At 41.4% G+C, this 144,179-nt stretch overlaps 1 protein-coding gene across 1 annotated transcript; it reads left to right on the forward strand.

The window, feature by feature from the left end:
• Positions 1-21,258: 21,258 nt before the first annotated feature.
• LOC126481826 (WAS/WASL-interacting protein family member 3-like) lies at positions 21,259-77,476 on the forward strand. The gene is made up of 4 exons (XM_050105785.1): positions 21,259-21,440; positions 47,811-48,067; positions 58,582-59,090; positions 77,420-77,476. Exons 1-4 carry the CDS (start codon positions 21,259-21,261, stop codon positions 77,474-77,476), a joined length of 1,005 nt encoding a protein of 334 aa, XP_049961742.1.
• The last annotated feature ends 66,703 nt before the right edge of the window (positions 77,477-144,179 follow it).

Raw genomic sequence — 144,179 nt, forward strand, 5'->3', positions numbered from 1 at the left:
CATATTAAAATATCGGTCCGATTCATAGACGGCCTGTTCGAGAGATAATGTGTTAAATAACCAGACGAAACATGAATGCAAATCCGGTACTGGCACTGATTCAATGACACCTGTTTGTTTAATTTGCAGTAGTCCACTACTGGCTGGTGCGCAGCACTGAATTTAGGAACCAAAAACATAGGAGTCGCATTCGGGGATTTAGATGACTAGATTACAAACTAGTTTTAATCTTTTTCATGTGTTCCCTGAATTACTTCTTCCTTGGTGGTGACAATGTGTAGCGTGTTTTCTTGACCAGAACCTGATCCGTTCATTCTATCAGAAACTGTGGTAACCATCAATTCGTCTTTTAACACATCCAGAAATTCCGCAAACACAGCCTTGATCTTACCTTTCAGAAATTCATATCCATTTGTATATAAATTCTGTTAAAATTATATATCGCCACCATTGGCGTCTTGCTCCACGTAAAAATAGAGATTATCTGCTTGAATTGCTGTGATGATAGCTGAAGATCACAAGTTAATTTAAAATTTGAAGTCACAATCCGTCTATGATGAAAGAAAAACGTCCACTTGTTGGATTTGGATAGTAACCTTGATTGAATTTGGAATCAAAACTTTCTGCATGTTGGTCAGTATATTCCATTAATTGTCTTTTAACACGTTGGCCTATATCACCTAGTAGTTTTGCGTTTGTCTTATATTATAATGTTGAGATGTTTTATATCACAAAACCTTCTTTCCTTTTTCTTCTTTCTGTCAGGTTACTAATATTTTACGTGACCCTTTATCCAATTAATAGCCTTCCTTTTTGAATTTGGGTCGGATTTAGTGTCCAGAGCTGGCGTGATGGTTTTGGGCGTTGTTGTGTTTATTGCGGCTAATATTTTCCGGATGTTGTCCCATCTTCCTTTGACGAGATTGCAGACGAATCTCTGCGCCTTACTATTAGATCGAAGGTAATCCATTTCATATAGCTTTGAACTGGTTGAGATTTTTCTTCTAACAATTGGATACCACAAAATTCTGAACTGGGTTGGAAGCCCCAGTTAAGTATCTCCTCGCAAACTGATTGTCAAACACAATTCATATATTTCTGTGTGACAGTGTTTCCTCGATTCCCTTCCATTACCTGGCCATGAACGTCTCTCACCTTCAGTACGTCCTTTCTGGGATTGTAGTATGTATGTAAGTGTATATGATAAATAAACTGTTTGAGGTGCTTCCTTCCATTTGGGATGTAGTATACATTTATTAATAGTACAGGCATCTGGGAGGTATTTCTCTTACGAGATAGGCTGTGAGGCTGCTGGGATGTGGGTTCACATCTCACAGGCGGAGAGGTTCTGAAAATTAAAAATGTAGAGACTTTTCGTTATTTTATATGTTTCGCTCGACCAATGCGAGCACTTTCATAATTGTGGAAATACGGTGTGTTGCACCACTATACAAGAAGATAAATTCACAGATTCAACTTACAACATTATACGAGGGCAGTTCAATAAGTAATGCAACACATTTTTTTTCTCGGCCAATTTTGGTTGAAAAAACGGAAATTTCTTGTGGAATATTTTCAAACATTCCCGCTTCGTCTCGTATAGTTTAATTGACTTCCGACAGGTGGCAGCGCTGTACGGAGCTGTTAAAATGGCGTCGCCCGCATCTCGTGGTCGTGCGGTAGCGTTCTCGCTTCCCACGCCCGGGTTCCCGGGTTCGATTCCCGGCGGGGTCAGGGATTTTCTCTGCCTCGTGATGGCTGGGTGTTGTGTGCTGTCCTTAGGTTAGTTAGGTTTAAGTAGTTCTAAGTTCTAGGGGACTGATGACCATAGCTGTTAAGTCCCATAGTGCTCAGAGCCATTTAAAATGGCGTCTGTAACGGATGTGCGTTGCAAACAACGGGCAATGATCGAGTTTCTTTTGGCGGAAAACCAGGGCATCTCAGATATTCATAGGCGCTTGCAGAATGTCTACGGTGATCTGGCAGTGGACAAAAGCACGGTGAGTCGTTGGGCAAAGCGTGTGTCATCATCGCCGCAAGGTCAAGCAAGACTGTCTGATCTCCCGCGTGCGGGCCGGCCGTGCACAGCTGTGACTCCTGCAATGGCGGAGCGTGCGAACACACTCGTTCGAGATGATCGACGGATCACCATCAAACAACTCAGTGCTCAACTTGACATCTCTGTTGGTAGTGCTGTCACAATTGTTCACCAGTTGGGATATTCAAAGGTTTGTTCCCGCTGGGTCCTTCGTTGTCTAACCGAACACCATAAAGAGCAAAGGAGAACCATCTGTGCGGAATTTCTTGCTCGTCATGTGGCTGAGGGTGACAATTTCTTGTCAAAGATTGTTACAGGCGATGAAACATGGGTTCATCACTTCGAACCTGAAACAAAACGGCAATCAATGGAGTGGCGCCACACCCACTCCCCTACCAAGAAAAAGTTTAAAGCCATACCCTCAGCCGCTAAAGTCAGGGTTACAGTCTTCTGAGACGCTGAAGGGGTTATTCTGTTCGATGTCCTTCCCCATGGTCAAACGATCAACTCTGACGTGTATTGTGCTACTCTTCAGAAATTGAAGAAACGACTTCAGCGTGTTCGTAGGCACAAAAATCTGAACGAACTTCTCCTTCTTCATGACAACGCAAGACCTCACACAAGTCTTCGCACCCGAGAGGAGTTCACAAAACTTCAGTGGACTGTTCTTCCTCATGCACCCTACAGCCCCGATCTCGCACCGTCGGATTTCCATATGTTTGGCCCAATGAAGGACGCAATCCGTGGGAGGCACTACGCGGATAATGAAGAAGTTCTTGATGCAGTACGACGTTGGCTCCGACATCGACCAGTGGAATGGTACCGTGCAGGCATACAGACCCTCATTTCAAGGTGGCGTAAGGCCGTAGCATTGAATGGAGATTACGTTGAAAAATAGTGTTGTGTATCTAAAAGATTGGGGAATAACCTGGTGTATTTCAATGCTGAATAAAACAACCCCTGTTTCAGAAAAAAAATGTGTTGCATTACTTATTGAACTGCCCTCGTAACTTAGAATACATAGCGGAAGGCACACGTTACAAATATCGCCGTCATGTATAAAATCAATAATTTGGTTGCAGCTTTTCATTTATGAACGGGAATTTCCCGTGAGCTTGTGTTATGTTATGACCGTAAACAAAGCACATGGCCAGAAGCTGCGTATTGTGGGCTTTTTTGCACCGCTAGATGTACGTGGCTGTCTCTCACATTGGTAAAGCAGACAAAGTCTTCGTTTATGTCCTCTATCATACTACTTCAAACGTTGTATACAAAGAACCGTTAAAAGTCGAAAATAAATTCCATGTGTATAAAGTTTCGGGCACAGCTATAAATAAATGCTCGGACAATGATAGTAATAAATGTAACCTGATGCACACCTAAGCTTGTTGTTCTCACTCTGATGTCGTTATCTTTGTGTACAGTGGCCAAACTCAATTACCACTTATATTAAGAATTCTGAGCAAAGAAATAACTGCCCCGAAAATAAGTCCAGCAGTCCATACACCCCGCAATAAGTGCGGAAAAAAGCACGGCAAAGACAGGGATTGCCCTACTTATCCAATATTATTGAAATGACAAACTGACAGGACAAATTATGGATGAGCATAATAGCTCAGTACTTCAACCTAAGAATAAACTGGCACATAGTGAAAATGCTCCCCACAAACTTATAAGGCGTAAAACCTCTTCTAAGCGATTAAGAGATAAACTGCGTGCTGTGAAACTGAAATCGTCCGTGCCCTTGCTTAGCGAAAGACAGGTCTTCGATGTTGCCATTCAGACAGACAACTAGCCTGAAATATCGTCCTCTTTTGTCCACGGAAAGAAGTGTTAGATGCTAACACCCTAAGTGATAGCTGTGTTACACCCCATAAGCATAAAGTACCTGTAGACCCTCGACAGTTGTACGACATCCGTGAGACTATGCTCGGGCTGTCTACACCAGAGGAATTGTTTACTTTACATACAGCCTTGAGACAGATTGTGGTTGCAGGACATAGCACAGGAAATTTAATTACATTCCTTATTCGTAAATTAGTAATGATCATACTGAATTAATAAAAAAAGTATCCAAAAGAAGAAAAGAGGAATTTGATGTACAATACTTACACAAGCAATCCGCAATCAGACATGGACGAGTCGCCTTTGATCGCACAAAATCATGGCCACAGTGTTAGTTTCATATCCATCATCTGTCATTCATTCCTTACGAACAGCGCGGTTGGAATGTAGTGCGCAATGCAACAGTGCTACATGAATCACGGAACATGTCGGCAGATCAGAAATTCTTTGTGTGCAGGAAACACATTCAGTACAAGGAAGAATCCTTACAAGAGCCTACAAGCGCGAAAGTCATAACTGTAGGGAGATGCCAAAGGCCGGCGGTAATAGTAAGCAACAAGAGACTGGAAGACACGAAAATCGGTCAGATGTGTTACGGGCACGCCTTAGTCGTCGAAGTTATTACTGCAGATACGAGACGGTGTACTGTCAGTACATACTTTCAGTGCAACAAGTGACATTACGTTTGTCACACTCTTATGGTAAACTTGTTGTAGGCCGGTCGCAGTGGCCGAGCGGTTCTAGGCGCTTCAGTCCAGAACCGCGCGACTGCTACGGTCGCAGGTTCGAATCCTGCCTCGGGCATGGATGTGTGTGATGTCCTTAGGTTAGTTAGGTTTAAGTAGTTCTAAGTTCAAGGGGACTGATGACCTTAGATGTTAAGTCGCATCGTGCTCAGAGCCATTTGAGCCAAACTTGTTTTAATTAGAATCGACGTTAATGCTAAATCTGTCCTGTGACACAGTGAAATACCAGATGACTGAGATCGTGAAGTGGAAGAAGCGGCTCTGGAGCTGCAGTTGTGTATGTGTTGTCTTCCTGGTAACCTTCATATCTTCCAAAGCAGGGCGGGAACGAGCTCCTATATAAGCGTTGCACTTACAAGCGCGTCGTCCAAACTCAATTGGTCGATGCCCGGCCTGTAGTACTGGAAGAGGTGGCAAAGGTGTGTTCCAAATTACACGTCCTGCGTACCCCCGATTGCCTACAAATTTAACCATGTGATACACGTACAATAAGTAAAATATCATTATTTCTAATTATTCGCGGTTTATTGGTTAGTACTGCACGAGGTACAACTAGAGTACTCTGTGTCATGTAAATGACAGTAATTAGCTGAGTGTAGCTGTGAAAGTAGACGTTGACATGAAGCATGTACTGTAAGGAACAAACTACGGATCCCTCTGAGGCAACCTGTGCCTGCATGTCCGTGAATTGACATCTACTGTGTCGTCAGAAAATATTATTTAGAACCACCATTTTCTGTTGCACGGATTTCCAACTAAGTTGAGAATACTGCTGTAGCATTTGGATGGTGCAGCATTCAGACACTACCGTATTAATACATTTTAGTTAAAAATTGAGTAGACTGAGAAGTGCTGCAATGAGGAGTTTCTCTGCAGAATCGGCGAGGTGTGGAAAACACTGACAAGAGTAAGGGACAGGATAGATTGAGAATGACATACTGCATCCTAGATAACAGAACGCAGCATGTCATTCTCAATGGAGAGAAGTCTTCCGAAGTAAGAGTGATTTCGGGAGTGCCGCAGTGGAGTGTCGTAGGACCGTTGCTATTCACAATATACATAAATGACCTTGTGGATAACATCGGAAGTTCACTGTGGCTTTTTGCGGATGATTCTGTGGTATATCGAGAGGTTGTAACAATGGAAAATTGTACCGAAATGCAGGAGGATCTGCAACGAATTGACGCAGGGTGCAGGGAATGGCAATTGAATCTCAATGCAGACAAGTATAATGTGCTGCGAATACATAGAAAGAAAGATCCTTTATCATTTAGCTATAATATAGCAGGCCAACAACTGGAAGCAGTTAATTCCACAAATTATCTGGGAGTAGGCATTAGGAGTGATTTAAAATGGAATGATCATATAAAGTTGATCGTCGGTAAAGCAGATGCCAGACTGAGATTCATTGGAAGAATCCTAAGGAAATGCAATCCGAAAACAAAGGAAGTAGGTTACAGTACACTTGTTCGCCCACTGCTTGAATATTGCTCACCAGAGTGGGATCCGTGCAGATAGGGTTGATAGAAGAGACAGAGAAGATCCAATGGAGAGCAGCGCGCTTCGTTACAGGATCATTTAGTAATCGCGAAAGCGTTACGGAGATGATAGATTAACTCCAGTGGAAGACTCTGCAGGAGAGACGCTCAGTAGCTCGGTTCGGGCTTTTGTTGATGTTTCGAGAACATACCTTCACCGAGGAGTCAAGCAGTATATTGCTCCCTCCTACGTATATCTCGCGAAGAGACCATGAGGATAAAATCAGAGAGATTAGAGCCCACACAGAGGCATACCGGCAATCCTTCTTTCCACGAACAATACGAGACTGGAATAGAAGGGAGAACCGATAGAGGTACTCAAAGTACCCTCCGCCACACACCGTCTGGTGGCTTGCGGAGTATGAATGTAGATGATGATGTCGATAGTAGGACATCTGATAAGACACCATGGAATAACTTCCATGATACTAGAGGGAGTTCTAAAAAGTAAAAACTGTAGGGGAAGACAGGGATTGGAATACATGTAGCAAATACCGGGTGATCAAACAGTCAGTATAAATTTGAAAACTGAATAAATCACAGAATAATGTAGATAGAGAGGTACAAATTGACACATATGCTTGGAATGACATGGGGTTTTATTAGAACCAAAAAAATACAAACGTTAAAAAATGTCCGACAGATGGCGCTTCATCTGATCAGAATAGCAATAATTAGCATAACAAAGTAAGACAAAGCAAAGATGATGTTCTCTACAGGAAATGCTCAATATGTCCACCATCATTCCTCAACAATAGCTGTAGTCAAGGAATAATGTTGTGAACACCACCGTAAAGCATGTCCGGAGTTATGGTGAGGCATTGGCGTCGGATGTTGTCTTTCAGCATCCCGACAGATGTCGGTCGATCACGATACACTTGCGACTTCAGGTAACCCCAAAGCCAATAATCGCACGGACTGAGGTCTGGGGACTTGGGAGGCCATGCATGACGAAAGTGGCGTCTGAGCACACGATCATCACCAAACGACGCGCGCAAGAGATCTTTCACGCGTCTAGCAATAGTTTTTTTTTCGGTTCTAATAAAACCCCATGTCATTCCAAGCATGTGTGTCAATTTTTACCTCTCTATCTACATTATTCCTTGGTTTATTAAGTTTTCAAATTTATACTGACTTTTTGATCACCCGGTAGTTGAAAACGTAAGTTGCAAGTGCTGCTGTGCGATGAAGAGGTTGGCACAGAAGAGAAATTCGTGGCGAACTGTATAAAAACAGTCAGAAAAAAAGCAGCTCACTTGTGTCATTTCCGTCTTCGCGTATAAATTAAATCTGGACATTCAGGAGACAGTTTGGCAGTAGTAAGAGTAGAAGTCCGAGATCGTGGAAGGCGAGCAAGTATTCTCGATTTATATGCTCGGTACGCTCAGGTATTACGGGTTTCTCATTAGGCGAGCCGCTTCCTTCGATAGCAAAGCGTACACACGAGAGCCAGCAGTGATCGTTCGTTCTCACGGCCCCTGCGCCGGTTCCCGCGTAGCGAGAGAACGCTTTGTTCCCGCACTTCTCGAGCAATCTCGTTATTTTTCAAGCACGGGTAGCAAAGCGAAGAGGAGTAATGAGCGTAATTAACTCCCGCTGTCACCGGCAGAGCGGCCGAGACGCGCGCCCGGATCCGGAATTAGCGCGCGCGCTCTCGCCGGGCACCTGCATGGGCCGGATTAATGAAGACAGAGTCCAGTCCGCCGCGGCGCGCGTGACGTACGGCCTCGCGCCAGACAGATGAACGGCGCCGACCCGCCACCGCTCTGTCACCGCCGACGCCGCGCAACCCGCGCAGGCGCCGCGCCGAGCCGCGGTATATGCTGCGCTCTGATTTCCTCATTTATAATCGGCCCCACAAGAAAGTCACGGCACCACGGAGGACCCGTCAGGAAAAGACCGGCAATAATGATCATCATCAACTTCTCACGCTCTGAGTTAGCCTACCAGCATAATCCCGTTCCTAAAGTGACTCCAATCCTTGTGTTCCCTACTTACGCCTCTTTTCCTACTGCGTTGAGAGGTTATTTCCTTGCGTAGCCATCCACCTGAGTTCTTCGTACATGCTGTATGAGCTTCCTAACCTTTTTGTTATTTGTGGTTGATCAATAAAAGTCACCGACTGTTCAACCAGAACCAGTCTCATTTCCGTGGATCGTATCTGTAAACGACAATGGCCGTGTGCCTTAACAAAAGTTGGCACCGTTAGAGATCTTGTTTCAAAACGTATATTATAAACGAAAGAAAAGCATGAACGAAGCACGATTCTGTATAACTGAATTTCATTAAAATCTGAGATTATTCTGTGAATATTCAGTTATGCCTATCCCAAGACTCTCTCTCTCTCTCTCTCTCTCTCTCTCTCTCTGTCGCTCACACACACACACACACACACACACACACACACACACATATTCAGCTGCCCCTAACGGTTCCCTTTCGTCAACCCGCACTACGTCTGTATCGGGAACGTTAACAAGGCAGGCTACAGCCACTCAATCGACATACACTACTGGCCATTAAAATTGCTACACCAAGAAGAAATGGAGATGATGAACGGGTATTCATTGGACAAATAACGGGTGATCAAAAAGTCAGTATAAACTTAAAAACTTAATAAACCACGGAATAATATAGATAGAGAGGTAAAAATTGATACACATGCTCGGAATGACATGGGGTTTTATTAGAACCGAAAAAAAACAAAGTTCACAAAATGTCCGACAGATGCTCGTCGTTTGGGTGATGATCGTGTGCTCAGCCGCCACTTTCATCATGCTTGGCCTTCCAGGTCCGACCAACACCTCTAGGGATGCTGAAAGACAACATCCGACGCCAATGCCTCACCACAACTCCGGACATGCTTTACAATGGTGTTCACAACAATATTCCTCAACTACACCTATTGTTGAGGAATGATGGTGGACATATTGAGCATTTCCTGTAGAGAACATCATCTTTGCTTTGTCTTACTTTGTTATGCTAATTATTGCTATTCTGATCAGATGAAGCGCCATCTGTCGGACACTTTTTGAACTTTTGTATTTTTTTGGTTCCAATAAAACCCCATGTCCTTCCAAGCATGTGTGTCAATTTGTACCTCTCCATCTACATTATCCCGTGGTTTATTCAGTTTTCAAATTTATACTGACTTTTTGATCACCCTGGGCATTGAGTCAAACAGAGCTTGGATGGCGTTAGAGGTACAGCTGCCCATCCAGCTTCAACACGATACCACAGTTCATCAAGAGTAGTGACTGGCGTATTGTGACGAGCCAGTTACTCGGCCACCATTGACCAGACGTTTTCAGTTGGTATACTAGAACTGACGTGATTACATTTTCACGCAATTTGGGTGCATAGATCCCGAGAAATCAGTACGCAGAACAACCAGCTCTGGCCGTAATAACGGTCTTGATACGCCTGGGCATTGAGTCAAACAGAGCTTGGATGGCGTTACAGGTACAGCTGCCCATGCAGCTTCAACACGATACCACAGTTCATCAAGAGTAGTGACTGGCGTATTGTGACGAGCCAGTTACTCGGCCACCATCGACCAGACGCTTCCAGTTGGTGAGAGATCTGGATAATGTGCTGGCCAGGGCAGCAGTCGAACACATTGTGTATCCAGAAAGGCCCGTACAGGACCTGCAACGTGCTGTCGTGCGTTATCCTGCTGAAATGTAGGGTTTCGCAGGGATCGAATGAAGGGTAGAGCCACGGGTCGTAACACATCTGAAATGTAACGTCCATTGTTCATGGTGCCGTCAATAGGAACAAGAGGTGACCGAGACGAGTAACCAATGGCACCCCATACCATCACGCAGAGTGATACGCTAATATGGCGATGACGAATACACGCTTCCAATGTGCGTTCACCGCGATGTCGCCAAACACGGATGCGACCATCATGATGCTGTAAACAGGACCCGAATTCATCCGAAAAAATGACGTTTTGCCATTCGTGCACCCAGGTTCGTCGTTGAGTACACCATCGCAGACGCTCCTGTCTGTGATGCAGCGTCAAGGGTAACCGCAGCCATGGTCTCCGAGCTGATAGTCCATGCTGCTGCAAACGTCGTCGAACTGTTCGTGCAGATGGTTGTTGTCTTGCAAACGTCCTCATCTGTTGACTCAGTGATCGAGACGTGGCTGCACGATCCGTTACAGTCATGCATGTCATTTCGACTGCTAGTGATACGAGGACATTGGGATCCAGCAGAGCGTCCTTATTGCCCTCCTGAATCCACCGATTCCATATTCTTCTAACAGTCATTGAATCTCGACCAACGCGAGCAGCAATTTCGCGTTACGCTAAACCGCAATCGCGATAGGCTATAATCCGACCTATATCAAAGTCGGAAACGTGATGGTACGCATTTCTCTTCCTTACACGGGGCATCACAACAACATTTGAGCAAGCAACGCCAGTCAACTGCTGTTTGGGTATGAGAAATCGGTTGGAAACTTTCCTAATGTCAGCACGTTGTAGGTGTTGCCACCGGCGCCAAACTTGTGTGAATGCCCTGAAAAGCTAATCATTTGCATATCATAGCATCTTCTTCCTGCCGGATAAATTTCGCGTCTGTAGCACATCATCTTCGTGCTGTAGTAATTTGGCTTGCCAGTAGTGTACGTTACCCATTAGAAGTTTGGCGAGTGTTAGCAAACGGAATCATACTGTAGAAGGTGCAAGGATTGGGCTTGAGGCACGCAGAATTTTTGGACCAAGATATACCTTACTCCTGCCCTACTTACCCAGGAGTCTCCAGTTTCATTTTATGTAATTAGCGGTTTAGTCATACATGTTTTGGGTGTCGCATTTACAATACTTCATATTTCATTGATGGTTCAGAGTGTATATACCGGAAAATTGCTACTTCCACGTTTCCTATTTTGATATCTCCTGTTAATTTCATTGTTGCCGATGTTGAAACACACTTTAGAAGACAACGTTTCTGAATCATTTACGAAATATTAAGTACCATAACCGTCCGCTGTGGCCGAGTGCTTCTAGGGGCTTCAGTCCGGAACCGCAGGCCTGCTACGGCCGCAGGTTCGAATCCTGCGTCGGGCGTGGATGTGTGTGATGTCCATAGGTTAGTTAAGTTTAAGTCGTTCTAAGTCTTGGGGACTGTTGACCTCAGATGCTAAGTACCATAGTGCTTAGAGCTATTTAAACCATTTAAGTACCATAAATGGAATAAATTCACAGGGAAATCGAACTGGAGACATTTTTGTAACTGTTGCAGTAGTGTATCTTGGCCCAGAAATACCTTGTAACTCGTGACCAACCCTCACTTGTATTTTTTAAATTGTGATTCCGTTTGCTAACAGTCACTCAAAGCACTGAAAGGAAACCGATACTGATTACGTGGCGGACTTACATGATTTGCTTTATACAACCCACACTAAGTGTGTATCAGGAACAGCATACAGACAGGCATCAGCCACGTATCGATATAGGTTCCCTTTCCGAGCCTTAGGCGGTTATTGGCAAACGGAATCATACTTTAAGGAATACACGTGAGGACTGGTCATGAGTTAGAAGATACTTTTGGATTTAGGGCCAGGCTACACTATACTTCCACCACAGTTATCCAGACGTCTCCAATATCTCCATCAGTTGAGATATCAGATTAGTAGTACTCTCTAACTGAATTTAACGTGACTTTGGTTTCCAAATGTTATCAATCGTTAAACATTATGGTCAGTGTATTAAACACGTTAAAGAATCATTGAAACTCGAACTAGAGCTAATAATTTGCAACAGCTCAAATTTTTGCACACTTGAAGGCAGAAGTCATCGTGAGAGGTTCCGTGCCCTCTTTAGCATGCCACCTCTCATTTTCATCAATTTTATTAATGTTCTAGGTCATAGCACGGTGTTTAACAGACCGAATAAGGTTATTATGATGAGAGTATTTGTACTGAGAGCTCAAAATACTTTTCACTTGATTCCTATGCATGTTGGGTTACTTCCCTGGGTGGCCTGTGCGAGGCCAGCGTCGGAGGACGCTGCATACTGCGTTTCCGGTTGGGGGTTCAAAAATGGTTCAAATGGCTCTGAGCACTATGGGACTCAACTGCTGAGGTCATTAGTCCCCTAGAACTTAGAACTACTTAAACTTAACTAACCTAAGGACATCACACAGATCCATGCCCGAGGCAGGATTCGAACCTGCGACCGTAGCAGCCCCGCGGTTCTGGACTGCAGCGCCAGAACCGCGTGGCCACTTCGGCCGGCCCGGTTGGGGGCTTCACTTCCCCGAATTCTGAGTCGGTCGAGTTTCGCCTATTGCATGCAAGGCGAAACGACCTACGAGCCGTCTAAGTGTCACCGCAGTTAAAGTGTTTACCGTTCAGGCGCGTCCGGAATGAAGACTCCTGGCATCGACTGACTGCATTGTCCTCTTGATTCGGAGGCTACTTGAGGACAGTGCCCTGCTGAGTGCGACTGTCTGGCATCGGATAGCTTGTGGTCTAGGCATGTTGTTTCCGTAGCCAATCAAATGGTAAGTTCAGTGCTCTCAGCTGAATAGCAGAGGCATGATTGGTCAACTTAAACTGAGGCTAGTTGACGTCATATGGCCCTTCTCGAAATTGGAGGGAACGGTCGCTATTGGCGCGAATGATGTTCTGAGACAGTGTGGGGCAATTTTGGAATCAGCATTGAATGCTGATTCGCGGTTTTCGGGGAGAGTAGGGAGTTGAGCAATGTTGGCTTCACTCTTGCATTGCGTGGACGCGGGGATTCGGGATCTAATCTTCGTCGGAGTCGGACGGTCTTGCGACTTAGTCGCACCTTTTTTCGGCAGAACTTAGAATTCTCGAACAACCTTCGAGGCAAGGGGTTGAAACAGAGTTGCTGCACACCAGAAGTCGGCGCGTAATTCATCGGAAAGCTGTCTACCGACGACCTGCTACGATTTTCAGGATTGGTAAAGTATTTTGCGTCTGCGGCATTGTAGGACCTATCAGTTTTATACTGAAGTCCTCAGCAGCACGCGCGCTCTCCTTGCCACAAGTCCATCTTGCTTATTTCTCCATGCGATCCCATGTGAGCTCTGACTACTAATTTCAATACTGCAGTATAGTCGAGAGAGTAATATTTGATTGATTAGGACCTCCAGTCATTATCGTCAAGCTATTGCATCACAGAGAGTAGGAGCCCCTGTTCTCGAGTCAACTCTTAATCGCATAATAGTTCGGAATACCCTGTCCTTTAACCTACTGTTTGTGTCGATAATCACGTACCTTTATGTTCTGATGTATAATAAATCTCATTGTAATATTTAAGCCGCATATAATTTCGTAGATACATGCAGAATCCCATTTCCTGTTGTTTATTATGATGAAGTTCTTTTTTCCTTCTCTGAGTAGATTACGATGTTTATTAAATTATTGTGAGTGGGAACTCCTTATTTTGCCAACTAGCAGGGTGCACCATCATTTCCCTTCGTTAGCATTCTGTGCATAATTAATTAGGTGGTAGGTAAGGAGGGGGTCGAGTGCACGTCTCGTTCTCATGCAAAATTCGTCAGAATTAAAGAGGTACAAACTCTTCTCCACCCAGGCACCTCGCAATCGTAATACAAGCTTACACTTACATCAGTATGCCACAAGCCACTCGACGGTGTGTTGCGGGGGGTACAAAAAAAATGGTTCAAATGGCTCTGAGCACTATGGGACTTAACATCTCAAGTCATCAGTCCCCTAGAACTTAGAACTACTTAAACCTAACTAACATAAGGACATCACACACATCCATTCCCGAGGCAGGATTCGAACCTGCGACCGTAGCGGTCGCGCGGTTCAAGACTGAAGCGCCTAGAACCGCTCGGCCACCAGCGGCCGGCGCGGGGAGTACTTCTGGTACGACTATGTGATCCCTCCTTTGTTGTTCTATTCGTGAATAGCGAAGGTGAAGGACGACTGTGATCAGCCTTTGTATCAGCTCTAATTTCTCGAATTTTTTCGTGGTCATTTCGCGAAACGTATGTGGGAGGAAGTAATATTCCTTCCCAGAAATACTCAATTGAAATTTCAATAGTAAACGTCTCCTCGAGGCACAACACCTTTCTCCTAGAGTCTGCCATTGGAGTTTGCTGAGCACCTTTGTAACACTCTTTCACTGACTACACAGTGCCTTGACGGAACTCGCCTCTCTTCGTTGGATTCTCTCAGTCTCTTCTATCAGTCCTACTTGGTAAGTCTCCAAGACTGAAGAACAATTCAAATGAACCTGCTGAACATCCGAATTGTAAATCACTTCGTTGGTGACCGAATTACTTTTCGTTAAAGTTATTGCTATCAAACTGTCTGGCATCTGCTTTTTCGTCTTTTTGTGTGGTCGTTGCGTTTTACGGTATTTGCTGTTTGCAGCAATAGTGTACATTAAAGATTAAATCATGTGAGCTATTGATCTTCTCTCACACGTACCGACTGTAATCCATCTTCCCCAATGCAACTTCACACCTCGTACTTAAAATCCACATTGTCGTTTCGCGACGACTGGGCTATATGCAATAAACTCGCCCCCTCCTTGCGGCTTCTCGAAGAGTACTACCAACGGAAGAAAAAAATACACTACGAAGGTTACGTGTTACTGTACGCAACACGGTTACAGTAGGTTAATCATTGAGTTATGATTTAGGCTGCTATAAAAGAAACGAAGGGAAGATGGAAGATAAGAGTTGAACGTCTCGTCGACGACTTTTTATAATAGTTTATTACGTCACGATCGCTTAGATAGGAAAAAAATGTTCACATTACCCGTTTTGGCAAGTAGATGCCATCTTCTGATGTGCTTAAGCTACTAAAAGGCATCGTACAGATAGATAAACAAATGTGGTTAGGCACTTTGTACATCAAGAAGTAATTTAAGATTTCATTGAACGTACATCATACCGTTAGACAGTAAAAGACTGAAATTAGGATATCGTTCTGCGTTGTTATGTAGTGATACAGGAGAGAGTAGGAGGCAGGCAAGAGGGGAGGGGGAGAAACGTAGGCGCACCGGGAGGATTACAGCGTACTCTACAACTACTTATGTTTTCTGTGGCTAATCATGTAAAACTGGTAATTAAAAAAAATGCTAAGACCGCAAATTATTAATGTTACAAAACATTCAAACTTCATAAAAGATAATATTTTATAAAGTGAAATGAAGAATTAAATACTTATGCACACGTTACTGACTGTCAGGTCGTAAAATCATTCGCAGTGTATAGACTTTTTACGCCTAATCTAATATTTAAAGCAAATTTTCTAAAAATATATTGTACAAAAGCAAGTGCTCATATTAAACCATACTTTTTTGTGTCATCACTCTTCTGGTTTGATGTGACACAACATGTATTCTTCTCCTAAGTAACACTTGCACTTTTCGACTATATTCCAATCTCCTCTTCCTCTACAGTTTTTACCCTCTACAGCTCCCTCTGGGACCGTGGAAGGTATTCCATGATGTTTTAACACATGTCCTATCGTCGTGTCACTTCATCCTGTCAGCGTTTTCCATATGTTTGGTTTGTTGCCGATCCTGCAGAGAACCTCCTCATTCCGTACCTTACAATATTACATTAATTTCAACATTGAACAATTTTAATAAACATTTTTGGAACAGTGATAAAACTTTTAAATTTTTAAATTTTTTTCTTTTTAAAATTCAGTCTTGATCACACCACGTATGTCACAAGAACATAGGTGACCGGTTTCGGTCATATCACATGACCATCATCAGACCCGTAATTTAATTTAGAAAGTAATAGAAACCTTACTAGATTGACAATAAAATATGACAAAATGCTTATAAGGATAAAATACAATAAGACGTGTTATACCCATGGCATCCTTCGAAGATGGCAGGTGGAGTACTCTTTTTAGCTGCTGTGATGTCAAATGGTGGCAGCATTGTTCTGTAGCACCACACCTCAGATGTTTATCTTCTTTTCCGGTTTTTCTGTAGTCCGTTATTCACTATTATTCACTACCATACAATACTGTGCACCATACGTACATTATCAGAAATTTATTCCTCAAATTAAGGTCTGTGTTCGATGCTAGTAGACTTCGTTTGACCAAGAACGACCTCTTTGCCTGTGCTTTGTATGTCCTCTTTGCTTCGTACGTCATGGGTGATTTGGCTTCCAAAGCAGCAGGATTCCTTACTTCGTATACTTCACGCTCTTCAATTTTGATCCTAATTTTTTCCTTATTTTCATTACCTTTGTCTTTTTCCGGTTTACTCGCAATCCATATTCTGTAGTCATCGGACTGTTCATCCCAGTCAACAGATCCTGTAATGCTTTTTCACTTTCACGGACGATAGCAAGTCTTTAGCAGATTTTATCATTGATGTCCTGTAATCGTACTCTGGACTCTTTCTGCTGCTTTCATCATTGCTTCTTCGACGAATGCGATGAGCAGCTGGGACGAAAGACTGCACCTCTGTCTTATCCACTTTTCAGTCTGAGCACTTCGCCCGTGAGCTTCGAGCATTATTTTTCCCTCTTGGGTCTTGTGCATACTATATCTTCCTAGTCTTTCCCTATAGTTTACTGATATTTTTCTCAAAATTTTGAACATCTTACACCACTTTACTTCCTCGAACGCTTTTTGCACGTCGACAGGTCCTTTCAACGTGTCTCGATTTTTCTTCAGTCTTGCTTCTAGTATCAAGCACAACATCGGACTGCTTGCCTCGTGGCTTCATCTTTCCTAAAGCCAAACTAATCGTCATCTAACATTGCCACTCTTTTCTTTTCAATTCATTTACATATTCTTCTTGTCAGCAACCTGGGACTACATGGTATGGTTTTACATAATAACTACACAATCATAGTGTTAACATGAGGCAATTAGGAGAATGTATCACTTATAGTATTCATCCACTGCCTAAGTCTACAACAGCTGACCCCATTAGCAGAGAATCTTCAGACGCAGAACGTAAAGACATAACACACACATCTGTTGATACTCCTACGGGGCTGAACACGATTCAGGCTGAATTTTACTCTATAGAATAGGGTGACTAGACATTCCGTTTTTTCCTAACCAGCAGAGAGCTTACCTTTTATCTACATTTTGTGCTTTTATTTATTTTTACTGCCACTTTAGTGTCGTAGAAATAGTTTTTTAACATTTTCTTGAGTCTTGCTTTGCCTTGAACGCTGAGATGGAATAAAGAAGCATTATTTTGGTCACGGGATGAGGAGAGGTGTGAACAGGCGATTTTCCTTCATCATGCTCAGTGTCAGTGCCTTACGCGTGAGTTTCGCGATTCGTATCGATTATTTGCCACTGCAGAAATGGCGGATGGATGTAACAAGATTCGTAACAGGCCTATCAATGTTCTATTGTATTTGTAGTTACGAATTTGTTGTTCACAGTTTTAACACTGGGTTCGGCAAGCACTGTTTAGAGCGCTCCATTGTCTGTTGTTTGTTGTGTGTGTGAAACTAACTCGTCCCCGTTAGTATGGGGAAAAAAGTGTTCTTTCTCAAAAACCACGAATGAAGAGTTCCTTTTCTTGAAGGAAGCAACGAGCCCGAAGGTAGATTGTGCGTTGTGGCGTCCAGTTTTTTTTCAAATGAACATGGAGGACGTGCTGATATAAGGCAGCGCATATACAAATAGAGTTGGCAGTTTCTGCGAGAACTTCTAGCGGCATAACTTCCACTGTAAGCACGAATAAACTACAAAAATTGGAAGATACCGCAAAATACATTCATTCCATCCATTCAGTGGATTACACGGTTCTTCTCATCAGAGATTTATTTGAGAAGACATTCACGTGTTCTAGGGAAAAAGTGCTAGTCAGTTTTGTGAACGTTTTAGTGTCGTACACGATGCATAAAGTTCAGTCAGAACTTAAATATGCTAAGTATGTGTCTGTGATGGTTGGAGCATCAAATCACAAAAGCTTAAAGCTAGTGACGATTTCAGCTAGGTATCTCATTCTTACCAAAGCTGTTCAGTGCAAAGTAATGTCTTCAGAACAATGGTGGAGAAACGGCAGAACTATTAAGTATCCCAAAAAAGCGCAATATAGTTGACAACATTGTCACATTTTGTGCAAATAACTGTAATACTAACTTTGGTAGGGACAAGAGGGCAGGAACAAACAATATTTATTCCAAACTGAACCGTGTTCTCAAGAGGAACATTCAAGGCATCCGTTGTACAGCCCCCATTATACACAGTGAAGTTAAAACAAGAGCAGAATTCTCCCCATTGACATAGAAACAATAGGGAATAATGTTTTTAAATCTTTTCACATTCACTTAGAGGAACTAAAATCATTCCGTGATTTCACTGATTCTGAATACAAGCCAGGAATTACAAGAGTTGTTGATACGTATGAATCTTCGAAATATTATTTTCTGTCTACATTTCTGAAACAGTTTTCTGAGAACCCACAGTCACTTCTTCGGCTTCATTTCACACAAAGCCAGTTGTAAATGTTTTCAGATTCAATCCAGAAGTTGGAAAGAATCAAGATTTCGGCTACAGAATCAGCTGAGGAGTTAGAGCTGCTTAAAGAAAACATCTGAACAGGAAATTTAGTAAATTTCAAATTTCTTCAATTTTAAATAACTTGGGAAAGGAGCGTGGTTTCACTGAATCAAAATACAGGACGAGTACCAATTTATTTTATGGGAATTGTGTGACTCATTTAGAAAAGTGGACTTCTCCAGTTCAACCGATGAAATCATTTAGTTGCATAAAACAGAATTTTTTTTGTTGGCCTGGACTTTTAAATTGACTGGAAATTCTTAAGACAGTAAATTCAGGTACAACATTTCAGATAGATGGAGATGTATTGTTTGATGAGGTAGGATGCGTGAACAGCATTATCTCCCCGAAATTTGAGGAATTGGAAAAAGATAATAGATGATGTGCTGTATTCCACACAGTTAAAAGTACAGGTACTTCATGTAAAAATATAAGCAGACTTATGAGTGTTGCTCTTGCTGTACCAGGCACAAATGCTGTTGTGGAAAAGGTATTTTCAATCGTAAATTCCGTTTGGGCCGATGAGAAAAACTGTTTAACCACTGAAACTATTTAAGCAGGAGTGGTAGTCAAGTCTCCCTATCAAGATCTTATCTGCAAGGAGCTCTACAACCTGCAATTAAACAGTTCAAAGCTTTGAAAGATATTAGGTATTCTGATAAGTACGAAGTTAGTAGCAGTGTTCCTGATACAGCAGGTAAACAGTCTACGGATATTTTTATATCTGCACTAGTGTTCAGTTGTTAGAAATCATTCTATCAGTTTCTCAGTATTTTGAATTATAATCTGTTCTTGGAAAAACATTGAATTATCATATGATCCAGTTCCAATAGAAGCATATTTTGAAGTGTCTTATTAAAATATATGCCTTTTTATGCGTACAAACCTTAGGTTTTATTTATTTTAGAAAAGCGATGCAGTCATATAAGCAGGATATTTACTTTTTGTCGAGTGTCTCGTTTTGTTCCAATTTTTCATCCCAGTTTTACGCAAATGTCCTGTTTTTTCACGTGGAAAAACTAGTCACACTATTATAGAAGCCAAAATGTGAAAATATTGTAGAACAGACTGACTGAAAAAAATTTAGAACATATACACACTGAGGTGACAAAAGTCATGGGATAGAAATATGCACCTACACATATGGGGGTAGGTATAAAAGGGCAGTGCATTGGCATTTGTATTCAGGTAATTCGTGTGATTATGTCCGCGCGACGGGAATTAACAGACTTTGAACGCAGAATTGTAGTTTCAGCTAGACGTGTGGGACACTCCATTAAGGAAATCGTTAGGGATTTCAGTATTCCGAAATTCAAAATGGCAAAATGTCAAGAGTGTGCTGGGAATCGCAAATTTCAGGCCTTACCTCTAACCATGGAAAACGCAGTGCTCAACAGTTTTGACTTAACGATCTAGAGCAACGGCGTTTGCATGGAGTTGACAGTGCTAATACGAAAGCAACACTGCATGAAACAACCACAGAAATCAATGGGGGACTACGACTAACGTATGCAATGACAGTGCGGCGAAATTTGGCGTTAAAGGGGTATGGCAGCAGACGACCTGTGTGAGTGCACTCGCTAACAGAACATCACCTGCAGCGCCTCCCGTGGGCTGGTGACCATATCGGTTGGACCCAAAACGATTGTAAAACCGTAGCCAGGTCAGATGAGTCCTGATTTCAGTTGATAAGAGCTGAAGGTAAGGTACAAGTGTGGCGCAGACCCCACGAAACCATGGACCCAGGCCGTCCATAAGGAACTGTACAAGGTGGTGGTGGCTCCATAATGGTGTGGGCTATGTTTACGTGGAACGCAGTGGGTTCTTGGTTCAACTGAACTGATCACTAACTGGAACTATCTATGTTCGTCTACATGGAAGCATTTCATAGACTCTACGTTCCCAGTCAACCGTGGCCATGTGACTGGGCCCCAGCTGTTCAGGTTTTATTTAAAGAGCATTCTAGACAATTCGAGAGAACGATTTGGCCATATGAATGTCAACGAACATTAACGATAGATATTCGACAGGTCAGTCCGTGCATAAATCCTGCGTTAGTAACACTTTCGCAATTATGGACGGCTACTGGGCTAGCATGGCTCATTTTTTCTGATGGGAACTTCAAATGACTTTTTGCATCCATGCCACGTTGAGCTGCTAAAATGTTCCAGGCAAAAGGAGTTGCGGCACGATTTTAGGAAGTATCGCTTGACGTTTTCCACCTCAGTGTATATGTAAATAAGAAAATATTTCCTACAAAACTAATCTTATTTTCCCCCCACCCCATCTAACAATTTAGATGTTTTACAGCTCACTGGAGAGAGCTGAGGTGGTCCAAAAAAGAAACACAATAAAAATTAATTATTGCACAAATTATTGGTATTTATCAAGTGTCACAGTCTTCATCATCACCATTTCTGCTGCCTCAGCTGACTCTGCTCGGCCATGCTGAACAACAAGGTCCTTGTATCACACCTCTTGATTTGCTACTTAGATACACCACCATGCAGCACTTCTAATGCCCTAACACTGCCACGAGCACCCATGGGCATTGCAAGCTGGTGGATTAACCATGCCCAACCAGCCTGCCCAACAGCCCATTCCAACTCTGCCCTCCAGCCCACCAAACTGTTTGCCTGCCAGCCCACAGTGTGATGGGCACCATCCCCATATGCCACCAGCACCACCGTCACTGTTGCCTCTCCCACTGCTGACACATGAAGGCATCAAATCCAACAGAGGAGGAGATAACAAGTATTGCACCGCGAGGAGGAGCAGGAGTTAACACTTGCGCTGATTCTGTCCTCTGGCAGCAGTCAGCATCCAAACATGAAGAGTTAATAAAAAAACCTGCAGCCCCTGTATGTAAAAGAATATGGTTTTTGATTCATAAACAGAATCGTAATCTAAACAAGTTCCTTAGCTGCAGTGACTATGTATACAAAATATTTTTTCTAAGTTACGCACACTCCTGCTAACATTACATACTGTATATGTACTGCGGCTTATTATTCATTCATCCAATCATGTGAGAACTCTCGAAAGGTAGGCATACCGAAAGCTGTAGCAAGCCAGGCCACAGGTGAGAAGATGTCGGCCAATGTGAAATTAATGTTATTTCACGTGACCTACAGTCTTAACATCTGTGACAGCAAGTACATCACTTTGGGAATGACGAAACATTGTGACTTCTATTAAGTGATGGTTTTAGAAAATCCAGGATATACTTCCACCTTAGCCCAAGGATGTGCCAACTTTCCATCGCTGATACTGGGTGATAATGTGATTCCTGCAGGGGATTTTGCGCCAACAATTAAACTGCATAACGAGAGCGAGTACAACCACGTACATGAGGACGCCTTTAAAATTGTAAAGTGTAACAGTTGTAAGTAGGCTGTTTAGGTTTTTATGTTGGTAACGCCACGTAGCGCTCTGTATGAAAATCAGTGACTGTGCTGTGTGCAGTCTATGGCTGGTTCGCATTGTTGGAATATTTGGTATTGAAGTGTTGGGCAGTTGGATGTGAACAGGGTGCAGCGTTGTGCAGTTGGAGGTGACCCGCCAGCGGTGGTGGATGTGGGGTGAGAGATGGCAGAGTTTTGAGAGAGGACGATCTGGACGTGTGTCCGTCAGAAAAAGGAAATTTGTAACACTGGTAAATGAATTGTTTGTTCTCTACCAAAATCCTTCATTTGCTAACTGTGCCTATCAGTAGTTAGTGCCTTCAATAGTTAGAATCTTTTATTTAACTGGCAGTATTGGCGCTTGCTGTATTGCAGTAGTTTGAGTAACGAAGATTTTTGTGAGGTAAGTGATTATTGAAAGTCAGATTGCGTTGCACTAAAGATATTGTGTGTCAGTTTATTGTTGAACAAAATAAGTAAAGAGAGAAATGTCTGAGTACATTCAGTTTTGCTCAGCTGTTTAAAAATCAAATAGCGTAAGAGGTTTTCCAGCACAGTCATTTATAAATTTTCTAAGTGGACGTTACACAGTTACATGATCCAGCCAGCAGTAGAATGTCGACTAAACTGGCAACCGTGTGTCTATCGATTCTATGAGAGATTATGGAGCAATCTGTTAAAGTCAGCGCGTAAAACTCCCTGTCCACCAGAAGACATAATTCCTCAACTCCATGACTCATGTTGTGCTCCAGTACAAGTCAGTACAGATGAACGGACTGTGGAAGATATATGCACAGAACTACATTAATATTTAAGTATGTTCATTTTGTTTTGTTTTTTCTGTTATCAGTCTTCTGACTGGATTGACGCAGCTCACCAAGATTTCCTCTCCTGGTCTCACCTCTTCATCTCACAGTGGCACTTGCACCGTACGTCCTCAATTATTTGTTAGATGTATTCCAACTTCTGTCTTTCAGGACAAGTTTCTACCCTCTACACCTCCCTATACTGTCATGATGGTTTTTCTCTGATGTCTGAACATACGTCCCATCATCCAGACCTTTCTTCTTGTTATTGTTTTCCATGTCCCTTTTTCTGCCGATTCTGCAAAGAACTTCCTCATTCTCCCTAAGGCTTCTAACCCCTTCTTATTTGGTTTTCTCATTGTCTGTGATTGACAACCATACGACGCTGTGTTCCAAATGCACACTGTCAGAAATTTTTCCCTCTAATTAAAGTCTGTATTTCATACTAGTAGATTTTTTTTTTAGTAGAAACACCTTCTTCGTCTGTGCCAGCGTGCTTTTTATATCACCGTAGCTTCGTTCTTCACCGATTATTTTGCTTCCAAGCGAGGAATTTCGTAAAATTGTACTTTATGATCACCAATATTTATGATAAGCTTCTCACTACTTTCATTTCTGCTACTTCTCATTACCTGCGCCTCTTTCTGATTTACTCTCAATCCATTTTGTGTACCTATTAGACTGTCCATTCCATTCAACAAACCCTGTAATTGTTCTTTACTTTTACTGACGATAGCGATGTCATCGTCGAATCTAACCAGTGATATCGTTTTACCATGAGTTTTAAACCTAGTACTGACCCATTCTTTTATTTATGTCACTCCTCTTTTGGTGTATAGATTGAAGATTAGTGCTGCGTCCCCTAATATAATGTAATATTTATAATTAAAAAAAGTAAAAACAGTATAAAGCCCATGTGTGGTACCGTAAGCACGTACTCCTTACCATGACAGAGTGAAAGAAACACGCTCATGACAGGGCCCTCTAAGTGACTGACTGGTACTGGAATGATACTGAAACTCATAACAGGAAGAAGAATGGATCACTACTGCACAATAATATACATCCTTTAACTGTGACACAATCCGAGTGTGGGAAGCCAAATGTTGTCATCCGAATGTTAACACATCCTGAGGGGGTCTGCTTGGAACATGTTTGTATAATCTCAAAAACAAATATTTTCGTTTCAGCCACCATACAAATGTTGATGTCCTTTATTTAAGCCAGAAGTATTCCAGGATTACCACTTTCAAACAAGACAATCTGAATTTAAAACTTATTTACCAAGTACAGGTAGCAACTGACATGACATTCTATGAATTTTTTGCCAAAAGTGGGGTTTACTAGAATCATACACAGTATGCCTTTCTCGCCATGTACAAAACGTGAAAGTTGAATGAAGGGCGACACAGGCGAAACTTCCAGTAGATTCTCTCTAAGGGATATGGTTCTAACATATAACATTGTCAGATATTGCAGGCTATGGATAGTTCCTCATGAATGCAGTTGACTCCTTCTAAGTTGGTTGTTCATAGGCTAAACATTCGTTTATAAGTTGACAGATAACTGAAGCAATCAACATAAGGTTCACGGACTTGGATTACATTATCAAAGCAGCAGCCTTGAAAAACAAGACATACATGTACTGTATGAATCCAAGGTAGAACAGTTGAAGGACGCAATCCATTGATAGAGCCATATGTGGAATGGGAAACTGAAGCAGTCAACAGAAGTCTCACTGTGTGATGAACGGCACTGGCTGACTTTATCAAGACAACAGCTATGAAATACGAGTTGTACAAATCCCTGAGGGGTCACTCGAATGAACGAGTCCACTGACATGAAACTGAGAACAAGACATCACTACAGCTAGTCCCAGAGTTCATTGTGGCGGTACGCCACATAACGTTATAGAAATGATATTGAATAAATTCGCAAATACAACAAAACTGACGTCGCAACGAAACAAACATTGTTGTTGTTGTTGTGGTCTTCAGTCCTGAGACTGGTTTGATGCAGCTCTCCATGCTACTCTATCCTGTGCAAGCTTTTTCATCTCCCAGTACCTACTGCAACCTACATCCTTCTGAATCTGCTTAGTGTATTCATCTCTTGGTCTCCCTCTACGATTTTTACCCTCCACGCCGCCCTCCAATACTAAATTGGTGATCCCTTGATGCCTCAGAACATGTCCTACCAACCGATCCCTTCTTCTGGTCAAGTTGTGCCACAAACTTCTCTTCTCCCCAATCCTATTCAATACTTCCTCATTAGTTATATCTACCCATCTAATCTTCAGCATTCTTCTGTAGCACCACATTTCGAAAGCTTCTATTCTCTTCTTGTCCAAACTATTTATCGTCCATGTTTCACTTCCATACATGGCTACACTCTATACGAATACTTTCAGAAATGACTTCCTGACACTTAAATCAATACTGGACGTTAACAAATTTCTCTTCTTCAGAAACGCTTTCCTTGCCATTACCAGTCTACATTTTATATCCTCTCTACTTCGACCATCATCAGTTATTTTGCTCCCCAAATAGCAAAACTCCTTTACTACTTTAAGTGCCTCATTTCCTAATCTAAATCCCTCAGCATCACCCGACTTAATTAGACTACATTCCATTATCCTTGTTTTGCTTTTGTTGATGTTCATCTTATATCCTCCTTTCAAGACACTGTCCATTCCATTCAACTGCTCTTCCAAGTCCTTTGCTGTCTCTGACAGAATTACAATGTCATCGGCGAACCTCAAAGTTTTTATTTCTTCTCCATGAATTTTAATACCTACTCCGAATTTTTCTTTTGTTTCCTTTACTGCTTGCTCAATATACAGATTGAACAACATCGGGGAGAGGCTACAACCCTGTCTTACTCCCTTCCCAACCACTGCTTCCCTTTCATGTCCCTCGACTCTTATAACTGCCATCTGGTTTCTGTACAAATTGTAAATAGCCTTTCGCTCCCTGTATTTTACCCCTGCCACCTTTAGGATTTGAAAGAGAGTATTCCAGTCAACATTGTCAAAAGCTTTCTCTAAGTCTACAAATGCTAGAAACGTAGGTTTGCCTTTCCTTAATCTTTCTTCTAAGATAAGTCGTAAGGTCAGTATTGCCTCACGTGTTCCAGTGTTTCTACGGAATCCAAACTGATCTTCCCCGAGGTTGGCTTCTACTAGTTTGTCCATTCGTCTGTAAAGAATTCGTGTTAGTATTTTGGAGCTGTGACTTATTAAGCTGATAGTTCGGTAATTTTCACATCTGTCAACACCTGCTTTCTTTGGGATTGGAATTATTATATTCTTCTTGAAGTCTGAGGGTATTTCGCCTCTTTCATACATCTTGCTCACCAGATGGTAGAGTTTTGTCAGGACTGGCTCTCCCACGGCCGTCAGTAGTTCCAATGGAATATTGTCTACTCCGGGGGCCTTGTTTCGACTCAGGTCTTTCAGTGCTCTGTCAAACTCTTCACGCAGTATCGTATCTCCCATTTCATCTTCATCTACATCCTCTTCCATTTCCATAATATTGTCCTCAAGTACATCGCCCTTGTATAGACCCTCTATATACTCCTTCCACCTTTCTGCTTTCCCTTCTTTGCTTAGAACTGGGTTTCCATCTGAGCTCTTGATATTCATACAAGTCGTTCTCTTATCTCCAAAGGTCTCGTTAATTTTCCTGTAGGCGGTATCTATCTTACACCTAGTGAGACAGGCCTCTACATCCTTACATTTGTCCTCTAGCCATCCCTGCTTAGCCATTTTGCACTTCCTGTCGATCTCATTTTTGAGACGTTTGTATTCCTTTTTGCCTGTTTCACTTATTGCATTTTTATATTTTCTCCTTTCATCAATTAAATTCAATATTTCTTCTGTTACCCAAGGATTTCTACTAGCCCTCGTCTTTTTACCTACTTGATCCTCTGCTGCCTTCACTACTTCATCCCTCAAAGCTACCCATTCTTCTTCTACTGTATTTATTTCCCCTATTCCTGTCAATTGCTCCCTTATGCTCTCCCTGAATCTCTGTACAACCTCTGGTTCTTTTAGTTTATCCAGGTCCCATCTCCTTAAATTCCCACCTTTTTGCAGTTTCTTCAGTTTTAATCTACAGGTCATAACCAATAGATTGTGGTCAGAGTCCAGATCTGCCCCTGGAAATGTCTTACAACAAACATTATCGAAGAAAAATAAGCAATACTCTGTAATCAATTAATATAATCTACGAATGCAATTGCAGTCTCTATTTCTTTCGCGAAACGAGAAACTTCAATGAAGGGCGACACAGGTGAAACTCTCAGGTGATTCTCTTTACAAAATAGTGTTCCAACATACAACATTGTCAGTGTATGGGATCGCCCACTCTTCCATTTTGTTTCTTCGTAGTGTAAGAAGCCATTTTGTGACGAGGCACGAAAACGTGTAAGTTCCATGTAATATTTAGTCTAAATATAATCAAATATTACTTACAAGTGTTGTAAAGTTTTATATGTACCAACCCCTATACTCACGAAGTGGCAACATCAATGTTTATGTGCAACATTGGTGCACAGGTCAGCTCCATTGTTCTAAATGATAACGGCCCAGAGTCGTAATAAATATCTTAATGTTTGCTAATTTTGACAAATAAAGATAGATGTAAATGTAAGAGAATTCTCCTGATTAGCGGTTCTTCCTTTGCAACAGTAAAAATAATAAGTTTTTCCAATATTGAACCGCAAAATGGTTCAAATGGCTCTGAGCACTATGGGACTCAACATCTGAGGTCATCAGTCCCCTAGAACTTAGAACTACTTAAACCTAACTAACCTAAGGACATCACACACATACATGCCCGAGGCAGGATTCGAACCTGCGACCATAGCGGTCACGCGGTTCCAAACTGAAGCGCCTAGAACCGCACGGCCACACCGGCCGGCCATTGAACCACAATTTGATTAAAGTAACTTAAGTGAATTTTTTAATCTCCACTCAACAGAAATTTCGAGAATTCTCATAGCCTTGCGTTTTCACAAGAGTGAAATTAATTATCAAAATTCAGTCTCTATAAGAAAAAGTACAACCGTACATCTAGAATTTTGCATGTTGGTGGTATCTTTTAATATAAAAACATCGTGTCGTGCATAATAACTGCTAGAAGTACCACAACTGAGTCACTGACGTAAATTATTTTGCAGTTGTGAAGCAACCAGAATAACATTAACTCCAACTTTTCGTAACATATACATATAAATACCAATACATATAAGAACCATCACAGTATATCACACAATCTCCGAACTCGTTTACTATGCAGAATCATGTGACAAAATACAAAACCATAGAGGCACGGATGGTTATTTATCAGAAATTATGACTGATAAATTAAGTCACGGCTGCAAAAAACTAACACGAATTCTTTACAGACAAGTGGAATAACTGGTAGAAGCCATCCTCCGGGAAGATCAGTTTGGATTCCGTAGAAATGTTGGAACACTCACCCTGCGAATTATCTTAGAAGTAGATTAAGGAAAGGCAAATCCATGTTTCTAGAATTTGTAGACTTAGAGAAAGCTTTTGACATTGTTGAATGGAATACCCTCTCTTTCAAATTCTGAAGGTGGCAGGAGTAAAATACAGGGAGCAAAAGGCTATTTACAATAAGTACAGAAACCAGATGGCAGTTATAAGAGTCAAGGGGCATGAAAGGAAAGCAGTGGTTCGGAAGGGCGTGAGACAGGGTTGTAGCCTATCCCCGATGTTGTTCATCCTGTATATTGAGCAAGCTGTAAAGGCAACAATAGAAAAATTTGGAGTACGAATTAAAATCCATGTAGAAGAAATAAAAACCTTGAGGTTCGCCGATGACATTGCAATTCTGTCTGAGACGGCAAAGAACTTGGAAGAGCAGTTGAATGGAATGGGCAGTGTCTTTATAGGAGGGTATAAGATGGATATTAACAAAAGCAAAACATGGATAATGGAATGTAGTCGAATTAAATCGGGCGATGCTGAGGGAATTAGATTAGGAAATGAGACACTGAAAGTAGTAAATGAGTTTTGCCATTTGGCAAGAAAATAACTGATGATAGTCGAAGTAGAGTGGATATAAAATGTAGATTGGCAATGGAAAGGAAAGCATTTCTGAGGAAGAGAAATTTGTTAACATCGAGTATAGATTTAAGTATCAGGAAGACTTTTCTGACAGTATTTGTACGGAATGTAGCCATTTATGGAAGTGAAACATGGACGTTAAATCGTTTAGACAAGAAGAGAATAGAAGCTTTTCAAATGTTGTGCTATAGTAGAATGCTGAAGATTACGTGGGTAGATCACGTAAATAACGAAGAGGTACTGAACAGAATTGGGGAGAGGAGGAATTTGTGGTACAACTTGACTGAAAGACTGGATCTGTTGGTAGGACATGTTCTGAAGCATCAAGGGATCCCCAATTCAGTATCGGAGGGCAGCATGGAGGGTAAAAACCGCAGAGGGAGACCAAGAGATGAATACACTAAGCAGATTCAGAAGAATGTAGGTAGCAGTAGTTACTTGGAGATGAATCAGCTTGCACAGGATAGAATAGCATGGAGAGCTGCATCAAACCACTCTCTGAACTGAAGACCACAAAAACAACAACAACAACAACTAAATTAAGGCAACTGAAGCAACGTCATTCTCCCTCTGAAACGTTTAGAACTTGGAAGAGCAGTTGAATGGAATGGGCAGTGTCTTTATAGGAGGGTATAAGATGGATATTAACAAAAGCAAAACATGGATAATGGAATGTAGTCGAATTAAATCGGGCGATGCTGAGGGAATTAGATTAGGAAATGAGACACTCCTACAGGTTAGGTATGGAAGCAGAAGAGGAGGCGGATGAGTATCCGGAGGAGGAGGAAGAAAAGAAGAAGAAGAAGAACCAGAAGAAGAAGAAGGATATACTATTAGCTATTTAGTTAACCAGCATATTGCTCCTGAAATACTGTGTAGGTGCGATGTAAAGGATGATACAAGATCAACCACATATCCTTGTATCTGTCACGTAGAAGAAGGTGTAATTGGATGAATGACGAACACTAACTTCATTTAACGAAGGTTTATTCAGCACCTGCACATACAAGAACGCGGAGCGAACTGCCCCCGGCCAGAACACATACGGTATATATACAGTTACAGAACATTCCCATACAATGATTCTTGACATTCTAGAATGTACTCGAACCAAATATAGAAATTAAAATGTTTTAGGTCACGTGCGTTTTGATCTCACGACCTTACATGCAACAATGTAGCATCATAACCACTGCCCCACGGTGACTGTGCTACAGAGCTTTTTTTGCGACATTGCTCCCTCCTTAAGAGAACAGCGTCTCGGTGTTAAGTTCTTCTACCCGGGAACGAGTCATCGGTCCTGCATACTCCTACTCCCGATGACTGATGTTCGCCCTGGCGGTGATCTTCTTAGAACTTCCTTTGCCGCTACGCTCTTCGTCACCTTTCCGCTTGTTTCCTGTCGCTGGAGCTTCGAATTTACCCTGGGTTGCAGGATCCTTATAGGGCTTTATTCAAAGGACGTGGACTGTATCTTTGGTCTTTCCTCTTCTTGTGTTGGCGTCGAAATCCTCAACTTTTTAAGTAACATCAGACAACTGTATTATAACCTTATAAGGTCCAAAGAAGCGCTTGAGGAGCTTCTCAGACAGACCAACCTTCCGAACAGGAGTGAAGATCCAGAGGAGGTCTCCGGGTTGGTAGACAACAGGACGGTGGCTCGCGTCATGCCTTCGGCGATCGTTTTCTTGAGCCTGCAGCGTGCGGAGTCGAGCTAACTGCCGAGCTTCCTCAGCTCTGGTTAACACCTGGCCGATGTAGACGTCGTCCACGTCGTCAGTACGTAACGGAAACACAGTGTCCATCGTCGTAGTCGCCTCACGCTCATGCACCAGGAAACATGGCGTAAATCCTGTGGTGTCTTTTTTGGCGGTGTTGTAGGCAAACGTCACGAAAGGTAGCTCCTCATCCCAGTTGCTCTGCTCAACATTGACGAACATTGATAGCATGTCGGCCAAGGTCTCATTAAGGCGTTCAGTAAGCCCGTTAGTTTCCGGATGGTAGGCAGTCGTCATGTGATGAGTAATGTTGCACCGACGGTTCATCTCTCTCGCAAGATTCGACTGATAAACTTTCCCTCGATCCGTAATTAGCGACCTTGGGGCACCGTTTTCACGGCTTTTGTAATGGCATAGCGTGTCAGATAATCAGTGCAAACAATAATCCATCTACTGCCAGCGGCAGACGTTGGAAATCGTCCGAGGAGGTCAATCCCATCATGCTGGAAAAGGGGTTTCGGCTGCTGGAATTGGTATGAACTACCTTTCTCCTCTGGCACTCTCGACAATGCGACACGTAGTGACGGACACTCCTAAATAAACCTGGCCAGAGAAATCTCTTGCGGATACTATCGTATGTTTTAATAAATCCTTAATGTCCAGACTCAGGTGTGCCATGCAATTTCTGTAGAACATCTAAGCGCAAGTGGTTCGGAATCACTGGTAACCACCTCTTTCCAAAAGGACCAAAGTTTTTCTTGCAGACTAATCCATTAACTACCTTAAACTGTCATTTCAAATACTCTGACTGATTTAAGGCAAGCATAATTTGAGATATTTGGGCGTCTTTCTTCTGCTCAATAGAGACATCCTGGATTGCAGCGAGACAGTCTCTATCTTCATCAAAGTCTTGATGGTCTTGCACAGGGTTTCTTGAGAGACAGTCGGCATCTTGGTGTTTTCTTCCACTTTTGTACACTATGGTACTCTTGAAGACGTAGTGCCCACCTGGCGAGTCATCCTGTTGGATCATTAAGACCTGCCAAACAACAATGTGAATGAAAATTCTGGGAACAATGTGAATGATGGTCGGTAACAATTGTGAATGGCCTTCCATAGAGATACTGTCGAAATTTGCACATGGCCTAGATCACAGCTAGACATTCTCTTTCTGTAGTTGAGTAGCTTCTCTCGGCTTTTGTAAGTGTCCTAGAAGCACAGGCTATATCCTACTCTTTCCCATCTGAAATTTGCACCAGAACAGCACCCATCCCATACCCACTGGCATCTGTGTGTAGTTCTGTAGGTGCTCTCTCATCATACAGACCAAGTACAGGGTCAGTCGTCAGAGCTTTTCGCAGCACATCGAAAGAATCTTGTTGAGCACCACCCCAGATAAATTTATTATCGACTTTTAACAACTCTTGGTGTGGCCTGTCTTTGATACAGGAGTCTTTGATAAAACGACGGTAATAAGAACATAATTAGAGGAAGCTTCTCACATCTCTAATACTTTTAGGAATAGGAAATTCCATTTTAGACCTCACATTTTCTGGGTCTGGCCGCACACCTTCGCTTGACACAAGGTGCCCAAGTATTTTGATTTATTTTGCTCCAAAGAGACACTTTCTTGGATTAAGTTTCAGTCCACCTTGTTGGAGACACTTACGAACGGCCCTCAGTCTTTTTATGTGTTCATCAAATGTCACTGAGACCACTATAATGTCATCTAAATACCAAAGACGCATCGTCCACTTCAGGTGACTTCGAAGATTATCCATCATCCGTTCGAAAGTTGCCGGTGCATTACACAAACCAAACGGCGTTACCTTAAACTCATACAGGCCCTCAGAGTTGCTGAATGCAGTTTTCTCACGATCAGCCTCATGTACTTCGATTTGCCAGTATCCCGAGTACATGTCCATGGTTGAGAAAAACTTAGTCCCCTTCAGACACTCTGGTGCATCGTCAAATCGTGGAAGAAGGTAAACGAACTTTTTAGTTATCTTATTAAGTGACCTGTAACCAACACAAAAGCGCCAACTGTCACCCTTCTTACTGACGAGAATCACTGGTGACGATCATGGGCTCTGAATGATGTCATTCTTCATCATTTTCTCTACCTCGTCGCGAATTATTCGACGTTACGTTGCTGACACACGATATGCTCTCTGGCTTATTGGTTGATGGTCTCCAGTGCTAATCCCGTGCTTCACCGTCGATTTGTCTAATTTGCCGTTCAGCTGTGGATTGAAGCATTCAGAGAACTCTTGAACAATGGCAAGTAGCTTCTTCTGTTGTTCCTTATTGAGATCTGGTGATATTCGAGCTAGAAGATCTTGTCTCGTAGTGGTAGCGCTATTTTCGCTCACAGTCTCGACATGGGAGTTTTCTATGACCCTCAACTGTTCTTCAATTAACGGCTCAGAGTTTGATACGTACATGCGTCTTGGAAGGATCTGTGGTTCTCGGCGACAGTTAACTATCCACAATTCACTGAATCCGTTCTTAAAAGAGATGACCAAGTTATTCTTCAGTGGTATGCTTCTCGTACATTCCTCTACAAGATCCATGGGTTGATGCATGGCATGACACATGACAGTTACCTTTCTAGCGCTGACTACAGGAATGATCACTTCATCCAGCACACATAGTCTCCACACACTCGGATGCACATCTTCCTGTCCACAGTACCTCATCTCGTCTAGCATACTCTTCGAGCGACCGCAATCTATAATTGCCTGAGGAACATTCAAATAGTCCCATCCGAGAATGACGTCATGACTACACTCTTGTAACACGATAATTTCTAAGGGGTGTATACGGCCACTGATACCCAAACGAAAGACACATCTTCCTGTAGGTTTTACATATTTCCGATTAGCCACCTTCAGCAGAGATGTTTTGCTGTCGACAAATACGATTTTCTCCAACTGGCGACGGTACTTCCCCGAAATGACTGAATATGATGCTCCAGAGTCCACAAGAGCTTAGGCTAGTCGGTCATCCATGAGGATACCGACGTAGTTTCCTATCATTTTGTACTTATTGACGGCAGAGGATTTTTCATCTTCGGCGGCCTCATTTCTAAGGAAGGTCGCACGGTTTAATTTTCCAGGTTGTGGTAGCTAGGTGATCGGCTGGATCTTCTAAACGGCGATGGAGACCTTGAGCGGCGTGTTGGGGAGCGTCCTCTCCAGCGGTTAGCTTGCGGTGATGGTGACCTTCGTCATCCTGCACCCACATCTTCTTGTTCATCTTCGTCGTCCCGGAGTTGGCGTCGGCTAAGATCGGTCTGCTGTCATCTGGCGCGGGCGCCATAAAATGTCCGCCGCCTTTCTCGACCAATAGCGCACCACATGTCCCGATCGTCAGCAGTGGAAACATACTGGCTGGTTATCCTGGGTCCTCCAGACGTCAGTCTTCCTTGGTGCCTGAACGGGTTTCTCATGGGGCATTGTAGGAAACTAATTTCGCCTGGATCTCGACTTTTCACCGTTTTAAGGGGAAGTGAAGGACGAGAGACTGCGTTCAATGTCTGCTCCACTTCTACATCTACATCTACATCTATACTCCGCGAGCCACCTTACGGTGTGTGGCGGAGGGTACTTATTGTACCACTATCTGATCCCCCCTTCCCTGTTCCATTCACGAATTGTGCGTGGGAAGAACGACTGCTTGTAAGTCTCCGTATTTGCTCTAATTTCTCGGATCTTTTCGTTGTGATCATTACGCGAGATATATGTGGGCGGTAGTAATATGTTGCCCATCTCTTCCCGGAATGTGCTCTCTCGTAATTTCGATAATAAACCTCTCCGTATTGCGTAGCGCCTTTCTTGAAGTGTCCGCCACTGGAGCTTGTTCAGCATCTCCGTAACGCTCTCGCGCTGACTAAATGTCCCCATGACGAATCGCGCTGCTTTTCGCTGGATCATGTCTATCTCTTCTATTAATCCAACCTGGTAAGGGTCCCATACTGATGAGCAATACTCAAGAATCGGACGAACAAGCGTTTTGTAAGCTACTTCTTTCGTCGATGAGTCACATTTTCTTAGAATTCTTCCTATGAATCTCAACCTGGCGCCTGCTTTTCCCACTATTTGTTTTATGTGATCATTCCACTTCAGATCGCTCCGGATAGTAACTCCTAAGTATTTTACGGTCGTTACCGCTTCCAATGATTTACCACCTATGGCATAATCGTACTGGAATGGATTTCTGCCCCTATGTATGCGCATTATATTACATTTATGACCTATTTAAGCGTCCCGGTTGTTTGCTCGCCGTGCAATCCAAGTGCCTTCTGAACTTTCTCTCTCACCATCTGACGAAGAATACTTGTGAGATCAGTTTCTTCCTCCATCACAGACATCGATACGACGTTTGGAAGCCGTTCAAACTTCTTGCGCGTAATTCTTTTTTGATGCATTGTCTCGATATACTGACACCATTTTATGAAGTCGAAAATAAACGGCTCTGAGCACTATCGCACTTAGAACTACTTAAACCTAACTAACTTAAGAGCATCACACACATCCATGCCCGAGGCAGGATTGGAACCTGCGACCGTATCGGTCGCGCGGTTCCAGAATGAAGCGCCTAGAACCGCTCGGCCACAACGGCCAGCTTATGAAGTCGTCTGCTGTCGAAACCTCCTTCAGGAGTTGGGCTTGATACATGTCCTCAGCAACACTCTTCATGAGATGTGCAATCTTATCTTCCTCCTTCATTTTAACATCCACTATTTTACGCAGCTTCAAGACATCTTGAATGTAGGATGCTGTAGTTTCTCCTGGACGCTGTGCCCTGCATTTCAATTTATCTTCAGCTTTGCACTTCTTTCGCTGTGTGCCGCCGAAATACTTGCGCAGTAGCGCCTGGAATACTTCCCTGCTTGTGAACGTCTCTTCGTTGTTCTCATACCACTGCTTTGCAGTACCGTCCAGATATAAAAATACGTTAGCCAAACACACGGTGTCATCCCATTTATTAAATTTGGCTATACTCTCAGATATCTTCAGCCACTTGTTTGGATCTTGGACATCGTCACCAGAGAACCCGGAAGGATATCTCATGTGGTGGAACACAGCTGCTGTCATCGTAACGTCATCTTCTTCTTCTGTCTCTGATAGACTGCGATCTGTTGAATATGGCTCTAACTCTGGTTTCTCGCCACGTAAACGGCGGCTCTGTCGTGGCCTGATGGGAGCCACTGTGTTGTCGATAATGTGCGCTATCACAAGACCTAATACCCATCGTCTCCACTTGAATGATGGCCTGTAGAAGAAGGTGTAATTAGATGAATGACGAACACTAACTTCACTTAACGAAAGTTTATTCAGCACTTGCACATACAAGAGCGCGGAGCGAACTGCCTCCGGCCAGAGCACATCCGGTATATATGCAGTTACAGAACATTCCAGTACAATGATTCTTGACATTTGTGAATACTTCTAGAATGTACCGAATGTTTAACCAAGGACATAGTACATGTTGAGAATAAGGAATCTGAACAAACATCCGGTACAGTGGAGCTAACGTTCCTGAACTTCGAGTCCCGAGAAAGTATTTCCTAAAAAGGTACAAGGATATGACTAACGCTAACAGGTAAGAAAGCACCATAAATGGACGAATAAAAGGTACCCAACAGTAGGAAATACAGCAAAATTATTAGACCTGAGTTAGCTGGTCTGCAAGGCGCACGCGATGGAATTGACATTTGGCACAAGAGGCTGAACGTCGATCTTTGAAGTATATTTACTGTGATGACCCAACGAAATAACAGAACGGCTATGACTGCCTACAGCATCTGCTGCCACAGGAATCCAACTCACATGAATAAGCTAATATCAGTCATTTATGAGCTTCGAGGTAGACACAATACCGAGCAACAATTATGGGGACAGTGGTCTCAGAGCTCCAAATGCCAGCACACGAAACAATGTTGCGTAGAAGCCTCATAATATGAGAACTGAAAGATTTTTGACAGACAGATCTCATAGATATGAAACAATATTCACAGGTGAACGAAGGTATCAGATATATTTCAGTGGTTTAGATATGAATTCCAAATTCGCCTAGGAACTACCTATGAAAGCAAAGTGAATCATTGCGTAATCGACAGGTGGCGCCTTTGTGTCTAGCAAAGCTCATTTGCCTTAGGAGGGCGTGCCTCACAAGGAGATTGGAAGTGCGTGGGCGGGAAGGTGAAACAACTAGCTCGGAGTGAAGCGGCTGAGTTGGCGCCCTGTTGCGAAGCGAGTAGCGTGCTGGAAGCTGATGGCTAGTTCAACTTCGGCAGTTAACAGTCACCAACATTGAGGGTAGCGGTGCTACCGGGAAGAGACACTCAGGCGGGTTCCTGGACTGTGAACAATTATTTCCTCCTTTGCAGCAGGCTGCAAACTTTAGGACGTGTGGTTCGCGTACCTGGAGAAGGAACATGTTGTGTGGTTCAGCAACCGTCTGGACCTGTAGTCGGACGGCGGACCACCGGTGTGTTGAGGTCGTGTGTCAGCTCCACGCTGACCTTCCTGGAATGTTGCACAGTATGTCTGGTGAGCTTCCGCTTTGGGTTATCGGATGAGAGTGAGTCGAACATCGGCAGTAACCACAGCTATAAATGCCATTCCTGTACTCGTACTGTGGCTGTTTAGTTCGGTAGTTATCTGGTTGTTTGTTCGAGGTTCATTTCTGGTTCCATATCAGACTGCTGGTTATTGGTCCTGTTCCGTCTCTAGGTAGGAAAGTTGTGTGTGTCCTCCTACCTTAAACGCCAGCTTCACCCATTAAATTAGACACAATAAACCCAATTTTCTATTTATCATTCCAAGACTTAAGAAAAATGTTCTCAAAGTCTCTCCAAAATTCTTAGGTATGTACATTCTTACAAGAGACAAATCTTAAAAATTGTCTATGAGAAACATATGCAATTCCAAACGATTGTGCTACGCCATTAGATGTTACAGGACCATTACTGTTGCTAACATTCTACTCTACTCTGTTTAGTCTGCCATCATCATCACGGAGTTGTTCACCTACATATCTACTGAACCGAGCTAGGTTAGTTTCTAGGTTACAAAATTTTTGCAGTCACTTGCACACGGAAACTCTCATACACCTCATTTCCTTCTGTAAATTGAATTTCCAAAGTATTATGACTATCATCACATTGTTTTTCCACATCATTTACCTGTTCTTGTGCCATACTTAATTTTGCATTTAACTTTTCCTCTAATCGTTTGCAATTTGCTTAATCGGGTCAATTAATTCATTTTTTACTGTTGCAACAGCACTGTTATGTTCTTGTTTGACTTTACTGATTTCCTTTTTTAAACTGTCATTAAAAGAAGACACGTCGTTTTTCCACGAATCCCTTAATTTAAAAACTTTGTCATCCATTCTGGCCCTAGATTCTGTTGACATGATTCTAAACCATTGGTTAACTGCAGAAAGTAGCCCATCTTTTATCAGTACTCATTTCATGTCAGAGCTTACTGTTACGCATTTTTTTAATTTTCTTTCAAATGCAATAATTCCTGTAAATTTTCGTCTCTCCTCTTTCTGACTTTTTTACCTCAGAAGGATCTAATTCCCCCCTTTCTCCTTATTCATTATAACCCAATATCTCCTTATTATTTCGACAGTTTAGGTATTTTGTACTACTTGTCTTATTCATATTGCTTCCTACAAACAAAATGAATTGCTACTGCTTTTCCTTTACCACAATGACCTCCTCACTTAGTCCAAAATCCATTTTTCCCTTGTACTTTTGTAATAAATCTGCTCCCACTAATGTTTTCACGCTTACGCCATTTATCATAAGAAAATTTTAGTACTGTTGTACATCACAAATCCTAACAGGCGACATAACACTGCTTCACAGTGCACATCTATAGTAATAACCTGTTCTGAAACACTATTATCTGACTGCTGTTCCTCGTCATCATGGCTCCTAGAATCACTGAGCTTCCAATAGCTTCCAATGACTGATTAGAATCCATTTCATTCATTTTGGTACTAATCTCTGAATCATTTCCCCAATTTGTTCCATCATACTAGCCAACACTGCTTCAAAATTCCCTTTCCGTTAAGAAGTCCCTGATACTGGCACCCTTTTCGTTACTGTGGTAGCAACATGTGTAATTTTAACATCAACCTCAGATTCTGATTTCCTTTTTACCTCACGAACAGGAGTGGGTGTTGAATTTTCAGCCACGTCAAATGGTTCTCCCTTTTTATCCTCTGAACACGAAATGGTGTAAATTTGACATCAGTTTCCACCAGATCGTGTTTATTATCTCACCCACGATTGGAAATTATAGAATCTGGTAAGCCACTGTCATTTGCTTGTGAAATATCAAAATTTAATTTACCTGCCCTTTACATCATTGCAGGTCTTAACTCATTCAAAGCATCCTCCACCTCTTCGTCATTCATCCCTGGAGTATTACTTTCTGTCACATGCACAAGTATCCTTACACACGTACACTAAACGAAATGAAACAGTACTTAGCTTTTCACTTTCACCGTGTGCACGGCAAAGTGTTACTGTAGATTCGTTCCCCAGGCTCAACGTCCACCAGTTAGGATTATGGGTCCCCATTACGTACGCTGCTGCCAGCCAGTCTGCTTCCCGGTTTCAGCAGCTTTTGATCGCGCGATGATCGGCAGCTGCCGACGCCGTTAGCTGCCATCTTCTCGAATTAATTATGACTGCTAAATCTTGATATATCAGTCAGCTCCCAGAACTACACTCCCGGCCATTAAAATTGCTACACCACGAAGATGACGTGCTACAAACACGAAATTTAACCGACAGGAAGGAGACGCTGAGATATGCAAATGATTAGCTTTTCAGAATATTCACACAAGGTTGGCACCGGTGGCGACACCTAAAACGTGCTGACATGAGGAAAGTTTCCAACCGATTTCTCATACACAAACAGCACTTGACCGGCGTTGCCTGGTGAAACGTTGTTGTGATGCCTCGTGTAAAAAGGTCGGATTGTACCCTATCACGATTGCGGTTTAACGTTGGTCGAGATCCAATGACTGTTAGCAGAATTTGGAATCGGTGGGTTCAGGAGGGTAATACAGAACGCCGTGCTGGATCCCAACGGCGTCGTATCACTAGCAGTCGAGATGACAGGCATCTTATCCGCATGGCTGTAACGCATCGTGTAGCCACGTCTCGATCTCTGAGTCAACAGATGGGGACGTTTGAAAGACAACAACCATCTGCAGGAACAGTTCGACGACGTTTGCTGCAACATGGACGATCAGCTCGGAGACCATGGCTGCGGTTACCCTTGACGCTGCATCAAAGACAGGGGCGCCTGCAATGGTGTACTCAACGACGAACCTGCGTGCACGAACGACAAAACGTCATTTTTTCGGATGAATCCAGGTTCTGCTTACAGTATCATGATGGTCGCATCCGTGTTTGGCGACATCGCAGTGAGTGCACATAGGAAGCATGTATTCGTCATTGCCATACTGGCGTATCACCCGGCGCGATGGCAAGGGGTGCCATTGGTTACACGTCTCGGTCACATCTTGTTAGCATTGACGGCACTTTGAATAGTGGACATTATATTTCAGATGTGTTACGACCCGTGGCTGTACCCTTCATTCGATCCCTGCGAAACCCTACATTTCAGTAGGATAATGCACGACCGCATGTTGCAGGTCCTGTACAGGCCTTTCTGGATACAGAAAATGTTCGACTGCTGCCCTGTCCAGCACATTCTCCAGATCTCTCACCAATTGAAAACGTCTGGTCAATGGGGGCCGAGGAACTGGCTCGTGACAATACGCCAGTCACTACTCTTGATGAACTGTGGTATCGTGTTGAAGCTGCATGGGATATTTGTACCTGTACACGCCATCCAAGCTCTGTTTGACTCAATTCCCAGGCGTATCAAAGCCGTTACTACGGCCAGAGGTGGTTGTTATGGGTACTGATTTCTCAGGATCTATGCACCCAACTTCCCCCCATGAACCATGGACCTTGCCGTTGGTGGGGAGGCTTGCGTGCCTCAGCGATAGAGATGGCCGTACCGTAGGTGCAACCACAACGGAGGGGTATCTGTTGAGAGGCCAGACAAACGTGTGGTTCCCGAAGAGAGGCAGCAGCCTTTTCAGTAGTTGCAGGGGCAACAGTCTGGATAATTGACTGATCGGGCCTTGTAACACTAACCTAAACGGCCTTGCTGTGCTGGTACTGCGAACGGCTGAAAGCAAGGGAAACTACAGCCGTAATTTTTCCCGAGGACATGCAGCTTTACTGTATGGTTAAATGATGATGGCGTCCTCTTGGGTAAAATATTCCGGAGGTAAAATAGTCCCCCATTCGGATCTCCGGGCGGAGACTACTCAAGAGGAGAAAGAAAACTGGCATTCTGCGGATCGGAGCGTCCAATGTCAGATCCCTTAATCGGGCAGGTAGGTTAGAAAATTTAAAAAGGGAAATGGATAGGTTAAAGTTAGATATAGTGGGAATTAGTGAAGTTCAGTGGCAGGAGGAACAAGACTTCTGGTCAGGTGACTACAGGGTTATAAACACAAAATAATGAATAGGAAAATAGGAATGCGGGTAAGCTACTACAAACAGCATAGTGAACGCATTATTGTGGCCAAAATAGATACGAAGCCCACGCCTACCACGGTTGTACAAATTTATATGCCAACTAGCTCTGCAGATGACGAAGAAATTGAAGAAATATATGATGAAATAAAAGAAATTATTCAGATAGTTAAGGGAGACGAAAATTTAATAGTCATGGGTGACTGGAATTCGAGAGTAGGAAAAGGGAGAGAAGGAAACATAGTAGATGAAAATGGATTGGGGGAAAGAAATGAAAGAGGAAGCCTTCTGGTAGAATTTTGCACAGAGCGTAACTTAATCATAGCTAACACTTGGTTCAAGAATCATAAAAGACGGTTGAACACATGGAAGAATCCTGGAAATACTAGAAAGTATCAGATAGATTATATAATGGTAAGACAGAGATTTAGGGACCAGGTATTTAATTGTAAGAAATTTCTAGGGGCAGATGTGGACTCTGACCACAATCTGTTTGTTATGAACTGTAGATTAAAACGGAATAAACTGCAAAAAGGTGGCAATTTAAGGAGATGGGACCTGGATAAACTGAAAGAACCAGGGGTTGTACAGAGTTTCAGGGAGAGCATAAGGGAACAATTGTCACAAATGGGGGAAAGAAGTACAGTAGAAGAAGAATGGGTAGCTCGGAGGGATGAAGTGGTGAGGGCAGCATGTAACGCCGGAAATGCATAACCTCCTATTTCCATCTATTATACTATAAATTTTTTCCTTGTTTTGATACCTCAAGATATGACATTTCTGTGTCTTTATATATAGTAATTGTTTTACTATATATATATATATATATATATATATATATATATATATGCATTTATGTCGATGTATAATTGGTTGTTTTGTAAATATTATTTGTATTTTTACGCTGGGTCTTGCCTAGGGAAAACTATGCTATCGAACGAATACATCGATAGGTCGTGTGGAGAACCAAAGTGTTTAGGATCTTTGGTAGTGTTAACTCTGGAGCGTGGAGCGCGGGCAGAGAGACAGAGTCTGGCTGGAGTAGTGCAGTGGAGCAGGTGTGTTGTGTGACGCTCCCGCGAGTTGCCGCGCTTTCGGGGTTTGGCAGCATGTAATTGCGCCCGACTTGCTATGATAGTTTCTGACACGGTGTCGCGGACGGGAAGCATTAGCTGGCCCGTTTCGTCTGGTGACCGTGTCGAGAAGAAGGCGCGCCAACATCCAGCTTCTGCAACAGCGACGGCGGACAATGAGTGACTGTCGCCACCTCCTCGATCGACGGCTTCAAACCTTCAATCAACCAACGAGGAAGACTGGAAGCACGTAAAGTTTTAGAACTGCATGGCAGACCTCAGCTTTTCAAACTGTTCCATTTTCGTAACTATAATTACAGCAACTTAGCATGAACATTTGTTGCTCATTGTCCCAATTGCATTACCAAGCAGGGTCCCTTCCTTTTCCGGAATGAGCCCGAGTGTCGTTGAAATTCAAACGCCAGCATTAAAGTAATATTGTTCCTTTTCACTGCTTTAATTTCAAAGTTAGGCTAAAGTATTCATAGCTGGCTACAATATTTAGATTACACAAGCACAAATTATGAGTGCGAGTTATGTTGCCATATTTTAGCTTATCTGTGACTACAGCTCAGCTTGGTACGTACTAAATTTTACTATTGTTAATTGTTCAGAATCATTAAATTCAAGTTCAAAGTTAAATCTCTTATTTATAAATTGCGTAGATTCAAGTAGCTTTTGAATTTCGTAGTGCTTCAGAAACAAACCTGACTATTAGTTTCAGTCATTAAATTAACTTTCATTTTTCCGGTTTTATTAATTCTTTTGCTAAATTAAGTCAGAGTGTAGCGAAATTTATTACTTACACGTGTCAAACTTCAGTTGCCACGCTTCTAGTGCTAATTATATGTGCAATAACCTTTCTTTTTCAGTTACTATAGTAATTGTCCATAGGACTCGCGACCGTAATTTTCCCCAAATCTCAAATATCTAATTACCGCTAGTTAATTGTTAACGTAACGGCCGCACATTTACTTTCTTTATTAACTTTACCCCTATTCAAAATTAATTTCCACCAGTTTCATTTGCATTTTTCCTTTCATTTAGATGTAACCCTTTCCTCCCTCTTTCCCGACACTTCGGTGACGATTGCTTTTCCCAAATTTCCATTAGGTACACGCGGTTTAAGTTTTCACTGCCATTAAGGTCGGTAAGTGAGGGGAAGGTTACAAGCAGAGGATCAAGTAGGTAAAAAGGCGAGGGCTAGTAGAAATCCTTGGATAACAGAAGAAATATTGAATTTAATTGATGAAAGGAGAAAATACAAAAATGCAGTAAATGAAGCAGCCAAAAAGGAATACAAACGTCTGAAAAATACGATCAACAGGAAGTGCAAAATGGCTAAGCAGGGATGGCTAGAGGACGAATGTAAGGATGTAGAGGCATACCTCACTAGGGGTAAGATAGATACTGACTACAGGAAAATTAAAGAGACTTTTGGAGAAAAGAGAACCACTTGTATGAATATCAATAGCTCAGATGGAAACCCAGAGGGTCTATACAAGGGCGACGTACTTGAAGACAATATTCTGGAAATGGAAGAGAATGTAGATGAAGACGAAATGTGAGATACAATACTGCGTGAAGAGTTTGAGAGAGTACTGAAAGACCTGAGTCGAAACAAGGCCCTGGGAGAGACAACATTCCATTAGAACTACTGACGGCCTTGGGAGAGCCAGTCTTGACAAAACTCTACCATCTGGTGAGCAAGATGTATGAGACAGACGAAATACCCTCAGACTTCAAGAAGAATATAATAATTCCAATCCCAAAGAAAGCAGGTGTTGACAGATGTGAAAATTACCGAACAATCAGTTTAATAAGCCACAGCTGCAAAATACTAACGCGAATTCTTTACAGACGAATGGAAAAACTAGTAGAAGCCGACCTTGGGGAAGATCAGTTTGGATTCCGTAGAAATATTGGAACAAGTGAGGCATTACTGACCTTACGACTTATCTTAGAAGAAAGATCAAGGAAAGGCTAACCTACGTTTCTAGCATTTGTAGACTTAGAGGAAGCTTTTGACAATGTTGACTGGAATACTCTCTTTCAAATTCTAATGATGGCAGGGGTAAAATACAGGGAGCGAAAGGCTATTTACAATTTGTACAGAAACCAGATGGCAGTTATAAGAGTCGAGGGACATGAAAGGGAAGCAGCGGTTGGGAACGGAGTGAGACAGGGTTGTAGCCTCTCCCCAATGTTATTCAATCTATATATTGAGCAAGCAGTAAAGGAAACAAAAGAAAAAATCGGAGTAGGAGTTAAAATCCATGGAGAAGAAATAAAAACTTTGAGGTTCGCCGATGACATTGTAATTCTGTCAGAGACAGCAAAGGACTTGGAAGAGCAGTTGAACGGAATAGACACTGTCTTGAAAGGAGGATATAAGATGAACATCAACAAAAGCAAAACGAGGATAATGGAAGGTAGTCGAATTAAGTCGGCTGATGCTGAGGGAATTAGATTAGGAAATGAGACACTTAAAATAGTAAATGAGTTTTGCTGATTGGGGAGCAAAATAACTGATGATGGTCGAAGTAGAGAGGATATAAAATGTAGACTGGCAATGGCAAGGAAAGCGTTTCTGAAGAAGAGAAATTTGTTAACATCGAATATAGATTTAAGTGTCAGGAAGTCGTTTCTGAAGGTATTTGTATGGAGTGTGACCATTTATGGGAGTGAAACGTTGACGATAAATAGTTTAGACAAGAAGAGAATAGAAGCTTTCGAAATATGGTGCTACAGGAGATTGCTGAAGATTAAATAGGTAAATCACATAACTCATGAAGAGGTATTGAATAGAATTGGGGAGAAGAGGAGTTTGTGGCACAACTTGATAAGAAGAAGGGACTGGTTAGTAGGACATGTTCTGAGGCATCAAGGGATCATCAATTTAGCATTGGACGGCAGCGTGGAGGGTAAAAATCGTAGAGGGAGACCAAGATATGAATACGCTAAGCAGATTCAGAAGGATGTAGGTTGCAGTAAGTACTGATAGATGAAGAAGCTTGCACAGGATAGAGTAGCATGGAGAGCTGCATCAAACCAGTCTCAGGACTGAAGACCAGAACAACAAAATGCACCCAAATTGCGTGAAAATGTAATCACATGTCAGTTCTAGTGTAATATATTTGTCCAATGAATACCTGTTTATCATCTGCATTTCTTCTTGGTGTAGCAATTTTAATGGCCAGTGGTGTATTATGAGGCGAATTTTATAAACGGAAGTATGCACCTCTCTCTCTCTCTCTATTTCTCTTTCTCCCTGTGTGTATGGATGATAAGACGTTGGTCTAACATAACGCTTTCGTTTATTGCAAAATTTTAAAATGAGATATAAGGCATTGAGATGGTAGGTATGCCTGCCATTCCATAAGCAGCTACAAAAAGTAAACGTATATGTCCCATCTGTGTGTGTTTGTGTGTGTGTGTGTGTGTGTGTGATCATGTGTGTGTGATAGTGTGTGTGTGTGTGTGTGTGTGTGTGTGTGTGTGTGTGTGTGTGTGTGTGTGTGTGTGTGTGTGTGCGTGTGTGTGTGCATGTTACTATGTAGTTTTATGGGATGTTTTTTCTCTGTAGAAAAAAATTGCGGTGACATTGGCCCATAGTGTGAACTCCCAAGAATGAATGCTATGAAAATATCATATTTATTCTTGGAAATATGGATCAGATTATAGAGATGTGTAATAGGACAAATCATTTCCCCAGCCTCCCAGGATGTGACACACCCTTGAGTATAATACTTGTATTGGTATTTCACACAAGAGTCTTATGACACATATGGATATGGTTTGACATTCCCAATATTAATTCATACTTTCATGCATTACTTACAAAATGTTACTTTTCTTCTGTTCTAAGTGCTATTGATGCTACACCAGCTTACATCTAATCTAGACTGATGCTTATGCTGAGTTGGAAAAAAAATGTCACTGGAACCCATTACTTCAAATGATGCCACACCCACTCAGAATAAGATGGACACTGTTGCTGGGATGGACAAACTTTTCAAATCTGATGGCTGAAATCCCTGTGTGGTTATACCTGTGTCGATGATGTTCCACGCAAGTCATGGAAATTGTTATTATTATTGTGTTATGAAGGAGAGATCATCATGACACTTTTTCAACTGCTGGCGTAGTTATGAAGTGGATTATATCTTCAGTTACCAGAAATGGGCAAAGGGAGCTGCTAGAAGGGCTAGGGTAATAAACAGATGGAATGTAAACAGAGGAGAGGTGGTTTAAAATTTGTGAGAGTATGTGGGACAGGGGCTTGTTGGAGTTATAAGAGGAAAGGGGGGAATTTAGGGTTGGGACTTTCTTTGTGATTGTATTTACAGTGTGAATAAGTGAGTGGTTGTTACATTCACAAGTGTGGTGTTGATTGAAATATAGGCAATGGATGCAAGGGATGGTTTGGGATTTGAGTTATTCTTCTGTGATGGCGTCCTCTTCGGTAAAATATTCCGGAGGTAAAATAGCCCCCATTCGGATCTCCAGGTGGGGACTACTCAAGAGGACATCGTTATCAGGAGAAAGAAAACTGGCGTTCTAGTAGAATTGGGGAGAAGAGGAGTTTGTGACACGACTAGAAGAAGGAATCGGTTGGTAGGACATGTTCTGAGGCATCATGGGGTCACCAATTTACTACTGGAGGGCAGCATGGAGGGTAAAAATCATAGAGGGAGACCAAGAGATGAATACACTAAGCAGATTCAGAAGGATGTAGGCTGCAGTAGGTACTGGGAGATGAAGAAGCTTGCACAGGATAGAGTAGCATGGAGAGCTGTATCAAACCAGTCTCAGGACTAAAGACCACAACAACAACAAGAAGTCATTTGAGGTGTATGAAAGATTATTGGTCAATTGTGGCAACTGGTTCGGTAAACAGATGGGCTTGGTGAGTGGGGATCTTTGTTGATATGTATGAAGACTATAGTACAAATATCTGGATCATAAGTGCCATTTATTTCTCACATAAACCTATACCAATTTTGACAGTGTCGGTTAGTGGTCATTTTGAAATGTCAGAGCAGAAAGAAAGTGAGGGTGGCATGGATACCAAGAGAGGAGAATTGGTGGTGTTGCTTGTTGTGGAGGTCGCAGTCAGTGGATTTCATGTCAATAGAGCCCTTCGTAGGAATTATTTTAGTAATGTCTTGGTGAGATGTGTGTTTATGTGTTTCCCAGGAGGGTGTCTTGAGTTTAGGAATTTGTGTGTTTGTGCATAAAGTAGGAATGTGCAGGTGGTCTGGAAATTCAGATAAGAGGCACGTCAACATGGACTAGTGTGGGGCAGTTGCGAGGATCGACTGTGGATGGGTGTTATGTCAATTTATTCAGCATATGATTTATCCCTTTTTTTTCTGTTTTTCTGTGGCTGCCTAAATGATGTGTGTGTGTGTGTGTGTGTGTGTGTGTCTGTGCAGTGTATTTGCAATGTTTCCTAGTGCGAAAGAATGGGACTTGTTCGTGGGTCTCAAGAAACAGGTACATATGAGTGTACTCCAGGAGCCTATTATTGTGGTACTGCCCTTGAGATTGCAAGGTGGAGTTGGAGGTGTAGTTATTGTCAATGGTGGTGTTGGTTGTGCTGGTGCTGTTTGTGCTGGTGTTGTCAGTACTGGTAGTGCTGGAGGTGCTGGTGATGGACAAGGCACTAGGTTTCATAGTAGTGCAGACGATGGTACAGGCTGTGGTGTTTATTGTGACGATGGTGCTAGCGTTGCTGCTGATGATGACGAAGCTGATCATTGTGAAATTATGGCTCTTTTACGGTAACTGATGAAGAACGGGATGGGAGAGAGCTTAGTGGAATAAGATCAAGATGTACTGGCTGTGGACAGTGGTAAGTTGTGGTGTACATGACAGTTGTGTTGGTTTTGGGAATGATGGTGCTGTACTATGTTATGTCTTTCCTGACGCTCTTCCAATTACGGCAAAAGGCGCCCACACGGTCCCTGGGGCCGTCGGAAATGGCGACGCCAAGTTGCGGTTGTACTAAAGAAATGGTTCTATATTTGTTTTGTATGGAGTGTCTTAGGATTTTCACATTGGTAGTATTTTAGGTCTCTAGCATCTAATGCTCCAATTTTATTCCAGTTTTCACTTTTAGCTTCAGACTCCCTTGTATTTGTACCACCACTTACCATTTGCGTCCATCTATGACGATTGTCATCACCATTTGTGTGTTTTTACGTCTCAGCACCCGGGACGCAATTTTCTTGTTTTGGCCCATATCTGTACGTTAATTAACCACAATTTCGATACATTAATTTTATACATGACTTGAAATAGCTTTCATGATTTGCTATTTAACCCTTGCCTATATTTAGCAATGAAATAATACTCCCTAACTCGCAGCTCACTGACGCCACCTGCTGTGACTTATGGACAGTTGACGCACGCTGCTGTGTTCTCATACCGAGTATTATGTGCATAGTCCGGGTATGAGTAACTACACCTCCGACCTGTTTGCCTGGTGACTCGTCTACGTAGCCCCGATCCTGTCTTGCGTTCATTGGACTACGTCGCATGCCTCAGCAAGGCAATCGGTTATTTTTGTCTTTTTCTTCTCCTATTTTCATGGTGTGTAACATATATTTTTATGACAAAACTTACAACAGTAAGATTTATTTTGCTCCATTTTACTTTCTTGAGCACTGTCTCTCAGATTTCTGTTGATTACACTGATGTACTTGCGTCAGTTGTTGTTTTGCAAATTACGGGAATTTCACTTACTGTACTTCCTTTAATAAAAACACTGTAATAGTTTCTGGAATATTAGGACTCTTTCGAATCATCAGTAATGGATAGGATGGAGCCTGCTTAGGTATTTCATCTTAGGTAAAAGTGAAGGTCATCGCTTTGGTGTAACACGGTATTATAGACGCAAAAAATGAACTACGACGCTGGCTAGCCGCATGCAAGTCTGAGCAAGTCATTAAGTGGATTTGAGTTCAGGTTGAGACGTCGCGGTGCAATGTTAGGCGTTGTTCGTTGACACAGGCTGTTCCTCTTGAATTTCCATAACAAAAGATTCTGGGCGCATAGTGTTTTTCATGTTAATTTGCATCCTCTTACGGTAGTTACACTTTGCCATATACTGCGTCCGTCCACTCCAAATGAACGCCGAGCCATTACATACTTTAGCACCACTGCGTTGCGAGCATTTCTCAACAAAAAATGCTGCAACGCGACCCCACTCGAGTGCCACTCTCCCCATCGTTCTGCCCTGCACTGTACGAAACCGCTGGCTACCTCGCGCGCCCAGCGATAATGCAATTGCCAGTTCACAGTACTCTCTGACAATATCGCAACGCCCTTACTAAGCCGGGATGTTTACTTACAATCAGCTTACAACTAACATTTATTCAAGGTTACATTGAGAAAAACCTTCCATTTCATCATACAAGCGTTAGTACACTTATTTAAAGTTTGATTCATACAAAAAAATACACCAACAAGCAGAACTGCAAGAAATTTTTTTTTAAGACCACAGAGTTCTTATGTTACCAGCTGTAATGTTATATGAGCCTCACGGGCCCCCTTTTTTTTAACTAATTTGTGCCTGATTTTATTCTGAGAAGCTCATTAATGTATGTAAATACCGTAAATATAAATTTGATTCAAAAAGTACTTGAAGTGAAGTGAAGCGCAGCTGGACAGCAACAAACTCTTTAGCGCGCATTCCCCGCAACGATAGTAGTTGTGAATCTTTGACTACGGACTCTAAAAAAAAAAAAAAAGTTGTATTATTAAAAAAAGAGAACTGTTAATCTGTATCTTGTGGAAAGAGGACGTGTTGCTAGGCCGTCACTCAGAACGTATTGTTACTTTTAATGAAAATTGATATTTTAGTGATAAAACCGAGTAAAGTATATGTAAGAGTTGCCAAACATTTATGTATACAAATTTTCTAGAAGTAAAGAATAGAAATAATTTGTTTTTGGAAAAGGAGATGAACTTGATTGTCGTCGTCTATCAATCGACAGAATTGTAAGTGTACAAAGTTCACTAAAATACGAGAAAAGAAATGCATTCTCTATAGATTTCATTCAATAAGTAATAACCTCTCATAATTTCTTAATTTCAGTAATTCGATTATGTTCTTGTACAATAGTACGGTGCTGAACTCCACTGACCAATTTTGATGTAGCTGGACGTGTAGTTTGAAGGAAGTTTTGTGCTAAGCAGTCTCTTTTTCTCACGAAAGCAGATTGCTGTTTGATCCTATTTACTTACAACAGTGGTCCCTTAGGTATGGAAAGCTACGAAAACTTGGGCTCAAAGCTATCCTCAATACAGACAAGTAACTAACAGAGTCATATATTAAACCTTACAGGACAATAACTTCCTACAAATTGTAATACGTCACCAACTGGTTCAGAAACTGATCATTCAAGGAGGCAGCAACCAAAATTCAGGTACCAGTTACGACTTAAAGTAAAAATCTCAATAAAAAATCAATCTCCCTCTCTCTCTCTCTACAAACACATATAGAAATATTCATATTATTAAAAAAGGTCATTTTATAAAGCTCGTCGCCGGATTTGGCTATTTTTCGGCTATATTCCATTCTACTTATTTATAGGACACCGCGAAATGTTTTAGAATATTTGACAAGGGCAGTTGTTTGCTGTGGTGCTCTTTATGCCCCGTATCTCATGTGCCTAACACCATGTAATATCAGTAAATCTTATTACAGTTTCTTGCTATCCCAATTTTGCAAAAGGTTTCACGCCATTCCTAACTAAATGTATTTGTGTGTGTTTATAGGCCAATCTGAAGACGCCTGAATTAGGCAGAACATGTCGTTGGTAAATAAATAATAATTGGAACCGTGCAAGCAAGACCTTTTCCTTCAGTGCACTTATAGAACCTCAGCATCGATTCCGTCGGAAACTTGGGGCTATCGCCTGAAGAGCCTCTAGCTAAGTACTCAGCAATCCTAACAACAAGAGACCTACTAGACCTAAAATAGGATGTATAAATATCCTTACTATGCACCTAATTAATCTTAAATGTACGATATGCAGCAACATCACGACTATTTAAACTTTCCAAACCACCGATGCTTTCAACACCACCGCCTACTCCTGTAACGACACATCTCTTGAGTTGATCAGTGCAGTTGCCTGTGCATGAGCCCGAGGCACAGTTGCGGCGCTACCAGATACGGTCGCACTTATATGGGCGCTCGGTGTTATCAGCCTTGTCAACCCTGACTTCCGGTAATTTATTTTCCGAGGCGCCGACGGCAACCAGCAAAGCTAGGGTTGCCGTTCGCCGGCTGCAACCCGCAGTACACGCGCGTGACGTAATCGTGCAGCAGTCGAGCTGCATGAGTGGCAGTCATGAACAGGGTGCCTGACACAGAGAGCAATGCGTAATGCCCCTGACAAGCAAACTTCATCAGTTGGACCTCGCATTCTAAGGAGAGAAAAAAAGCACACGTACAATACCTTAGTCCCAGAATCGATTCCGTGCGAAGCTCTCGGCCATTATTTTGACAGCACCCAGTTGTGACTTGCTGGAAGTACAGTTTTTAAAAACACTTGCGTATCGTCAGTTTGCGTATCGTCAGTTTGTCACTCGCTCCGCTCCACTTCAGCTGCTTTATACTCGAGCGAGAAGTACTGTACAGTGGAGCTATCACCTTTGGGAAAACTGGAAAGGACCGTAAAGGGGAGCCTTAGATTATTAAAACAAAAAAAGAGATATTTGCATGTGGTTTAGATGCTATGAAAACCAGGATTCCTATGAAAAAAGCTTTCCAAATGAACACAATCTGTCTATATAAATTTAATAACACCTTCAGTAGAAAGTGCCAACGGCCTTGCCGCAATGGTAACACCGGTTCCTGTCAAACTAACCAAGTAAAGCACTGTCGGGCTGGCTAGCAAGGCAAACTCAGGAGCTACTTGATTGAGAAGTAGCGGCTCCGGTCTCGTAAACTGACATAGCTCCATATCCGCATCCAGTGATGCCTGTGAGCTGAGGATGACACGCCGACCAGTCGGCAGCGTTGGGCCTCATGGCCTGTTCGGGCAGAGTTGGATTTAGTTCGTGAAAAAGATGACGATTCACATCGTTAATATACAGTATTCGGGCTATCATGCCATAACGGAGGTAGGACTAAAAGTTTAAAGCATCTGCTGGAAATGTGTACGCTTTCAAGAAGAATCATGCGATTATACCGCATAAAATAGCCCAAATTACTACAACTAAAGACAAGGGTAGTGAGACAGCCGTACTTCCTCCATGTGTTGAGATTTTCCTAACACCAGAGCTATTACGGAAATGGTCAGTAGACAGAATGTGTACAATACGGAGAAGAGGTGTGTTGGTTTACAAATCACGTCCATTCGATCGCTTACCAAAAAAAAAAAAAAAAAAAATGAAAGTCGTTGATACAGTCGTTCAGTTCATCAGCAACACGACACACAGCTTGTAACGACAACTGTACATATAATAAATTTTTTCTTTATGAATTTAGATAAATTAATGTAAGCAATGTTTTGAACTTTTTTTTCGGTTCGTATCGTTATGTTAAAGAGACTGTGAGCAACTTTTGAAATGAATATTATTATTTATGTTAGATTTCAAATAATGTGGTAATCAAAGGAAAGTGTATTTAACGTTAAAACTATTGTAAGATGTGAAAATTGTAATTTATACACTTGGTCCATACGTAGGTAATGCATTAGGATAAGTGTAGTAGAAAACCTGTGGTGAATACCCTACCTGTAGGGGTGCGGGAAAAGGTGGAGGCAGGTGAGGCGGGAAAACGCACACTGGCGCGGTTCGGCACAACGGGCACAGTATTACAGTCGGAGGCGAGCAACAGTCGGAGTTGGGCATCGTTCGGAAGTACACGTACTGTACCGAGGAGGCTACCCAGGAAAAGTAGATTCCATTGAGCCTCGGATGAACCGATTCCGACGACTACTTGGCATGGCTATATTCTGAGGCACAAAGTTGGAAAGATAACGACGCTAAGAAGAAGGAAAGTGCCGCTGCAGTGAGAGCCTTAGCCGTGCTTGCATGTGTGCCATGCTTCTCGCTATCTCGCTGCCCGCCATCCGCCGCACCGACTTGCACAGGTCAAACATTTATTTCATCTTTAGAAGTGTATCTGTGTGGACCAGTGTCGAAAATGTTTCTGACTGTTCAATAATAGCGTGACTTTTACCAGCATTGCCTTAGCCGTGACTTATCTTGATCACTGACCTAGACAGGGTCCTTACCTCGTATTGTGCAACCCGAGTATTCTGAACTGAAAGTTTAATGTTAGTATTAATGAAAATTATCAGCAGATTAATCTATGCCATAAAGGAGTCTAAAGTTCTGTGTGTTATTGCAAATGTTGGTAAAGAACAAAAGCATGACTAAATTGGAGGAGAGTCTTTTGGATTGAGTTAGCGATGTTATTTAATTAATTTGAGACAGAAATAATGACAGTTAGATTATTCAGAAGTAAGACAAAAGAGTAGTTATCCATGGATTGATAATTTTGAGTGTTAATTTGCCTTCAGTACTTAATAGTTTCAGTTTAACGACCATAACAGTTTCAGGGTCCCCCCCCCCCCCCCCACCCCTTCTCTTGTCCATTCTTTCAAACCTTGAAATGTGTTGATCCGATTTGACCAGTAAAGCTAAGTCTATATTAATCCTAAGTGTATTAGTGTTTTTCCATCATTAATAGTGATATTGTGTGTGTACTTTCAAGATTGTCGATGCTAGGGCAATCTATGCCCGATTTCAGTCTGCTCAACATACAAAATGCAGTTCGTAGTAATCATTACTGTTTGGTGTTGTGTAAATTTAGCTCGTCCAAATTAATACAAAAGGAGAAAACTTTAGTTCAGTGGATTTTTTTTGGTTCCAAACTTTGCCATATAAGGCAACGTTACTACGTGTAGTTATGCTTGTACATGCACCCACTTGTACAAGGAAAAACTCACTCATTGCCTAAGTAGGCTGGCGACCGAATTATTAATTATAGGTAGCATCTACTGTGTGTACTTCTTGTCCATGCGAAAGAGTAATTATACTTTACATTTGCTTGATGCATCACTGTAGTTATTGACTGAGTATAAGTCCGATCTTGCTTCTATTAGGTACACGCGGTCAACTAATGTACTTAAAATCCTTGTTTATAAGGTGAAGCCCGTGAACTTATTACAGTACAGGCTTTATAGAGCTACCGTACGTCCGAGCAGGGCGGTAGCGTTACAAGCTATACAAAAACGACAACGGTATCTGGAGATGGACACTTGCTGTAACCTCTGTTTGTAGTTTTAAAAGAGCCAACTGGAATATTTGGCCCACAAGTCAAACGAAGTCTGAATCAACAGACATTTTTGTGGCAGTCGCCTCATCTTCTGGAAAACAAGAAACACTTACGGATGTAGCGACAGAGAGAGTTTTCTAAAATGGTACAGGATGACAGCAGAACTATTTTAATCGTGTATTCGTTTTCCGGCCTCTAAAGCTGATAATACCACTGAGTACAAGACACGGTCAACCGCTGGACGTAGCTGCCTTCCATTATGAATGAAACACATATGAATGACACTGGTGTAATATTCTACAATATTTATTATTTGTTACACGAACCAGTTTTCAGCTATTGCACCATCCTTCGGTACAAAAATAAGTACGTGGTGCAGCGAAATTTTGTCGGACCAAGGATTTTACATTAGTGCATGGACAGTGTATCTCCATTTCCAGGGATTAAAATGTTAATGTTAGAATTATGAATAAAACATGAGCGATTATTTCACTGTAAATGCTATGTAAGGTTGTTTAACTAAGATAAAACATGTGACACATTAATTAACGAGCTGTAGATAAATTACAGCTGTTGTACATAGAACAACACAATTGCTCAATAAACTTAATGGAATTATTCCAAAGATGTGGCCGAAAAAAATAATTTTGTCTTTAACACATGCTAAATTGCAAACAAATAAGGTAGAATAGTGATATTAAGCAGGTGAGTGAAGTGGCTGTGTTATACAAAGTACAAAATTTTTTAACATAACTAGGAAACTGTAGTAATTGAAATAAAGGAAATGGGGCACGTGAGTAAGAGAGGTAATTTACAACATGGCCTGGACAGGATTATGAATAGTATATCCAATTAGAAGAGGTGAGTCAGGGAACTGTGTCTGGTCATTCATTACTAAGTTTGGATTGATGGACATGTGTTTATTAATTTCCATTATTTTAAGATATTTCATCTTCCTTTCTTTGTGGGGTGTGACGTAATGCTTCATGTTTCACCTTATAATTATGGCCTTCATTAAATAGGTGGTCTGCAAAAGCAGGATCTCCTTTTCTAAGTTTTCAACTTTTATGGTGTTGCTCCAGGTGGGTACTTATTGCCCTGCCAGACTGACCTATATACAATTTGCCAGAATTATTAGTGAGTTTATAAATTACATTCGTTGCCAAAGCTGGAGTGCTCCGTTTACAAATTGGGCAAAAAGTGTCCGTCAGTGTCGTGCACAAGAAACGATGTTTTTACATTCCTGGATTTAAGCTTTCTGGCTACATCTAGGGAGACTTTTCCTAAGTATGGAACTGTGCGCTATTTATTACAGTCTTCAGGTGGTGGGCCAAAGACAGATTGAGAAGAGTCTAAACCTGTTGTTTCTGCTTTTTGTGCATTATGAAGTCCACTAAGGCAGGAGGACAGCCATTTTTAGATGCTGTTTGTTTGATGGCATTAAGTCCATTCGGAGGTTGTCTTAACTCATGCGGATGGATAACAGGCGATGTATCATAGAAGGAAAGGTAGCATGTTTATGGATCACTAGGTGTCGAGAATTAGCCGGCATTACCATATCTGTGGTTGCAGGTTGGCTTTCGCGTATTCGGTGATTTTTTCCACAGGTTTACCAACTAATGTTTACCATCTCGACATCAGTTCTGGGCATCGATGTGAGCTTCGACCAACGTAAAAACATCCTTCGAACGCAGTCTCTTCTTTACAGGCAGTTACATGTACCAGTATTTGGGGTAGTCTTCCAGTAACCCTGGTATCAAAGCGGTTACATCAATGACGAGCCAGATCACTTTGAACAACGAGTGACACACTTTTTTGAAAAAAAGTGTTCAAATGTGTGTGAAATCTTATGCGACTTAACTGCTGAGGTCATCAGTCCCTAAGCTTACACACTACTTTAACATAAATTATCCTAAGGACAAACACACAGACACCGATGCGTGAGGAAGGACTCGCACCTCCGCCGGTTACTGTTTTGACATTGGTAACGTGCTTTGTTCATTGTGTGCATTTCTAACACGTAGACAATTCCAGAAACCTCCTTGTTTTTAACCGTTTTGTGTTGTGGTTCATAAATGCAGCATAGATGAATGAGACGAATGAATGTCATTAAGGTAGTTGAACAGCAATATTTAATCGTTAACAACAGTCTCCTGCGTTATTTTCTTTGGATTGGAAGGCTGATTCTGTTAAAGTGATATACATTTGCAGGATTTGAGCTATTATTCAATAGGAGGGCTTGGTTGTCATTATGCTGAGCAGTACTTAGCGCTCTGGCAGTAAGCGAGCACTGTCGAGCGGAGAGAGGGCTAAACAAGAAAGGCGCGCTCGTATTTAAAAGCTGTACCTTGAGAAAGTCGTAACTGCGTAATATCAGAATAATGGCCCAAATTTTCGCGTGCGATAGATTACTGGGTCTGATATCTTGTACGTCTGCTTTTTTCTTCTTAAAATATAAGATCGATTTGGTGATGTTTCCTTGTGAAATCTACAGCTTAGGCAAACTCAATGTAGAGACTGTTTTCAGGTCATAGACATTGTTGTTGTGGTCTTCAGTCCAGAGAGTGGTTTGATGCAGCTCTCCATGCTACTTTATCCTGTGCAAGGTTCTTCATCTCCCAGTACCTACAGCAACCTACATCCTTCTGAATCTGTTTAGAATATTCATCTCTTGGTCTGCCTCTACGATTTTTACCCTCCACACTGCCCTCCAATACTAAACTGGTGATCCCTTGATGCCTCATAATATGTCATATCGACTGAACCCTTCTCCTAGTCAAGTTGTGCCACAAGTTTCTCTTCTCTCCAATTCTATTCAATACCTCCTCATTAGTTATGTGATCTAACCATCTAATCTTCAGCATTCTTCTGTAGCACCACATTTCGAAAGCTTCTATTCTCTTCTTGTCTAAACTATTTATCGTCCATGTTTCACTTCCATACATGGCTACACTCCATACAAATACTTTCAGAAACGACTTCCTGACACTTAAATCTATACCCGATGTTAACAAATTTCTCTTCTTCAGAAGCCATAGACACTACTTATGATAATACAGTGTCATATTACCTACACTATTGACACTCCTATATACGTGGTTATCTTTAAACCGTACATAGATAGCCTCCGACTCACCAATGTTTCTGTATTTGAGAGTAATAACGACAAGAGTCATACTAGAAGTAAAATAAGACGTACGAATGTCCTTCCAGTATACCTCTCTCGCCTCAACAGTACAGTAGGCAATAACATCACGAATATTGAAATATTGCAGACCACCGAAACTTTCAGTACCACCACAGCGACCAATAGCCACGGTAATCCAACCACAAACAAGTGAAGCTACGTCATTGTTCGTAAAGGTCGTTAGGACTCTCAATCATTGTTAAGTTTGTGAGTCAGAGGGTATCTACGGTGACAGTATATGTAGGAGTGTTATTGTTATAGGTGATTTGACTCTGTATTATCATAAATAACGTCTACGACCTTGAAAAAACTGCACACTGATCTTGCCAAAAGCCGATATGCGGTTCCTAGAGTTGTAGTTCTCAGGGGTACCCTGAGATACTTTCTGTGTGAGGCGTCCCGTGCATCTCTGTCAGTCGCGCTTCTCGATAGCTGTTACGCAACTCAGAGCTGCATGATTACGTCACGCGCCGCAGTACCTTCCCACTGCTGGCGTGCGGCGACCCTAGCTTTGCTAGTCTCCGCCGGCGCCTCGGAAAATAAATTAGCAGAAGTTGTGGAGGCTCATTAACATCCGTGATTAACAAGTCTGGTGGTTCCCTTGTGAGTAGAAAATGTTGCCCGTACGGGACCCTTAGTAATTGTTCCAAAGGAGTTCCTACACTGGAAACTGCTAGCAGCAGCTGAACCGCCGTGAGAGTACAGTGCTTGCAGGCAGGCAGGCAGGCGGGCAGCAGGCGGTGCCTCAGACGGCACGACGGCAGCCCTCGGCGCTGCTCGCTGCCCGCCTCGGCCGGCCGCCGCTGTATCAATGTTGTTGCTGGCGCCGCGGCGTCTGCTGAAGGCCGCCGCACGGAGCCGAGCCGGGCCGCGCTGTGTGTATTCAGCTCACGCCCCGGCTCGGCGCGGCCCGCGCAGGTGTCGCCTGAGCCGCCGGCTGTTTGCGAAATTAGCTACGTAAACCCCTCACGTGCTCATCCAATTACAAAAGGCAGCCGCGTGCAAATTGAACTCGGCGCCGCCGCGCGAATATTCTCTTTGTGGCAAAGGCGGCACGCCCCGGTCCCGCCGCCACGGCCCCCAGCTACACCCCCGCCTCTGCCCGGCGGGCCAGGCCCGCTCCTTTCCCTTCAGGCGGGTGAAGGAAGGACGAGGACCACACGACACCCACCCACGCCTTCACCCCCTCCTCCACCTACACCACCGGCGTCCGTCCACGCGGCCTCTGTTTGTCATGCGAGCGATTGTTTTGCCGCGCAGTCCTGTGTCCGAGGATGCGGCTTATTTAGCTATCTCCCTCCAGCCCATGCGTCCCCGGGAACGGTACGTTTGTAACGCTGCCCGCATCCGCGCCCTATAAACGTTGTGACCGTAACAATATTTTTAGCGTGTCGTGGCATGTAAATGGTATTCAGCTATCTGTTATCCTTTCTATTATGTACTACTTTTATTATGTACTACTACGAGGGTAATTCAAATGAAAACCTTAAATTTGTGTCCGCAGCTCGTGGTCGTGCGGTAGCGTTCTCGTTTTCCACGCGCGGGTTACCGGGTTCGATTCCCGACGGGGTGAGGGATTTTCTCTGCCTCGTGATGGCTGGGTGTTTGTGATGCTCTTACGTTAGTTAGGTTTAAGTAGTTCTAAGTTCTAGGGGACTGATGACCATAGATTTTAAGTCCCATAGTACTCAGAGCCATTTGAATCTTAAATTTGTAATAACAAATCGAAATTTCGCACCGTTATCCTGTATTTTGGTAAGCATGCTACAAATATAGTGTAGAATGGGTTGTAGCTGGCAGCATAGTGCAGATGCACACATACCGTTGCAGTATCATTATAAAGATGGCCGCCCCACTTGGGAATTGCACCAGGGAAGAACAACGTTCTGTGATTCGGTTTTTGCGTAGTGACGGTGTGAAACCTACTGAAATTCATTGACGAATGAAGGTTCAGTACGATGATGCATGTTTGTCACAGCAGCAAGTCTACAAGTTCGCAAATGGTGTGACTTCAGTGGAAGATGCTCCGCCGGCCAGGGTGGTTGTAGGCGCTACAGTCTGGAACTGCGCGACCGTTACGGTCGCAGGTTCGAATCCTGCCTCGGGCATGGATGTGTGTGATGTCCTTTAGGTTAGTTAGGTTTAAGTAGTTCTAAGTTCTAGGGGAACCATTTTTTTTGAACATGATCCTCGTCCAGGTCAGGCACAACGAGTTGTGACTCCACAGAACATTGCAGCAGTTGAAGCCATAGTGAAGGAAAACCGCCGAGTGACACTGAATGACATTGCATCATGTTTACAGATTAATCATGGATCAGCACACCACAGTGTGCATGATGTGCTCCAGTTTCACAAAGTGTCTGCAAGATGGGTGCCACGGCAGCTGACTCCTTGGGGGCGGTGGATGGAGTGATGTTTATATATTGTTTAGTTTGTAATGTAGTAAAGAATGCATTTCATTGCCGATGCACCAATTGTGGGGCGGCGGGTGGAGTGAAGTTATTTAAAATGTAGAATGTAATGTAATGCAGAAAAGATGCATTTCCCTGCCGTTTAACCATATGTGGGGTGGCGGGTGGAATTAATTGTTATATAAATGTTTCTATTATTTATGCTGTCTTTTGCAGTTCTCAACACTGGCTCTCTAACTACAATATTGGCAACCAGAAAGTGATTAGCAAAACGTGAAGCCTGTAATTAGAATTCCTAGTGCCCACTTCATCTGAGAAATACACTTATAGTTATAGCTTATAGCTCTGAGGAATTAGGAAATTGTCTGGGATTCATAATCAAAAACGATCCTGTAAAAACGTTCGCTATATTCTGAAAGTCACAGATGAAAATAAAAAGAAACCACACAATCCAACTACCAGAGCAGCTCAGAGTCTAATGCGCTGATGCAACTATAACTGTTCAAATTAAAGGTTTAAGTGAATGCTCGCCATAATTTGATGATAATGTTCATCAAACGCCACGCTAAATAATGGTAGAATGTTTGTCCCGCGGCGGCACGTGAAAATACGACATACGCAAGCTGAAGATATATCATTAAAGTCATCCCAGAATTAACACTTCACTAGAAAATGATTTCGTCGTTGCGCGTATCCCGAGTAACTTACTACGGCATCCGAGGCTGTTTATAGCAATGATACCGATGCGACGCGACTCCTGGCACAGGTGGTGTGCTATTCAGCGTCTGGAGAGAACTGGAGCCTTTCTTCCTCGCGCAGCGTTCTTATATATAAAGCCGCGGTGCGGACGGCTAAGGGAACGCCTGATCAAATCGGCTCTCCCGACTAGGTGCTGGGCTAGTAATGCACCACTTTAAGTTATTGAATAAATCATCGCTTCCTTTGCTGCTGGCCGATGAAGCTCTCAATTTAAATGTGCATTCAGCACACAGGTAAGTAATCATAATAAAAGTCTGACGTGGCTAAGTCAAATATTTTGTGCGAGAGAATTAATTTAATTACACTACACGCAGTAGTCGAGCTCTGAACTTGCCCTTTGGAGATACGTTATCGCTATAGTTTTATAGTTATTCAATTGAAACTTCTCACATCTTAATGATTAAAGTGGATCTCCCTTCTACTTAAATTTAAACATCCTAGCCTTATTTATTCGCCTACTTAATCTATCTTGCTTCCTTAATTTTTAAGACAAAACCCAGAAAATCATGAATTTCCACTAAAATTTTAATTTGTGAGATCCAAAGTACTGTTTCTATTAAATTATTATGAAAAAGGAATCTAAATATAAATTTTTAAGTCTCTAGCTCTTTTCTATTGTGCCAATGATTTTTACAAAAAAACGTCCATATTTCGAAAATGGTTAAAGTTATCGAACTGATATTCAACACATATTGATTTAGTATTGCTCCTGACATGCTAGAACCGTTTAAGGTTATTTACTTGATTTTTAAAGTATTGCGCAACATTTATGACGTTAGAGCTAGGCTGGCACACAATGGAAAGCCTGATGAGAATTTTATAAGGCGTGAGTAGGCTGCTTCCCTACATCACCCTCTACTAAAATTTTTTTTTTGAATGTTAATGAACGAAAAAAAATTTAATTACAAAAAGGGAAGCAAGAGTACAGCTTAACTCACTATGAAAATTAAAATTTAAATGTAAACATATAAAAACATCGAAAGAAAACTGATTACCTACTTCAATTATTTAAGTTGCTGGCATGTTCACTGCCTCTGAAGCAGAGTCAATGAAACACTTTGGCATACATATTGCCTTAGACAGACAAACACATAAAATATGTAAAATTATGAAAATCTTAAATCCATTCAGTACATTTTTACATATACAAATTCAAAGAAAATAACACAGTTATTCATGATACATAAACAGATAATTATATCTTAGCAGTCTTTTCTAAACCTGAAAGAAAATTTCACAATCATGACAATTTCATTTTTACACACGTGGTTGTAGCCGCTTTGGCTGGCGTTCTTCCATTCACAAGGGTAGAGGAGGGGAAGATGCTATGCGTCCTTCACGTTCACTCTAAATTACATGGGGAAAGGGGAGGGGTCACTGTGAGTTGTGTCCAAGTCACTCCACGCTTTCACGCAGCTACCAGGCTGCCATTATCTGGTTTGTCCTGTAGAACAAACAAAAAGAGTGCCTCAGACTCTGTTCACTTAATATCTAAGGGTGGGTCGCAATGAAATGGGGATATATACATTTTATCTTTCAATATGTTACTGGAACAAAGTTAACAGAACTTTTTCAATTTTACTCTCGCGGTTACTTAACTGTCATAAAATCGGTAAACAAATGGCTCAAAACTCTGTTAGTCACGTACTAGAGAAAATTTATGCTCAAGGCATACAATCATAAATCCTATTTAATCTCAATTTATTATTTCTGGGCTGGAACACTGAACCAATGCTCGGTACATTCCTGATACATTTATATTTTGTTCACTTAGCTGACTCATCTTCGATTACCTTATTCTTAGAGATAGTATGAGTATATTTAATTAGTAGTTGTCTTCTCAGCTTCTTTGTACATGTGAGTAACTTGTGGTAATAGTACAGTTCTGCGTGTTCAAAACACACTACGTTTAGTTGACTACTAAATCCACTTATTGGTCCTCTGCTGCTGTGTCATTTCCACATCTGCAATTAGGTACTTACTTCATCGAAGTGTATTTATGCTGAGCTATAAATAATGTTTCACGTCTGCCATTATGTTATTCAATTATGTTGCTAGTGTATGTACTTATTTAACCCTCACTCCATTAACATTTAAAGCATAGGATAGCACATTTATTTCATATCTATAGTGTACTGCAGCTGATCAGTTTGCTCACGTGGCACTCCATTTCCACTCGATCGGACGCTGAAACCACAGATAGTCTCTCTCGACCTACCACTAAAGTGCATTAAGTAATTATGGCCGAGCGTAATGCTAAATTCCTTAAACCTAAAGGACACCATGAGCTGCACTGCCCCATCTAACATAAGGGTTCCTATGGTCGCATTCACGCCTCCAACTCATAACCTCAATACATGTAGGTGTGTCCTGCCACACACTACACCAAATAACGGCCAGCTCCAACCTTATAAATATTTCAAAGACGTGTCCTTCACGTCTCAACCACAAACACTGTTCAATTCTGTTACACTGCCATTCCTTGCTACACAAGGTGAGTTCATTCTTACAACTTATCTGCATATTTTTCATAACACTAAGCACTCTCTTTGACTATTAATTAGTTAGCTCTACAGCATATAATAGGTTTCACTGCCACTTCAGATCCTGCTTGTACACGAATTTGTATATCTTTTTAAATTACTGTTGGTGGATCATTTCCAATAAAACAACAACTTTGTACTTATAATATTACCAGGGTTCTATACATATTTGTTACTCAAATACATTTATATCTTAATTATGTCATACTTCTCTATCATTTATGTCACTGTTAGGTTTGTCACATTAGGTATTTTCTTCACTAATCGGTGGATAGAATGGTTACAGAACTCATGACTTGATAGCCATGACAGAAAATTTTAGTATTGCAAAGAAGGAGTCGAAATTTTTGTAGATAGGAAAGATGAAGAGAGTGAGACCTGAAAAGGAAAGAAGATCTCACACAGCTGGGACTGCACAGCTGCCACCCTGTGTAGAGGTTACAGAACAACCTCCTCCCTACAGAATACATTGGTTTCAGAAAATTTTCATATTGGAAAGAAGGGGTCGAAATTTTTGTGGATAGGAAAGATGAAGAGTGAGTGAGACCTGGAATGGAAAGAAGATCTCACACAGCTGGAACTGCACAGCTGCCACACTGTGTAGAGGTTACAGAACAACCTCCTCCCTACAGAATTCATTGATTTCAGAAAATTTTTGTATTGGAAAGAAGGGGTCGAAATTTTTGTGGATAGGAAAGATGAAGAGTAAGTGAGACCTGGAATGGAAAGAAGATCTCACGCAGCTGGAACTGCACAGCTGCCACACTGTGTAGAGGTTACAGAACAACCTCCTCCCTACAGAATTCATTAGTTTATTATTGGTTTGATAACCATAACGGAAAATTTAATGTGTTGGAAAGAAGAGGTCGCAATTTTAGGTGGATAGAAAAGATGAAGAGTGCGTGAGACCTGAAAAGGAAAGAAGACCTCACACAGCTGGGGCTGCACAGCTGCCACACTGTAGAGGTTACAGAACAACCTCCTCCCTACAGAATTCATTAGTTTATTATTGGCTTGATAGTCATACCGGAAGATTTTAGTATTTGAGAGTAAGAGCCGAAATTTTGGTGGATAGAAAAGATGAAGAATGAGTGAGATCTGAAATGGTAAAGAAGATCTCACACAGCTGGGACTGCACAGCTGCCACATTGTGTAGAGGTTACAGAACAACCTCCTCCCTACAGAATTCACTCATAACCTTTGACCACTCCAGGTCGATTTGAAAATACCTTCTGATGCCTTTTTAAAACCTGTCTTAGTTCTTCCTTCTGATTAGCTGAAATTTTATCGATTTCCTGCAATTTAGCTTCTACACTCCTGGAAATTGAAATAAGAACACCGTGAATTCATTGTCCCAGGAAGGGGAAACTTTATTGACACATTCCTGGGGTCAGATACATCACATGATCACACTGACAGAACCACAGGCATATAGACACAGGCAACAGAGCATGCACAATGTCGGCACTAGTACAGTGTATATCCACCTTTCGCAGCAATGCAGGCTGCTATTCTCCCATGGAGACGATCGTAGAGATGCTGGATGTAGTCCTGTGGAACGGCTTGCCATGCCATTTCCACCTGGCGCCTCAGTAGGACCAGTGTTCGTGCTGGACGTGCAGACCGCGTGAGACGACGCTTCATCCAGTCCCAAACATGCTCAATGGGGGACAGATCCGGAGATCTTGCTGGCCAGGGTAGTTGACTTACACCTTCTAGAGCACGTTGGGTGGCACGGGATACATGCGGACGTGCATTGTCCTGTTGGAGCAGCAAGTTCCCTTGCGGGTCTAGGAATGGTAGAACGATGGGTTCGATGACGGTTTGGATGTACCGTGCACTATTCAGTGTCCCCTCGACGATCACCAGTGGTGTACGGCCAGTGTAGGAGATCGCTCCCCACACCATGATGCCGGGTGTTGGCCCTGTGTGCCTCGGTCGTATGCAGTCCTGATTGTGGCGCTCACCTGCACAGCGCCAAACACGCATACGACCATCATTGGCACCAAGGCAGAAGCGACTCTCATCGCTGAAGACGACACGTCTCCATTCGTCCCTCCATTCACGCCTGTCGCGACACCACTGGAGGCGGGCTGCACGATGTTGGGGCGTGAGCGGAAGACGGCCTAACGGTGTGCGGGACCGTAGCCCAGCTTCATGGAGACGGTTGCGAATGGTCCTCGCCGATACCCCAGGAGCAACAGTGTCCCTAATTTGCTGAGAAGTGGCGGTGCGGTCCCCTACGGCACTGCGTAGGATCCTACGGTCTTGGCGTGCATCCGTGCGTCGCTGCGGTCCGGTCCCAGGTCGACGGGCACGTGCAACTTCCGCCGACCACTGGCGACAACATCGATGTACTGTGGAGACCTCACGCCCCACGTGTTGAGCAATTCGGCGGTACGTCCACCCGGCCTCCCGCATGCCCACTATACGCCCTCGCTCAAAGTCCGTCAACTGCACATACGGTTCACGTCCACGCTGTCGCGGCATGCTACCAGTGTTAAAGACTGCGATGGAGCTCCGTATGCTACGGCAAACTGGCTGACACTGACGGCGGCGGTGCACAAATGCTGAGCAGCTAGCGCCATTCGACGGCCAACACCGCGGTTCCTGGTGTGTCCGCTGTGCCGTGCGTGTGATCATTGCTTGTACAGCCCTCTCGCAGTGTCCGGAGCAAGTATGGTGGGTCTGACACACCGGTGTCAATGTGTTCTTTTTTCCATTTCCAGGAGTGTGTTTTGTCCAAAATAATTGCTTATTCTTCTTCTGTGTTTAGCTTACTTTTACTAAAATTAACACCTTCGTCCCAATATCCCCTATTTTTCAGAACTCGTATAGGCAGTTCCCAAGTTTCATCATTAGTTACTACATGTTTATCACAAAAGGTACTGTAATTACTCCGGTTATCGGCAAGACCATTTTTAACTGGCTTCTTTCAAAATCAACAATACTCTACTATTTCGACAAGAAATCTATACCCATTAAAACCTCAATACTAAGATTATTTAAATTAAGCATGGATGAACAATTAAATTACCATTAATGTCAAAGGGCAGCAAAGCTTCTTGTTTTACCGTTTTTGACACCTTGCCAGTAGCACCAATTATTCTTAGTCCTGATACCCTCATTACTGCAAGCTTGTCTTTACCAGGTAATGAATCAAAGAAGGACTGAGATATCGCACTCACCTCACTTCCACTGTCTAAGAGACAACGTACATTGACACCCAACATATTCATTATTGTTATAGGGTGGCTTATTCTAGTTTGTACAGGTGGTTCCTCAAACTCATACAATAGTTCCTTTTGGATTTGTCTCCAACTAAAGTAATCGACATCTGTCTTTATTACATTTAGGTCAAAGTGTGTAGGGGTTTCCTGAAATACATTTTCAGCTGCCTTTTCCAGTCGGTCTATTAATTTCAAATCGAAACACCGCACGACTTCATTACATTTAGTTTGCTGAATATGACCCAAATTACTGTAGTCTGAGCGATTCGCGCCTCCAGACCGGGCATAACACTAGTTACAGCTAAACCACTTTCATTATTATCGTCGGGTTCCTTCTCAAGTGACAACTGGTCACAGCTACTGGGTTCATCGACCCCCAACAGGCTATCCTCTACACTCTCAGTTACCTCCTGTCCTAAATCTATTAGTACAGTATCAACATCCTGCACAGGCACTTTAGATAAGAGCACATCATCCTCATCGTAAATATAAGCATGAATTTCTTCTGCTTCTTCACCTGACAATTCAGTATTTTGTGGCTCTTCGCTACCGTTACACTGCTGCGCCTTCTCTTCCTCTTCCCACTTAGAAAGCGTCTCCAACACGGTATCTATCAAATACTGTGAGTGATCTAATATTTCTACTGTATCCTTAGATGCTGCCGACCCTACATCCACATGTTCAGTCTGAGTATTCTGATCTGTCTTACCAATTACTGTAATTACTGGCTTAGGAAAGCAACCGCCTGGTGAGCGCCAGTGTCCTCATAGACGGGAACTAGTTTTTCTGCCTCAGCCTACTACTGTTTCCTCTATTTCCATTATAATTAACTGGCACAGCATTGCTTTCCGCACTGTTGTTTGTCTGCATAATTTTGTTCGGAACAAAATGATTATCATTTGGACGCCATTGTTGGTTCTGATAATTATTTCTCCAATTCCTACCTCTCTTAGGATGTTCTGATGTTTACACTGCCCTTCTGCTCGTTCTTAAAATTACTACTAGTGTTATTACCATTTCTGTTATTACGTGCTTGCTCCTCATTGGCAGCCACAGGCTCTACACGTTCCAAATATTCAATGAAACGATCAAAATTGTCTCTAGGGGCAAATATAATTCTAGTTTGCCAATACCATGGCAGTTTGGCATCAAGACCTAGTATTATCATTTCAGGTTTCAGCTTTTCCGCCAAATGTGAGTAACGTGAGATCCATGACCTAGCAAACTCTTTAATAGATTCCTTGCCTGCATTGAAGCGTTTTCCACTCCAAATTTCTCTCAACACTTCATTTTGCTTATTGCTAGACCAATACTCACTAATGAAAGCTGTTTTAAATTCCGCTAGTGTTTTACACTTCAACATAACATCAGATGACCAACACATGGCGTCACCTGCTAAATGGCTTCTAATAAATGAGATTTTCTCTCGTTCAGACAAAGTTGGTGGAATCACCTCTTCGAAATCGTTCCAGAAATCTAGCGGGTGGATATTTTTATCCGCATCAAACCGCAAGAACTGCCGACACCCGATAAAAGCGGCTTTTGCAGCTACAACTTGTTGTATATTACCATTACCAGAAGTTCCTTAAGCTACTTTATTCTCAATGTTAGCAATGTTAGTACTAATATTTTCTACTCTCATTTCAACATTATCTACTCTTTACACAATATGAGTAGTATCAGTTTTGACTGCGTCTACTTCTGATTGACATATGTTTACTTTTATATTAACATCTTTAAACCTATCTGAGCACAGTTCAGATTCCGCCTCGATCTTTTCTGTTAACTTGTGCTCCAGCTTCGCATCTTCCATTTGGAAGTCTTTGCGAACCTCAGCAACTTTGGATTTTACTGTTTTATACATTTCAGAAAATTGTTGTGCAAACTTTTTCTTAATATCCTCATGGATGTAATCGATTTTATAATTTAAACTGTCCAGATCCTCTTTCAACTTATTGCAGCCAGTCTTGAAGGAAGATTCTAATTCAGCTTTATTGGATTCTAATTTATTGTCCATTGCCTCAAACTGTTTATTAAAATTGGTTTGGCTGGCCACAATCTCATACTTTAATTCAGCATTACTGGCTGACAATTTTGCATTACTGGCAGCTATTGCTTGTAATATAACATTTAAATCAATAGCTCTAGTATCTTTGGGTTGCTCACTAGCTGGTTTTTTATCACACTCAGGTGACGAAAAACTATCACCAACACCCGAATCATCAAAACTAAATGAAACTTCTGATTGATCAGTCATATCTAACTTATCCTTTTTAAACTCTACCACCTCTGATGACTGTTTCGTTTTTAACTCATCAGATAAACTATCATCCAATAAATTAACAATTTCTGATTTCTGCTTTACTACAGGGGTCTATATTATTGAATCACTGCCCCTTTTCACACTACTGTCAGGAGACAATACTTCATATTTCACTTTAACATTACTATTTTCATGCATATTTACACCTGAACCGTTGTCTAGATTTACAGTTCCCTCAACAGACATAGGTTCTGATTTAAGTTTAACCTCAGTTTCTTCTGGCGGTTCTATCGCCGACAGTCTTTTAGTGCAGGTTAGTAAAATTTTTAACAGCTTTTCACTTAACTTAGTTCCTTCTGCACGACGTATGGCTTTGCCGGCGCGGCGTACCAGGATTACTGATGCGATGCAGCGCGTTGATCTGCAGACGGCAATCCGACGGCGGTTGTGTGTTTTCGTGGCCCGCAACTGCAGGCGCGACTCCGGTTGCTCCGGTGGACGACTGCGGTGAAGCGAAATAGGCTTCTCGCGATGCCGGCAGCGCCGCTAGACTCAGTGCCAGCTCCGTCAATTCAGATGCGTTGTTAATCCAATTGCGTCGTCCACGTGCACACGTAACACTATCACTGTTCTATTACTCAGTTGCGTGTCGCATTTCACTCCCAAATATTTAAAAATCACTTTCACTTTTACTCAGTTTCGTTCCCGGCCGATGCACCATATGTGGGGTGGCTGGTTGAATGAATGTAGTTATTTAAACTGTTTTGTATTATGTAGAATGTAAAGAAGAAAAGATGCATTTCCTGGCCGATGCACCAGTTGTGGGGCGGCGAGGTGGATTTTAGTTGTTAATATATGTATGTATAGTGTAGAATTGTAATGTAGAAAAGATGCATTTCCCGGCCGATGCACCATATGTGGGGCGGCTGGTGGAGTGATGTTTATATATTGTTTAGTTTGTAATGTAGTAAAGAATGCATTTCCTTGCCAATGCACCAATTGTGGGGCGGCAGGTGGAGTGATGTTATTTAAAATGTAGAATGTAATGTAATGCAGAAAAGATGCATTTCCCTGCCGTTTAACCATATGTGGGGTGGCGGGTGGAATTAATTGTTATATAAATGTTTCTATTATTTATGCTGTCTTTTGCTGTTCTCAACACTGGCTCTCTAACTACAATATTGGCAACCAGAAAGTGATTAGCAAAATGTGAAGCCTGTAATTAGAATTCCTAGTGCCCACTTCATCTGAGAAATACACTTATAGCTACAGCTTATAGCTCTGAGGAATTAGGAAATTGTCTGGGATTCATAATCAAAAACGATCCTGTAAAAACGTTCGCTATATTCTGAAAGTCACAGATGAAAATAAAAAGAAACCACACAATCCAACTACCAGAGCAGCTCAGAGTCTAATGCGCTGATGCAACTATAACTGTTCAAATTAAAGGTTTAAGTGAATGCTCGCCATAATTTGATGATAATGTTCATCAAACAGCCACGCTAAATAATGGTAGAATGTTTGTCCCGCGGCGGCACGTGAAAATACGACATACGCAAGCTGAAGATATATCATTAAAGTCATCCCAGAATTAACACTTCACTCGAAAATGATTTCATGGTTATGCGTATCCCGAGTAACTTAATACGGCATCCGAGGCTGTTTATAGCAATGATACCAACGCGACGCGACTCCTGGCACAGGTGGTGTGCTATTCAGCGTCTGGAGAGAACTGGGGCCTTTCTTCCTCGCACAGCGTTCTTATATACAAAGCCGCGGTGCGGACGGCTAAGGGAACGCCTGATCAAATCGGCTCTCCCGACTAGGCGCTGGGCTAGTAATGCACCACTTTAAGTTATTGAATAAATCATCGCTTCCTTTGCTGATGGCCGATGAAGCTCTCAATTTAAATGTGCATTCAGCACACAGGTAAGTAATCATAATAAAAGTCTGACGTGGCTAAGTCAAATATTTTGTGCGAGAGAATTAATTTAATTACACTACACGCAGTAGTCGAGCTCCGAACTTGCCCTTTGGAGATACGCTATCGCTATAGTTTTATAGTTATTCAATTGAAACTTCGCACATCTTAATGATTAAAGCGGATCTCCCTTCTACTTAAATTTAAACATCCTAGCCTTATTTATTCGCCTATTTAATCTATCTTGCTTCCTTAATTTTTAAGACAAAACCCAGAAAATCATGAATTTCCACTAAAATTTTAATTTGTGAGATCCAAAGTACTGTTCCTATTAAATTATTACGAAAAAGGAATCTAAATATAAATTTTTAAGTCTCTAGCTCTTTTCTGTTGTGCCAATGATTTTTACAGAAAAACGTCCAAATTTCGAAAATGGTTGAAGTTATCGAACTGATATTCAACACATATTGATTTAGTATTGCTCCTGATATGCTAGAACCGTTTCAGGTTATTTACTTGATTTTTAAAGTATTGCGCAACATTTATGATGTCAGAGCTAGGCTGGCACATAATGGAAAGCCTGATGAGAATTTTATGAGGCGTGAGTAGGCTGCTTCCCTACATCCTGAAATGAGAGAACGACGTGTTGATGCTTGTGAAGCACTTCTTCGGCGCTTTGAACGAGAAGGTGATGGCTTCCTTCCAAGAATCGTTACTGGGCACGAAACCTGGGTTCACTTCCACTGACCGGAAACGAAGAGAGGGAGCAAGGAATGGCACCATTCCTCATCACCAAGTAATTTCCATATGTCTGGACCACTCAAAGACGCAATGGAAGGAGAGAAGTTCCGTTCTGATGAAGAGTTACGCCACGCTGGGCATGAGTGGTTGGGCGGACTACCAAAATATATTTTTTTTCTAAAGGAATTTCTGCACTTTGTAAACGCTGGAAGTCTTTCTTTGAGCGTGGGAGACTGTGTTGAAAAGTGATACAGCTTTGTACCACTTCTGCACAATAAATAATATTGAAAAATATTTAAGGTTTTCATTTGACTCACCCTCGCACTTTTCTTCCACTCGTCACTTCATATAAACGACCATGAAATGCGCAATTCGAGTCAAAAGACAACCGGGCTGAAGTTCACAACTACTGCGGAATGACGGTTTCCAAAGACTGAGAGCAGTAGTCAGTAGGGCAAGAAGATACAACCAGAAAGGCCACAAGGCGGAAGAAAGAGCTCTCAGACTGGACAGATACAGACACGCCAAGCAGCAACTTAAAGACCGCCTGCGGCAGACAAGAACAAAAATCCGGAACCGATTCGTGATACGTAACTTACATCTTCATCCATGGGGTACGCTGTGTAAAATCGTGTATCAAAAGATAAAATCTCTGACAGTTTCATCAACTCTAAAACAACCAGACGGCAGCACTACAGAAAACTGGCGGCAATCTGCACAGTTACTGGTGGATACTCCCTTTCCAGAGAATACTGCAGGGAACGTTGTGGATGAACAGAGATAACTGCGGAACGAAGATAGGGAAGAATGCTTCGGAGATGGTACAGTCTGTCCAGGAAAGAAAGCAAATTTGATAATCTCGAAAATGGTGACGACAAGGACCCCGGTGGCTCCAAAGCCCTACATACCGATTCGCTTTCTGGATTCCTCGATACTGGTGGGCTCCGACTGCGGATGAGCGCTGAGATCTACTTTAAGAGCCATTGTGAAAGTAGAGAAGTGACAATGTCGTGCCCAGGAGAGACCATAACAAACGAAACTTCAGAAGGCTGCCCATAGGGATCCACAAGTGGCCCTGATTTCTGGGATCGGGTACTCAACCCGATATTAGGAAAGCTGCAGGATAAATAAGAGGTCGTAGGAGTAGTGGTTTATGCCGACAACCTGATGTTTCTTGTGGAGGGAAGCTCCAGAAGCAACCTGATAAATGGATGCAACACACTCCGTTAACAATTACATCAGTTGCGCCAAGGAGTCAAATTGTTAGTTTGAAAAAACCTTGTACATGCTGTTAAAATGAAATCTCTTAAGAGAGTCGATCGTGAAATTAAGCGACGAGTACATAAAGAGAAAGTTCGTCACCAGATACTTCAGCCTCTTCTAGGGCTAACGACAAAATCATAGTGCACGTATTGAGGAAATGAGCAAGTGAGCCAGCAAGTGAGCCAGAAACGAAATTATTAGTCTCGCCAGTGCCGATTATAAGCTGCCAGTGCAAACAATAAGAACGTATCATAACACTAACTATGATAATGGGTTACTGTGCGACTGCTTGGACCCACACACTTCTGCTCGTAAACTAGCATGGATCGTTAACAGGGCAAAACGTGGAATACTTCTTCGGTTGAAGGGAGATTTTGGCATTGTCTCAGTTGAGGTGTTGCAAGTAATATTTGGAATGTGCCCATTCGGTCTCCAGATAGGAAAAAGGGTGAATGTATTGGCTCAAGAAAGAACAGTATCATGTATTGCTGAACTTAACAGGAACACCGGCCACAAAGAAGAAGCAAATTCATAATCAGATGCTCCACCTATGGCAGAAACAATAGGACAATGCCCAAACAGCGAGGCGTATCTATCTTCTGTCAAATTTAAAACCTGGATTCCTCAAAAGGCTTTACACATTTCGTAAGTGATCCTGGGCCCTACGACGCCTACTGGCCAGAACGTAATATCTGGGGATATTCGCTGCATGCCGATTCTGTTGGTACTGATCGCCAGGAACTGAATCGCCAGAGAAGACTCGATGTCAAGGAGATACTGCATTGCGAAACGGAATGAGAGTTCTTGGACAACATTGCTGACGCTCTTTCAAGGAAAGCTTTGGCAGCGACTTGTGTTATGAAACAATGCAACAACCCCCCCCCCCCCCCCGCCCCCCGTCTACTGCACTACGATAGGTTGTAGCAGAAGATGGAGAAGCAACGCAACAGAGGTCAACAGCTGAGGTCAACATTTGGGTCAGAAGAACTTCCAACACCGAATGCGCAGCCACCGTACCAAAACCAGAGAGAAACGTAGCCGTGGGTCGTGTATCGTCACATCGTCACCCATGGAACCAGAACTGGATTCATGTGGATCAGCGTGTGGCTGCACACCGTACTAGCAACAGTGATGGTCCCTTGGAACAGGGGAACCCTTCCAGGGAGCCAACAAATAATGGAGAAACCAGGTGCAACCACAACTGCCTCCAAGCGCCCGAGTACCCTGCAGGGCATGCCTACGGACCGGCGAGCGATGGAGTGTATTGTAGAATGCGGCAGATAAATAATTAAATTATGATAGTAGTAGTAGTAGAAATAGGTTTGGTAGTATGTGAATGATTTATTCATAGTAATTTTTTAAAATAATAATAATAATAATTAATGTTATTATTAATATTAGAAATACTTTTGGTGATGGGAGGTAGTATTGTGTAGAATGAAATGTATTCTCTAATGCATATGTACTGGAGGGTATAAGATTCAATACAGCCCGTGTTTAAATTATAGGTAACAGCTTACAATGAAACGGAATAAATAAATAAAATAAAATGAAACTTCATTTAAAATTAATTTTGAAGTTAATACCGCTTCACCTTCAGGCAGTGTTGTTGATACGATATAACTTAGCATCGCAAGTGTATTCTGCTGATGTACGCCAACATCCCGTAGTGTAGCACCTATATGACGTTTACAGTTGTCACACTAGAGGATATAAGTAAGGCAGTATATCGCATCTAAGTCTACATGACTACTCTGCAATTGACACTGAAGAGTTCATACATCCGCTTTCGCACATTTCTCGACCGTTCCACCAGCGAATAGCACGTGGCAAAAATGAATATCTAAATATATATTCACGTGCGAACTCAGACTTCTCTTATTTTACTGCTACGGCCGTTTATCCTACGCACGTCGGGGGCCAGCAGAACATTTTGGCATTCGGAGGAGGTAATTCGTGATTTAAATTTCGTGAACGAAAATCCGCGTTGTTTTAATGATTCTCAAAATTGGTTCAAATGGCTCTGAGCACTATGGGACTTAACTTCTGAGGTCATCAGTCCCCTAGAACTTAGAACTACTTAAACCTAACTAACCCAAGGACATCACACACATCCATGCCCGTGGCGGGATTCGAACCTGCGACCGTAGCGGTTGCGCGGTTCCGGACTGTAGGGCCTAGAACCGCTCGGCCACCCCGGTCGACAATAATTCTCACCTCAATTCGTGTATCATATCGGCCATAGACTCTTCCATTTTCCCTGATAATGAAAAACGAGCTGCCATTATTTGAACATTTTCGATGTCCTCTGTCGGTTCTATCTAGTACGAATCCCATACCGCTCCTCAGTACTTCATAAGACGACGGAAAAGCGTAATGTAGGGAGTCTCTTTAGAACAAATCTTGCAAGTGTTCTACCAATAAAACACAATCCTTGGTTCACCTTTCCCATAATATTATCTCTGTGATGTTTCCAGTTCACAAGCTGCGACTAGACGGAAACAAAATAAATTTATTCTCCAGTTTAATTTGTTCGTAATTCTAATCCCTTGGTATTTAGTTGTCTCGACAGCCTTTAAATTTATGTGTTCTGTTGTGTTCTTGAAATTCAACGGATTTTTGCACTCATGTGGATGACCTCAGACTTTTTGTTGTTTAGGGTCAACTGCCACTTTGCGTACCTCACGGACTTCTTCTTTATATTATCAAAAATGCATGAAGAGCAATCCTAGTCACAAATAAATTACAAAAATAAACACAACTGAGTAGAAGAAAAGTAGTAAGAGAATAAGTTTTATTCTCCATAACAAAATATGTCACATTTGACTTCTTCCGTTTCCATCACTACGAAATCAACAATAATACTATCATTGTTTCGCTTCTGTAGCAATGACAGGAAGTCTCTAAAAACGAACAAATAAAAAAAGGATCCTCTTGTTGCTGGCTTTTTCTGATAATAATTAGGTTTCTGGTTCTCTCATCTTTGCAGAAATCGTATCCGAGCTGCACTCTTATTATCTTTCAATGCAGTCGTCACACGTTACCTATGCTTGCTTGTCGCTACGGATATCCTTATGATCCAGTTCTAGTTTAAAATGTAGTATAGTGGGTATTTAAGCTTGTTAGGAGCCGGATGATGCTTAGAGATGCTTTGCTTACTTCATGTTGTCTATACGCGGGTAAAAAATTATGTAATCATCCTCCTGTCCCAACAGCTGTTTTAATAAAGTTTTGCTAATAACAGTCTTAATCGTATGAATATTTTATTTAAATTTGTGAGCGGCTTCGATCTGTTGTGCTTAAATCACCTTAAAACCTTGTTCTCTGCAAAATGGGTAGTAAACAAACTTACAGATAAAGAAATCATTATAATAATACAGGGATATATTTACAGAATACGATTACTGTGAATGATATAACCATGATGGTGACAGGAGCTGGGCTGGCCGAGCAGGCTGCTCTAGAAAGACGTAATCGACTTCTGACTATGTCCCAGCTGCTAGTGATTAAATAGTAATAGCCCTGCCCGCTGCCTCCAGCAGTGGCTATATATTACCAGGGTAAGTAATAAAAGATATTCCTAAAATACGATTTTGTCCATTAAAGTAAAAAAGGAGAACGTTATTCATTTTCAACTAAAACTATAACAGTTAAAATGTGGATAAAAACTTCTTTAACCACGATACTGGTCATGTGAGCGTTGGCAGCCTTCTGTAGATGACAGACAGATGGTGGGACGCCAGCTTGGTAACTATGCAAACGAAGTTTTACATCGATTCCTCTACAGAGCAAAAACGTTGTGAAGGCTGGCTGGTGCAAAAAACGCCATCTAGTAACCGTGGAGACAATGTGAAAATCGATCATACATTGACCAGTAGTGAAATTAGAAGATAATACCGCAATATGCAGTCGAAGTGCGATCATAAGCATTTTTATACGTAATCACTCAGGCTTATTTAAATGCTGCCAGCTTAATATCCATAGTTGCTGTAGGTGTTGTTAAGAACAGTTGATCTAAAAATGCCCAGAATTGCAATGACAACCTAGACAATTTGGGCCTCAGTAAAAACACAAGCATTACCACTGCGATACAGGTATAAAACTAAAGGCATAATGGACATGAAGTTGTTGCAAATCAATTTGTAACTTCTAAGATATCATTGAACAACAAAATTGAAGTGAAAGTGTGAAAATTGCATAATTTTGAGTTAGTTGTGTTTATTTCAGTATAGAGTGATACAAACTCATCATCTTCATAAATATTTAGCTCTAGTTTTGTTTAAAAAAAGTAATCTACATTTTTGTATAAATAACTCACTAGCTAAATATGCATTCATTTTCCAAGATTCAGCATAACAAATTTTAAGTGAATAATTACCTGAATTATGTTATGTGTTATGCACTGATAAATTTGATAAATTTCAGTGCCACTCTGGATACAAAAGTAAAATATTAAGCAAAAATGAAGGTTATATTACATGAATGAAAATACTTTTTAAGTCTACTTTGTATCAGAACTATGCAAAGCACGAAATAAAATATATAAATTAACCGGTCACCAATGTATATAAAGGATTACAAATGTTAAATGTCCATATATATACAGTATATACAATTACATATTTTGTTCAGAGATAAATTCAGAAGATGAACGTTTTCGCTTGGCTTGTCGTTTATACACATACTCGGGGACATCCCTTATGACAGTCCAGCAGTAATGTGCTAAAATAGTAGGGCTCCATTTTCTAGCATATCTCTTCTCAAATGTGGCAATGTCTTGATGAAATCGCTCCCCATGTTCATCTCTTACTGCACCTCAGTCTTTGGGGAAGAAGTCAAGATGACTATGTAAGAAATGCATTTTCAGTGACATGTTGCAACCAAGTTGTTCATAATATGACAACATCTTATCTACAATTTCCTTGTAATTTATTGCTCGTTTGTTCCCTAAGAACTGCAAACAGACGTTCCTAAAACATTCCCATGCATGCCTCTCATCACTTTGTATGATTCCACCACAAGTATGGTTTCCAAAAAGCTCTCGAATGCGTACAAAATGCCCTCCTTTACTTTGGCATCACTTAAGCAATGGGAATTTTTGCCTCAAGTACTTAAACGCATAACAATCTTTGTTCATTTCCTTGACAAAGTTTTTCATGAAACCCAACACGATTTGCAAAGGCGGGAGCAGAATCTTTTCAGGGTCTATAAGAGGTTCACTCTTATTGTTCTTTATACCTGTTTGAAGAGATTTTCTGGTGGGCCATTCATGTTTACTGTAATGAGATGCAGCGGCTATCCCATTCACAGGGAAAGCATCAATATCTATTATACCCTAACTGCACACCTAATAGCAGTGCAACCACTTTCAAGTCACAACAAATCTGCCATTTAGAGTCATTATACTTGACAGCTTCTAGTAAAATTTTCATGTTTTGGTTTGATTCTTTCATATGCACACTACGTCCAACTGGAATAGAAGAGAGCTCATTACCAGTATGTTAAAGCACTGCTTTTAAGCTCAACTTTGACGAATCAGTAAAGAGTCTCCACTCATCAAGGTTGTAATTAGTTCTGAGAGACTTCAGTAGACCATTTGTGTCTACACAAGTCACAAGACTATCTTGAATGTTAAAAAAAGGAGTGAATTGTAGCTCTCTTCTGCGGTAGAATGAAACATTTAGATTGCTTTTCAGAAAATTGCAGTGCTGCACTCTTCATGCTAAAATCTCAGCCTTAGCTTCAGCGAGCAACAAATCTCTAATGAGATCACTTAACTCATTTTGAGGCAGTTTTTGTGGATCATCAGTTGCTGATATATTTAGAAGAAACTCTCTATCTTGAGATTTACATGGCTCCGGACATTCAGTATCCCCATCAGAAGTAATCTCGTGCTCTGTCGGTGCTTCAGGTATTGGCAATCCTTCCCCATACAGAAATGGATGTGTGGCAGATGGAACGTTAGGATAGATCACTGTCCGCTTCTTCTTCTTAGATGTTTCCTTATTGATAGGAGGAACCATACAAAAGTAGCAGTCACTGACATGGCTAATTGGCTCACGCCAGATCATGGGCACTGCAAAGGGCATTCAACGTCCTTTCCCATGCATCCAGTTCCTGAGGTTGCTAGCACAAGTGTTGCAGATCACATGTTGAGCCCAGTGTCTATCCTGATCACCTACTTTGCACCCAAAATAACAACTTTAAGCTTTTTAATCAATGGAGTTATTTGTTGTTTTTGTGAATCAAATGTCACTTCTCCACACACTTAGCAAACTGTGTCAGCACTGTAAACACAAACTCGAGGCATTTTTGTTCAGTTCATTAGCAGTAAACTTGAAAAACTGCTAGTTAATCTGGAAACAAATGTGCAAAAATTATTACACGCAGTAATAAAGTCACTGAATTTGAAGAGGAGGGAGACAAAAAGATCACTAAAATTCGTATGAAAATGTTCATATCCAAAATATTGCACACAAGTAACACCAGGAACAATAATATAATCCATTGTTACTAGTTATTATGACTTTGACAAACCATTAAAATATTTGATTTTAAACTGAACATAAAAATCCGTATACAATTGTCTCACTGTAATAAAACAGTGTAAAATGAAAACTAGAGTTAATTATGAATTGTCTATGTGATAGTCGCGATCAGCACATTAGAACTGATAGGAATTGGCTATTTTCGTTCGATTTACATTTTCATTGTTGCACAGTGTATTAACAAGTATAGGCAGAAGCAGTAATAATTGGATTTAAAATTAAACATGTGTTGTAAAATACTCGTAATAATCCCTCTGTATAAGGAAAATTGGAAAGACGATAACAAAGAACGGGAACAGTTGGGGATATTTCAGCGTAGTTCATAGAATAAATTTAAAAAAATCTACTCCCACTATTACGTTTACAGGATGATGTCTTTCCATGTCTTGTGTGGGCTGTCATGACTGTTGAAACAGTTGCTCTTGAAACATTCAATAAAGTGGCTGTCTTGGTTACTGATGCTCCAGCTAAGCTGGCCCCCACAATCTGACCTCTTTGGAACTCTGTTAGGTCTTTCATTGCTCGTCGACCTCGGCCTCTGAATGCGAAGTGTGCACTGTTCGTAAACAACTTGCAGGGATGCGTAGTCCGTACTGAACACGCACAGTCCAGCAAGACACGTGCCTCACCTGCGTTGTTGACCGTGAAACACAACAACCCCATTACTACCGCTGTTCACATTATTTTGCCTATTCCCTGTGTAAAACAGTTTGGGATTCATATTCATTGATAAATGAACTAGTATTAACTGAAATTTTTTGTTCACAAGGACAAATCATGCACTCGTGTCTGTCGGCTGAATGGAGTCTCTTTTTGAGAGGCTGAATGATGACTTACATGTCAACTACATTCGGCGGGCGTTTCTTCTTCACACACTGTACTTTCTATTTTACTTTTATGTGATGAATGTCTAAATGCATTATGGATTATAAAGGCTAACAATTATTTTAAACTTAACCTACAATGCGTAACAACGATTCCTTACATAAAATAAGCATGGAGCGTGTGAACAGTGAAGAAGAACAAAGGAAGAATCTAATTGACGCGAGCTGCAAAACTAATACTTCCTAAAGTCTAATTGAGACTGTCTTCTTTCTTCCGGAGTATCATATCTGCTAATGCAAAGCGGAAGAATTCGAGTATTTTCACCCTACAGTGCTCTTGAGTATTTAAACGCTTCGTGATGTCTTGGTCACATTTTCATTATTCCAATACGCCTTCACGCGTTTCGACATTGCCTCATTTTCAAAGCTGTAAGAAATACAAAGACAAAACTAGTATCAGTAAAAATACAAGCATTATTACATTGTCACCAATGAGGTGTGATATGGAAAAGTACAGATATGGTTTAAAGCTTATAACGTGCTTTAGACAATTATTGTGAGCCAGTACAAACTCGTCAACACGAATATACAACACCTGATCAGAATCCTCTCACAGCAAGCAAATGCTAACTGACTGAAAGGATCAAAGTCGATGCAAAGTGGAATCAACTGCTACGTATCGCTAAAGCCGTAGTGTAGTGCGCCAATTGTTCCTTAGCAGGTATATGTTTAACCATTTACATCGTATAACTAGTTGTGCCAGAAAAGAATAGGTAAAATTTTAAAATACGTGTGGTGCAATGCAGTCATTATGACGGAAAACAAGTTGAACTTATGTATTGCTATGTCTATTAGTGAGAATAAAATTTCGTAACGGGGAACAAATGAGTGAGGGTTATGTGGAAAAGGAATGGCCAAACAAGACGTTGTTCTCCAAGACGCAAACTTTTAATAAGCTCTACATCAGTTAACCAATAATAATAAAACGGAAATAATATTACCTTATATAAAATTAGTCTAAAATTAACAGACAGCAATAATGGCATAGTCATCTGTGCAGCCTGCAGTAACTGATTTACCTTTCCATGTTACTTACTTTCAAATTTCATGGAATCCGAGCTCAAACTTCTTCTCCCCCCCCCCCCCCCTCCCGCCCCCACCGACCTGCCTCTCACCCACTCCCACCAATCAGCCCCTCCCCCTATTTATTATTCTACTTAATAATGTATCATATGATAAACATTATTTCCAACATATTTCTCATTATACGCTAATTTTAACTTTCAAGAATTAGTTCGGATTCCAAAACGTGAGGTTACTCTCGTGAATCGAACGGTAACTAACGCACCACAAACACGATCTACAAAGCGCTTTGGCGTCCAGATCTATCTTGGGATGACTACTAACAACCTGGCTCATTCCGAGCCGCTGTACGTCAGAATGAACAAGAGGGAGACGGCAGATTCACGCCCGGGCGTGCAGTTAAGCGGTGGTAGTATTGACAGGCGTTTATTTAAGCAGGCTTATACAGCACTCCGAACACTGATTGCGAAATTTGCCGGCAACGCACCCTCCTCCCCAGCACCCCCACCCTGCGCGAACTCACTATCCCCATGTTGTGCGCTTTGGTGTAGTAGTCGTGTCCTGGTGCCCAGTAGCTATATCCCTATCAGCACCAAAGGGTCGATCAGGACGATGGCCCATGACGTCTAGGTTAGGTGCCGAAGAGGCCGCAAGGGCGCGCCTCTTCCGGACGGATCGTACACAGCTTGCAGTTCACCAGCTGTTAAGCCCCTCAGAGGATGACTGCTGGCCGCACACCAGCTCTATGCATCGGTGAACTCACAGGTATAGCGAGTGTCCTGACGGAACTTGACGAGTTGTAATAAGTCGCCAGGCAGCCAGCAACTTCATCACCAAGGGATTAGCTGTGGTTTCTCCGAAACATAAAAGCCCTTCATTGTCTCTGTTTCAAGACGCAGATAGAATGGTGGCACGAATGAATAATCAGAGATCCGAAGCTCAGTTATTTATATTCTTATACACTATTGGCCATTAAAATTGCTACACCAAAAAGAAATGCAGATGAAAAACGGGTATTCATTGGACAAATATATTATATTAGAACTGACATATGATTACATTTTAACGCAATTTGGGTGCATAGATCCTGAGAAATCAGTACCCAGAACAACCACCTCTGGCCGTAATAACGACCTTGATACTCCTGGGCATTGAGTCAAGCAGAGTTTGGATGGCGTGTACAGGTACAGCTGCCCATGCAGCTTCAACACGATACTACAGTTAATAAAGAGTAGTGACTGGCATATTGTGACGAGCCAGTGGCTCGGCCACCATTGATCAGACGTTTTCAGTAGGTGAGAGATATGCAGGACGTGCTGGTCAGGGCAGCAGTCGAACATTTTCTGTATCCAGAAAGGCCCGTACAGGACCTGCAACATGTGGTCGTGCATTATCCTGCTGAAATGTAGGGTAGAGACGCGGGTCGTAACAGATCTGAAATGTAACGTCCACTGTTCAAAGTGCCATCAATGCGAACAAGAGGTGACCGGGACGTGTAACCAATAGCACCCCATACCATCACACCGGATGATCCGCCAGTATGGCGATGATGAATTCACGCTTACAATGTGCGTTCACCGCGATGTCGCCAAACACGGATGCGACCATCATAATCCTGTAAACAGAACCTGGAATAACGTTTTGCCATTCCTGCACCCAGGTTCGTCGTTTAGTACACCATCGCAGGCGCTCCTGTCTCTGATGCCGCGTCAAGGGTAACTGCAGCCATGGTCTCCGAGCTGATAGTCCATGCTGCTGCAAACGTCGTCGAACTGTTCGTGCAGGTACTTGTTGTCTGGCAAACGTCCCCATCTGTTGATTCAGGGATCGAGACATGGCTACACGATCCGATGCAGCTATGCGGATAAGATGCCTGTCATCTTGACTGCTAGTGATACGAAGCCGTTGGGATCCAGCACGGTGTTCCGTATAACCCTCCTGAACCCACCGATTCCATGTTCTGCTAACAGTCTAATGACTGATCTCGACCAACGCGAGCAGCAGTGTCGCGATACGATAAACCGCAATCGCGATAGGCTGGAATCCGACGTTTATCAAAGTCGGAAACGTGATGGTACGCATTTCTCCACCTTACACGAGGCATCACAACAACATTTCACCAGGCAACGCCGATCAACTGCTGTTTGGGTATGAGAAATCGGTTGGAAACTTTCCTAATGTCAGCACATTGTAGGTGTTGCCACCGGCGCCAACCTCTTGTGAATGCTCCCCGAAGCTAATCATTTGCATATCACAGCATCTTCTTCCTGTCGGTTAAATTTCGCGTCTGTAGCACGTCATCTTCGTGGTGTAGCAATTTTAATGGCCAGTAGTGTAGCTACGTACTGGGAAGGGTGGGGGGAAGGAGGGTGGGATGCGGCGGCAAGTTGGTTTGCCATATACTTGCCCTGTCAGGTTTCCGAGATAACTCTGAACCGAGCGCAGATTCTGGGCCCAGTTAAATTTGCAAAGTGTTAGTTGCTCGGTAGCACGCAATTGCCCAAAGTTACAAAACGTTATTTCACTCCTGATCGTACTGTATTATGGCGTTTGTGGTTTACGCGCCGCGATTGGAATCGCAAACCGCGTCTTTCCGGAGTGTTTTGGCAATGTCAACAATAACTGCCGAGAGGCTTACTGAGATTAGCACTTCGGTGCGCACAAATTGCCAGAGATACAGCAGCCAAGCACTGCCCGAAAAGACATTGTTAACAAGGTTTACTTGTACAAATAGCATTGTTGCAAATAGCATTATTGGTGCAGAATCTGTGCAGAAACTGAGTAAAAAATGGAAATGAGCGTATGGGATTCTTGGCCGAGAGGCCTGATACGGGGGAGTTCGGCCGCCATATTGCAAGTCCTTTTTAGTTGACGCCAGTTCGGCGACTTGCGGGTCAATGATGATGAAAATGATGATCAAGCACACACAACACCCAGTCCCGGGAATCTAACCCGGGCTCCCTGCGTAATAGGCGAAAACGCTACCGCTAAGCTGCGCAGGCGGACAGAAGTTAGGTATCCCATAATAAAAATAAAGTTTGGTTATAGTGTTATTGGCCGTGTGATCTCATGTTGGATGTTCGGCACTTGGTGAAAGTCTTTTTATTTGACACCACTTCGACGACTTCCACGTTAAAATACCAAAACTCTGTCGGAACTGGGCCTTGGAAGGCCCAACAATACCGCCCTCCCGCCCGGTCATCCTGCGCGTCACTGGATGCGGATATGGAGGGGAATGTCGTCAGTACACAACTCTTTGCAAGCTTTTGTGACCGGAGTCGCTACTTTTCCAAAAGCGCTCGGCAGACCTGAATGTTTACCCACCCAAGTGTTGACTAAGCGCTACAGCGCATAACTTCGATGTTACCACTGCGGCGAGGCCGTTGGCGATTTGCAAGTTGATGATGATGACGACAATACACACACACACACACACACACACACACACACACAAACACACAGTCCTGAGCACCGAAAATCCCCTGGCAATCGAACCTGGGGCCTTGTAATCGAGAGTCACCAATGCTAACCACGAGATCGTGAGCACAGATTATTCATCTTGCGAGATACAGTTAGTAAAAAATATATCAGTCGAGTTACATTCTTGTTAAAGTTCTTAAGGTTTGATAGGGGCTATTGAAAATACGTATTGCTGATTAATGGACAGATTTCTGGACCTAAGGCAGACGCTTTTTGGTGATTCTTTTTATTTCTGGTACTGATTCCATGAACTGAGAGTTTTAAAGAGTTGATAAACGTCATTACGTTGTAACCCTATCGAGAAGCAGCAGTTAAAAACCTAGTTCTTGGATCAGACTTCCGCAGACGTTGAGTTAACACGACAAACAGTCCGAGTTCTGCCCTTTCGGGCGCTGAAAACTTGAGCTTGGCTTGATGAGTTACTCCATTGATGATACATTTCTACGGTACCTATGTCTGGCAATATTCGCATAGCAAACTAAATTCTGGACATACGCTAGGTGGTAACCTCCTGAATTTACTGAACTGCGTAAAATGAGTTTCTTTTTTTAAAGTTTGGTGACAAGTGAATTGGCTAGGAATCGTATATTAACATCTTCAAAAAATTCGACATGTTTGTAGACCCACTTTTAATTTGGTATTTATGGCAGTGGTACATTTTATAAAAATGTTTGTTCTCCTCAACTGCTACGACGTTTGGTGACCCAGTGTAGCATTTGACGATGCAGTTAATCCTCTTCCTCTCCCTTTACGTTCACCTCACCCTCGATCCCTCTTCAGTGCTTTCAGTGCTTCTGTTTCTTTTCTCCTCCTCCCCCTCCCCCCCCCCCCATGTGTGTGTGTGTGTGTGTGTGTGTGTGTGTGTGTGTGTGTGTGTGTGTGTGGGTGGGTGGGTGTGTATCTTTCATATCCCTTCATTCCTCTTCCCTTCCCACGCCCACATATAACGAGTCATAATCAAACATATTCTGCAAACTTTTTAACGGTCGGATATCACACCACCATCCCTTTATGCGACTGACGGTAACTGGAGCGCTTATCCCTGGAATGTCATAGCAAGCGGCAGGAATTTGCACTAAACATTTTCTTCCACATCGTGCCATTCTGAGTACTAGATGGATTTGCTCACTGTTATGAATATGATGGCTGTATTAAGAAAAGGAATTTAACGGACGGAAGCAGTGGCGCGTTGTAGACACTAGCTCGTTGCGGACCGCTAGCTCGGACAAGGACATTGCGATGGCAAATGCGGATTCAGAGACGGCGTTCAGATTTCATATTTTTCGCGTCAGTGTATCACGGCGAGGCAAAAAGAAAAAAAAAAAAAAGAAAGAAAAGACTGTGGCAGTCGCGTTCCTCCGCTCCACTTCTCTCTCCAATTTACTTAATTGAAGAACTGCGCTGCCGCGGCCGCCGATGTATTTGACGGCAGAAAGACCGAAATCTTTCCAAATTGAACTTCGATTTCCTCTGTATCACTTTTATTATGACTATTTTCAAATCATAAAATAAATGGTATTCGCGCAGTTGGAGCGAAAAAATGGAGAAAGGATTATTAAAATCGCAAATGGCATTCCCAGTTTCGTAATTTTCGGAATAACGGCTCGTTTCACAAAATCTCAAGAAGCCTCAAGCTATCGCTTCCACATTCCGAAGTCAGATCTACTTAATTAAACGACGTGCCGGGTAGGGGATGGGGTGGGGAAGGGAGAGAGGAACGAATTCTGTAGAAAATTTCTATTTGCCAGCATAGCGAGGATACGTCGTAGCGGTATATTCACCAGTAATTAGGTTTGCTTCTGCGTACATCGTATCACGGTGGACAGAGCAACAGAGAGCGAGAAGAAGCTATCGGGAAAGTGAACAAATTCGCAAAAATTATTAAACAAATGTTAGGTGAACATCCCGAGACAAAAACCAAAAAGCAATGCGTCAGTTTGCAATATTTTCCAAAGACTGCTTTTCTGAATTTTTTTCAAACTTATAAATGCAGCAAATCTGATAAAAAATATACAAATGAACGATAAATGATAAGCATAAACTTTAAAACAAGTGTTTATGTTTAATGAAACGTTGCTACTATTGAATAATGTTGTGTCTGATAAACTAGCAGCAGTAGGAATGAACATGTTAGATATTTATCGAATTTCACTATGGCTGAATGTTAAAAAGTTTCTAGTAAATCATGTTAAACTATGATATAGTGGCACTGATAGATTAATTTATTATACTACTAGTGAAAATATTCATGAAGATATGAAGAACGACATACATACCTAATTTAATACTTCTGTTCCCCCGGAAAACAACATTTATAACATTTCATTTGCAAATAAGGAGAAAGTATGATTACATATGGCTAGTTAAATGGAGAATCTGTTGTTGGATTCATTAGACCAAGAAGTACGCTATATGCGCTTGAGAGTGACTCACAGGATGTAGTGTGGAGAGCAAAAGGAGTGAAACCGTCTTATGTTAAGGAGATAGCCATTAATGACTGCTATGAAAATGTTCCGCAAACAACTATTGCACAGTATATTATTTCATCGAAGTGTCAAATAGCATACCCTGCGCAACAATGTAAGAATTACAAGAGGAATATGATAAAGTTAAAATCCTGCCATGGTGTCACTGCAGTCTAAATGTGTGCATTGTAGTGTGTGGCGCGTGTCCCCGGGCTCCAACCGCGTGCTGATGTAGTCGACGCCGTAGAGCTGCTACTGCCACAGCTCTCGCGGCAGAGTAGAGACACGATGCATTATAACGTCAGTCCCCGTAGATTAACGGGAGAGAAAACCTGAAATCTTCCGAAAAGGCATTCCTCGCATAGTCGTTGTATCTCAATTACAAGTCCGCAGCGTTTCCACTTATGCGAACTCGTATAATTGATGCTTTTTATTATTAATATTGTATTGTTAATTGTCCGGATTTGCAGTAGTTATTAATTCTTCTCTCGTTCGCATAGCACACACCACTGATTTCAAGGAAATATTTTACTTAACAGTTTTTTCTTATGCTGTTAACTCGTTGGTATGGAATTGTTGTGCTGGTATGCAGCGCGATCCAGAGATACTCTTTGATTCAGTCTTTGTAAGATTGCGTCGTAATACGAAATATTTTAAAGTTCACTTCTCAAATAATGACGTGAATATTTGCACTTCAGTGAAATAGTCTTTCACGAGTAGTCGTTGATTTAGTCATTTATCAAACTATTTAATGATATAGTCCACACCGGGTATTTAACTGGTAACGAACAGTTTATTGTTGTTTTGTCACTAAATACTTATAACTCCCGCACCACACGCACACGGAATAGTTTAGTTAAGTCAGTCCGATTGACTTATAGTTTCTCGGCAATTACCACAACTCAACACTTTAGCGTAATTGTTTTATCTTCATGATGTCGTGTACTTGGGTCCTACTCAAGATAAATTGCGTGTATTCTTTCATAGAATGTTCACTTCTCCTTAAGGGCCAACTAATTTAAAGTCAAGTCTAAAGTTCACTAATTCCGTTATTAGATTTCAATTAACCCGTAGTGCACGGTTAAATGGGTCTATCTGTTCCTGTCTCAATTCATAAAATCAGTTTCTTAAGCCGTGAATCCCGTCACGCAACGAACACTTCTAAACTCGAGAACAATCTCGTCACGATTCGCAGTCTCAGTAATTCAGATGAGAACTGCTCTCCTACGTCTGTACTGGATGATTTCTAGCAAGCGACTTCTTCTGTGGAAGAGCATTGTAGGCGCATTGAATTTCTTCGTTGCGCTTATAACTCTCTTCCACATAAAAGTTATCTCTGATGACATTACTTTGGACTTAACTTTTGAGATATTAATTTCACATTTGTCACATGGATGTTTGTCCATTGCTGAACTACGATGTTTCTTCTTTCTCTTTCGCTGACAAATATGCTCAGTGGTTTACAACGTAGTTGTTGACAAAACTCTTTCGTGTTAGCTCACCGGAAAAGATGTCATAGCTGCCAGGATAACTTTCCCTACTTCATGTTCGTTCTCAGCTAATTTTAAGGTGGTCGTTGGGGCATTACAATAGTCATTTTGTTGTGAAAAGAAGTGATTGGGGTTCACAGTCTCGTAGAATTTTTTAAACGATATCATATTCGGCGCTGGCGGTAGAAATTATTGTTACAACAATGTGCCAGGACATCGATTTGTTTACGTGTAAACAGTTTGCTTGAACATCGATTTGAACGGTTTACGTGAATGATGTTAACATAACATTTCACGTAATTTATATGATTTTACTACTTACATAGCTTTCACAATCATCTCACGTTACTGTATTTCTACAGTGAAAAGGTCTATTTTTACGATGAAATGTATGCATGTTGGATGATCATAAAGTCTGGCATGTGCCGAAACAAACTCCGTAATATCTACAGGCAACGGCGAATACGATGTCCTTTAAAATATCTGTTCATAATTAATGCTGTTTTTTATTGTCATCAAAAGTCTCTTACAACTTAGAATGAAATTTTCACTCTACAGCGGAGTGTGCGCTGATATGAAACTTCCTGGCAGATTAAAACTGTGTCCCGAGTTCGAGTCTCGGTCCGGCACACAGTTTTAATCTGTCAGGAAGTTTCATATCAGCGCACACTCAGCTGTAGAGTGAAAATTTCATTCTAGAAACATCCTCCAGGCTGTGGCTAAGCCATGTATCCGCAATATCCTTTCTTTCAGGAGTGCTAGTTCTGCAAGGTTCGCAGGAGAGCTTCTGTGAAGTTTGGAAGGTAGGTGACGAGGTACTGGCAGAATTAAAGCTGTGAGGAGGGGCGTGAGTCATTCTTGGGTAGCTCAGTCGGTAGAGCACTTGCCTGCGAAAGGCAAAGGTCCCGAGTTCGAGTCCCGTCCGGCACACAGTTTTAATCTGCCAGGAAGTTTCTCTTACAACTTGTACGGTGAAATTAAATGGGTGGGCGACCATCAATCTGACACCTTAAATACATGTCGTAATGCTTATAACACCATTAATATTTATGTCACCAGTCTGAAAGTCTAAAGACAATCTGTGAAAGCCCTGTGAAAAATCATACAAATATGATAATTGATTCTTTGGAATCCATAGTAATCAATTACATTCAATTGTTCTATAAATTCATTTTTTTTAAATTTCTAAGAAATTTGGACAAGAATGCTTACAGAAAATTCAGATAAGGAAACAGTGCTGTGACATTAGTTTGAGGGTCCACAGTACCAAGTGGAAGGCAAACATAGAAGCACAGTCGTCACTAAGTGTACCTAACTTGTAAGATACACCATCAGTGTCAATCAAGTGGGCCACAGTGTTTCGTACAGTTATAGAACAATAATACAGATTATTCTGACGTTGAAATAACATTGAGACACTTAACTGTAGGGTCTGGAGTCATGTCTTAGGCATCTTGTGTACCAGAATCTGTAACATACAACTAGAGCGTCAATACAGCCTTAGCTAAGTGTGTTTTCTATCGGGAATAGCGTTGCGACGCTTAATTTGATGATCCCACCAGAGTGAATCCGAAGTTCTAGCTACAATCGTCTCTGGGCACCATGTGAGGAGTGCATAGAACAAGATGGCTAGCTGTACGATCTACATACTGAGTGGCCCTTCCGTTCTTGATGACAGGCAACATACTGGACCGTGATTGTGTGTGTGTGTGTGTGTGTGTGTGTGTGTGTGTGTGTGTGTGTGTGAGTGTTTGTATTTGCGTCTCTGTGTTCCTCGACAGTTCAATCAAGTACCATGGAGGTTATTCCCTGTGTCTTAAAGCATGTCGCATCATCTTGTCCCGTCCTCGTGTCCATGTTTTCCATGTACTCCTCTCCTCGCCGTTCTGTGGAGAGCCTCTTCATTCCTCATCCAATGAGTCCACTTAATTTTCAATATTCTTCTGTAGCACCACATCTCAAATTCTTAAATTTTCTTCTGTTCATGATTTATCATAGTCCGTACCTCACTAGCATACAATGGTGTGCTCCAAACGTATACATTATCAGAAATGTTTGCTTAAATTAAGACATATGTTTGGTAGAATTGCTCTTCTCTTAGCCAGAATTGCCTTTTTTGTCAGTGCTAGACTGCTTTTTAATTCCTCCTTGTATTTTGCTGCCCAGGTAGCAAAATTCCTTAAATTCATTTACTTGGTAATCACCAATCCTGAAGTTTAGTTTCTCGCTATCCTTATTTCTGCTAACATCATTCTTTCGTCTTCCTTCGATTTACTCTCAGTACATTGCTCGTTCCGTTTAACAGATCCTGTAATTCTTCTTTATTTTACTGAGGGTAGCAAAGTCACCTGATGATGTTATCACTGATATCATTTCATCTTGAATTTCAGTGCCACTCTTGAACCTTCTTCTTATTTCCATCATTGCTTCTTCGATGTATAGACTGAACAGAAGGGGCGAAAAACTACATGACTGTCTTACACCTTTTTTAATGCGAGTACTTCGTTCTTGATCTTCTGCTGTCATTGTTCCCTCTTGGTTATTGTACGCATTATATACTACCCGTCTTTCCCTGTAGCATATCCCTTTTTTCTCAGAATTCTGAACACCTTGCATCATTGCACATTGTCTAATACTTTTTCAAAGTTGAAAAATTGTATGACCATGTCTTTATTTGTCTTCTGTCTTGCTTCTATTATCAGGCGCCTTTTCAAAACTGCCTCGCTAGTGCCTTTACCTTTGCTGAAGCCGAACTGATCGTCATTTAACCGATTCTCGATTCTCTTTCCATCCTTGGATCCATCAACTGTTAAGCTGATGGTGTGATAATTCTAACGCTTGTCGGCTCTTGCAATCTATGGAATTGTGTGAATTATGTTTTTCTGAAAATCAGATGGTATGTCGCCAGACTCATACATTCTAGACACCAACGTGAATAGTCGTTTTGTTGTCATTTCCCCCAGTGATTTGAGGAATTCTGATGGAGTGTTAGCTATCCCTTCTGCCTTATTTGACCCTCCAAAGCCTTCTTAAATTCTGATTCTAATACTGGATGCCATATCTCTTCTAAATCGACTCATGATTTTTCTTCTATCAATCTTCCCCCTTGTAGAGGCCTTCAGTGTACTCTTCCCACCAATTTGCTCTCTCCTCTACGTTTGAAAGTGTAATTTGCGTTGCACTCTTCATGTTACCACCCTTGCTTTTAATTTCTCTGAAGGTTATTTTCACATTCGTACATGCTGTGTCAGTCCTTCCGATTATCGTTCCTTTTTCCATTTCTTCACATTTTTCATGCAGCCATTTCGTCTTAGCTTCCCTGCCTTCCTATTAATTGCATTCCTCAGCGACTTGTATTTCTGTATTCCTGAAATTCCCGGAAGATTTTTGCGCTTTCTTCTTTCATCGATCGATTGAAGTATTTCTTTAATTACCCACAGTTTCTTCACGATTCTCACCTTTGTATCTATGTCTTTCTTTCCAGATTGTGTGATTGCCCTTTTTAGAGATGTCCATTTCTTTTCAACTGAACTGCCTAGTGAGCTATTCTCTGCTGCAGCATGTGTAACCTGAGAGAATTTGAATCGTATCTCTTCACATCTTAATATTTCCGTATCCCGTTGCTTTCCACATGTAAGTAACTGTACTTCACGACTCTCTCCTTTGCATCTATGTCTTTCTTTCCAGATTGTGTGATTGCCCTTTTTAGAGATGTTCATTTCTTTTCAACTGAACTGCCTAGTGAGCTATTCACTGCCGCAGTATGTATAACCTGAGAGAATTTGAATCGTATCTCTTCACATCATAATATATCCGTATCCAGCTGCTTTTCACATGTAAGTAACTGTACTTCACGACTCTCTCATTTGTATCTATGTCTTTCTTTCCAGATTGTGTGATTGCCCTTTTTAGAGATGTCCATTTCTTTTCAACTGAACTGCCTAATGAGCTATTCACTGCCACAGTATGTATAATCTGAGAGATTTTTAATCGTATCTCCTCACATCTTAATATTTCCGTATCCTGTTGCTTTCCACATGTAAGTAACTGTACTGATTCATGGCACAAGTATGTGCACCGTGGGGAAGAACGCCCATAGATATGATGCTATTACTTTTCAGAATACATATTAAGTTGCAGTGTTTTTTACACACGTGCGAGATATAAAAGAGTTTTATATACAGGGTTATTACAAATGATTGAAGCGATTTCACAGCTCTACAATAACTTTATTATTTGAGATATTTTCACAATGCTTTGCACACACATACAAAAACTCAAAAAGATTTTTTAGGCATTCAAAAATGTTCGATATGTGCCCCTTTAGTGATTCGGCAGACATCAAGCCGATAATCAAGTTCCTCCCACACTCGGCGCAGCATGTCCCCATCAATGAGTTCGAAAGCATCGTTGATGCGAGCTCACAGTTCTGGCACGTTTCTTGGTAGAGGAGGTTTAAACACTCAATCTTTCACATAACCCCACAGAAGGAAATCGCATGGGGTTACGTTGGGAGAGCCTGGAGGCCATGACATGAATTGCTGATCATGATCTCCACCACGACCGATCCATCGGTTTTCCAATCTCCTGTTTAAGAAATGCCGAACATCATGATGGAAGTGCGGTGGAGCACCATCCTGTTGAAAGATGAAGTCGGCGCTGTCGGTCTCCAGTTGTGGCATGAGCCAATTTTGCAGCATGTCCAGATACACGTGTCCTGTAACGTTTTTTTCGCAGAAGAAAAAGGGGCCGTAAACTTTAAACCGTGAGGTTGCACAAAACACGTTAACTTTTGGTGAATTGCGAATTTGCTGCACGAATGCATGAGGATTCTCTACCGCCCAGATTTGCACATTGTGTCTGTTCACTTCACCATTAAGAAAAAATGTTGCTTCATCACTGAAAACAAGTTTCGCAATGAACGCATCCTCTTCCATGAGCTGTTGCAACCGCGCCGAAAATTCAAAGCGTTTGACTTTGTCATTGAGTCTCAGGGCTTGTAGCAATTGTAGACGGTAAGGCTTCTGCTTCAGCCTTTTCCGTAAGATTTTCCAAACCGTCGGCTGTGGTACGTTTAGCTGCCTGCTTGCTTTATTCGTCGACTTCCGCGAGCTACGCGTGAAACTTGCCCGTACGCATTCAACCGTTTCTTCGCTCACTGCAGGCCGACCCGTTGATTTCCCGTTACAGAGGCATCCAGAAGCTTTAAACTGCGCCTACCATCGCCGAATGGAGTTAGCAGTTGGTGGATCTTTGTTGAACTTCGTCCTGAAGTGTCGTTGCACTGTTATGATTGACTGATGTGAGTGCATTTCAAGCCCGACATACGCTTTCTCTGCTCCTGTCGCCATTTTGTCTCACTGCGCTCTCGAGCGCTCTGGCGGTAGAAACCTGAAGTGCGGCTTCAGCTGAACAAAACTTTATGTGTTTTTCTACGTATCTGTAGTGTGTCGTGACCATATGTCAATGAATGGAGCTACAGTGAATTTATGAAATCGCTTCAATCATTTGTAATAGCCCTGTATATATATATATATACATATATACATATATATATATATATATATATATATATATATATATATATATATATATATATATATGGCAAGGTTAACATGCTCGCTTTTCCGGTATTAAATAATCGGTGCAAGTACTTTAGCCGTGATTTCGTCACTTCATGTTCTAAATCTTGATGTTGGATACATGTTGTGCTTGGCACAATGCACTCATGTACATTTTAGCGTTTACTGAATTTTTAAAATACATTTTATTATTTATTTATCAGGTTCCATGGAACACAGAAATAGTTTAAGTGAATGTTTCATACTCTGTTCTTTTGTATTTCATTTACTTCACCTTGTTTGCAGGCGTTATGCGCCCAACAATCTGCATACTTAGTTCTTTTACGTTTTGATGCACTATTTAGATTCGGTTACGTATAAATCGGCTGTGTTTTCATGCCTCACACGAATCAGTCTACAGGTCTGTTACAGAAGATTTAAGCAATTCCAAGCATTTACCAGAGCTACATTTTTGGCAAAATGCTGCACAACATTGGAGTCACACCAACAAACTAAAAGGGTTTTGTCTTTACATCAGAGTGCAGGAATTATCAGTTAACGGAGAAACAGAAAATCACTAACAGCACAGCTGTCTGCTTGAATGTCACTCAACTCAGTCTCCGCAGTATCGTGGTAAAAATTACTCCTACTGCACGTTAGTGGTACGTCTGTAAACATATGTAACATACCAGTATTCCATCTCAACTTTCTACGCACACCGCACTGGACGTACAAAAGGAACAAACCAGTAACGTTCAACTTAGATTTTCCGAAAAATCTACAACTGTTGTAGAATTGTAAGATACACTTTGGTGTACGACTATGGTCCCCTGTCGCGATCATTTGTTACAAAAATCGGCTTCTCTATTCTTTTCTTAACAGTGCGAAACAGTGAAAGCACGCTTGTGCTGTGGTTCGTTAGAGAAACTGAAAAGTACTACGCTAGCAGTTTAACCTACATGTGGGTCTTGGAAACTTCCTCAATAGCTTCAGGAAAATGTCTCGAGATAATGGTTTAAATATATTTGAAGATCAGGACACACAAAACAGGCTTCATTTTCCAAGAAAGCAATGCAGTATTCGCACACCATAATAAACCTCGAAACTCTTTTTATACAGGGTGGTCCATTGATCGTGACCAGGCCAAATATCTCACGAAATAAGCGGCAAACGAAAAAGGGGAAACCAGATAGCGCTATGGTTGGCCCGCTAGATAGCGCTGCCTTAGGTCAAACGGATATCAACTGCGTTTTTTTTAAAATAGGTACACCCATTTTTATTACATATTCGTGTAGTACGTAAAGAAACATGAATGTTTTAGTTGGACCACTTTTTTCGCTTTGTGATAGATGGCGCTGTAATCGTCACAAACATATGGCTCACAACTTCAGACGAACAGTTGGTAATAGGTAGGTTTCTTAAATTAAAATGGAGAACGTAGGTACATTTGAACATTTTATTTCGGTTGTTCCAATGTGATACATGTACCTTAAACTTACATGTACCTGAACTTATCATTTCTGAGAACACATGCTGTTACAACGTGATTACCTGTAAATACCACATTAATGCAATTAATGCTCAAAACGATGTCTGTCAACCTCAATGTGTTTGGCAATATGGTGTAAGTAGGCTGTTTATGTTTTCTTATTGGCAACGTTACGTAGCGCTCTGTATGAAAATCATTGGCTGTGCTGTTTGCAGTCTGTGGCTAGTTTGCATTGTTGTCTGCCATTGTAGTGTTGGGTAGCTGGATGTGAACAGCGCGTAGCGTTGCGCAGTTGGAGGTGAGCCGCCAGCAGTGGTGGATGTGGGGAGAGAGATGGCAGAGTTTTGAAATTTGTAAGACTGGATGTCATGAACTGCTATGTATATCATGATTTTTCAACACTATTAAGGTAAATACATTGTTTGTTCTCTATTAAAATCTTTCATTTGCTAACTATGCTTATCAGTAGTTAGTGCCTTCCGTAGTTTGAATCTTTTATTTAGCAGGCAGTAGTGGCGCTCGCTGTATTGCAGTAGTTTGAGTAACGAAGATTTTTGTGAGGTAAGTGATTTGTGAAAGGTATAGGTTAATGTTAGTCAGGGCCATTCTTTTGTAGGGATTTTTGAAAGTCAGATTGCGTTGCGCTAAAAATATAGAGTGTTAGTTTAAGCACAGTCAAGTATAATTCTTCTAAGGGGACGTTTCAAATGTCGACCGTTAGCCGAGGATACCTCACTGGAATCTTCTGATTTTTTCTTTTAGTTTGTGTAATTAGTGTAGCTATCGTTTATTGCTAGCGCGTAATTGTAGAGAGAATCTCCTTTGTAGTTGCAGTCTTTCATTGTTGTTGTGGCATGCATGTAGATTTGCACCAAGTATTTCGCAGCTGCGCTTGCAATTAACTAGATATTATTTTCAGTGCTATGTTAATGTGTTTTCTTATTTTGCTCTTCAAATTGTGCTTTTCTGTGTTTTCGTGTGAAATATTGTGACAATAATGGCGTGTGAAAAACGTAATACTAGTGTGGGGCGGCGGGTGGATTTTATGCTGTTGTGATATATTGTTTAGTTTGTAATGTAATGTAGATGCATTTCCCGGCCGATTAACCATATGTGGGGCGGCGGGTGGAATTAATTCTTATATAAATGTTCCTATTATTTATGCTGTCTTTTGCCGTTCTCAACACTGGCTCTCTAACTACAATATTGGCAACCAGAAAGTGATTAGCAAAACGTGAAGCCTGTAATTAGAATTCCTAGTGCCCACTTCATCTGAGAAATACACTTATAGCTACAGCTTAAAGCTCTGAGGAATTAGGAAATTGTTTGGGATTCATAATCAAAAACGATCCTGTAAAAACGTTTGCTATATTCTGAAAGTCACAGATAAAAAAAAAAAAAAAAAAAAAGCAATCCACACAATCTGACTAACAGAGCAGTTCAGAGTCTAATGCGCCGATGCAACTATAACTATCCAAATTAAATGTTGAAGTGAATGCTCGCCATAATTTGATGATAATGTTCATCAAACGCCACGCTAAATAATGGTAGAATGTTTGTCCCGCACGGCACGTGAAAATACGACATACAAACACTGAAGATATATCATTAAAGTCATCCCAGAATTAACACTTCACTCGAAAATGATTTCATGGTTACGCGTATCCCGAGTAACTTAATACGGCATCCGAGGTTGTTTACAGCAATGATACTGACGCGACGCGACTCCCGACACAGATGGTGTGCTATTCAGCGTCTGGAGAGAACTGGGGCCTTGCTTTCTCGCGCAACGTTCTTATATATAAAGCCGCGGTGTGGACGGCTAAGGGAACGCCTGATCAAATCGGCTCTCCCAACTAGTCGCTGGGCTAGTAATGCACCGCTAAAAGTTATTGAATAAATCATCGCTTCCTTTGCTGATGGCCGATGAAGCTCTCAATTTAAATGTGCATTCAGCACTCAGGTAACTAATCATAATAAAAGTCTGACGTGGCTAACGCAAATATTTTGTGCGAGAGAATTAATTTAATTACACTACACGCAGTAGACGAGCTCTGAACTTGCCCTTTGGAGATACGCTATCGCTATAGTTTTATAGTTATTCACTTGAAACTTCTCACATCTTTATGATTATAGCGGATCTCCCTTCTACTTAAGTTTAAACATCCTAGCCTTATTTATTCGCCTACTTAATCTATCTTGCTTCCTTAAATTTTAAGACAAAAATCAGAAAATTATGAATTTCAACAAAAATTTTAATTTGTGAGATCCAAAGTACTGTTTCTATTAAATTATTATGAAAAAGGTATCTAAATATAAATGTTTAAGTCTTTAGCTCTTATCTGTTGAGCCAATGATTTTTACAGAAAAACGTCCAAATTTCGAAAATGGTTGAAGTTATCGAACTGATATTCAACACATGTTGATTTAGTATTACTCCTGACATGCTAGAAACATTTCAGGTTATTTAATTGATTTTTAAAGTATTGCGCAACATTTATGACGTCAGAGCTAGTTACAGCGGACTAGGCCGGCACACAAGGGAAAGACTGATGTGAATTTTATGCAGCATGAGTAGGCTGCTTCCCTACACTAGGCTCCAAAGTAAACTGAGAAATGACAGTGAAGACGAAAGCAGTGTGTTAGCGCCACTGTGTAATGAATTAACTAATGTTCAAACTAGTGATTTGGTAATTGTACATAGGGAAATGGAGCGGGCGGCAAATAATGGCGTACACAGTGAAACAATTAGTGAACAGGGAAGCGTTATCGATCGATCGGTCGGCAATAGCTCGCCTCAGGAATCCGAAATGGCAGGACACAATCTCGCAAATACTGTAGTTTCAGGTTTTGGGTCCTCACCGTTTTCTCAAATAAGTCAAGACACATTTTCTGCTTGTCAAAATGTGAATGTTGCCGGTGCAAATTCACTGCCGAAAAGCACTGAGGAACATGTTTCAGTCACCAGTGCATTGTTATTACAATTAATACAACAAATGGGACAAACACAGCAAAAGCTTCAAAAGTTAGACACTATGGAACAAAATCTTCAGAAGTTAGACACAATGGAACAACACCAGAGACAAACACAGCAACAGTTAGACACAATGGAACAAAGTCTTCGGAAGTTAGACACCACACTTGAACAAACACATGAAGATTTAACTACTGAGTTACATAACATTGAATAGAAATGTCAAAAAGTCTGTAATTACGTAAAAACACAAATTTTTGAGCATTTTAAACCTATTTTTTCGCGGCATGAAAATGCTTACAGAATCACGAAGCAGCCATAAAAGAACTGCAAGCTATTGTTCATGAAAAATCACGACACCTTGCAAGCTAAAATTGACTCAGTTGCATCTACCGATTCAGTTACGCAACTTGCAAAAACTCAGGAAAACTTAAAGGACACAGTAGATACTCTGAAAATTGGTTCAGAAAGACACATGGAGGAAATTAGTTCATTATCAGAGAAAGTAGTTGAACTTTCGGATCAGCTAAATAATTTATCTACGAAGGTAGATGATAATCTGAATGACACAAAACCGGTAGTCTTTAATGACACAGAAGAGTGCAAACAAATTAGGAAACTGAAACAAAATCTGAATCAAATTAATACGCAACACCAAAGAGAAATCCGGGAAGTACAAGATCAGCTGACACAGGTAATACAAGAATTACGTATTTCAGAGGACACTCGCGCCCCAATACGGGAAGAGGGACATAGAAATACGGAACAGCTACAAAATAATAACACAGCGCATTTCGGAAATTATGAAAGAAATTGGCAAGGTGCACCGAATTTTGAAATTGAACCTCCGAAACGACGTAACAATGACCGATATGCGACTCGCCGACGTGATGATTTTGACTATAAGCTGTTCATTACTACACGAAAATTTAAAACATTTAAGAATTCTGGCAACGACATTCATCCACAAGCGTGGCTCCATCAGTTCTCTCATTGTTTTCTTCCTAACTGGTCATCAGAATACAGATTAGAATTTATGTGTGGCTATTTAGAGAATGAACCAGCTGTAAGAATGCGATCAGACATTCACGATTGTCACAGTGAAGGAGAATTTTACCATGTCTTCCTCTCAGCATATTGGTCTCAAGCTACACGAGACCGAGTAAAACATAGCATCATAATGATGAAACATTTCGAACAATCTGAATTTTCCAGTCTTGTGAAATATTTTGAAGAATGTTGCACAAGAATCAGTACCTGTCAAACCCATACAGCCCCTCAGAGCTCATCCTCATTTGCTTAATCAAATTACCTGAACATTTACGACATATTATTTTGGCAGGGCGTTGCTGAAGCTTTTCAGGGACTCTTACAAGAATTAGAAAATGAAACAGACAGTCACGGGATGCGAAAACAGGAAAACAATCACTACAGGTCACACCCGTCACAATTCCGTGACGACAGAAACAATAACTGGACACAAGAAGTCTATTCTTACAACGCAAATCGTGACCAAAACAGACACCACCCATATGACAACCACTGGCAGAGAAATAATAGTTACAGAGAAAGATCGCATTTCCGTAGTAATGAATATGACAGAGATTACCATAGAAACAGACAATATGGGAACAAAAACAATTATTATGAAGGGAGACAGAATAACTTCAGACCCAACAGTTCAGCGCGCAGTTGCAATTCAGGAAGAAATTCCCCACCACGTGACTGGCAAGAAAGAAACTATGGAATCTACCGACATGACGACAGACGATATAATCGTAATGACAGACCTGAATTGTATCAGAACTGGCGAGCTTCAAACAGGGCAGGGCCTTCTCGTCAAGGTGAATTTGTAGAAGTTATGTCTCCTAATCCCAATAACGATGCACGCCAACAAAGAGATAGCAGACAATGACTCGCACCGCAGGCAGCCACGTGCGCCGGCTGACACAGAGAAAAATAACATAGACGCTAACATTGAGAAAAATTCCAGTATTATTTACCGACGTATACCATATGATAATTGCGTTTAAGTTGAAACTCTGTGTACTAGGAAGAGTAAAGGTTTACACCACATTTCACATGTAAAACCGTTTATTGAAAGATAATCTGCTTTTTAACTTTGTCTTTGCACATAATACTTTTCACTTCACATTTCTAGTATGCATTGTCAGACTTAGAAACTATTACCATGCAACAATGTTTGAAGTTAAATATCCAATCAAGAACCAAGAGAACTTATTTAAACAGAAATTACGAATGTATTGTTATAGTGAACAAACATGACAGTGTTATTGTGTGTGTACATTCTTGCTTGTTGTTGCACGATTACGTAACGTCTATAAGGCTCACATACTTAGAACATTTACCGGTACTGCTAATGAGATTTTAATGCAACATTTTGGTTTACTTGAAAATGCATTCTGGATTTAAAGTACTTTCTGTGAGATACCAGATGAGACAGTGGTTAGTTAATGTGACAGCTACACGATTTTATCACGACGCTGCTAATGAGTGACAAATTACAATGTTGCTTTTGCAGTGTTTCTGTTTTATATCTGCACAGTTTTTCTGTATTATTCTGGAAAGTAAAACATGTTTTAGTAGTAACTTTTGTGGTATTGCTACAATGAGACTGCCTTTTCCGTAGCACAACACTACGTTACAGCACAGTACTTTCTTCGTCACAGCAATAAGCGTAATAACTAAGATATCTATACGCAAAGCATTTCACTTTTGTTTGTCATGAGGTAAGTGCATTGGCTTCTGCAGAACTTAGCTTTCGGAAGACAATAACTACGACACTTCCACAGAGATTATCTTACAGCAAGACGCACATTTAGCGCTACAGGACACATATTTGAGTGATTAATTTTGTACTTAAATCAATTATTTTTAAAGATATTTGAAATACAATGATAAAAAAGTTTTCCATGATACATTTCGTTCCATTGCTGTAATCTGTAACACCTGAGTGTATAATTACATTAATTCTCAGGGGGGGGGGGTACTCGCTTACTGTGTGTACCATGTGTTTGGCAAGAACAAGGAGCCCCTGCTAATATGGTATTTGCTTATACAACTTTACACATCGGTACACTATATCTCTGTAACACACAAATTACGCAGCTATCTGATCGTTTAACTGAGAGATAAACTTTTTTTCTTACATCAGTGACACATGTTTACGCAATTACACAGTTGGGTAACTTCACACTTATGAAATTGTATTTTGTTTGTACTTTGTGAACTGTTCATATTTTTTCAGAACCATTATACTATGAGAGCTTTGAATGATGTATTTGGTAAGGGAGCATGATTTTAAAGTACGTTTGAGGTAGATGACACTATCGAAATGAGCAGAGAATTTTTTTTAGGTTTTGACATTATTGCAGAAAGCTACGACGTTTTTGAGATTTGACTGAGGTGTTATGATGTTATTTTTACGATGACGATGTGTATTATGCTGTTGAGTTATGTTTATGATCAATAAGCTGATGTTATATGAGGAATTTGATTATGCTACGTATTTATTAAGATGAAATATTGAAGAAGTGTAGACGAATATGTATATGTGTAATAAGGTAAGGAGTAATGAGTAGTGGTTAGGGACTCTGACTTGTGAAAAAGAATGTTGGAAACCAAGAATCATACTTTAAGAGTTATGAAATGTGTGTAAATGCGTGAATGTATCACAATGCAGGCGAAAATTTTTTGCACACTGTTATATTCATAGGATTTTGTTTCTACACATTGCAACGCAAATTTTCGACCTGTGAAATTTTTTATATGAGACTGTCACTGTAATGCAAACTGGTGTCGTAAATATTTCAGTAAGAAAGTTAAGTAACCACCTTCATGTAATGAGTCGTGGGCACCCAGCTGCACAACAGTCTCCTGGAAAAAAAGCCATTACTGTTGCCTTTCAGAGGCACAGGTGGAGAAAAAAGAAAGGGGCCATTATCCTCGCTATTGACATTCCTTTGTAGAAAGCATCGCAAATACGAGACGCTCAAACTTGATAACATATGATTACACTGTGGAGCACTTAATTTATGATATTTACTAAAATGCCTAATGAAATGATGAGAAACATTTTACATCTATTGTCTTTCTAGTTGAGAGAATTTTTTTGCCTTTGGAGACGCCATTTGCCTAGTGAATGACGTTTCATATGTCGCTTTATATATATATTTGCTCATTTTGTTTAATATCAAGTTTTTAGCTCCACTGCAGCATTGGTTAAAATAAAATTTCATAGATGTACTAATATCACTATTTTCTGTCTACAGACCCAGTAAAGAATACGTTTATGATGTACATTCATAGAAAAAAGAGCACAAATAATCATTTCCATTCACAGGAACTGCATAAATAATTTTTTTACGATTTGGTACCTTGTCTGCTAGAGTAAGTTCTCGTGATGCATCACTCTAGTGTTAAGATGTGTCATAGGTATTAAACATGGTCATTTTTACTGTAATACTTTTTCTGCTTGAGCTTTGTCATGTTTAGATATAGGTCACAGCATTTGCTGCTGTTGTTTGCCAGCATAGTTCTACTGAATTTTACATTGTATTAAGCTAGTTTTACTGCTGAATTATTCTTCTTGTTGCTGCTCATTGCCTCATATTAGTTGTATTTGCTTTGCTAATTTCTATAATGTGGCTTACTTTGCAGATCTGCATTTTTTATCATTGCTGTTTGTGTTAATTGTTTTGTGCTGCTGCATTGCCTCTTCCCTTAGTTTAGAATCTGAGCTCAGTAGATATAAGTTAGCTTAAGATGGTGTAGGCCATATAAGAGAACAAGTTCTGATGAATTGGAAGAAATGCATTGAGAAGCTATAGAAAATGGTTTGGCCAAAAAAGTATTTTGAAAGAGGATATGAACAAAAAAAGTTTAGGTAGGATTTTCTTGGAAATAAATGATGAGGTAAGATAATGGAAAATAAATAATGAGGTAAGAAATGTGTGAACATATAAATACAGAAAGCATGCTTGGATAGAATTTTTTTGGTGGAAACAAATGTTGAAATAAGAGGAAAGATGTATGAAATGAAGTTTTGGGGTGGACTGCAGTACCAAATGTCACACTGATAACAAACCCTGTCCTGTATTTTTGTGTTATTACACTATGTGAATTTGTGTTTTTCCTGTCTTAATGTGTTTAGCTAATAAGAGTTATGTTGTAGAATTTTTCTGATAATGTGTTATTTTGAAACTTCCTGGCAGATTAAAACTGTGTGCCCGACCGAGACTCGAACTCGGAGTTCGAGTCTCGGTCGGGCACACAGTTTTAATCTGCCAGGAAGTTTCATTTCAGCGCACACTCCGCTGCAGAGTGAAAATCTCATTCTGGTAACATCCACCAGGCTGTGGCTAAGCCATGTCTCCGCAATATCCTTTCTTTCAGGAGTGCTAGTTCTGCAAGGTTCGCAGGAGAGCTTCTGTAAAGTTTGGAAAGTAGGAGACGAGATACTGGCAGAAGTAAAGCTGTGAGTACCGGGTGTGAGTCGTTCTTCGGTAGCTCAGTTGGTAGAGCACTTGCCCGCGAAAGGCAAAGGTTCCAAGTTCGAGTCTCGTTCGGGCACACAGTTTTAATCTGCCAGGAAGTTTCATATCAGCGCACACTCCGCTGCAGAGTGAAAATCTCATTCTGGAATGTGTTATTTTCTTTGTAAAGATGTTTAGACATTATTTATTCTGTTCTGTTTTAATGCTCATGTGTGAAGTTGATGTTTCGAAAGTTATTCTGATCTTTTATATATGTACTCATGTCATAACTCCTGTAACACTGATGTATATGTTATTTCGATTCTTTTGTAAAGCCTGTACTACAAATGTTATCTGTATTGTTATGTTCTTTAATGATGTATTTTGTACCTTTGTATTTGTATTCTTATGTTATAAAATTGTAATTGTCACCAGTTCATCAAATTAAGTAACTTGTAAGTTATATTTGACTGCACACGTTTCTGTTGGTCATAGTATATGGACAATATGTGAGAAGTAGGGACTGTTAGTTTTTGCACATGTGTTAATAATTCAGCAAGGGACTGGATAACAGCATTGCTGGCTCTAAGGTCAATTCCAAAAACTTTGTGAGTGCACAAGTGTTGATTATGGATTTGCTATATTATCCGCAAGAGTCTTCAATGGTGATTGTGCACCTGCACAGTCACAACCGATGGCTGCTGGCCATCTCTACAAGGACTACAGTGGGTCTACATCTTTGATGACCCACCAATACCATTATTTCTACAAGGACTACAGTGGGTCTACACCTTTGCTGACTCACCAGTACCATTATTTCTACAAGGACTGTAGTGGGTCTGCACCTCTGGTGGCCCACCAATACCACAATCTCTATCAGGACTACAGTGGGTCTGCACCTCTGGTGGCCCACCAATACCGTAATCTCTACCAGGACTACAGTGGGTCTACTCTGTGATGACCTAACTTCCAATGTACTTCAAAACTTCGAATGACTCTGCTGTGGGTTTGCTCTGTTGTGGCCCATTACCTGTCTGCATGTCGAGAGTCAGCACTGTCTTTCCGTTGGAAGGACAACACTACTTCTTCAAGACTGCATGGAAATCCACGACTTCCGTGTGCATTTTCTTTTACTGCTCAGACTTTGAGAAAAACACTGCAATTTTACTGTGATGAATGATCAGAACTGTCTTTATGGACTGTGAGAAAATTTTAGCTTTTGACCAACATTGTATCAATAAGTGTGTGCATTTGATATCTTTGTTATTGTAATTATGAAAAATTTTATCAAATCCTTATTGGTCACTGCCCAAAACAATTTGTAAAATTTATTTGTGGGGAGCATGAGGGCTATGTAAGTAGGCTGTTTATGTTTTCTTATTGGCAACGTTACATAGCGCTCTGTATGAAAATCACTGGCTGTGCTGTTTGTAGTCTGGGGCTGGTTTGCATTGTTGTCTGCCATTGTAGCGTTGGGCAGCTGGATGTGAACATCGCGTAGCGTTGCGCAGTTGGAGGTGAGCCGCCAGCAGTGGTGGATGTGGGGAGAGAAATGGCGGAGTTTTGAAATTTGTAAGACTGGATGTCATGCACTGCTATATATAGTATGATTTTTCAACACTATTAAGGTAAATACATTGTTTGTTCTCTATTAAAATCTTTCATTTGCTAACAATGCTTATCAGTAGTTAGTGCCTTCCGTAGTTTGAATCTTTTATTTAGCTGGCAGTAGTGGCGCTCGCTGTATTGCAGTAGTTTGAGTAACGAAGACTTTTGTGAGGTAAGTGATTTGTGAAAGGTATAGGTTAATGTTAGTCAGGGCCATTCTTCTGTAGGGATTCTTGAAAGTCAGATTGCGTTGCGCTAAAAATATTGAGTGTCAGTTTAAGCACAGTCATGTACAATTTTGCTAAGGGGACGTTTCAATGGGTAACGACATTCCTCTCAACAGCGAGTAGTTCGCCTTCCGTAATGTTCGCACATGCATTGACAATGCGCTGACGCATGTTGTCAGGCGTTGTCGGTGGATCACGATTGAAAATATCTTTCAACTTTCTCACAGAAAAAAATTCGGGGACGTCAGATCCGGTGAATGTGCGGGCGATGATATGGTGCTTCGACGACCAATCCACCCTACATGAAATATACTATTCAATACCGCTTCAACCGCACGCGATCTATGAGTCGGACATCCATCATGTTGGAAGTACATCGCCATTCTGTCATGTAATGAAACATCTTGTAGTAACTCCGGTAGAACATTACGGAGCATACATTGCACCATTTAGATTGCCATCGATAAAATGGGGGCCAATTATCCTTCCTCCCATAATGCTGCACCATACATTAACCCGTCAAGGTCGCTTATGTTCCACTTGTCGCAGCCATCGTTGATTTTCCGTTCGCCAATAGTGCATATTATGCCAGTTTACGTTACCGCTGTTGGTGAATAACGTTTCGTCGCTAAATAGAATGCGTGCAAAAATATCTGTCATCGTCCCGAAATTTCTCTTGTGCCCAGCGGCAGAACTGTACACCACGTTCAAAGTCATCGCCATGCAATTCCTGGTGCGTAGAAATATGTTACGGGTGCAATCGATGTTGGTGTAGCATTCACAACAGCGACGACTTTGAGACTGCCGATTCTCGCGCAATTTTTCTGCTACTAATGTGCGGATTAGCTGCGACAGCAGCTGAAACACCTACTTGGGCATCATCATTTGTTGCAGGTCGTGGTTGACGTTTCACATGTGGCTGAACACTTCCTGTTTCCTTAAATAACAAACTATCCGGTGAGCGGTCCGGCCACTTGGATGATGTCGTCCAGGATACCGAGCAGCATACATAGCACACGCCCGTTGGGCATTTTGATCACAATAGCCATACATCAACACGATATCGACCTTTTCCGCAATTGGTAAACGGTCCATTTTAACACGGGTAATGTATCACGAAGTAAATACCGTCCGCACTGGCGGAATGTTTCGTGATACCGCGTACTTATACGTTTGTGACTATTACAGCGCCATCTATCACAAAGCGAAAAAAGTGGTCCAACTAAAACATTCATATTTCTTTATATACTACACGAATATGTAATAAAAAATGGGGGTTCCTATTTAAAAAAAAACGCGGTTGATATCCGTTTGACCTATGGCAGTGTCATCTAGCGGGCCAACCATAGCGCCATCTGGTTTCTCCCTTCAAGCTAGACGAGTTTTGTTCTTTGTAGTTTTTTCGTTTGATGCTTATTTCGTGAGATATTTGGCCCAGTCACTATCAATGGACCAACCTATACAGGGTGAGTCACCTAACGTTACCGCTGGATATATTTCGTAAACCACATCAAATACTGACGAATCGATTCCACAGACCGAACGGGAGGAGAGGGGCTAGTGTAATTGGTTAATACAAACCATAAAAAAAAAATGCACGGAAGTATGTTTTTTAATACAAACCTACGTTTTTTAAAATGTAACCCCGTTAGTTTTGTTAGCACATCTGAACATATAAACAAATACGTAATCAGTGCCGTTTGTTGTATTGTAAAATGTTAATTACATCCAGAGATATTGTAACCTAAAGTTGACGCTTGAGTACCACTCCTCCGCTGTTCGATCGTGTGTATCGGAGAGCACCGAATTACGTAGGGATCCAAAGGGAACGGTGATGGACCTTAGGTACAGAAGAGACTGGAACAGCACATTACGTCCACATGATAACAAATTTTTAATTGGTCTTTTTCACTGGCGCACATGTACATTACCATGAGGGGTGAGGTAAACGTACACACGTGGTTTCCGTTTTCAATTACGAAGTGAAATAGAGTGTGTCCCACTGGAAACACGTCGACGAATGTGGTATCAGCATGACGGTGCACCTGCACATTCCGCAATTAACACTAGGCTGACCCTTGATAGGATGTTCGACTGGCGTTTCATAGGACGTGGAGGACGCATAAATTGGCCAGCCCGTTCTCATGATCTTACACCTCTGGACTTCTTTCTGTGGGGTACGTTAAAGGAGAAAGTGTACAGTCATGTGCCTACAACCCCAGAGGATATGAAACAACGTATTGTGGCAGCCTGCGGCGACATTACACCAGATGTACCGCGGCGTGTACGACATTCATTACGGCAGAGATTGCAATTGTGTGCAGCAAATGATGGCCACCACATTGAACATCTATTGGCCTGACATGTCGGGATACACTCTATTCCACTCCGTAATTGAAAACGGAAAGCACGTGTGTACGTGTACCTCACCCCTCATGGTAATGTACATGTGCGTCAGTGAAAAAGACCAATAAAAATGTGTTATCATGTGGACGTAATGTGCTGTTCCAGTCTCTTTTGTACCTAAGGTCCATCACCATTCCCTTCGGATCTCTACGTAATTCGGTGCTCTCCGATACACACGATCGAACAGCGGAGGAGTGGTACTCAAGCGTCAACTTTAGGTTACAATATCTCCGGATGTAATTAACATTTTACAATGCAACAAACGGCACTGATTACGTATTTGTTTATATGTTCAGATGTGCTAACAAAACTAACGGGTTTCAATTTAAAAAAACGTAGGTTTGTGTTAAAAAACATACTTCCGTGCATTTTTTTATGGTTTGTATTAACCAATTACACTAGCCCCTCTCCTCCCGTTCGGTCTGTGGAATCGATTCATCAGTATTTGATGTGGTTTACGAAATATATCCAGCGGTAATGTTAGGTGACTCACCCTGTATTTCGTACCTGCACCAGTTAACGAATAGCTACCTGAAGTAAAATAAAACTGCTGTCGAATATCAGCAGGTTAGACTAAAAGCACCAAATCTCAGCAGGTTAGACTAAAAGCACCAAATCTCTTACCCCGAAAGTCACAAGTGGTGATTCTTAAACATTACATGAAGGCTTTCATCGTAAAACCATGCAGGCCTGCACTGGATTGCTAAACGCTCGGGACTCTCAAAAAACACTCCGTATCCAAGTTCTGCAGGAACGGTCTTCGTCCCTGTACGGGGGTCCGTAACTGCCCCTCAGGCATCGCGTTTTCAGAACAGATCCCCATAATTTGTTAAACATAGTGCTACCCCAGTGACTAATCCTTACCTATAGTCACTACCAAATCTCTACATAGTGACGCCACCTAGTGAAATCAATTGTAATGTAATTAACGACTAGAAGTATTTGTATGTGATGATTGGAAACCCTTTGAATATTCCACACAGTAAAAGCTTTGGCGAGTGTTACACAATGTTCGGATTTGAGAAAAATTTACCCCATGCTATTAAGGCTGCTGCTAAGGAGAGTGTTCCAGACGACAAATCAACAGACGTAATATAGCAGAAAGGGAATTTTTTTACCAAGTTACTGTTGCAGGTTACACAGGAATTACAAATTTACATTATATTCGTAGTAGTAAGGACGAACGAAATGTAGCAAAGGAATGGATTCTCGCACGCCGATAGCGCTTTTGCACCGGTGAGCGCTGTTTGTGGGAGACTCGAATCACAACCAGACAAGGGGAGCGCGCCTGAGGCGGTTCACGAACCAGCGACCTCTGACATTAGGGGCGGCCCAACGCGAGAGGCGCCTGCTGCGGCGTCTCTGTGCACAATACGCCACAGGCGCAGCAGCTCTCTCCAGTGCTCTGCACGGCCTCTGAATGCACGCTGGCCGCAGTGTGTGTGTGTGGCCGTTTGTGCCGTTACTCACGCGCAAATTCAGCCCATATGAACAGAATACTTGAATGAATTTAGTACTGCAGTTAACATGTCCTCGGCACTTGAAAATAACATGGTGACTTGACTTCGTCGATAATTCTGCTCATCTCATTTAACGTCTGTAGTACACATTGACTATTGCATCCCATGCAAGACTGCTCTACGAGAAACTTCTTTAAAGAATGAAATGACATTATTGATGAAATAATGGAACAAATTAAACAGCTGAGGGACGATACAAACCAAAATTTGGAATATTAAATAAACATTCTCTAACACACACATAAATTTTTTTCTGAATCACCTCTGTTACCAGAAATCCTGAAGATAGACGTTGACTATGGATATTGTATCACAGACACAGTTTCTTTGACTCTACAGATACGTCAGTAAACCGGACCAAAGATGTAAACAACCATACATGAGCAACGCATATTAGACGGAGGGGGTCCGAGAGCCGATCGGTTCCAATCATTCCTCCAGGAAGAAGGTACACGGCTCTTGTTGTGTGTAGTTCAACCAGGCCTAGACCTTCAATACCGCAATTCGATTGCGTCCGGATTGTTACTTTGTGCTAGGAAGGGCTCTCAACAAGGGAAGTGTCCAGGCGTCTCGAAGTCAACCAAAGCGATGTTGTTCGGACATGGAGGAGATACAGAGAGATAGGAACTGTCGATGGCATGCCCCGCTCAGGCCGCCCAAGGGCTACTACTGCCGTGGATGACCGCTACGTACGGATTATGGCCGGAGAAATCCTAACAGCAACGCCACCACGTTGAATAATGCTTTTCGTGCTGCCACAGGACGTCAAACTGTGCTCAGTAGGGTGCACGATGAGCAACTTCACTACAGACGTCCATGGCGAGGTCCATCTTTGCAGCCACGACACCATGCAGCGTGGTATAGATGGGCCCAACAACATGCCGAATAGACCGCTCAGTATTGGTATCATGTTCTCTTCACCTATGAGTCGCATATCCCTTAACCAGACAATCGTCGGAGACGTGTTTGGAGGCAACCCGGTCAGGCTGAACCCCTTAGACACACTGTCCAGTGAATGGAGCAAGGTGGAGGTTTCCTGCTGTTTTGGGGTGGCATTATGTGGGGCCGACGTACGCCGCTGGTGGTCGTGGAGGACACCGTAACGACTGTATGATACGTGAATGCCATCCTCCTTCCGACAGTGCAACCATATCGGCAGCATATTGGCGAGGCATTAGTCTTCATGGACGACAGTTCGCGCCCCTATCGTGCACATCTTGTGAATGGCTTTCTTCTGGATAACAGCATCTCTCGACTAGAGTGGCCAGCATGTTCTCCAGACATGAACCTAATAGAACATGCCTGGGATAGACTGAAAAGAGCTGTTTATGGACGACATGACCCACCAACCACTCTGAGGGATCCAAACCGAATAGCCGTTGCGGAGTGGGATAATCTGGACCAACAATGCCTTGATGAAATTGTGGACAGTATGCCACGACGAATACAGGCATGCATCAAAGCAAGAGGACGTGCTACTATGTATTAGAGGTACCGGTGTATACAGCATACTGGATAACCACATCTGAAGTTCTGGCTGTATGGTGGTACAACATGCAACGTGCTGTTTTCATGAGCAATAAAATGGCGGAAATGATGGTTATGTCGATCTCTATTCCAATTTTCTGTACAGGTTCCCGAACCCTCGTAACCGAGGTGATGCTAACATTTTTTGATCTGTGTGTATTTAAAACTACCCGACAAGCAATTTCGGAAAGTGTATTTCGCACGCACTTGCTGAAAGGAGGATTCTTTTTGCTACATGCAGGGAAAATATCTGCCAATACTATCAGAACAGGTTAGCAGAAGTCGATTTGATAATGACTTCACAAATAACTACAGCTCGGGAGCGTACATGTATGGATCATGGGTGATAAAATGACAACCAATAAGCGACGAGTGCGCGGGTGTCACCATTTTTGAGAAAGGTACGATGCCGAAATTTCGGACGTTTATTGTAAAAAAATGCGCGACTTTTGTAAGTTAGAATTTATTTGTTTTTTTTTTTCCTTTTTCGTAGATTTCTTCGTTTACAATTACTGATGTTCGAATAAAGGTTTATGAGCGTTACCTTTATATTAGCAAAAGTTAAATCACTTTCCCTTCAGTTTTCATTATTACTGGAGGCGTTCGGTAATGATGCCACACATTTTTTTTCTCGGCCAATTTCGGTTGAAAAAATAAAGAATTTGTTGTGGTATATCTTGAAATATTCCTGCTTCAATATCTATAGTTTCATGATGATCCGATGGGTGGCGTCGGTACATGTAGCCTTCAAAATGCCGTCTGTAACGGAGGTGGGTTCTAAGCAGAGAGCTGCTATCGAGTTTCTTCGGAAGGAAACCCCAGAACCGCAGATATTTATAGGCGCTTGCAGAATGTCTACGGAGACCTGCCCGTGAATAAAAGTACGATGAGTCGTTGGGCAAGGTGTCTGGCATCATTGCAGCGAGGTCGAGCAAACCCGTCAGATCCCTCACATGCCTACCGGCCGCACGTATTTGTGACTCTAAAATGTTGGAATGTGCGCGCACCCTCATTCGCGGTGATCCGCGGATCACGGTCGCACACCTGGCTCCTAAACTGGTCGTCTCTGTTGCTATGCTGCCTCTCGTCCGGCACCTGGGGTACTCAAAGATTTGTACCCATTGGGTTCCTCGCTGCACATAGAAGACTTCCATCTGTTTATCCCATTGAAGGGCGCATTCCGCGGGAAACAGTAAGTGAATGACGGAGGGGTGGGGTTACTGAAGCAACAAGACGTTGGCTCCGACGTCAGTCAATAGAGTGGTACCATGAGGGCATACTGGCCTTCCCAATAACAAATGCGTAAAGGCGTTGCATTGAATGGAGATTACGTTGAAAAATACGTTTTTGTAGTCAAAAGAGTGGTGAATGATATGAATCCTGAATAAAACCAACCTGCTTTCAGAAAAAGAATGTGTTGCATTACTTAATGAACGCCATTCGTAAAAACACTGACATTTACCATATATTGACTACCTTGTAACGGTACCTTTTGTGCCAGCTGATTACATTACTATTTCATACTTCGAGAGCAGTTGATTTAATAGCGAGTTGAAGTTTTACCCAGCATAAATCACAGAGAAACCGCGTGTATCGTAAATGACAATGAAGAGCAACGTCAAATGTGCCCAGACTTTATTTAGCTAAAATAACTGTCTTCTGATACTTTAACCAGTATTTCAGCTCCTTAGCATTACAGGTAATAGCTGTGCTACATTAGTTAAATACACACATTGTTGTACGCTCGAACCACTTTGGTTGCAGTATCACCACATTTCCGATGGGTTGGTGTATCTGAGTTGTAGCTCTATTCGGAATCAACCACCTAACTCTGATAGTATCTGGTTCTTCCTGCACCCTCGACTGAGCTAATATTTACGAACTTAGTTCAATGAAATTCATCTAACCACCGGCAGTCGTATAAAAACGTTGTGGATGAATGTTAGATGAAATAAAGATTCCATGAAATATATCTTTTCTTGTTACGATAGATCACTAAATATATAGATCTAGAAATCATGTGTTACTCTTTTAGCCTGTGGGTCTAAACGGAATACGGGTATATATGCTGTTGGTCGTCTGAGGAATCAAATATTGACCTTGAAAAGGTTGTCCTGTACTAAGGTACTGAATTTGTAAGGTAATTTATTAAGCTTACCTTGACAATTAACTCTGTAAGATAGGACTTTCTCTTTCCTCCACATCTCACTTCCAACGTACGTATCCATATAGATTTTTCAGCCGGCACATAGTTTCAATATTGTGAACGTATTAGACAGTTCACAGTCCTCCAATGATTAGCTTACAAAACTGTATTTTTACGAGTTTACCAAATGCATTATACGCAGTTTTTTAATATTCTTCATACTTCTTGCTATACATCTTGCTGCTTTGACCTGTCATCACTATAAAATCTCAACAACTGTTTCTTTGACAAGACTGTAAAACAGTGATACTTTTTGATGTTTTGATTAAGTTGTTTTACTTCTCTTGTAAATATGTTGCTATATGTAGTTGTTCTAGATGCAGTTGAGTTGCTAGAGGCAAACAGAACAAATCTGTATGAGCAAACCGAAGGCGGTTCGATATGTTCCATAAATTTTTCTGTTTTGGTTCACCCTGTTAAAGGATCTACCTGTATGGATGCCGAAAATAATTATGCTGATACATAATCTTTTTGTCGCACCTTTCTTTCAATTCTCAATATCCAATCTTATGATGTCCAGCGAAATGTATACTATTTTTTATAACGAAAGAGGTTAATCAGTACCTTGTTTTCATGGATTGTTAGTAAAGACGTTTTTTCTCAAAAATCTCAGACGAAGGTGCAGTTCATACTCATTATGCTCTATCGTGTAACTAAGTCTACGACTAGCCAATGATCCATTTTGCTGCATACATTTCTACGGCAAGATTGTTACTTAAATTGAGAAGGGATGACAATTTTTGAGGATGTTTTATTCTGTATTGAGAGAAAAAACATTATTTTTTTCTTTGTCTTCTCTTGAGAAGACTAAATGTATTTATAACACTGTAGCTGTTTGGGACATTATTTTTCTGGGCATGTGTTCTGAAAATAATTTAGCAAACTATTTTTGAATTTCTTACTCTCTTACTGGAGCTGCTTCTATTGAAACACCACCAATTTCAAGAATCCTTCTTTCCTGCATAACTTTAATCATTTTGGTTTCCCCATCTGGTATGGCATGCAGAATGCCATAACTTTTTCTTAGTTATTTATATTTCTAATTCAACTTTTGATCTCTATGAAAAGGTAGGGAAATCTTCAAATGATCGTTAATTACCGTACTATTTTTTCTTAATTCATGAAATGTGGTGTCAACTTTTATCACTGTTTTGTCTGCTTCATACTTTCTATTGTTTCTGTAAATAAAATTTCATTATATCTTCCCACATTGTGCTGAAGACATTTCCCCAAAGTGATACTGCGCTATAACTTCTGATAGCCTTCAGAAAAGTTGAGACAGCAAAACTAATGTTTTCTCTAAATTAAGTACGAAACATATACTAAAATCATGAAATATGAAGAAAAATCATTTGATTTTTATCAGTACAGAATAAACTTGCTTCAAAAGCATTTTTTAACTGTGCATGTCATCATTCTCTTAAGACGTACGATTTTTCTTTAATAGTTGTCGTAATCTATTTTATATTTTCTTTTCACTTACCTTTCTCGTACCTGCAACCTATTGCACTGTTTCAACAATTGCCCCTTACGCCGTTGTATAATACCCATTTTCCTGCTATGGTTAACACACTGCATGTTTAAAGTCTCTTACACCTACAGGTTATTAACTAAATTATCATAATGTGCATTTCTGATTTATTGCCCAATGAATTAATTACTATATTCATCCATACACTACTAAACCATGGTGTCTACATGGGTTCTTACATCAATCCATGCACATAGTGAAGTTCTTACAGACAGGTTTGGCTGACAAAGAATTTATAGGTATGTGCAATGATATTGTTTTCATACACATAAGCTAGTGAACCAATAAAATCGAAAAAATCTAGTAAACTAGTTATTCATACTGCTTCATTGGTTATTGCTGTAACACCACACCTGCTGCCCCCTCGCCTCCCCCCTTCCCCTCCGCCATCACGCTGCATATCGTATACATTCTTTAATGCAAGCTTTACATGCGCTGTACGCACTACACTACACATAATTAACTTGCACTTTTGGCAGACACGAGGATACTTCTTTCTGATTGTGTTCGACACGTTTTCTGATCTGTTCATCTTCAAAACTGAATCAGCAACACGCTATTTATGAACGAGATGTTGAGCTAAGAGAAATGAAAGGAGGTAAGTACTTTATTTATCACAGTAGTTTGGGAATAAGATTTGCCAGTAAAAGGCACAAAATTTCGACTGCAAGCTGTAGAATGATAAATATTTTTATTTATAGATTTAAATTCAGCGTTTAACAATACCTACTTTATATTCCTTGAGTAATCTTCGCCTGTTTAGTTTTCATTATTTAATTGGCATTTAAATATGTGGCCTCTAGTTGTTCTTTACACACTTTGGAGATTTATTAACCAGTATGTAATTATAGGTTGTATTTTTTATGAGGTATGGCTGGTTCATTTTCCATGGTTACGAATGCTGCTATTAGTGTGTAGATCATTGGGTTTATTTTTAATTTGCGAAACAGACTTGCAGATGCACTCACAAAGCGCCGCTACAATATATAGCTGACTGAAGAGATCTTTAGAGTGACTGCAGTTATTACTTTTTACCATTCTTTTCTGCAGATTGGAAGTTGTGTCTTTTTTGTGCACTGTATCCGCAAAATGACTTCACAGCTAAGTGTGGAGTGCATATAAAGACATACAATCTGACAAAACACTGCGTGTTGCATTCAGGTGACAGTTCCAGGACAAAAGAGGGTGACGATGCTCTCTTTGCCAATATTTTTATGTGTGTACTCCTTCTACAGTTTTTTTTGAGTCATCAGTCTTCCGATTGGTTTGATGCTGCCCGCCATGAATTCAAACTCCTGTTCCAACCTCTTCATCTCAGAGCATCACTTGCAACCTAAGTCCCCAGTTATTTGTTTGTTGGATGTATCCAAGTCTCTGTCTTCCTCTACAGTCGTTACTCTCTAGAGTTCCCTCTAGTAATATGCAACTTATTCCCTGATGTCTTGACGTATGTGCTATTATCCGTCCCTTCTTCTCGTCAGTATTTTCCATATACTCCTTTCCTCTCCGATTCCGCTTGTAAGTACCTAACTCCTTAGTTTATTAGTCGACCTAATTTTCAACATTCGTCTGTAGCACCACGTCTCAAATGCTTCTTTTCCGGCTTTCCCACAGTCCATGTTTCACTAACAAACAATGCTGTGCTCAAACGTACATTCTCAGACGTTTCTTCCACAAATAAAGGCCTATGTTGATACTAGTAGTTCTCTTGGCCGGGAATGCCCTTTTTGCTAGTGTTAGTCTGCTTTCGATATCCTCCTTGCTCTATACATCATTGGTTATTTCGGTACCTAGCTAGCAGAATTCCCTGATTTCGTCTACTTCGTGACCATCAATCCAGATGTTAAGTTTTTCGCTGTTCTCATTTCCACTACTTCTCGTTTCTTTCGTCTTTCTTCGATTTACTCTCAATCCATATTCCGCATTCGTTAGACTTTTCATTCCATTCAGCAGATCACATGATTCTTCTTCATTTTCACTGAAGATAGCAATATCATCAGCAAATCGTATCATTGATATCCTTTCGCCCTAAATTTTAATTACATTCCTACATTTTTTTTTTAATTTCCATAATTGCTACTTCGATGTACGTTGAACATCCTTCTTAATGCGAGCACTTCGATTTTGGTCATCCACTCTTATTATTCCCTTTTGGCTCTTGTACATGTTGTACATTACCTCCCCCAGCCTACAGCTTACACCTATTTCACTCAGAATTTCTAACATCTTGCACGATTCGACATAGTCGAACGCTTTTTCAAGATAGACAAATATCATGAATGAGTTTTGATTTTTTTCTTACCTGTACCTTTCCTAAAGCCAAACTGATCGTCATCCAACAAATCTTTAATTTTCTTTTCCATTCTTCTTATTATTTTTGTCAGCAACTTGGATAGATAGTATTCCATCAGAATTCAAACTCATTGGGCGAAGTGGCAACAAAACGACTATTCGCTTTGGTGTGTAGAAAGTCTGAGTCTGGCGACATACCATCTAAGTTTCGGAAAAATATCACCCACACAGTTCCGAAGACTGCAAGAGCTGACAAGTTTGAGAATTATCGCACAATGAGCTTAACCTCGTCCATAGGCCATGAGCGTATGGTGAATGGTGCAGTATGTCCACCATCGTATCCCGGAATCATAGGTTTGACAGCTGGATGGTAAGCCTCTTCCCGGAGAATGTTCACGGTAAGAGTCTGTGGTCCTCTACTAGGGCTCGTCGTGGCCGGGTCACGGCTCAGATGAAGGCCTGATGGTTTGTGAAAGCAACGGTCAACAGCCCAAATCGACAGGGGCTGCATCCTGTGGGTCACGACGAACAGTAGACACCTCTCGAATCTCCTTGTCTGACCTTGAATCGACCTTCAGATGCTCTCCTTCCTCACACCGGTGAAGTGCAGATGAGGCCGCTGCCATCGAGCACGTCGACGGTTCCGATGCAAGCGGGACATCGTGGGCGCGGAAACTTGGCCGCTAGGGTCGGTAACGGGAATGGAACATTGTCCGCGTTCGTCTATCTTAGCGTTGTCGGCTGCGATGTAGACGTCATGAAAGCACGAGGGATCTGGAATACGCGACTCCGATAGCATTTAGAGCGAACGTGCCCTTCCTGCCCACACTCCGAACAAGTGCGCCGTCGACCGTAATAAACGACGATCGCTCGACAGCTGCCAACGCTCACGTATGAGGGGATGTGTTTGTGCAGTTCGATTGGCACCTGACACACTCAGATGGATACGACTCGAGAGCGTGCCACTTTTCTTCCCCGTTTCTTAGTACCTCCACGTAAGGGCGCAGCGCATCCACTACAAGCGTGGCCGGAACATCAAAGGCGTGCTCGAAGATTCGTATGTTCCAAACCCCCAGACCTGCATGGTGGACAGTCTCTACCTCGACATGGCCGTCTGAGTGATGGAAACGATATCAATCGGTGCAACGCTAAATGCGCCTTTCGCACTCAGCTTCATCAACAAATTTCAGGTAAACTGTGCTGGAGACTATCGAAAGAAGAATACCGAGGAGTTCCTCAGGATCGACGTGCATTACTTCACTCAGGAAACGCTCTGCTTCCTATGCCTTAGCTCATGCGTACTGGGCATGGAACGTTAATTTTACCGTGGCCTTTTTGTACGAAAGTGTCATCGCCTTTCGAGGTGATCTGTTGACACTACAGTACCACTACCCGCGAGAGTAAACAACGGCCCGTTCGCCGAGCGCCAAACAGAACCCTGCACCCGTCCCCTTCGCAACACGGCTGAGAACCGATTGGGCCTCCAGACCACTCTTTCTTTTTTTTAATCTGAAACTGCAGCAATAAACAGCTTAAGGGCAAAACACGCCTAAACTTGGTTTTCTTTTCTCCTCTATTCATATCAGAGAACACAATCGGCGAAACAGCGTACCAAAGGTGGAAACGAGAAATGACACGTGTCATATATCCCGACGGAGGATCGTCAGCCGTCCACTGATCTGACTCTGCAGTGTTCCTGTACTAGTTAGAACACACCATACGTGTTGGAATGATAAAACCAACAGTCTCCAACAGGCGATCGAGATATGGGTGGCTAGCGGGATCAAATGCGGTAGAAAAATTTAACAAAAGTCGCCACCGAAACCGCCTCCCTATATTCTGCCAACGGAATAAAAACTGTGCGGTTCGGGATCAACACTGATGTTTACCAGTCACAAGACCAAGCAACGAGGACAAACTGCTGCGTATATCCCGTGCAACAGTTTGGTTGTCAAACCCGAGCAGCGCCAGGGGATGAAAATCAGCCGCTGTTAAATACTTCGCAATGAGAACTGTTTTCCCCACCTTGAACTTCGCAGCCACAGCTCTTCCCCGCAAAACCGCGTTAAAATGGGACCCAAGAAATACAAAAAGCGTAATTCAGTTCCTTCAGAATGCCATCCGGAAGGAGAACCCACGGTGTCATTCACTGTAACAGCCCTGTGCATAGTATTGATGTAATGTTTGAGTCACCTCACGCTGACAAGTCTGTTGACGGCCATCAAGTGCTGTGATGGAAGTAATAACAGAGCGACGTTGACGAGTGTGATAGCGAAGCAGGTCATGGAAAGACGTCAGTTGCTTGTTAACGAGAGAACGTGGCTTAGCCTTCACTCTCAACGCTCCCGTTTTATATTATTATTAAATCACCTTGCATATTACTTCCAGTAATCATTGAATCCGTGGTTACAACAAAGACAATATAGTTAATGGAACCAGAGTTCCGATATGAAGAATAAATCACGCTTTTTGTGCACCAAAGTGTTTATGTTTTAGTTTTTCTTAAACAGAAGACATAATACAAAGTGGGATTGATGAAAGAATAAATTCAATGCCGCTATGGTATGTTCGTAATGTAAGCTTGAGCCTGTTCATCACAGATCACCTTCAGATCCTGTACATCCAGATATTTTTATCTGGCAATGAGTAGCAGTCAAACAATTGACGTGTGATCGCTTATTAGCACGGTGTCTCATTGGTTTACTATTATAAAACAGAAACTGCTACATCAGACAGTAATACGGTCTAGTTCAATTAAATTATTTCTGACTAGATTCTTTAATACCTTACCACCGTAACAGGTCAATGGGCAAAAACTCTCCATCTGCACGTTCTGGTTCCTGTACCATTCGTCCAGCAGGAGCTGTGATAAATGACGAGATCCATAGTCCGCTGCAAGTGTCACCATTTCTAATAAACCTTGGATGACACGTTCTGCGTTAATCTCCTTCATAATTCCAGATGGAAAGGGGCATTTTGGTCAGTATCTTGGTTGCAAGAAATCAATCCGCTCACATATTATTGTGCCATAAACTTCAACAAAGACTGAACTTTGCAGCCGTATCTTTAATTATGTCCGTCCAGACTTTCAGACGCTCAGCTTTCGTATTACGTCTGATTAGGCCCGTGTCTTTGTCACTTTCCAGATACGAATATCCTCTTACTAGGAATGTCACACGAATAGGTTTGAAAACTCCTTGCACGATGGACAAGATAGTGAAGGAACCAGAACAAGATACGATTTCTGTGTTGACGCTCACATGAGTCGTAGAAGATTCCCAGATTTTTAAGTTATGGAGCCAGAATCGTGGTCACGTAGTGATGCAGGAAAGAAACTGCTTTATTTCAATCTTTTACACTAGTGTCAGTGCCGCACACAGGATAATTTTTTTGAGGGGGCTATGGGTGGGGGTGGGGGTGGGGGTGGGGGTGGGGGGGGGGTGAACGGGGAGGGAGGTGCAAATCGGAAAGCTACTAACTTTACCTACTGTGACTTCTTATATTACAATAAAAATACAGATTCGATGTAACCTTTTAATACATCAGGCAGGCGGACAAGAATTGAATTGATATTTCCATTCGCCTTACACGATCCATAAACGTGTTAGTGGCTGAAATTCCCGCAAAACTACTATATAAGTATTTATTAGTTTGCAGCAGTGTTACTGAGGTATCAGTCTCACATAGTAAGCAGTCGAAAAGCAAATACCTAAATATAATTCAAAGAAACTAATAGGAAATAAAGAAAGTTGATTACCTCAAAGCTGTCCTTGGGTGATCTATTTTCACCACATGGAAATCTTAACACAAATACAGACTTAGTAACGTTATGAAATTGTTCACCATATACTCTTTTTTACAAGAGTTAAGCGTCATATATTTTTGTGAATCTTCCTCTGCTGTTTTTCATCGGCTTCTTATACACCTGAAACTCCTTTCGCTTGACTTTCAGTCATAATCAAGAATGAACAATATCAAGAAAGCATTTTGGTATTAGAAAAATTTCGGTTGTCTCTTATACGTATATGCTCAAACATTTAAGGGGGGGGGGGGGCGGAGGCACCGGCATCTGCCTCCTTTCCCCTCAACGACCCCTTCCCTCTTTCACCCCCCCCCCCCCTCCTCCCCCGGCCCCTCCGTGTTGGTCTGCCTATTGTTTCAGGCTAAACATAAAATATTGCGTTACTGTCTGAGAATCGACGTTTGTTAAATACTGATAGGTATAGAGAAAGCTGGCACTTACAACAGGCAATATTGGTGCTGATTTTTGGGCACGGAAGATTTCAATGGAACTCCATGCATATTGAATCAGTGCTTGTAAACATTCAGCTTCTCTATCGAGATTGTCTTTTACGCTGATAGAAAGCATCAAATTTTCAAAAGAGTTGTTAATATTCGATCTTGCGTCTCTTAATTTTTTTTGAACGTCTGATCTTTCTTTCCATCTGTTGCATGTGTGAGTAGTGCCTCGTAGCTTTGAAGGTTACAAAAAACTTACCGCAAGTATTGCAAGTATCACTTCGAGGAGAAACCGAACGAGATATAAAATTTTGCATTAAATATTTTAAGATAGGTTTCAAATGATGCTGAACTGGTAGTATTTGCCTCTTGAAATATCTTAAATGTCTTCTTGATAGGTAGCTGTTTAAGCAAATACAGTTTCCGTGTTATATATCTACTGTAATAACTGGACCAGCTTTCAAATGAGATGATGTGAGCGCAGATGTTTAGCTCTGCTTCCATTTATGAACTTGGTTTCTGTGCTGTCTCGTTTGCCAACTGGAAACATGTCTTCATTTTTGAAGAAATTCCTAATAGTTTCTAATCTTTTCATTTAAATCCCATGCAGTGATATAAAGGCCTTTTGACAAACAGTCAATTCTGTCATAGCGTTATTTCTCATTACTCTTACCTTATAATAAAATGTATAATCATGCAAAGTAGCTGCTGTCTCATTTCTGCAAGGCCTTTGGCACTGAATATTATTACTAGAGATCAGTCCTGTCAGGTTACAAGTTTGCTGATTCCAGTCCTTCGAAAACCGAAATTAGATATGACCTAAGATTTTTCTGCTTCAGTTAGCATATCAGTACAATTTTTCTTGCAATTGAAATGATCCCCCAAATTTTATGACATAGTTCTTAGTTTTTTTAGATATTTCAGATCGTCTACCGTAACCTTTTCTTGACTTACCACTGCTGCTTGATTCTGGATATTCAGTTTTCAGCTAAACACAGACCACAACTGGCTGTCACACGAAATTCAGTTCCACAACAACGCAAAGAAGCTAATCTCAAGTCTGGTCTGTGTTAACACAGATGACGAACTTCGACAGCACACACGACAACTCAACAATGATGTTGTATTTAGCAGTGGCTACAATTAAAATTTCGTAAAACCAGACAAAAAGTCAATACACGTAAGAAATCCGCACATGCTGGGCTTGATTCCTTCGATCCATATTTTCGATGGAATTGACCCGTTTTTTCAGTGTATACCATACTTTTATCGGGCTGTAGCTCTGGAACTAAACCCATTACCTTCAGCTAACTTGACGCAAACGAAGTATGTCTGATGAATAACAGAAAGTCGCCAATAACTAATTTTCAACCAATTTGTACTTAACTCCTTCTTTTCGTGTTTTCTTCACTTGTTATTTGGCTGGACGTTTTGTCTTCAATTTCTCACTATAATGGGAAATCTCATCTTGTGTTGAGTAATACACGTATAGGGAGAAGGGTTAAACGTTAGTGGCCTATTGATATTATCATCAGTGGATGCAGTTCATGTCGTCACATTGATCACCAGAATAAATAGAATGTGTACTAATGTAAAGAATCAACCTATCAACTGCTGAAGTGACATAAGAAGCTATGAAAAATTGAATCCAAACCGGCTGGACAGGATTTTGAAACTCACTCCTGCCGAGCGACAGAAGCAGAAACTATGCTTCCTTTTTTGTTCATTTCAGTCATAATGTGATAGAATGAGACAAGTTCCGATGTGAAATTAAGTCTGATATTATCGTTATAAGTGAAATAATTGAGTGATACAATTAGCATTTACAGTATTAAATGAGCTGATAAAATGAATAAATTAGCGCGCTATTTCATTATAAAACTGAGGTATTTAATTAATTAATTCGGTAATGTTATTTGGTTTTTATATGAGTAAATCGATCTACTCAATTTCTAACAATTTAGATTATCCTTGAATGAAATCGCGAAACACTATAATATTAAAAGTCATAATCAACTGAGCTCCGTAAGAGATTCATTACAAATATACAAATACTGAGGTCTGTAATGATATACCCGGATTTCGTGAAGTGATCCGAATCTAAAATGTTCTTCTGGGACAACACTAGCTGGCATTTCCAGTGTGGTATGTGACACTGCTGGCAGCTTAATTTCTCTCGAATGATATGTGATATGATGCCACACTAAAATTGTAGAACGATATCAATAGTTACATACCCACAACAAGTTACTACGATCTAAGTGGATGAATGGAGGCTGACTTTCGTCAATAAATAAACAGAGCTCTGCGATATTGTTTAGCATCACCAGTAATTATGAACGTTATCCTTTGATATGCATGATGGAGAGTCTTGTATGTTTCACAGTACATGTCTGTTTCTTGAACGCAGTGTATGTACAATCACGAATATGCTCTAAATAACAGCAACATATCACATCTTAGCCGATGTTGAGTTTAGTTAGTAAATGCCTGGCAGAATATTAAGTCACGTGTAGCACTGCTGTTCAGTCACTCTAGGGAAAGGCATTTCGAAATTCTGATCAGAGGTGTGGTTGAAAGCTTTGCCGTAACATAGCGGTAAGGATTTCAAATTTAATTGTATTTTTACAATTAACAGGATAAAGTGTCTGAGAAGGTGAAGGGATGAAAAATCATACCATCTGCTATAGTTAACTTGGCCCTGGAAGAAGCAGTAAAAAGGGAAAGCAGCAGTGGCAGACTAAGACCAGAATACGTGAAACATGTTGTCATTTGATCCGTTAGATACGGATTATGAAAGCCTGCGACTGTGAAAACAATGTGTCCGCTTGTAAATAACTTTTCTGTTAGTAGTCAAGATTTTCTTTTATGTATATTTTACACGACGAGTTTCGGGAAATAATACCCATTTTCAACTGAGTTTTTCCCTGTGTATTATGACTTTTCTTCGTCATGTTTTTGAAATGTGAGGCTCTACATTGTTCTGTTGCCTTTAGAAAAATACATAAATACGATCTATTTTGGTTATCGACCTGTGTATAAAGTCAAAGGCGTAAGTTGGAAGAACGTTACTTGCAGCTTTGTTGTGGTCCATTTACGCAGAATCTCACAAGTACTGAACATCACACACTACATTTTGTGCACACTACACATCGAGAGTAACAAATTAACGTAAACAGAAAGCTACAGTAATGTTTCTAGATGTAGTCAGAAGAATTAATGCTACAGGTCTTCCACAAATATTCTTTTGTAACAGAGATGTTCTAGACGTATTCAGCAGAATTAATGCTACAGGTCTGCTACAGAGTAGAATATACTTTTGTACAGAGGGTGTTTATCTTAAAAATGTGGATCATTATATGGTTATATCTACTTACAGTGGTGCTTAATTCTTTGTGTTACTATTTTTATTTAATTATACTGACGAAGCTACTAAAGATATTTATTAATTCACTTTCAAGTTCTTAGTTTAATATTTTATTTTCGTACCTTCTACAAAGTGAATATATCTCCCATTTTCCTAACAAAACCATCTCATGCTGTTTACTTGGTAAGTGGAGTACTTTGATAATTTGCTCCACTATTCCAAATGGGTATCCTATATTGTATATCTGTGTGATTATTGCTTATACTGTGTGTCTGTTGTGAGGGTAACCTTTAATCTTCTGTGTGCAACTGACATTTAAATTTCAGCCAGTCTGTCATAAGTAGAAGATGGAGCATTCTGGTCATGTTACTTTGTATACTCCAGAGCCTGAGTACTATTTATTACATGTAGGAAACATAACTTTTATTCAGTTGTTTTTAAAATTATTTGTAACCATCTGTGACATGTTGCCAATGCGTGGTGTTTCAGATATACATTTGTTTTTGTCTTTACCTTGCGTGGTGTGGTTTGTGTCTGTGTCTTTCTCAGTTGTGTCTACTACTGTGTCAGTTATGTAAGCAGTGTAATCGTTGGCAACTCTAATCTATTTCACTATTTTTATTTCCTGTTCTCTGTTTTATTAGTTCAGAGATTTTTTAGGCATGCTTCGTAGCATTGACCTGTATGGCGCCGATTTATGTACGTTTGGGTAGCATGAGGTTGCAGGATTGTTCTGTTGGTCATTGTATTTTTCCCATAAATTATGAATGTGCATTTGTTGTTGTTTAGGTCCAGGTAACTGATGCTTTTGTTTTGCTCAGGTTCCACAGTAAAGGTAATTTTCCAATTTAGGGCACTGATGAAATTTAGAATGTCTGTTATTTCTTTGAGATCCCCTTTCACAAGCAGTAGTGTGTCATCTGTATATGTCCTACAAATTCAGTTTTCTTTAGGCAGAGTTCTGGGGTGTTGTATAATTTTTATTTCAAATGATTTATGAGTATGTCAGCTGTAATACCAGATGTCCACTACCCCATTGCTAGGGCATCTATATAATATATAAGTAAAATAATGACCTGGATTTAGCTGGAGGAGTTCAATGAATTCAGCAGACTCTCTCTGTATATCTCAGATTATCATATTCCATAGCTTTCTCTCGGATTACTGTTATGGCTACTTGTATAGGTTCATCTAAGTAAAGGCTGGTAGTATCAAGTGATAAGAACTGAGCATCTTAGGGGAGTTTCTAGGCTTTTACTTCTTCAACTAGTATAACACTATTTTTACGGAATATAATGTTTCACACGTATAGTTTCTGATTACAATGTATTGTAATTTCTGTGACAGTTTGTATCCTGGGGTATTTATAAAGTTGATCATGTGGTGCATTCGATAACCTTCTTTGTGTACTTTCGGCTGTGCTCTTTACGGTGCTGCATTTGGGATGATGCATATGAGATATTTCTTTTTGCTTTCTGTCAGTAGGAAAGGTGTGTTATTTAGTAGTTTCTTAATTTTATTTTGAAATTGTTTAGTAGGGACATTTCAATGTGCTGCATAACATTAGCATGAAGGAATTCATGTGTTTTGTCTATGTACACCTTTTATTTATTCAATTACTGTATTACCTTTGTCCAACTTTATAACTAAGGATCGGATGCTTTCAGTTTATTATTTATGGATTTTAAGGTTTTTGTATCATTTATTGTATATTTAGATGTAAATTTCTATTTTATTTGTTTCTGCAGAAGCTTGCTTACTTTGTTACCGATTGCTGCTATTGTATTTGAATTCAATTTTGCAGCATCTTCTGCATTTTTAGTTGCAGCGATGATCAGTTTTTGTGTATTTCCATGGAGGTTGGTTTTCTTATGTATTTTAGGCATTCTTGTTGTAGCATATTTTATGTCTACGTTATTCGCCAATGTGATACGTGTGTGTGCTATTGTCAGTTATTACAAGATTTATACAAATGAAATGACAGTATCAGAGACTTTACTGGTCTTATACAGATATGAGTTTATGTATATAGAGCGAAGCGGCTAGTGAAAATTTGTATCAAGGTCGGGAATCGAACCTGGGTCTTACCAGGCAGGTGCCACGAAGCCACCTTGGCACGGCAGTTAACACAACTTCACAGATTATCCTGACCTACCTCCTTCCTCGATCCAAATTCCTACAGTGGCCCCAGTATACTTTAAATTCCTCCTTATACAGTAACAGAACTGCCGAGGTTCTCCATATTCTGGAACAGCACCTCAGCATCGATCGTAAATGGGACATCCAGGCTCGAACCTAAGGACAGGCACTTCTACACATGATACAGAATAAGGGACATTATTGGTCTCATACAGATATGATTTTATGTATACAGGGTGAGTCACTAACCACTGCCACGAAGAATAACTACGAGAGTATGATAGAAGGTGAAAAGTTTGTGGGAAAAAAGTTGCATGGGAAAACGAGGGTCATAAAATGATGTTGGTTTTTTGTTGCTAGGTGGGGTTCTTCAGAGATACAAAGGCGAATTTTTTTTAATTGGGGTGCCTTAGTTTGGTACCCATTTTCTGATAGCATCTATCGAGACGAATCCAGTGATGTGTAACAGCAAGGTCTTTGAAGGTCAACGAAGGTCATCAAAGTGGCATGAACGTCCATTTATAGAAGGTGTTCGAAGTGGATGTGGTGTACTTCGTACTATTAAGATTTCCTTCGATGAAATAAGGACCTATAATTCTGTCTTCCAGAATCCCACACCATACATGTCTTGTGACAGCCAGAGCGAGAGCACCAGCAGCAGCGAGTACTGTTTGTATAAAGCGTTTTTGTACTTATTTGCTGCGCTTAGCTTTTAAATAGTTTTTCTGGGAAAACCTAGCGTAGTTTTCGCGTCTCGTATTTCAGTGAGTGTTTCTTGATTATCAGAGTAGCTCATCAGAAGATTATCTTGGGAATTTGTCACCGTATAGAGTAGGGTAAACATAGTCATGTGTAGGGACTGTGGTTGTTGTGAGCGGACGCAAGGAGAATTGGCCACTCTTCGGGGGCAGGTGGAGGCTTTGTCTGTTAGGCTCATCGAGCTCGAGGCGCAGGCGTCGGCTCGTAGTGGCGTTGGGGCAACTGTGGTGAGACCTATGCCTACTTCGGTGGCCTTGGAATCACATGGAACCCCTGATGTCGCTGCGTCTTCCGGCAGTGAGCATCTTACCGGTCAGCCATCACTCCTGGGTGAATGGCGGACAGTGGTGGGCTCGCGCGTGCCTGGCCGAAAGGCGAAGGTGGGATCTGGCCGCGTGGCAGCTGCCTTACCCCTTTCCAACAGGTACGGGGTGCTTCCTAGTGGTGATGACATCGTTTCCGAGCCACCACAGGATGCCTCGCCTGTTGGGCCAGTGGCCGATTCTCCGGCAAGGTCCCGACAGTCACAGAGGGCGGGCCTATTAGTTATAGGGAGCTCCAACGTTAGGCGGGTTATGGAGCCCCTCAGGAAAATAGCGGGTAGGTCGGGGAAGAATGCCAGTGTGCACTCGGTGTGCTTGCCGGGGGGTCTCGTCCGTAATGTGGAGCAGGCCCTTCCGGCAGCTATTGAACGCACTGGGTGTGACCGGCTGCAGATAGTAGCACATGTCGGAACGAATGACGCCTGCCGCTTGGGTTCTGAGGCCATCCTTGGTTCCTTCCGGCGGCTGGCTGATTTGGTGAAGACAACCAGCATCGCACGCGGAGTGCAAGCTGAGCTTAATATCTGCAGCATAGTGCCCAGAGTCGATCGCGGTCCTCTGGTTTGGAGCCGTGTGGAGGGTCTAAACCAGAGGCTCAGACGACTCTGCGACTATAATGGTTGCAAATTCATCGACCTCCGTTATTGGGTGGAGAACTGTAGGGCCCCCCTAGATAGGTCAGGCGTGCACTACACACCGGAAGCAGCTACTAGGGTAGCAGAGTACGTGTGGCGTGCACACGGGGGTTTTTTAGGTTAAAGGGACCCCCCCTTGGGCGAAACGATAAAATACCTGACGGCTTACCAGAGAGGACATTATCATCGTTGATAAAGAACGTCCGTCCTCAGAGACCAAAAACAGGAAAAGTTAACGTAATATTGGTAAACTGCAGGAGTATCCAGGGCAAGGTTCCTGAATTAGTATCTCTTATTGAAGGAAATAGTGCGCATATAGTATTAGGAACGGAAAGTTGGTTAAAACCGGAAGTGAACAGTAACGAAATCCTAGACACAGAATGGAATATATACCGCAAGGATAGGATAAACGCCAATGGTGGAGGAGTATTTATAGCAGTAAAGAATTCAATAATATCCAGTGAAGTTATTAGCGAATGCGAATGTGAAATAATCTGGGTTAAGTTAAGTATCAAAGGTGGGTCAGATATGATAGTCGGATGCTTCTATAGACCACCTGCATCAGCAACCGTAGTAGTTGAGCGCCTCAGAGAGAACCTGCAGAACGTCGTGAAGAAGTTTCGTGATCATACTATTGTAATAGGGGGAGACTTCAATCTACCAGGTATAGAATGGGATAGTCACACAATCAGAACTGGAGCCAGGGACAGAGACTCTTGTGACATTATCCTGACTGCCTTGTCCGAGAATTACTTCGAGCAGATAGTTAGAGAACCAACTCGTGAAGCTAACGTTTTAGACCTCATAGCAACAAATAGACCGGAACTTTTCGACTCCATGAATGTAGAAGAGGGTATCAGTGATCATAAGTCAGTGGTTGCATCAATGACTACAAGTGTAATAAGAAATGCCAAGAAAGGAAGGAAAATATATTTGCTTAACAAGAGTGATAGGGCACAAATCGCAGAATATCTGAGTGACCACCATCAAACGTTCATTTCTGAGGAAGAGGATGTGGAACAAAAATGGAAAAAATTCAGAAACATCGTCCAGTACGCCTTAGATAAGTTCGTACCGACTAAGGTCCAAAGCGAGGGGAAAGATCCACCGTGGTATAACAATCATGTACGAAAGGTACTACGGAAACAAAGAAAGCTTCATCATAGGTTTAAGAGTAGTCGAATCATAGCTGATAAGGAAAAGCTGAACGAAGCGAAAAAGAGCGTAAAGAGAGCAATGAGAGAAGCATTCAACGAATTCGAACATAAAACATTGGCAAACAATCTAAACAAGAACCCTAAAAAGTTTTGGTCATATGTAAAATCGGTAAGCGGATCTAAATCCCCTATTCAGTCACTCGTTGACCACGATGGCACCGAAACAGAGGACGACCGAAGAAAGGCAGAAATACTGAATTCAGTGTTCCGAAACTGTTTCACTGCGGAAAATCGTAACACGGTCCCTGACTTCAGCCGTCGCACGGACGCCAAAATGGAAAATATTGAAATAAACGATATCGGAATTGAAAAACAACTGCTATCACTTAGTAGCGGAAAAGCATCCGGACCAGACGAGATACCCTTAAGATTCTACAGTGATTATGCTAAAGAACTTGCCCCCTTTCTATCAGCAATTTATCGTAGATCGCTGGAAGAACGTAAAGTACCTAGCGACTGGAAGAAAGCGCAGGTCGTTCCCATTTTCAAGAAGGGTCATAAATCAGATGCGAATAATTATAGGCCTATTTCGCTTACGTCAATCTGTTGTAGAATAATGGAACATGTTTTGTGTTCTCGTATTATGACGTTCTTAGATAATACAAATCTCCTTCATCATAACCAACATGGATTCCGCAAACAGAGATCATGTGAAACTCAGCTCGCCCTATTTGCCCAAGAAATTCACAGTGCCGTAGACACTGGCGAGCAGATTGATGCCGTATTCCTGGACTTCAGGAAGGCATTTGATACGGTTCCGCACTTACGTTTAGTGAAAAAAATACGAGCTTACGGAATATCGGACCAGGTTTGTGATTGGATTCAGGATTTCCTAGAAGAAAGAACACAACATGTCATTCTTAACGGTTCAAAATCTGCAGATGTAGAGGTAATTTCGGGAGTACCGCAGGGAAGCGTGATAGGACCTTTATTGTTTACAATATACATAAATGACTTAGTTGACAACATCGGTAGCTCCGTGAGGCTATTTGCAGATGACACGGTTGTCTACAAGAAAGTAGCAACATCAGAAGACTCGTACGTACTCCAGGAGGACCTGCAGAGGATTAATGCATGGTGCGACAGCTGGCAGCTTTCCCTAAACGTAGATAAATGTAATATAATGCGCATACATAGGGGCAGAAATCCATTCCAGTACGATTATGCCATAGGTGGTAAATCATTGGAAGCGGTAACAACCGTAAAATACTTAGGAGTTACTATCCGGAGCGATCTGAAGTGGAATGATCACATAAAACAAATAGTGGGAAAAGCAGGTGCCAGATTGAGATTCATAGGAAGAATTCTAAGAAAATGTGACTCATCGACGAAAGAAGTAGCTTACAAAACGCTTGTTCGTCCGATTCTTGAGTATTGCTCATCAGTATGGGACCCTTACCAGGTTGGATTAATAGAAGAGACAGACATTATCCAGCGAAAAGCAGCGCGATTCGTCATGGGGACATTTAGTCAGCGCGAGAGCGTTACGGAGATGCTGAACAAGCTCCAGTGGCGGACACTTCAAGAAAGGCGTTACGCAATACGGAGAGGTTTATTATCGAAATTACGAGAGAGCACATTCCGGGAAGAGATGGGCAACATATTACTACCGCCCACATATATCTCGCGTAATGATCACAACGAAAAGATCCGAGAAATTAGAGCAAATACGGAGACTTACAAGCAGTCGTTCTTCCCACGCACAATTCGTGAATGGAACAGGGAAGGGGGGATCAGATAGTGGTACAATAAGTACCCTCCGCCACACACCGTAAGGTGGCTCGCGGAGTATAGATGTAGATGTAGATGTAGATGTAGATACATTCACTGACCACAGTTTTGGTGTGCAGCCACCATGGATTTTCAGTTGCCCAGTAATGCATGTTTTACAAATTAACATTTCCATTATTCGTGAATGTAGCCTCGTCAGTAAATAAAATCAAATTAATAAATGTGTGATCCGTCTGAATCTGAAGTTGAGCCCCAGCAGAACTCAGTGGGACGCGTACAATCCGTACCAGTTAATTCTTGGTGGAGACTGATGTGGTAAGGTTGATATTTATGGCGATGCAGAGCACTAACAACACTAATGTGGCTCATGCCAGATTCGCTTGCAATCTGACGCAAACTAACACAAGGATCTCGAACCACAGTGGCAACGATACCAATTTCCATTTCCTCGTTAGTAACTTTCCTTTGCCAGATGTGTTTCTGGTGCGTTAAAGTTCCAGTTGTTCTCAATTTATCATACACACATATAAAGTACCTCATGTAGGATGAGTACGATGAGGACAACTTTCAACGTGTAAGTCTATAGCACTCACTGGATTTCGTTGGCATTCTCTGTAAATGAGAAGCGTATCGACTTGTTCTTTAAAGGAATATATCATTCACACTGGCTTGATTCGACGATTCTAGTCTTACCATTCCTATTAGTGTTGTACTGCGAAACCTTCGAATAGTGTATACATGTCAATGGCCCGTTAGACGGATATCTCGTATTCGGCGAATATTTACTATTTACACGATATACGAGAGAGAATTGTCAGAACATGTGCTTCGATAAGTGCCGAAGTGATAAGAGATACCACTCAACTCGTGACAAGAAGATTGCAGCACTGCGTTGACACCAATGTTCATCACTTCGAACACCTTCTGTAAATAGACGTTCATGCCACCTTGGTGACCTTCGTTGACCTTCAAAGACCTTGCTGTTACACATCACTGGATTCGTCTCAATAGCTGCCGTCAGAAAATGGGTACATCTACATCTACATCTACATCTATATTCCGCGAGCCACCTTACGGTGTGTGGCGGAGGGTACTTATTGTACCACTATCTGATCCCCCCTTCCCTGTTCCATTCACGAATTGTGCGTGGGAAGAACGACTGCTTGTAAGTCTCCGTATTTGCTCTAATTTCTCGGATCTTTTCGTTGTGATCATTACGCGAGATATATGTGGGCGGTAGTAATATGTTGCCCATCTCTTCCCGGAATGTGCTCTCTCGTAATTTCGATAATAAACCTCTCCGTATTGCGTAACGCCTTTCTTGAAGTGTCCGCCACTGGAGCATGTTCAGCATCTCCGTAACGCTCTCGCGCTGACTAAATGTCCCCATGACGAATCGCGCTGCTTTTCGCTGGATCATGTCTATCTCTTCTATTAATCCAACCTGGTAAGGATCCCATACTGATGAGCAATGACTATAGCATCCCATTTAAAAGAAATTCACCTTCATATCTCTGAATTACCCCACCCAGCAACAAAAAGAACGTCATTTTATGGTCCTCGTTGTCCTATGCAACTTTTGTCTCACGAACGTTTCATCTCCTATCATAATTTCGGAGTTATTCCTGGTGGCAGTGGTTAGTGACTCACCCTGTATACATGAAATCATATCTGCATGAGACCAGTAACGTTCCTTATTCTGTGTCATGTGTAGAAGTACCTGCTCTTGGGTTTCATCCTCGATGTCCCATTTAAATTCGATGCTGAGGTGCTATTCTATAATATGGAGAACCTCGGCAATTCTGTTCCTGTATAAAGAGGAATTTAGAGTGGGGCGGCTGTGAGAATTTCGGTCGAGGAGGGATGTAGGTCAGTACAATCTATGCAGTCGTGTGAACTGCTGTGTCAAGGTGGCTTAGTGGCACCTGCCTGATAGTAAGTGTTTCCAGCTATATATATATATATATATATATATATATATATATATATATATATATATATATATATATATATATATATATATATTTGCTTTGCCGCTGCTTCTACTTATTTTCACTTTTAAATATAGGTAATCTGGCATTATACCTGTTTCTTGAAAATGAGTGCCGAATCTTATATGAACAACCTTTTTTTTAAGGTTTTTGTACCTTTGTACCTTTTATTGTCTGGCTTGAGACAAATAGACAGATTTGATCCATTAGAAAAGGCGAGTGAAATAATGCAACTATGAAAACAATGGGTTTGTATATACAAAAATTTTCTGATACAATTCACAATTTCATTTTATTTGTATTTTCCATGACATTTTTTCGGAAATGAGTCCTATTTTCAGCAGAATAAGAAATAACCCAGCAACAAACTGTCACGAAAGTGTATAAAAAACTGATGACAACTAGTACATATGAAACAACATATTCCATAAAAAATTCCGTGATACTGGCTGAAGAACTAAAAGCCATAAAACCTGCCCAAGATGCTAAGTTTTTTCACTTGACTTTGACAGCCTTTACTCAAACATACATATCTAAGAAGCTTTAACTGTGACCCAAAGAACGTTATGAAACATAATAATCTAGGAGACATAAAAACTGTTTAATTCGTGGAACTCCTCCAGCTAACCCTATATTATAATTATTTCACTTAATTAATGTATACACAAATCATTTTGAACAAAATTATTCATCCACCAAGAACGCTGGCTTATGAAAATTGAATTTTATAGGAGAAAGCCTTTTTCCTGTGGCTATACCCACATATATACATTCGACACATGTACTGGACACACCTTCTCATCCCCCATCCCCTACTCTGACCATGTCTTTCACCTTCTTCTCTGTGACCATATACTTCTGTCCCTCTTTTTTTCTATTTGCTTCTCACCGTCTTCTTTTTCCGCCTGCCTACCGTCCCTCTACAAATTCCATCTACTTCATGCATCTGTCGGCGCTTCAGTCTATATACAAAATTGGTTTCGTTATTTTAATTGGATGTTTTCCTCTGCGGTTTCTTGCCCTATTCACTGCAAATGGCGAATTACTCCTATCCTCTCTTTGGCCGTTTCCTCCTCTACCTTTCTCCACCTCCTCCTCTACCCATCTCAACCTGGCCCAACCCACACTCATTGGGACATGTAGCCCATGCAAAGCAGCTGAATGAAGCAGGCCAATACCACTCCCACAACTTGTCTGTCAAGCAAGATAGGCTACATGTAAGGGACTTGCAAATAATTCATTTGCCACTGATGTGCAGGCCGCCAATTATGCGTGACATACAAGTCAGCCTACGTGTCATTGTCTCGATGACCTTTTGTTGCCCCTGACATGCAGGTTTTAATGAAAAACAGGTTGATTTGGCAGCCCAGTAGTGTTTCCACACAGCACGCATGTCATGCATGGCAGTCTATATGCCAGGGCCTGAAAACCACGTTTTTTCTCCGTATATTCACCGATATTGGAGCTAGGATGTTAAGGACCCCACAGTGTTGATACTCATGAGGTCTGCTGTTTTTGTGCCCAGTTTGGTTACACATACACACACACACACACACACACACACACACACACACACACACACACACAGACACACACACACAAGTTTTGCATTACCCCAGTTCCCAAAATTCCTGAAGACAGACGTTGTCTGTGGATATTGTATCACAGACAGTCACTTTAACTGTTCAGAGACGTTACTAAACTCGCACAAAGAAGTAAACAACCATGCATGGGCACCGCCTATTAGATGGAGGGCTCCCACAGCCGACCAATTCCAGTCATTCCACCAGGAAGGAGGTGCAAGGCTCGTGTTATCTGTATGTCAACCATGGCTAGATGGTCAATACCGCAGTTCGATCGCGTCCGCATTGTTACTTTGAGCCAGGAAGGGCTCTCAACAAGGGAAGTTTCCAGGCGTCTCAGAGTGAACCGAAGCTAAGTGGTTCTGACATGGAGGAGATACAGAGAGACAGGAACTGTCTATGATATGCCTCACTCAGGCCAAGGGCTACTACTGCAGTGGATGACCGCTGCCTACAGATTATGGCACGGGGGACCCTGACAGCAACGCCAAAATGTTGAATAATGCTTTTCGTGCAGCCACAGGACGTCGTGTTACTACTCAAACTGTGCGCAATAGGCTGTATGATGCGTAACTTCACTCCCAACGTTCATGGCGAGGTCCATGTTTGCAACCACGACACCATGCATCGTGGGACAGATGGGCCCAACAACATACCGAATGGACCACTCAGGACTGGCATCACATTCTCTTCACTGATGAGTATCGCATATGCCTTCAACCAGACAATCGTTGTAGACATGTTTGGAGGCAACCCCGTCAGGCTGAACGCCTTACACACACTGTCCAGCGAGTGCAGCAAGGTGGAGGTTCCCTGCTGTTTTGGGGTGTCATTATGTGGGGCCGATGTACGCCGCTGGTGGTCATGAAAGGCACCGTAACGGCTGTATGATACGTGCTTGCCATCCTTCGTAGTGTAACCATATTGGCAGCATTTTGGAGAGGCATAAGTCTTCATGGGCGACAGTTCGCTCTCCCATCGTGCACATCTTGTGAATGACTTCCTTCAGGATATTGACATCGCTCGACTAGAGTGGTCAGCATGTTCTCCAGACATAAACCCTATCGAACATGCATTGGATATATTGGAAAGGGCTGTTTACGGACGACGTGACCCACGATCCACTCTGAGGGATCTACGCCAAATCGCCGTTGAGGAGAGGAACAATCCGGACCAACAGTGCCTTGATGAACTTGTGGATAGTATGCCATCACCAATACAGGAATGCATCAATGCAAGAGGACTACTGGCTGTTAGAGGTACCGGTGTGTACAGCAATCAGGACTTCCTCCTCTGAAGGTCTCGCTTTATAGTGGTAGAACATGCACTGTGTGGTTTTCATGAGCAATAAAGAGGGCGGAAATGATGTTTATGTTAATCTGTATTCCTGTTTTCTGTACAAGTTCTGGAACTCCCGTAACCGAGGTGATGCAAAACTTTTCTTGATGTTTGTATAACTGACTGATAACAGATTTGGTGTAAATCTCCCAATTTCCATCGGAGCTATTTCTTTGTATTCAAGCAGCATGGAGTCTACGTTTCATTCAATCATTCATTCATTCACGTGATCAGGCCCAGTGGACCAAGCACCACCACAGTTAAAGCTCTCTATCCGTCTCTGTGTTCTGCTCAAAAATGGTTCAAATGGCTCTAAGCACTATTGGACTTAATATCTTAGTCGATCAGTCTCCTAGACTTAGAACTACTTGAACCTAACTAAACTAAGGACATCACACACATCCATACCCGAGGCAGGATTCGAACCTGCGACCGTAGCAGCAGCGCGGTTCCGGACTGAAGCGACTGGAACCTTTCGGCCACAGCGGCCGGCTGTCTTCTGCTATCTGTCTCCAGTTTTCCATGACTCCTTTGCAACAAGTCTCTCTCACTCCATCGATTCACCTCTACCCTTACGTTGTTAATTGTAAGGGAGTGGAGACTGTCTTTTAGGAAGGCATCAAGCATATTTTTATCTGCTTTAGTATACATTGTGCCTTTATTTTTGGGATTTCTGGCTTTTAATGTATTCAGTATCACTACACTAACGTTGTGGTCACAAATTACCGTAATCATCATGACGCTCTCTGTCTGCTAAGAACTGTTTGTTGTTAAGGTCTAGTACATCATCAGAACAATTAACAATTCGAGTGGGCTCTGAACTAATAGCTCAAAATAATTTTTAGAAATAGCATTTAATATATTCTGAGACGAAGTTTGGTGTCTACCACCGACTTTAAAAGCGTTTATTCGCCGGCATGTTGTGGGTATTCTATGGGAAGTGTGTTTGGATAGTATTCACGACATCCTATGTACCACTTTCTATCGCAGACACTGCTTGCATTAAGAACAGAAATCATAGGCAATGGCGGCTGAATACTTTCGGTATTAGGAGTCACTTCTGCCCAACCAACGACCTTGTCAAAGAGGATGGAGGGCAGAATTTCACAGCAATCTCTTGTACCTTGGGTGGGAAACTGTCCTTGAAAGGCGGAGGAATCAGCAATGATCAACGGCATGTGGCTGCAGAAGGCAACAGAAACCACTGTGTTAAAGACACACATGTATCCATAGTACATGAAACCGATAGCTGAAAAAGTGTCACTATGGTCTCTGTATTGACAAAAAATTCTGGTTATCTAGGAGGGACTGCCAAGGGGAAGGTATAGACGAGAAAAATATATAAAAATCAACGAAAGTGTAGGGAAAGGGATCCATGAGAAAAATATTTAATAATCAACGAAAGGGTAGCATACCACAAGTCAGAGCGCCGTATGTCAAAATACTGAGCTTCATAATGAATCTACAAAAGCTGAAAGTGGAAGTGCAAAAGCTTAATAGAGGTATAGTGGGGGGTCAGTGGAAAACCAAATGAATAGAATTTCTGGTCAGACAAAATAGGGTAATATTAACAGCAGCAGTAAAAGGTATAACATTAGGATTTGTTACGAATAGAGAGGTTGGTAAGAGAGTGAGTTATTACGAACAGTTGAGGGGTTGGGTTTTTTGGGGGAAGATACCAAACAGCGAGGTCATCGGTCTCATAGGATTAGGGAAGGAAGTCGGCCGTGCCCTTTCGAAGGAGCCAGCCCGGCATTTGCCTGGAATAATTTAGGGAAATCACGGGAAACCTAAATCAGGATGGCAGGTTGCGGGATTTGAACCGTCATCCTCCCTAATGCGAGTCCAGTTGAATCATAAGTTTGTTCTCCTCAGCAGACAAACACCAACAAGAATAGTTCACGTATACGTAGCGAAGTCACAAGTAAAAGATGTAGTGAAAGTACATGTGGAGGCGGAAGTAGGAGAAGAAGACAGAATTACGGGAGAATATGGATTGGTAGTAGTGATGAGATGAGAAGTCATCGAAATCTGCAGTAAATTTTAGGTAGTAAGAGCGAATATACTGTTCACGGATTATGAAAGGAAACGGTCTACTTAAAAACGGCCTGAAGACATGGAAAGATTCCAGCTGTATTACGTCATGGTCAGGCAGAGATGCCAAAGTCAGATACTGAATTGTAAGGCACATCCTAGCAGATATAGTTTTGATCAAAAGTAGACTAATGTTTAAGACAAGCGAGCGGTAGAATCATCACGAAAAGAAGTGATATAACGAAGTACTGAGGAAATGACACCATTAACAAAACCACAATACCATTCTGTCTCATACTGTGCGAAAGGGACATCAGTTGCCACACAAATACATCTCTAAATAACTTCATAAACATTTTACTCACTACAGTCAGAAAGAAAGGAATAACCACATCTTTCACCTCTAAATAACCGTATGAAAAAGAATGTTAGATACCACCACAGTCCATAGAAGACAATCATAAAACGTAAACTTCACAGGAAGAGGCATTAATCAAAGAATTTTCCTCCCCTGGCACAACTGATTATAGTCCACATGACATCAATCACAATCAAATTTTTCCCAATTACTATAGACATGCTACATTCAACATTTCAAATTATTATTTGCATAGCATATATTAATAGACGATTTTATTAATTAAAATAGTCCCTATATTCTTCATAACAAAATTCATTCCACCTTTTTTTTTCATACTCTCAATAGGAAGATGCGCTGATAGCTAGAGATCTACACTGACACAGACACATGATAGAGATAGATAGATGTAACCCAGGATGGGATTTTGGGCTTGGTTTATGGACATGATGCATGCATGTCACAGTGCTGTATCACGTGTCATATATGCATTAAAGTATATTAAAATTTGGCTGCTACGCACATTGTCAGCCATGCTACGTATTTTTAATCTGTACCCATATCGTGAATTGTGACAACTGGTTTATAAGACGAGATTTATGTTGTAACATTTCAGTGGTAACACGTCTTAAGGCATCTCGGACATTTTGTAACATTTCACCTTTGCACCTGGTAATGTGTGTAAAACTTCAGTTGTAAAAATATGAAATAAATTAATATTAAAATATATAGTCGTATGTTGGATATTTCATTCGAAAGGACATAGAATAGACAGCAACACAGAAAAACTAAAAAATGAAATAAGCATTACTGTAGTTGAAGTCCTTGGGGTTGCTACACATACGGAATACATAGCTGGTATACTCTCCTGAGAGTTTACACACACTCCCACAGCAAAACAAGAATACTAAACAGTAAAGGATACAAAATGAATGCTTCGTTACCTTCAGGATGCACAGATTAAGTTTCGCTGAAACCACAAATTCTAGAATAACTGTTGAACAACTAAGAAATAACTATTACTGAGTGAAAAGTAGTGAGACAAAGAACTTGTAGGCATAGATAACAACAGAAACTGGATTTAGTTTCCCACATATTCTAAATCAAACATAAACTGACATAAACAAATATTTCAAAGCAGATTACTTATAACTAAGTAAAATCAGTGGAATCAAGAAATCAACTCACTATAATTTACAATGATTCCGCAGAGGAGCAGAGGCCAGGTAGAAATTGCTAACTCAGTCGCCCCTTGAGTGCACTGTTAACGGGGTCAGAATTTAAGCAACTTGTTGATGACACGCATTATAATTTGCAGCCAAAGATAAGTTAATGTATCGTATGGCTACATGTCACATAAGTGCTTATTCATATGCATATGAGTACATAGCATGGAAGTTGCCAATAAAAGTCTGTTTTCCACTTTCAGAAAATTGCCTCCCATGAAATTTTGAAGATACCAAAGATAGACAAGTGTTCGCACAGTCTGCTTAACAGCTCATGCATCCAAGGTGCTATCAAGAATAACACACAGAAGAATGGAAAAAATCAAAGAACTAGATCAGTTTAGCTTTGAGAAGGTAAAGGCACAAGGAAGGCAGTTCCGACATTGCACTTTATAGTGGAAGCTAGATTCAAGAAAAATCAAAACAACTTCACAGGTTTTGTCAGTCTAGAAAAATGTAGAGATTTACCCCACATATGACTTCTACGGCATTCATCCAGTGATAAAATTTGGCATATATCTTTTATACATCAATAAAAGTGATTACTACCATGGGCTGCCTGTTCCCATGGACCAATACATATAGTACAACAAGCAAATTAAATAATAGGTAATATACAAATAGGCACTATACAACTATACAATATATATATATATATATATATATATATATATATATATGTGTGTGTGTGTGTGTGTGTGTGAGTGTGTGTGTGTGTATACACTCATTTGATGGATTCACTATACTGTCCAATATAATGACTCACAATATTGCACAATTGTAATTAAATGTATCAACTGGATATTAATAAGAGTATGAAAAGGTGAACCACATAAAGTGTTTGTGAGAGGGAGGGAGACTGCCTCACAGAAACATCAGCCTTAAGTATAGTTTGTACAGTGCAGTAATTAGGTAATGTAGTATGGTACTCAGCAGTGATTTAGAACATGGTAGCGCAATAGGCAGACGGTATAGTATGATTCTGTACCTGAACACAATCTCTGATGGGATAGCGCAGCACAATAGCCAGATGGTACAGTATGGTACTGTACCCAGACACGATTACGGATGGTATAGTACAACACAGTACCCAGACTGTATACTATAGCGCTGTACCTGAACATGATTATGGGATTATGTGGTCCGAGATTGGGTAGCACATATGACAGGCAGTCTCCCTTCCTCCCACAAACACCTTATGTGGCTCACCTGTTCATACTTTTATTACTATCTATTTGATGCATATAATTCCAATTATACATGATTGTGATTCAACAGACCACATGGTGTAAGGCATACATGAGGCGGGTATGAATATACAGTATCAACCACCTGCAACAGAAAGAGTAGCCAACTTGGATCTTGGAGTATATGTAAGAAGCATTAAACCGTGAATACATATTTTCCTTTGTCTGGTAATAAGAAGGAAAAAAAAGTAATCAGTTCGCAGAAAAAGAAAAATGTGTGTCAGACATAATGTGCTTGGGATTTTACCTATCGTGGTGCATGTATTGGTCCGTGGGAACAGACTGCCTGTGATCGTCGTCACTTCCATAGATGTGTCTAAGACCTATGTTTATCCCGTGTATTGAATGAAAGCCACAAGAGTCATTAAGGGGGCCATTACAGGCCCAATATCATGGATCGCGATCATGAATTCTAAACTGCAAGCCATGTACATTGCCCCAGTACCTCCAGGATCGCTATCTTGGATTGCTCATCACGCAGACTGAATTGAAATCAGTCATTTCGTTTAGAGTCTTGGAAGGCATTTTGTGACAGTTTTTGGCTGAAACAAGTAGATGTACGGGATGAAGTGTTACGTAGTCTTCACTATGCTGTGCACAAATTGTTCAATTTCGCACCATATTGAAACATCGTATGGGATACTCAAAGTAAAAACTTCATATGGAAAACTGCAGAGTAGGGTTCATGTAATCAGACTTCTCATGACTTCAAATAACACTAAGTTCGATGATTGTAGAACCAATTCCACTACAGTCGAACATATTTCAGTGTACTACAACCTAGCAGGATTATTGCATTTCTCCAACACCACACACACGTCGTTTCACTTACCACTTCTTGGTATCCGCTATCGTGCCCAGCAGAAAGACCTTCTGCACAAACGACCTTGTTCGACGAATCATAAAAGCATTCATTAGCAAATGGTTTCGAAACCTTATAAGGGCATCTGTGCTTGCTAATAAAAGTCCCAGTAATGCACCTGTCGATTATGATATTGTTACACATACCGCTCACTTCTTCAGATCGTCCATCAGCCACAATTTAGAAATCTGCCGGAAAAGTCAGGTTTCTTAAATATACCAGTAACGTAAAACACAGTTTGTGCGAGGAATCACTTAAAATGCAGTATTAGTCTTGACAGTTGATCGAATTCTCTTTATACGAATGATTGTTGGAGTTTAAAATTACTTCTACAACAATATCAATATTTACACCACACAGAGGCTTAACTACAACGAACGTCAGAGCTAGTTAAAAAATAATGCTGGTACCATCAAATGATTGTACATCTGCTGTAGTAAAGCTGCTTTAGAATCCATGGTTATGAATCTAATGTTACAGCTAACTGGGGATCTATCGCAATCTACAGTATGAATCTATTACTACTACCTTACTGACTTCGCCATGGACCTATTGTTTGAATCTATTGAATCGACTACTACCACAACCATTTGTTCCCTATCAAACTGTGACAAATCGACCTATATGCTTATGAACTATTATAGCATATCAGAAATGATTTAGAAGTCACTTGGAAACATTTGATGTATGTGTCAGTCAATTATGCATGATAATATGTTGGACATTTATAATCAAAATCGATAGGGCTACTCTGTCATATCTAGAACTATTTGCAACACTTGTAAATATAATACTTTCATGCTACTTCTGCTCAGATACAAACCGAAACCTTAGAAAAGCTACTATGTGGACCACAATCTACTAGAAAACCAATTTCAAAGCAATTTGCTTATGACGCAAAATTCAGAATCAAGTTGCATCCCATCTGGACGTAAGAGTCCATCACACAAAGATGCACAGGGAATGATGTGAAGGAAACCATTTATCTGACATAACTTGGATATGAATCTACTCATTTAGATTCGTAGCTGTAGTAAATCTATAGTAAATCTATGTCGGTGACAACAAGTGGTGAAGTTCTGTCAGTTCTATGCACATGTTTCTCTATCCATTTGCTTGCCAGTTAGTGTGTGTGTGTGTGTGTGTGTGTGTGTGTGTGCTTGGGTGTGTAAGAAGGAGAGAGAGGGAGAGAGAGAGAGCATGACGTGAGTTGGTGTTTGCTTCTATTCTTGTTCACGATGTTAGTGTTACATACCGTTAAGTTCGGATGTCAGATGCTGCTGTCATGTACACGCCTCTTTCTGTCCAACAGTTCACTTTCATTGCACGATATTATAAGTGAACTATATTTAACGACAGCTTGTTTGGTATATAGAGGATAACTCGAATTTTACAAGCTGCGAGAATATG

The sequence above is a fragment of the Schistocerca serialis genome, chromosome 5 (genome assembly GCF_023864345.2).
Source record: "Schistocerca serialis cubense isolate TAMUIC-IGC-003099 chromosome 5, iqSchSeri2.2, whole genome shotgun sequence".
NCBI classification, from domain to species: domain Eukaryota; kingdom Metazoa; phylum Arthropoda; class Insecta; order Orthoptera; family Acrididae; genus Schistocerca; species Schistocerca serialis.

What these genes read in the sequence shown, in the direction of transcription:
- LOC126481826 (XM_050105785.1), top strand. Translation starts at nt 21,259, where the DNA reads ATGCCCAACCAGCCTGCCCAACAGCCCATTCCAACTCTGCCCTCCAGC. An exon ending in TCATAGTAGTGCAGACGATG is followed by an intron (nt 48,068 to 58,581) that starts GTACAGGCTGTG and finishes GCTTGCAGGCAG; the next exon opens with GCAGGCAGGCGGGCAGCAGG. An exon ending in CGTCCGTCCACGCGGCCTCT is followed by an intron (nt 59,091 to 77,419) that starts GTTTGTCATGCG and finishes GATAAATTTCAG; the next exon opens with TGCCACTCTGGATACAAAAG.